This window comes from Rhinoderma darwinii, chromosome 1 (genome assembly GCF_050947455.1).
Source record: "Rhinoderma darwinii isolate aRhiDar2 chromosome 1, aRhiDar2.hap1, whole genome shotgun sequence".
NCBI lineage: Eukaryota > Metazoa > Chordata > Amphibia > Anura > Rhinodermatidae > Rhinoderma > Rhinoderma darwinii.
In genome coordinates this window covers 300419807-300563985 of record NC_134687.1, presented here as the reverse complement: position 1 = coordinate 300563985, position 144179 = coordinate 300419807, and the positions used below count along the sequence as shown (strand labels likewise).

Genomic DNA, 144179 nt, shown 5'->3' with positions numbered 1-144179 from the left:
TGAAAAGAACACAGAAATTGTTGAAGTTCATCCGGTCAAGGGACCAGGATGTTGACCAGGGGAAAGCTCAAGTCTCCACCTTTAGGGGGCCTACGGCCTTCAAAGTGTATATTGCTTTGAAAAAAAGCTATGATGTCAGAAGTGGAAACATCCTGAGCAGGGGCGCCACTAGGAAAGACTGGGCCCCATAGCAAACTCTTGACTGGGGCCACCCCAGGTGCCACAATCATTCCCCCTGTAGAATGTGCCATACAGCCCCCCTATAAACAGTGCTATACAGCCCCGCCTATAAACAGTGTCACACCCCACTTGTAGATAGCGCCCCACACCTCCAACTAGTGACATACAACCCCCCTGTAGAAGCCAAAAAACTCCAACGCCTAGGATTGTTTGGAGAGACAACCCTGGGCGACACAGCATTTGACAGAGAACTCTCCTCCAAGCTGTACATCCTTGTGAATATTGTCACTGGCGCGAGGTCCCACCTGGCCTCTGCCTATCTGGACTCTGGCTCTGCAACCAATTTTATACGCGGAGACCTTGTGGATCTTCTTCATTTGCCCACTACCCTTCTGGAGAAGCCATCGATCGTTGCCTCAGTAGATGGACTGCCGCTGCTCGACCCAATATTCTCTGTGACCAAACCGCTGAGGCTTCAAGTGGGAGCTCTTCATTCTGAGCTCATCTCCCTTTTTGTCCTACCCAAGGACGTCAACCCCATGTTGCTGGGTTTGCCTTGGCTCCATCTATACGCGCTAGTCCTGAATTGGAACTCTGGTGAGGTTCACCAGTGGGGTCCCAAGTGCCTTAACCGCTGTCTGGGGCATATCCATCCGCTTCAGCCTCCTCCGCATCAGTCATTGGCAGGGTTACCTTCTTGCTACTCTCAGTTCTTGGATGTCTTCGACAAGAAGGAGGCAGAGATGTTGCTGCCACACCGAGCGTATGATTGTCCTATTGACCTGGTCCCTGATTCGTCTCCTCCTCGCGGTAGATATACCCTCTCTCCTTACCTGAAACCCAGTCGATGTCTGCCTATATCAAGGAAAATCTAGAGAGGGGCTTCATACGCAAATCCTCATCCCCGGCCGGGTTTCTTTTTGTTAAAAAGAAAGACGGATCCCTCCGACCCTGCATTGACTACTGGTGTCTCAACCAGATCACGGTAAAGAACAGATACCCATTGCCTTTAATCACTAAACTGTTTGATCGCATACTGGGAGTATACATTTTTTCCAAACTAGACCTGCGGGGGGCCTACAATCTAATCCGGATTCGTCCGGGTGACGAGTGGCACACGTGATGGGCACTACGAATACCTGGTTATGCCCTTCGGCCTGTGTAACGCCCCCGCAGTCTTTCAAGAGTTCATCAATGACATCTTCCGTGATCTCCTCTATGTCTGTGTTGTGGTGTATCTCGATGACATTTTATTTTTTTCCCCAGATTCATCGACTCATCAGAGACATGTCCGCCAAGTTTTGCTTCGGTTTTGCTATATGCCAAGCTGGAGAAGTGCGTGTTTGTGAGAAAGTCTCCACCCTTCCTGGGCTACATCATCTCCGATCAGTGCCTCAAACTGGTTCCTGAAAAGGTAAAGGCTGTCTTGGAATGGCCACGTCCTCAAGGCTTAAGGGCCATACAGCACTTCCTGGGATTCGCCAACTTCTACCGGCTGTTCATCCCCAACTTCTCCTCACTGACAGGTCGGATCTCTACCCTCACCAAAAAGGGCATGAATGCCAAAGTGTGGACTCCAGAAGCAGAGGCCGCATTCAAGAGCTTAAAGAGGGCCTTCACGTCAGCCTCAATCCTTCATCATCCTGATGTGTCCTTACAGATTTCGTTGGAGGTGGACGCCTCTTCTGTTGGTGCTGGCGCACTCCTGTTCCAGAGAGGCTCCAAAGGCAAGACTATGGTATGTGGCTACTACTCTAAGCTTTTTTCTCCCGCAGAGCACAACTACTCGATTGGGGATCGGGAGTTACTGGCCATCAAGCTGGCTCTGCAGGAGTGGAGAGACCTACTAGAGGGCGCAGCTTATCCAATCCTGGTCTTTCACGGACCACAAGAACCTCAGCTATCTCCAGACGGCCCAACGGCTGAACCCTCGTCAGGCCAGGTGGTCGCTGTTCTTCTCTCGGTTCCAGTTTGAGCACCACTGCCACCCTGCGGACAAGAATGTGAGGGCCGATGCCTTGTCTATGTCGTTTGAGACAGAAAGGACTGTGGAGTCCCCACAGAATATCATTGACCCTTCCTGCATCATCTCTGTCAAGCCTCTACAATTTAGAGACATTCCCCCGGGGAGGACCTTTGTATGTGTGGCAGACAGAGGAAGAATCCTTAGTTGGGGACACATTTTCAAGCTGGCAGATCATACGGGTGCCCGTGAGACGCAAGACCTATTTGCCCGTCAGTTCTGGTGGCCCACGCTGCCCAAAGACGTCACAGACTTTGTCTCCTCCTGCACGGTGTGTGCAGCAAATAAAGTTGCCCACTCCAGACCAGCTGGTCTGCTCCAGCCACTGCCTGTGCCCGATGCCCTCTGGCGACATATTGCTATGGACTTTGTCACGGACCTGCCTCTCTCTGCTGGATGCAGTGTGGTCTGGGTGGTGATGGATCGATTCTCCAAAATGGCTCATTTTGTTCCACTGACTGGTCTGCCTTCTGCTTCCCGACTGGCCGGCCTCTTCATCCAACATATCTTCCGTCTGCACGGCTTGCCTCTGCATATTGTCTCAGATCGAGGGGTTCAGTTCACCTCGAAATTCTGGAGAGTCCTCTGCAGTCTCCTCGGTGTGAAGTTGGACTTTTCCTCGGCCTACATCCACGAATACCTCTCCCTGTTTCCACTATGTCCCAGGTGCCTGCAGCTGACTCTACTTTCAGGGACTTTCTGCAGATATGGCAGCAGAACCGATCTTCTATTCTGCTGGCGGTCGACCGCATGAAGAGAAAAGCAGACACTAGAAGACGGGAACCTCCCCAGTTTCTTCCAGGTACTAAGGTGTGGCTGTCTTCCAAGAATATCTGACTGAGGGTGCCATCTTGCAAGTTTGGACAAAAAAACAAACTGAGACCCTGGGTAGTCAGCAGGTACAATATACCGTACATAGTCAATAGAAGGAATGCCTGCAGGCAAACAAAACCCTTTTTCCTGACCACCCCAATTAATAATAGAAGATATATTTTATTAAGCTACGTGTAGCAAAGAGACAGACCACATAAATGTGTTTAAAATTATCACTGCCGGAAGCCGAAAATGAAAGTGAACCGCTGGAACAGACACAGCAACGTGATTTAACGGCCAGGAGTCAGTACTGGATAGCACATAGCAAGTTACAAAGCAAGTTACATTGGCTAAATGGAAGCAGTGAATTCGGCTTAGGCAGGAATTACAACAGAGAGAGCCCCCCCCGACATGTTTCGCTAACCAGTAGCGTCCTCAGGGGTACACGAGGCTAATGGCGGCGCGGCGAGAAAACTACTCCTCTTATGGGAGTGTAAGATGACGTAGATGTGAATAGGGGGTGTGTATCAGGGCGAGCCGCCAATAAAGCGGAGCAAAAGAAAACAGCCATCAAAGGGACAAATTGTCCAATAAGAAGTAATGTAGCAGGGAGCCAACAGCAGATAGCGGGCCAGCGCAGGCGCACCGCCATACACTACCGAGATAGTACAGAGAAGGCGCGCCTGCGCAGTGAAGCAGAAGAGGAACTTAGAACAAATGCTATGTATAGCGAAGACATAGCAACTCGGCGCAAGCGCCGTCAGTGTCTTTATGGGTTCAGTGCAGAAATCGATAAACAGCCCCCGCTATAGTTTGACAGTAGGTATATATATATGGCTGTAGATGGAACTACATACCAAACCCCCATTTTTAAAAAAAACTATAATAAATCAAAATGACAACCGCCACACTAAAAAATATATATATGGTCAAATCAAGAAATAATAAATATAGGTAAGTTAAACATAATGTAACCAGACAAAGCCCCTCTATTAGAAAAGACATTGGTAGATAAATATACAGGCGATTAAATTGACAAGAAACCGACACATAAGAAATCGGCACATCAAGGTATAACTAGATATCCATATAAGATGCGAAAAGGGAATGACAGTTAAAGTCACAGAAAGGCACTATAGGTGAATCCCTCATTCAGCCCCTGAGAGGTCATAGAGTTGAGACGGTGGATCCACCGTGCCTCCTCCTGTAGGAGCTTACGGTCCAAATTTCCAGCCCTAGGACCTAACTTCAACTGTACAATGCCCCAAAATTGGAGCAACTTGGGATTACCAGAGTGGAACCTATGCATATGTCTTGAAAGAGTAGTGTCTTCCTTAAGGTTGATGGTGCTAAGGTGTCTAGATACTCTCCGCCTCAATTCCTGCAGGGTCTTGCCAACGTATAATTTAGGGCAAGGACATCTAGCTAGATATATAACCCCACTACTTTGACAATTAAGAAATTGTTTTATATCATATGACTTCCCATCAAGAGGGTTGGTAAATCTCTTAACCCTGGGCATCAAGGGGCAAAAGGAGCACCTGCCACAAGGATGAAACCCTATAGCAGGTGATTTCAGCCAGGTAGATGGAGTATTGGAAGAAGTTGACAAGTAATGGCTATGTACCAAAAAATCACGCAGATTTTTACCCCTACGGTAGGTAATAGCAGGGTTGGCAGGAATAGCGTCTTTTAAATCAGGGTCAGCAGTGAGGATGGACCAATGTTTTTTCAACACCTTAACGACCTGGGAGGAACACACGTCGAAGGTGCCAATACAACGGATGGCACTGGATGATGTTGACATTGCAGATTCGGTACCTCTGTCAGAAAGTAGATCAGGTCTATGAGACGCCCTAGCCCTGGCATAGGCCCTATGTAGCCACTTTTTGGGATACCCCCGTGCCAAGAATTTTTGGTAGAGTCCATCGCATTCTCTCTGAAAAGATAGCTCATTAGAACAATGGCGCTTGGCTCTCAGGTATTGGCCAATAGGTATCCCTCTCTTAAGGGCAGGGGGGTGATGACTATCCCAGTGTAGAAAGCTATTGGTAGCCGTAGCTTTACGAAATATATCAGTTTGGACACCGCCACCAGGGTCCAGAGAGATCTGAAGGTCAAGAAAGTTAATCACCCGATCGTTTGCGCCCAGGTTCATTGGACCCTTCGAGATTCTGCTGCAGATAAATCATGTCTCTTACAAGCTTCGGCTCCCCCCACCCTCAAGATCCCAAACTCCTTCCATGTCTCCCTGCTGAAGCCTGTGGTCCTGAACCGCTACTCAAAGACTCCTAGTTCCGCAGTGGCTCCTAGCGGCTTTTCAGGGACATTCGAGGTGAGGGAGATTTTGGACACCAAGAACGTAGGCGGAAGAATGTTTGATTTGTTCGATTGGAGGGGATTTGGCCCAGAGGAGAGGTCTTGGTAGCCAGAGGAGAACATCAATGCTCCTGCCTTCAATGAGAAGTTTCTCTCCCGCTCTGGTCCCAAGAAGAGGGGGCGTAAGAGGGGGGAAACTGTAACGTCTATGGCCACGGACCGTCATCCTGACACCCTCTGACGGCGGCGGCCATGGACGAGCGAGTTCCCAGCGGCATCTCCCTCCTGGGAGACGCCGGCACTCACTTCCTGGTCCGGACACTATCTCCTGCAGGGTGCGTGTGCCCGCGCATGCACGACCTTAAAGGGCCAGTACGCGCACATTTGCAGAATAGCTGCAATTAACCCAGAATGCTTCTGGACTATAAAAGGGGCTCTGCCCTCTCGATCTTTGCCTGAGCATTGTTGTGTTACCTTAAGTTTGTCCTTGCAAATGGTCTCCTAGTGTTTTCCAGTTCCCAGTGTTTCCCGTTCCTGCTGCCTGAACCCTGTATCCAGTGCTACCGTGCCTTTGTGCCTTCAAGAGTTGGAGTCGTGTTGTGCCTTCCGCTGGATCTATTGTGTTGCACGCCGCCGGGTGATGGTCTACTGTCGGAGCCTCATCTTAGCCTGAATCCACCGCTACTGTCTACATTGCCTCAGGTATCCGTTCAGAACTATAGACATTGCATTATACCTGTTTGGCCAGCTGCTATCCCGCTATGCGGTACGGCCCAGTGGGTCCACACCCCACGTTGTGACAAGAACCAAGCTCAGTACATATATACAATACCAGAAGAAAGATCAGTACATAAATACAGCACCAGAACAAAGTTCAGTACATAAATGCAGCACTAGAACCAAGCTCATACATATATACAGCACCAGAACAAAGCTCAGTACATATATACATCCCAAGAACCAAGGTCAGCACATATATACATCCACAGAACCAAGTTCAGTACATAAATACAGCACCAGAACAAAGCTCATACATATATACAGCACCAGAACAAAGCTCAGTACTTAAATACAGCATCAGAACCAAGATCAGTACCTATATACAGCCCCAGAATAAGTCTCATACATATATGCAGCATCAGAACCAAGCTCAGTACATATATACAATACCTGAACAAAGCTCAGTACATATATACAGCACCAGAAAAAAGCTCATTACATATATGCAGCACCAGACTGTGTGCATATATAACCACCTAACCGAGTGTAGAGTAGAAGTACAAATAATCTTACCAACACCAAATTTCTTTAGAATGTGGGGTTGACCCGGGGGTCGGCCACAGCTTTATTTCGAAAATAATTAGATTCATTTTAATATAAAATAACTTTATCTATAAATAACATTATCCAAAAAACTCAATGACCTAAACCTGAGGTCAACAAAACCTGAATGCCAGCCTATCCCTAAGGGCATGTAGGTAATAAACAAAAACCCCCGCCATAAGGTGACGGTTCACCGACCCCCAACAAATACAATGCCTGCTCAACCCCATCCTGCAGTCCTGACAAAAAGATATCCAGGCCGATGTCCGTAAGGTGCACCCCATCCGGTAACAAGAAGCATCTGTTATCCCCCTCCAGCTGTCTGTGACGGATCACCACCCCTCCTCGGGCCCTCACAAACCTGGACACCCTGGTGTCCAATAAATGCCTGCCCCTCTCAATGGGATTAACATCTCTAGCCCTTTGCCACACCAATCTCGGGACAATTTCTGACCAGACCAACACCATACGGGGAAAAAAGGAAGAAAATCTCTCAATGTCTGAGTGGATCGATGATATTAGCTCACCCAACCTGATCGAGCACAGGTCATTTCCACCCAGATGCACCACCAACACAGTCGGCCCCAGCCGAAGCCGACTCGACTTCACCACTTCGGGCAGTGCCTTCAACCAGCGCAAACCCCGGAGACCTCTCCAATGAATCTCCGCATCCAGAAACCCTAAGGCCCATCCTCCTGGCCGAATAGCCGCCCAGTACACATAACAGTGACCGATGATCCACACAGAAGGACGACAACCCAAAATAACAAAATTAAATTAGTGCAAAATAAGATCAGGACGAACATACCCTGCAAAACACTCAGAACGCCATCGCCCTATCCGGCGTACCTAAACGTCTGGTAACACCAACTCTCTAGCCATAGTGGCAGCCCCTATACGAAAAGAGTGAGTCCCATAATCCCCTGGAGGAAAACCGACATGGTTAAGTGCCCTCCTAAAAACGGATGAGAATTGAAAATGCGTAAGGGGTGCGCTGTCTAAGTGTGACAAAAATGTACGCCCGAGCGTGCGTAAACGCAAAAATTCAGATATAGTCATAACCAGGCAAGCAACCTCTGGAACTGGCTTGAGCGAAACCCAACAGCCCCCGACCAAAAACGTCCTTCTTGGACCGCCAAATACGAATACGTACCCCCGCGGAAGAAACTACGACATCCTACAACATAACACCCCGGGGCTAGAAGCCCCCATCGGTACTAACTCAGAAATACGTAAGGCCCTGAAAAAACATAAAGAAAAAACCACCGAAAATAGCACCGCCTCATAAGGACAAGAACACACCACAGCCAGCGCAGAGATCAACTGCCGCAATACAGAAAATGTAACCGGCCGCCGCGACTCCCGCCTTGAGGCCAATTTCTTCCAGCCCTTCAAAACCTGACCAATAAAAAATGTCTTCGTAACATGCGACCAGCCCCGCAATTTAAAAAAGAAAGCTACACCGGCCAAGCAACTAAACCCGAAAGTAATAGTAGTGCGTAATGCCGCATCCTCTCCCAGAATTCTATCCCCCCCAGCTCTCAACCACTCCCTCCATGCATTACCATAAGTGGACCACGTTGAAGGCGCGAGGGAAGATCTCACTAGGGGAACGAGCTGCAGTCCAGCATCCTCCACAATGCGTCCGGGCAACGGGTCCCTACCGGTGCGGCCTGTGGGCAAAGGGAATGAAAAACCTGCCAATTGAAACGAGACAAAGCATCAGCAACAGTATTTTCAACACCCGGAATGTGACGAGCCTTAAATTGAACATTAAATTGCAAACAGCGCAATACCAGATGCCGGAGTAAAATCAAAACAGGACCTGACGAGGAAGTAAGATGGTTAATCGCAAAAACCACACTCATGTTGTCAGACCAAAAAAGAACCGCCTTGTCGGAAAGCGCCTCCCCCACAACTCAATCGCCACAACTATAGGAAAGAGTTCCAACACAACGTAAGATTCGCGCACCAACCCCTGTCCCGCCAAGAGTCGGGCCAAGCATCAGCACACCAATCAGAACCAAATAAAGCACCAAAACCTACCGCACTAGACGCGTCAGTGAACAAGTGCAACTCAGCATTAGAAACAGAGGGAGCCTGCCAACACGTACACCCATTATAGTCATCCAAAAAGGTATGCCAAACGCGCAAATCAGCCTTAATGGATCATTTAATGGGAACGTAATGGGATGTAAATTAAACCCCCCCCCCTAGTTGCCAGTGACAATCGCCTAGAGAAAACCGGACCCATAGGCATATTTCTACACGCAAAGACCAACACACTAATCAGAGACTGGATTTGATGCAATTGTAATTTACGAGAGGACAACGCCAAATCTAAAGCAGACCGCAACTTAGCTACTTTGTCTAGGGGCAAACGAAAAACCATTTCCAATGAATCAATTTCAATACCCAAAAAACACAACACAGTAACGGGGCCCTCAGCAGGGGCGTAGCTAGGGGGGGCAGGCGGGGCATGTGCCCCAGGCGCAACTTAGAGGGGGGCCTCAGCACTGCACTGTCTATGATGCAGCAGTCTGCCTGGAGAGAGGGTGCAGACACACCGGAGCAGAGCACTGCAGAGGACACGAAAACACAGGACCGTGGTGAGTACACAGTGTAAACAATTTAGTGCCTGGGAACACTACCGTTTCTAAAATCATAAAATAAATGACATTAGTTTATGATTTTAGAAACTCTTGTGTCTCCAGGCACATTGTTTTTGCGGCTCCTGCCCCCCCTCTCCCCCGTGACCCCCCTCACCCCTCCTCACAGGACTGCTGTAAGGGAGAATACTAATAGTAATAGTGGTAATAAATAAAGACATTTCTCCATTAACCCCTTAGTGTCTAAGCCTGTTTTGGCCTTCAGGACCAGCCCCATTTTTGCAAATCTGACATGTGTCACTTTATGTGGTAATAACTCCAGAATGCTTTTACCTATCCAAGCGATTCTGGGATTGTTTTCTCGTGACATGTTGTACTTTATGATACTGAAAAAATTTTGTCATTAAATTCAATATTTATTTGTAAGAAACGCCAAGATTTAGAGAAAATTAGCAAAAATTAGCATTTTTCTAAATTTTAATGTATTTACTTGTAAAACAGATAGTAATACCACACAAAATACATACTAGTTTATATTTCCTATATGTCTACTTTATGTTTGCATCGTTTTTTGAACATTCTTTTATTTTTCTAGGACGTTACAACGCTTAGAACTTTAGCAGCAATTTCTCATATTTTCAAGAAAATTTCAAAAGGCTATTTTTTCAGGGACCAGTTCATTTCTGAAATGGCTTTGAGGGCCTTATATATTAGAAAGTCACCATAAATCACCCCATTTTGAAAACTGCACCCATCAAAGTATTCAAAACAGCATTCACAAAGTATTTTAGCCCTTTAGGCGTTTCACAGGAATTAAAGCAATGTAGAGGTGAAATTTACAAATTTCATTTTTTTTCTTCAAAAATTCATTTGTAATACATTTTTTCTGTACCACAGAAGGTTTTACCCAAGAAATGCAACTCAATATTTATTGCCCAGATTCTGTAGTTTTTAGAAATACCCCACATGTGGCCCTAGCGCGGTCATGGACTGAAACACAGGCCTCAGAAGCAAAGGAGCACCTAGTGGATTTTGGGCCTCTATTTTATTAGAATATATTTTAGGTACCATGTCAGGTGTGAGGAGGCCTTGTGCTGCCAAAACAGTGGAAACACCCCAAAAGTGACCCCATTTTGGAAACTATACCCCTCAAGGAATTTATCTATGGGTATAGTTAGCATTTTGAACCCACAGTTTTTTTGCTAAATTTATTTGAATTAGTATGTGAAGGTGAAAATCTACTTTTTTTGTGAAAAAATTAGGAAATTTTAAATTTTTACAAGGAATAAAGTAGAAAAAACACCCCAACATATGTAAAGCAATGTCTTCCGATTATAGCAATACCCCATATGTGGTAATAAATTGCTGTTTGGACCCACAGCAGGCCTCAGAAGAGAAGGAGCACCATTTGGATTTTGGATTTCTGATTTTGCTGGAATAGTTTTCAGTGCCGTGTCGCGTTTGCAATGCACTGGAGGGAATAAAACCGTGGAAACCCCCCAATAGTGACCCCATTTTGGAAACTATACCCCTCAAGGAATTTATCTATGGGTATAGTTAGCATTTTGAACCCACAGTTTTTTTGCTAAATTTATTTGAATTAGTATGTGAAGATGAAAATCTACTTTTTTTCTGAAAAAAGGTAGCCATTTTTAATTTTTACAAGGAATAAAGGAGAAAAAGCGCCCCAACATTTGTAAAACAATTTCTCCTGATTACGTAAATACCCCATATGTGGTAATAAACTGCTGTTTGGACCCACACCGGGGCTTAGAACGGAAGGAGTGCTATTTGGCTTTTGGAGCTCAAATTTAGCTGGAATGTTTTTGGGTGTCATGTCGAATTTGCAAAGCCCCTGAGAGACCGAAACAGTGGAAGCCCCCCAAAAGTAACCCCATTTGGGAAACTACACCACTTAAGGAATCTATCTAGGGGTATAGTGAGCATTTAGGCCCCACACGTCTTTTGCAGAATTTATTAGAATTAGGGCGTGAAAATTAATATCAACATTATTTCCACTAAATTGTTGAATTTTTTCAATTTCACAAAGGATAAACGAGAAAATGCACCACAACGTTTGTAAAGCAATTTCTCCCGAGTACGGCAATACCCCACATGTGGTCATAAATGTTTTTTCATTAGAAAGTAATTAACCCTTTACGAACTGATTCATGTTTTGCTTTTTCGTTTTTCCTCCCCGCTTTCCAAGAGCCACTACTTTTTTATTTTTCTGTCAATAGAGCGGTGTGAGGGCTTATTTTTTGCGGGACGAGCTGTCGTTTTTATTGGTACCATTTTTTGGTACGATGCCATATCGGTGGACATAAACGGCTGTTTGGGCACGCTGTAGGGCTCAGAAGGGAGGGACGCCATTTGGATTTTGGAGCGTATATTTTGCTTGGTAGTAGCTCTGGCGTTTTGCTGGTATTTCAGTTTATAATGTTGGGGCACATGTAGGCTGGGCAGAGTACATCAGGGGCATAATAAGAGGGTATCATAATGGGGTAAATAAATAATAATCCACAGATATGTGGCCGGTGTCGCACTGGTAAATGGTGCCCGATCTTATCCACTTTTGGAACACTCTGCACATTTTGCATCGCCATAATCTGGGAGCCGGAACTTTTTTTATTTTTTCACCACCGGAGCCGTGTGAGGGCTTATTTGTTGCGGGACAATCTGTAATTTTCATTGGTACCATTTTGGGGTACATGCGATTTTGTTGATCACTTTTTATTCAATTTTTCGGCAAGCCAGGTGACCAAAAACCATCAATTCTGACAATGATTTTTATTTATTTTTGACGGCGTTTACCCTGGGCTATAAATGACCATTATACTTTATTCTGCGGGTCGGTACGATTACGGCGATACCATATGTATATAGTTTTTTTATGTTTTGCAGCGTTTGAGCAATAAAATAACTTATTTAGAAAATAATGTATTTTCTGTGTCACCATATTCTGAGAGCCATAACTATTTTATTTTTCAGTCAAAAAAGCTGTGTAAGGGCTTGTTTTTTGCGGGACGGGTTGTAGTTTGTATCGGTACTATTTTGGCGTACATGCGACTTTTTGATCACTTTTTATTACATATTTTGTGAGGGGTGGTGACCAAAAAATAGTCATTTTGGCATTGTTTTTCGTTTATTTTTTTTGCCGCGATCACCGTGCGGGAAAAATAATATTATAGTTTTATAGTTGGGGTCGTTACGAACGCGGTGATACCAAATATGTGTACTTTTTTTTTACGTGTTCATTTTTTTTCCTATAATGAAAGACTTATTATAGGAAAAAAAGCAGTTCTTGTTTATATCACTTATAACTTTTATTTTTACACTTTTTTTAAAACATTTTTATTCTTTTTTTTTACTTTTTTCACTTGTCCCACTAGGGGTTACTTAGACTTGCAGCTCTGATCGCTGCTGGAATACATTACACTACACACGTAGTGTAATGCATTTCAACTGTCATTGTGATGTGACAGTCACACTGACAGGAAGCCTACGACGACCACCCTCGGGGTGGTCCTCATAGGCTTCTGTACATGGCAACCCGGAAGCCATTGTCTGGCGTCCGGTTGCCATGGGTACCATCGCCAGCCCCCGTGATTTCACATGGGGGCTGCCGATCGGCGCTAAAGACCTTAATTGTGGCGTTCAAAATCGAGCGCCGCAATTAAGGGGTTAACTGCCGATATCAGCGGCGACAGGCCACTGATCGGCAACGGGGAGAGCAGGGCTGACACCCTGCACAGTTAACCGCCGCTGCGGTGTAGCGCCGCGCGGCGGTTAACTGTCAAAGCACTGACGTAACTGTACGTCAAGGTGCGCGAACTTACTGCTCACCATGACGTACAGTTACGTCATGGTGCGTTAAGGGGTTAAACATATCTATCTATCTATCTATCTATCTATCCAAACAAATAGATCCAGCAGCACCGGCAAACAGAAAGAGAAAGGCTCTAGAGGACAGAGCTGAAACGTTGCACAGGGGGCAATAAAAGTACCCTTTTATTCACATCTACTGCGGAGTGCTGCCTATTTTTTGAATACTATCTATCTATCTATCTATCTATCTATCTATCTATCTATCTATCTATCTATCCCTCCCTCCCTCCCTCCCTCCCTCCATCTATCCATCCATCCATCCATCCATCCATCCATCCATCCATCTCTCTCTCTCTCTCTGTCTCTCACTCTCTGTCTGTCTGTCTGTCTGTCTATCCATCTATATATCTCATATCTATCTATCTCATACCTCCCAATCGTCCCGGATTGAGCCGGACAGTCCCAGATTCCAGGCGATGTCCCGCTGTCCCGGGCGGCCGAGGGTATGTCCCGCTGATTGACAGGGAAAGTCATTCTGCCCTGCCAATCAGTGCCTTTCGTAGACGCAAGCGGCGCGATCACGTCATCGCGCTGCTTGCGTCATTCAACCCCAGGAGACCTGCGCAGAAGAGAGCAGGTCTCCATTGCCGTCGGACGGCGCTGGAACGGGATTAAGGAGAGTTTGTTTAGTTTTTTTTTTTTATCCTAATAAAAAAGTGTGTGGCATTATCTATGAGGGGGGGGGGGCTTTATATACAGGGGGGCTTTATCTACGAGGGGTGGCTTTATCTACAGGGGGGCCTTATCTACAGGGGGGCTTTATCTACAGGTGGGGCTTTATCTACAGGAGGGCTTTATCTACGGGGGGATTTATCTACGGGGGGCTCTATCTACAGGGGGCTATATACTGGGGTGGGCTATATGTGGAGCACTATATACAGGGGTGGGCTACATGTGGAGCACTATATACAGGGGTGGGCTATATCTACAGGTGGGCTATATACAGGGGTGGGCTATCTGTGGAGCACTATAGGGGAGCTATATGTGGGACACTATATACAGGGGTGTGCTATATGGGGGGCACTATATACAGGGGGCTCTATGGCCGGCACTATCTACAGGGGACATGGTGTGTGTGTGGGACTCAGTGTATGGTGCTATTATAATTAGAGGTGCAGTATATGGCGCTATTATATTTAGGGGCGTAGTGTGTGGTATAATGAGAACTTTATTTTTGTTTGTAGGTGTAGAGATGTTGGAAAAGTGAGAAGCTGAAGACATCTGAGCAGCAAACTGCAGAAATGGGCTGTGACCGGGAGAAGTCATCATAGAGGTGTGGACCGGATGGAGAAAAATATCTAGACGTCACCGGTGAGTCACTTAATGTATATTTTTATTCTGCCTCTAATCAGTACTGTAGTCACAGTATCATCTGCAGCGAGATGATGGGTGGTGTGAATATGATATGATTTTATTTATTTTTTTGAAACAGCAACTTCCAGCATATCCTTACCATTGTTTGGGCCATGCTGGGAGCTGGAAACAATTTAGTGCAAACCTATATGGCAGGGGTTGCACTAAATTGAGCTGTATTTGTGCTGGTGTTGTATATATGTAATGAGCTGTGTTCTGGTGCTGTATATATGTACTGAGCTTGGTTCTGGTGCTATATATATGTACTGAGCTTGGTTCTCGGGCTGTATTTATGTAATGAACTTGGTTCAGGAGCTGTATTTATGTACTGAGCTTTGGTCTGGTGCTGTATATATGTAATGAGCTTTGTTCTGGTGCTGTATATATGTTATGAGCTTTGTTCTTGTGCTGTATATATGTACTGAGCTTGTTCTGGGGATGTACACTACCGTTCAAAAGTTTGGGGTCACCCAGACAATTTTGTGTTTTCCATGAAAACTCACACTTATATTTATCAAATGAGTTGCAAAATGACTAGAAAATATAGTCAAGACATTGACAAGGTTAGAAATAATGATTTTTATTTGAAATAATAATTTTCTCCTTCAAACTTTGCTTTCGTCAAAGAATGCTCCATTTGCAGCAATTACAGCATTGCAGACCTTTGGCATTCTAGCTGTTAATTTGCTGAGGTAATCGGGAAAAATTTCACCCCATGCTTCCAGAAGGCCCTCCCACAAGTTGGATTGGCTTGATGGGCACTTCTTGCATACCATACGGTCAAGCTGCTCCCACAACAGCTCTATGGGTGTAAAGGATCTGCCAGGCACAGCTTCGGGGTTAACTCCCAGAACTAATCAGTCAGCACCTGAGAATACATCCCTGAGACTGACTCCTGCTTCCACCATTCAGGCTGGCAGGCTTAGGAGTGGGAGAGCCTATCGTAACCTGGCCAGACTCAGCTAGCTCCCGCCCTCGGTCTATTTAAGCCTGCACTTCCTGTCCCTCGGTGCTTGTGATTCTTTCCTTGTGGTTTCCTGGCCCAGCTACAGCTCCTGCTATTTCTGATCCTGCTCCATACAGACCCTGGCTTACCGACTACTCTTCTGCTTTTCGTTTTGTACCTCGCACACTCCTGGCTTGACTCGGCTCATTCACCACTCTGGTTGCTCACGGTGTTGCCGTGGGCAACGGCCCCTTTTCCTTGCTTATGTTCCTTTGCATGTTTGTATTGTTTGTCGTGCACTTACTGAGCGCAGGGACCGCCGCCCAGTTGTACCCCGTGGCCTAGGGCGGGTCGTTGCAAGTAGGCAGGGACAGAGTGGCGGGTAGATTAGGGCTCACTTGTCCGTCTCCCTACCCCCTGCCGCTACATAATCACAAGCCCATACCTAGTCTACCCCTGGTCCCTGACACCACTATGGATCCCCGTGAGACCCTGGCTCAGCAAATGCAGGGTCTCTCCCTACAGGTCCAGGCCCTGGCTCAGAGGGTCAACCAGCCTGATGCTACCCTGGTAGTTCCCCTCACCGCACCTCTTGAACCCCACCTCAAGTTGCCCGACCGGTTCTCAGGGGACCGGAGGGCTTTTCTCTCCTTTCGGGAGAGTTGTAGGCTTTACTTTCGTTTAAAGCCTCATTCCTCAGGTTCTGAGAGCCAGCGGGTGGGTATAATTATGTCCCGGCTCCAGGAAGGGCCCCAAGAGTGGGCCTTCTCCTTGGCTCCTGATGCCCCTGAACTTTCCTCCGTTGATTGTTTCTTTTCTGCTCTCGGACTTATTTATGACGAGACTGACAGGACTGCCTTTGCCGAGAGTCAGCTGGTGACCTTAAGTCAGGGTAAGAGACCTGTTGAGGAGTATTGCTCTGACTTTCGGAAGTGGTGCGTAGCTTCTCGGTGGAATGACCCTGCCTTAAGGTGCCAGTTTAGGTTGGGTCTGTCGAATGCCCTGAAAGACCTGCTAGTTAGCTATCCCTCTTCTGACTCCCTAGACCAGGTTATGGCTTTAGCGGTACGACTTGACCGACGTCTCAGGGAACGACAACGTGAACGTTTATGTGTTTTCTCCTCCGACTCCCCCATGATGCCTCCCGAAGCTCCGTTGCTTCATTCCTCCCCGAAAGATTCAGAGATACCTATGCAACTCGGGGCCTCCGTGTCCCCCCAACAACGTAGAGAATTCCGCAGGAAGAATGGTCTCTGCTTCTACTGTGGGGACGACAAGCATCAAGTGAACAACTGTCCTGAGCGTAAGATTGCAGCCAGAGAACTTCCGCGTCTAAGTGATCATCGGGGAGGTCACTTGGGCGCACAGGTATTTCCCGTAAATATGAAACGTACTAAGATCTTGCTTCCCTTTCAGGTCTCTTTTGGTGGTAGGTCTGCTACCGGCAGTGCCTTCGTGGATTCAGGGTCCTCTACTAATATCATGTCTGTTGAATTTGCTATGTCCCTTGCTATGCCTCTGATTGATTTGCCTAAACCTGTCCCGGTAGTGGGTATCGACTCCACTCCTCTTGCTAATGGTTATTTTACACAGCATACCCCTGTTTTTGAACTCCTTGTGGGCTCCATGCATTTGGAGCAATGCTCTGTACTGTTGATGCAGGGATTATCGTACGATTTGGTTCTAGGTCTTCCCTGGTTGCAGTTGAAAAATCCCACGTTTGACTGGAATACTGGGGAGCTAACCAAATGGGGTAATGAATGTTGTACGTCATGTTTTTCTGTTAACTCTATTTCTCCCCCTAAGGAGGCGAATACGCTACCCGAGTTTGTTCAGGACTTCGCTGATGTTTTCTCTAGGGAGGCCTCCGAAGTGTTACCTCCTCATAGAGAATACGATTGCGCTATCGAATTGGTACCAGGACCTAAGCTTCCTAAGGGTAGGATATTTAATCTTTCTTGTCCCGAACGTGAAGCTATGAGAGTGTATATCCAGGAATCCCTGGCCAAGGGTTACATTCGTCCCTCTTCTTCTCCGGTAGGTGCTGGCTTCTTCTTCGTGGGGAAGAAGGATGGTGGTCTTAGGCCATGCATTGACTACCGTAGCCTGAATAAGGTCACGGTAAGGAACCAGTATCCCCTTCCTTTGATTCCTGATCTCTTTAATCAGGTTCAGGGGGCCCAATGGTTTTCTAAATTGGATCTACGGGGGGCGTATAACCTTATTCGCATCAAAGAGGGGGATGAGTGGAAGACTGCGTTTAACACGCCCGAAGGCCATTTCGAATACCTCGTCATGCCCTTTGGGTTGTGTAATGCCCCTGCGGTCTTCCAGAATTTCATAAATGAGATTTTGAGAAATTACCTGGGGATTTTTCTGGTAGTGTACCTTGATGACATACTGGTGTTTTCCAAGGACTGGTCCTCCCACATTGAGCATGTCAGGAAGGTGCTCCAGGTCCTTCGGGAAAACAAACTGTTTGCCAAAACCCAAAAATGTGTGTTTGGGGTACAGGAGATTCCATTTTTGGGTCAAATCCTCACTCCTCATGAATTCCGCATGGACCCCGCCAAGGTTCAGGCTGTGGCGGAATGGGTCCAACCTGCCTCCCTGAAGGCGTTACAGTGTTTTTTGGGGTTCGCTAATTATTACAGGAGATTTATTGCTAACTTCTCGGTCATCGCTAAGCCCCTTACGGACCTCACTCGCAAAGGTGCTGATCTCCTCCACTGGCCTCCTGAGGCTGTCCAGGCTTTTGAGGTCCTTAAGAAGTGCTTTGTCTCGGCCCCGGTGCTGGTTCAGCCCAACCAAATGGAGCCATTTATCGTGGAAGTTGACGCATCTGAGGTGGGAGTGGGGGCTGTCTTGTCCCAGGGTACCAGGTCCCTCACCCATCTCCGCCCCTGTGCCTACTTCTCCAGGAAGTTTTCGCCAACTGAAAGTAACTATGATATTGGCAACCGCGAACTCTTAGCCATTAAATGGGCATTTGAAGAGTGGCGCCACTTCCTGGAGGGGGCTAGGCACCAGGTAACGGTCCTTACCGACCACAAGAATCTGGTTTTCCTAGAATCTGCCCGGAGGCTAAACCCGAGACAAGCTCGATGGGCGTTATTTTTTACCAGATTCAATTTTTTGGTTACCTATAGGGCTGGGTCTAAAAATATTAAGGCTGATGCACTGTCGCGTAGCTTCATGGCCAGCCCTCCTTCGGAGGAAGATCCTGCTTGTATTTTGCCTCCAGGTATAATCATTTCCTCGATCGATTCTGATTTAGTCTCTGATATTGCTGCTGATCAAGGTGCAGCTCCCGGGAACCTTCCTGAGAACAAGCTGTTTGTTCCCCTGCAATTCCGGCTAAGGGTACTTAGGGAAAATCATGACTCCGCACTATCTGGCCATCCAGGCATCCTGGGTACCAAACACCTCATTACCAGAAATTATTGGTGGCCTGGGTTGCCTAAAGACGTTAAGGCCTACGTCGCCGCTTGTGAGGTTTGTGCTAGGTCCAAGACTCCCAGGTCCCGACCAGCGGGCTTACTGCGTTCGTTGCCCATTCCCCAGAGACCTTGGACACATATCTCCATGGATTTTATCACCGATTTGCCTCCATCCCAAGGCAAGTCGGTGGTGTGGGTGGTGGTGGACCGCTTCAGTAAGATGTGCCACTTTGTGCCCCTCAAGAAACTACCCAACGCCAAAACGTTGGCTACCTTGTTTGTCAAACACATCCTGCGTCTCCATGGGGTCCCTGTCAATATTGTTTCGGACAGAGGGGTACAATTTGTTTCATTGTTTTGGAGAGCCTTCTGTATGAAGATGGGGATTGATCTGTCCTTCTCCTCTGCCTTCCATCCTGAAACCAATGGCCAAACGGAGAGGACTAATCAATCTCTAGAACAATACTTAAGGTGTTTTGTCTCTGACTGTCAATTTGATTGGGTCTCTTTCATTCCCCTCGCCGAATTTTCCCTTAATAACCGGGTCAGTAACTCGTCAGGGGTCTCTCCTTTTTTTTGTAATTTTGGGTTTAATCCACGGTTCTCCTCCGTTTCACCTGGTAGTTCCAACAATCCCGAGGTAGAGGTCGTTCATCGGGAACTGTGCACAGTCTGGGCCCAGGTTCAGAAAAACCTAGAGGTGTCCCAGAGCATACAAAAAACTCAGGCTGATAAAAAACGTTCTGCTAACCCCCTGTTTATGGTCGGGGATCTGGTGTGGTTGTCGTCTAGGAACTTGCGTCTCAAGGTTCCGTCCAAGAAGTTTGCTCCCTGGTTTATTGGGCCGTATAAGGTCATTGAGGTCCTCAATCCTGTCTCCTTCCGGCTGGAGTTACCCCCGTCTTTTCGGATACACGACGTGTTTCATGCCTCCCTCCTCAAACGCTGCTCCCCGTCCTTGGCTCCCTCGAGGAGACCTCCTGTTCCCATCCTCACCCCTGAGGTGGAATTCGAGGTGGCCAGGATTGTGCACAGCAAGATGGTCCAAGGCTCCCTCCAGTACCTGGTCCATTGGAGAGGATACGGGCCCGAGGAGAGGACTTGGGTACCCGCCCGGGATGTTCACGCTGGGGTATTGGTCAGGAGGTTCCACCTGCATTTCCCCAGTAAGCCAGGTCCACTTAGAAAGGGTCCGGTGGCCCCTCATAAAAGGGGGGGTACTGTAAAGGATCTGCCAGGCACAGCTTCGGGGTTAACTCCCAGAACTAATCAGTCAGCACCTGAGAATACATCCCTGAGACTGACTCCTGCTTCCACCTTTCAGGCTGGCAGGCTTAGGAGTGGGAGAGCCTATCGTAACCTGGCCAGACTCAGCTAGCTCCCGCCCTCGGTCTATTTAAGCCTGCACTTCCTGTCCCTCGGTGCTTGTGATTCTTTCCTTGTGGTTTCCTGGCCCAGCTACAGCTCCTGCTATTTCTGATCCTGCTCCATACAGACCCTGGCTTACCGACTACTCTTCTGCTTTTCGTTTTGTACCTCGCACACTCCTGGCTTGACTCGGCTCGTTCACCACTCTGGTTGCTCACGGTGTTGCCGTGGGCAACGGCCCCTTTTCCTTGCTTATGTTCCTTTGCATGTTTGTCGTGTTTGCCGTGCACTTACTGAGCGCAGGGACCGCCGCCCAGTTGTACCCCGTCGCCTAGGGCGGGTCGTTGCAAGTAGGCAGGGACAGAGTGGCGGGTAGATTAGGGCTCACTTGTCCATCTCCCTACCCCCTGCCGCTACAATGGGGTTGAGATCTGGTGACTGCGCTGGCCACTCCATTACAGATAGAATACCAGCTTTCCTGCTTCTTCCCTAAATAGTTCTTGCATAATTTGGAGGTGTGCTTTGGGTCATTGCCCTGTTGTAGGATGAAATTGGCTCCAATCAAGAGCTGTCCACAGGGTATGGCATGGCGTTGCAAAATGGAGTGATAGCCTTCCTTATTCAAAATCCCTTTTACCTTGTACAAATCTCCCACTTTACCAGCACCAAAGCAACCCCAGACCATCACATTACCTCCACCATGCTTGACAGATGGCGTCAGGCACTCTTCCAGCATATTTTCAGTTGTTCTGCGTCTCACAAATGTTCTTCTGTGTGATCCAAACACCTCAAACTTCGATTCGTCTGTCCATAACACTTTTTTCCAATCTTCCTCTGTCCAATATCTGTGTGCTTTTGCCCATATTAATCGTTTCCTTTTATTAGCCAGTCTCAGATATGGCTTTTTCTTTGTCACTCTGCCCTGAAGGCCAGCATCCCGGAGTTGCCTCTTCACTGTAGATGTTGACACTGGCGTTTTGTAGGTACTATTTAATGAAGCTGCCAGTTGAGGACCTGTGAGGCGTCTATTTCTCAAACTAGAGACTCTAATGTACTTGTCTTGTTGCTCAGTTGTGCAGCGGGGCCTCCCACTTCTCTTTCTACTCTGGTAAGAGCCTGTGTGTGCTGTCCTCTGAAGGGAGTAGTACACACCGTTGTAGGAAATCTTCAGTTTCTTGGCAATTTCTCGCATTGAATAGCCTTCATTTCTAAGAACAAGAATAGACTGTCGAGTTTCACATGAAAGCTCTCTTTTTCTAGCCATTTTGAGAGTTTAATCGAACCCTCAAATGTAATGCTCCAGATTCTCATCTAGCTCAAAGGAAGGTCCGTTTTATAGCTCCTCTAAGCAGCAAAACTGTTTACAGCGGTGCTAACATAATTGCACAAGGGTTTTCAAGTGTTTTCTAATCATCCATTAGCCTTCTAAAACAGTTAGCAAACACAATGTACCATTAGAACACTGGAGTGATGGTTGCTAGAAATGGGCCTCTATACACCTATGTAGATATTGCATTAAAAACCATACATTTGCAGCTAGAATAGTCATTTAGCACATTAACAATGTATAGAGTGTATTTCTGATTAATTTAATGTTATCTTCATTGAAAAAAACTGTGCTTTTCTTTCAAAAATAAGGAAATTTCTAAGTGACCCTAAACTTTTGAACGGTAGTGTATATATGTATTGAGCCTTGTTCTGATGCTGTATTTATGTACTGAGCTTTGTTCTGGTGCTGTATATATTTAATTAGCTTAGTTCTGATGCCGTATATATGTAATGAGCTGGGTTCTGGTGCTGTATATATGTAATGAGCTTTGTTCTGGTACTGTATATATGTAATTAACTGGGTTTTGGTGCTGTATATATGTAATGAGCTTTGTTCTGGTTCTGGTGTTGTGTATAGAACTATATTGCTTGTAAAATGTACAAATGTTTTTATGCTTGAGTTACATAAATAAAATGTGGAAAAGAAATGACACGTCATTGATTGGTAGGGAAAACAAACATGGCGAGGGGGAAGGAGATGTCGGGAAAGAGGTTGGGGGGGGGCGCCAAACTGAATCTTTGCCCCGGGTGCTGGAGAACCTAGCTATGCCTCTGCCTGTCTTCTACACAGAAAGAGGAACCCCAAAACGCTGAGCAATGTATTGAAATTACCTCAACAAAGACCGTAACTGAGACAGATCGGCTGGGCATACAAACAAAAAGTCGTCCAAGTAATGGGTCACAGCACTACAACCCGAGACATCGCGCAGCACCGATTCAAGAAAAGAGCTAAACACTTCAAAATAGTAACAACAAATTGAACATCCCATGGTCAAACACATGTCATAATAAAAATAACCATCTAAAGAACAACAAAATAAATTGAAACAATCCGCGTGAACCGGCAACAAGCGGAAAGCGGATGCGATATCCGAATTCGTCATAAGGGCGTCCGAACCCTCACGACACACTAACTCAACCTCCCTATCAAACGATACATAAGACACCGTCGCGATATCCTTAGCAATACCATCATTCACCGAACTCCCTGTAGGATAAGAAAGATGATGAATGAGGCAAAATTTACCGGGCTCCTTTTTAGGAACCACACCCAGAGGGGATACCCTGAGGTTAGGAAACGGTAACGCACTGAAAGGGCCGGCCATCCGGCCCAACTCCACTTCTTTGGAGACCTTTTCCCTAATCGCCTCTGGAAATTCTGAGGCCGACTTAAGGTTTTTGGACAAAACCGGGGCAGACTGAATTATGAAAGATATAAAAAAAACAAAAAACGGACTTAAGCAGTGCGGTCTCCTCATCTTGGGGTACCGGTCTACGGGAACATCACACGCACGCACACCGGCGTCCTCTCCCCTACCAATACCCACGTGGCGAGGGGGGCACCCAGCCGCCGTTAGCATCTAACAGCGGAATGGGTTCCCCCACAATTGGATCACTCGTGTTTAAACTTACAAGCTCCATAGAACCGGCAGTGGCCTTCGTTAAAGAGCCAGCAAGATCCTGACTTGCGCACAGCCCCAACGCCGCTGCTTGAGCCCAATCCCGCGGGAGACGAGGAAGTGGGAGCAGCTGGCTGAAAGGGACGCTGAGACATCATGAGACGCAACCAAACATCAGTTGCTTTGGTATCCCAACCAACATCAGGCCTCTGAGCCAGGCACGACTTTTACGTGCTAAAAATGATATCTAGATAGACAAATAACTGGCCAGAACACTCAGGCCGCTTAGAACTATAAATTCTGCCTAAAACCGCAAAAACTTGAAGCCTATTATTAAATGTCCTAGCAACCTTGGGTTTACTCAACGCGCCCCTTTTAAAGCGACGTTCCTTATCGACCGTGGACGAATCGATTGATACCAGAGACCATATATCCACATAATCAGTTTTATACATTTTTTCACTAAAGGGCAAATACTACAGAAATAAATGTCTCTGAAAGCTGGCACTGCAGGCGTCGACGTGGACGTAGAAGCCTCAACCGCGGCTTTCGCCACCCCGGAATGCACCGAACGTTCCACAGGGGAAGGAACAGCATCAGCCAACAGAGAATGCACAGCAGCAAGCAAATTGACATCAGACAAATTACATACATTCCATGCCCTAAGGCAATCAGACTCACCCAGTCCAGGAGTAGACACTGGCTCAGCTTCAGAGGTTGGCACCGCTGCAGGCGCGGGAAGCTGAGGTAGAGGGGGTACCACTGGCGCGACCGACGGCAAAACCCGGGACGCACCAGACGAAGGACGACTAGAACAGCGAAAAAGTCCTCGCACTGCCGCAACCCTCGACAGCAGCACGCAAACTCCCTCTAGAGCACCCTGAGGAGGAGGATTCGGAGGGCGAACTATGTGACCTACGAGAACGTCTCCCACTGGAGCACCTGGACCGATGGCGCCGAGAGGCCCTACGACTGCAAATGGTCCCTTACTGTTTCCCGTTCCAGTTTTTACCCGTGCCTTGTTACCTGTTCCTGTATCCCGTGCTGTTTTTGTTCCTGTGCCTACTAGTGTCAGAGTCGTGTCACGTCCTGTGTTATCTGCCACGTCCGGAGGAATTCGCCACGTCGGGCGCAACGCGTGGCTTCTGTGCCATCCGCCACGTTTGGCGTTACCTGCTGCACCCATCTCCATCTGTACCAGAGCTGCGGCCACTGCCTGTACTATCCAGGTACCTTTGTGCAGGACATTGTATTGCTGGGGTTCCCTGTTGTTTGGCCAGCTGCCTCCCCGCTACGGCGGTACGACCTAGTGGGTCCACAAACCCGCAACCTGACACCCCCATACTGTTACTGAATAATACCGCCACACCAAAACCATATAGTGACTGAATAATACCCCCATATTGATACTGAAAAAAAACAAGATCACATATTACTACAACACAGTGTCAGAAAAAAACCACGATAATGTTAGTGAATAAAACACACTATATATAGACCAATATTACCACCATACAGTTACCATATAAAGGTAGGATGCCAGTTATACACAGGAAATCTGCAGACCATATAAGTGATGACAGTATAGTTATATTGAGTGACTCACAGGTGACGTATTCTCAGATTGAAGTCGCGCACTTTCACATTTTCTTCTTCCTCCAGCCAAGACCGCAATGACAATTTCTCCCGGACACGATTTCCTAAGCCCTGCAGAATATGACACAGATATCTTTGGCTCCTTGCTTTTCTAGCGCACTCCCTAACTATTCCCTACCTCTACACAAACTTCCTATACATACTATACTAGGTACCCCAAATAGTAATAGTACACACACCCTTTTGTTCCCCCAAAGGCCCCACACAGTAAGGGCATGTTCACACGTGGCGGAATTGAATTGCCGTGGAATTCGGCTGCGGATAGTCCGCAGTGGAATTCTCCAGCGGACGTTTTTTACATTTGTTTCCATACATTTTTAGGCAAGTTAGTTCAGACATCGCGGAAAACTACGCTGCGGATCATAGGCTGCGGTGCGGAATTTTCCCTCTGCAGCACGCACTGTCTGTTGCAGAGAAGAAGAGGAATTTAACTGCGGATTTCAGCCTTTGCAATGCAAAAACTGAAGTCTGTGGCAAGTCCGCTGTCTTTTCTGCAACGTCTGAATTACCTGTCAAATATGGAAATGTCGGTGCAGATTCGTTGCGTAATTGCCCCAAATCTGCACCAACATTTGCAGCTGAAAAACTCTGCCACGTGTGAAAATGCCCTAAGTGCTACTTTTTTTCCCCTACACAGTGTTAGTGTCCCCTTTATACCTTACTCAGTGATAGAGCCACTTTTAGGGCCCTCATCCAGTAATAGAATTCCCACTCAGTACTAATATCCCCTTTATGTCCCCACAGAAATAATGCCTCCACTCAGTAGTAATGTGGCCTTTTATGCCCCATTCAGTACCAATGCCACTTTTTCTGCCACACTCAGTAATAATGGCCCCACAGTAATTTTGCCTCTTTATACCCCCACTCAGTAAAAATGCCTGCTTTATGCCCCTACAATAAGGATGCCCGCTTTTGTATGCCCCTTTTTTATTACCTAATAGACTTATGAATTTTAAGTGAATTCAGTGGCCCGACGTGGATGGCATGATGCAGTGACATCATGGTGCCGGGCAGTTGACGTCATCAGCGTGCTCCCGATCTCTTGTAGGCCTCAGGTCTATGCCAGGCTGTGGCCTACAAGAGCAAACGGCGGAGCAGGGAGCCAATGGCCAGGGGTTGGCTGGCAAATTTTAGTCTGCGGGGCAAGCACACAGCACTGGCCCAAGAGTAGCGGCCCATTCTGGGGGCACTGGGCAATTGGCGAGTTTGCCCCCCCCCCTAACATCGCTGCGGAAGAACTCTGCTACCTGTCAATGGAAAAATCATCCGCCAGGAGGAAAATGTTTCTTGATGGCGGAGTGCAAGAAAGCCTGACCAGGGAATTAGACTTTCTTGTACTCCGCCATGGGGAAACATTTTTCCCTCTGGCAGATGACTTTTCAGTTGACAGGAAGCAGTTATGTGAAGGGGAATTATTTTTCCTTGACCTCTTGTTTCTATTGTGGCAAATGTAAGTTTTTAAAAATTTTTTACTGCTAGCATTTTTTTGGTGGGTTCCGCTGGACCGTTTGGACTACGTCGTAGATTCATTGGACTACTTCGATGATCTACTTTTAAAAAAAATATATAAAATGGTGAAAGAGGGTTGTATAGAGGAGTTTAGATTTCAATAAAAAAAAATTCTTATGTCTGTTTTTTTGAATACATTATTATGGCCTTAGTAATGGCTGCTGTCTTATTGAGAGCGTCCATTACTAAGAAGGGGCTTAGCGCTAGCCAGTAAAAAGACTATCACTAACCCCTATTATTACCCCGGTTCTCACTGCCGCGAGGGGAGTACGATCCAGTACCCGACCATCTGAAGCAACAGTAAGGGTATGTTCACACGGCGGGGGTCCGTAACGGCTGAAATTACGGGGATGTTTCAGCCTGAAAACATCCCCGTAATTTCAGCCGTACCGGCATGTGCAGGCGCTTGAACGCCGCGTCAATTACGGCCGTAATTAGCGCTGCTATTCATTGGAGTCAATGAATAGCGGCTCCAATTACGGCCAAAGAAGTGACAGGTCACTTCTTCTACGCGGGCGTCTATTTACGCGCCGTCATTTGACAGCGGCGCGTAAATATACGCCTCGTGTGAACAGACAAACGTCTGCCCATTGCTTTCAATAGGCAGATGTTTGTCAGCGCTATTGAGGCGCTATTTTCGGGCGTAATTCGGGGCAAAAACGCCCGATTTACGTCCGTAAATAGGCCGTGTGAACATACCCTAAGGAAGCAGGGCAGCCACAGGCTGGTTTTACCAGGCTGGCAAGGGACAAAAACCGCGGCCCTTCCCACCCTGGTAATGCTAGGCTGCAGCTGCTTTATTGTATCTGGCTGGTCATAAAAAATGGCGGGAACTACAAATCAATTAAAAAAAAAAAATTATAGAGAAAAAATTACATGAGATCCCCTCCATTTTTCATAACAAGCCAGATGCAATAAAGCAGCAGCAGCCTAGCATTACCGGGGTGGGAAGGGCCACGGTTTTTGGCCATTCCGAGCCTGATATTACCAGCCTTCGACCACCACAGTACCCGCCCTTCACTTCAGATGGTCGGGTGCTGGATCATAGCCAGCTCTTCCCGGTACTCCTGGTGGTGGTGGGTACCGGGGTAATAATAGGGGTTAGCGCTAGCCTTATTACTGGCTAAGACTAAGCCCCTTCTTAGTAATGGACGCTCTCAATCAGACAACTGCCATTACTAAGGCGGTAATGAAGTATTAAAAAACAGAGACATAAAGAAATGTATTTTATTGAAATAACAACTCTTCCACAAAATCCATTTTAACCATTTTATTAAAAAAAAAAAAAAAAGCTTATATCAGCAAAGTAGTCCAATGAATATACGACGTAGTCCAAATGGTCCAGCGGATACTGCAAAACAAAAATTTGCAGTATGAAAAATAAAAATAAAGATAGCTGCCCCCACAAAAGTACAAACATATGAATAAATAGTTACCTTAGGGAACATATTAAAATAATTAGAAAAATTAGGCCCATAAAATTAAACATATCAAATAAAAAATACAAAAATGATAACACCTTTCTTTTAAAGAGAATCTTTCACCTCCCCATACATGTGCAGCTGAGTGCAGCATGTAATAGGAAGAGTTGCACAAACTCTGGGGCACTTTACATTTTTTTTCTAGCCTCCTTCGTTATTTAGATATCCGTGCTTTATCGATCACATCTAAGTTGTGAACTTAGATGTGATTGGTAACAGCTCGATCCTGCAGGACCCGCTGACACTGAATCAGTCAATCCCGCTGACCTGATATCCGGATACAGGATTCAGCGCTATATACATTATATATATATTTGAATTAGCGGGGGCAGGTTTATGGGGAAGGATTAGGGCCTGTTCACATCAGCGTTGGCTTTCCGTTCCGGGGTTCCGTCTGAGGTTTCCGTCGGGTGAACCCCGCAACGGAAAGTCAAACTGAAACCAAAGCTTCCGTTTCCGTCACCAATGATATCAATGGTGACGGAAACATTGCTAATGGTTTCCATTCATCACCATTCCGGCAGGTTTCCGTTTTTCCGAGGGAATCAATAGCGCAGTCGACTGCGCTAATAGTGACGGAAACGGAAGCTGTGGTTTCAGTTTGACTTTCTGTTGCGGGGTTCACCCGATGGAAACCTTCGACGGCACCCCGAAACGGAAAGCTAACGCTGATGTGAACAGGCCCTTATACTGTGCTCAGCTTCCTGCCCCTACTAATTTAAAAGGGGTCGGCCAACGCTGGGGGTCGGGAGTATACTGCAAGGGGGGGACGACTGGGCGTTTTACTGACAGCGGAGGGCTCTATTATCCCCCCCCCCCATAGAACCCTGACTAGTTGCAAGGTTAGAGGGGTCTGAGCATCTGACTGACTGCTCTAAAGGGGGGGGGGGCAGAATCCCCTCCTATAGCGCCCTCTGCAGTAAGTCATGCGCTCAGACCCCCCCCCCCCTATCCTTCCATTATAGTGATGTGAAGGCTCTATGTGGTGGATTATTCCAGCCCCATATAGCCCTTTGCTGTCTATAAAATGCCCAGACCCCCCCTTGCAGTATACTGGTCCCAGTCCCAGCAGCTTCGGCCGACCGAGTTAAGGCAGGAACATACCTTGTGCGTCTTGTCACTTCTCGTCGCTCGACTGCTCCTCTCTGGCGGCACATGGTGTGTATAGCGGGGAGGAGGAGTGTTAAACACATGCCCATCATGCGGCACGTCTGCTATGTCTGCATGGCCCCTCCCCCGGTCCAGTCCATCCCTGGCTGAAAATGCTGCACCCCATTTTCGTGTAGGTGGCGCCGCCTGAGGCTGTTGGCTCACCTCGCCTCATGGCAGGTGCGGCACTGGCTGTTCATCCTCAACTTCTCCTCACTGACTGCTCGCATCTCTACCCTCACCAAAAAGGGCATGAATGCCAAGGTGTGGACTCCAGAAGCAGAGACCGCATTCAGGAGCTTAAAGAAGGCCTTCACGTCAGCCTCAATCCTACATCATCCTCATGTGTCTCTGCAGTTTTAGTTGGTGGTGGACACCTCCTCTGTTGGTGCTCGCGCACTTCTGTTCCAGAGGAGCTCCAAAGGAAAGACAGTTGTATGTGGCTATACTCCAAGCTTTTTTCTCCCGCAGAGCGCAACTACTCGATTGGGGATCTGGAGTTACTCACCATCAAACTGGCTCTGGAGGACTGGAGACACCTACTAGAGGGCGCAGCTCATCCAATCCTAATATTCACGGACCACAAGAACCTCACCTATCTCCAGACGGCCCAGCGGCTGAACCCCTGTCAGGCCAGGTGGTCGCTGCTCTTCGTCCGGTTCCAGTTTGAGCTTCATTACCGTCCGGCCGACTTTTGTGCGTCTGGCAGACAGAAGAAGATTCACGCAGGTGCCCGTAAGACCCGAGACCTGATTGCCCGTCAGTTCTGGTGGCCCACGCTGCCCAAAGACATGACGGACTTTGTCTCCTCCTGCACAGTGTGCGCAGCAAATAAAGTTGCCAACTACAAACCTGGCTTGCTCCAGCTGCTGCCTGAGCCCAATGCCCCCTGGCAACATATTGCTATGGACTTTGTCACCGACCTGCCTCCCTCTGCTGGATGCAGTACGGTCTGGGTGGTGGTGGACCGATTCTCCAAGATGGCTCATTTTGTTCCACTGACCGTCCTACCTTCTGCTTCCCGACCGGCCAATCTCTTCATCCAACACATCTTCCATCTGCACGGCTTGCCTCTGCATATTGTGTCGGATCGGGGGGTTCAGTTCACCTCAAAGTTCTGGAGAGTCCTCTGCTGTCTCCTCGGTGTGAAGTTAGACTTTTCCTCAGCCTACCATCCCCAGTCCAATGGTCAAGTCGAGAGGATTAATCAGATTATGGAGAACTATCTACGACACTTTATCTCCAGGCAGCATGATGACTGGGTGCAGCTGCTTCCTTGGGCTGAGTTCTCCTACAACAACCACACTAGTGAGTCCACCGCCTCCAGCCCATTCTTTATTGTCTACCGCCAACACCCACGAATACCTCTTCCTATTTCCACTACGTCCCAGGTGCCCCCAGCTGACTCTACATTCAGGGACTTTCTACAAATCTGGCAGCAGACTCGATCTTCTATTCTGCTGGCGGTCGACCGCATGAAAAGAAAGGCAGACACAAAAAGACGAAAGCCTCCCCAGTTTTTTCCAGGCACTAAGGTCTGGTTGTCCTCTAAGAATATCCCGCTGAGGGTGCCGTCTTGCAAGTTTGCCCCCAGGTTCTTCTGACCCTTCGAGATCCTGCTGCAGATCAACCCTGTCTCCTACAAGCTTCGGCTGCCTCGCACCCTCGAGATCCCAAGCTCCTTTCACGTCTCCCTGCTGAAGCCTGTGGTCCTGAACCGCTACACCAAGACCCCTAGTCCCGCAGTGGCTCCTAGTGGTTCGTCTGAGACATTCAAGGTGAAGGAGATCTTGGACAAGAGAGTAGGAGGAAGAACTTTTTATTTGGTGGTTTGGAGGGGATTTGGTCCAGACGAGAGGTCCTGGGAGCCAGAGGAGAACATCAATGCTCCTGCCCTCGTGAAGAAGTTTCTCTCCCGCTCTGGCCCAAAGAAGAGTGTGCGTAAAAGGGGGTTTACTGTAACATCTATGGCCGTGGACCATCGTCCTGACTTACCCCCTGACGGCCGCGGCCACGGACGAGTGAGTGCCGGGCGGCGTCTCCCACCTCCTTGGAGACGTCGGCACTCACTTCCGCATCAAGGTACTGGCTCTCAAAGGGTGCATGCGCACACGCACGCTCGGCCGTAAAGAGCCAGTACGCACATACAGAATATCTGCAAATTAGCCCAGAATGCCTCTGGACTATAAAAAGGGCTATGCCCTTCCATTCATCGCATGAGCGTTGTTGTGTTACCCTAGTCTGTCTTTGCAAATGGTCCCTTAGTGTTTCCCAGTTCCCAGTGTTCCGTTCCTTATTCCAGTACCCCGTATCCCGTGCTACTGTGCCCCTGTGCCTTAAAGTGTTGGAGTCGTGTTGTGCTCTCTGCCGCATTTGCTGTGTTGCCCCCCGCCGGGTGCCTGCCTACTGCCGGAGCCTCATCTCAGCCTGAAACCACCACTACTGTCTACGTTGCCTCAGGTACCCTTTCCAGAACTATAGACATTGCCTATACCTGTTTGGCCAGCTGCTATCCCACACCCCGCGCCGTGACAAGTAGACATACGGGAAATGTTAACTAGTAACTGTTTTGTGTGGTATTACTATCTGTCTTACAAGCAAATACACTACCGCTCGAAAGTTTAGGGTCACAAAGAAATGTTCTTATTTTTGAAAGAAAAGCACAGTTTTTTTCAATGAAGATAACATTAAATTAATCAGAAATACACTCTATACATTGTTAATGTGCTAAATGACTATTCTAGCTGCAAACGTCTGTTTTTTAATGCAATATCTACATAGGTGCATAGAGGCCCATTTCCAGCAACCATCACTCCAGTGTTCTAATGGTACATTGTGTTTGCTAACTGTGTTAGAAGGCTAATGGATGATTAGAAAACACTTGAAAATCCTTGTGCAATTATGTTAGCACCGCTGTAAACAGTTTTGCTGTTTAGAGGAGATATAAAACTGACCTTCCTTTGAGCTAGTTGAGAATCTGGAGCATTACATTTGTGGGTTCGATTAAACTCTCAAAATGGCTAGAAAAACAGAGCTTTCATGTGAAACTCGACAGTCTATTCTTGTTCTTAGAAATGAAGGCTATTCCATGCGAGAAATTGCCAAGAAACTGAAGATTTCCTACAACGGTGTGTACTACTCCCTTCAGAGGACAGCACACACAGGCTCTAACCAGAGTAGAAAGAGAAGTGGGAGGCCCCGCTGCACAACTGAGCAACAAGACAAGTACATTAGACTTTCTAGTTTGAGAAATAGATGCCTCACAGGTCCTCAACTGGCAGTGTAAAGGATCTGCCAGGCACTGCTTCGGGGTTAACTCCCAGAATTAATCAGTCAACACCTGAGTGTACATCCCTGAGACAGACACCAGCTTCCTCCACTCAGGCTGGCAGGCTTAGGAGTGGGAGAGCCTATCGCAACCTGGCCAGACTCAGCTAGCTCCCGCCCTCGGTCTATTTAAGCCTGCTCTTCCTGTCCATCTGTGCTTGTGAATTCTTTCCTTGAGGTTTCCTGGCCCAGCTACAGCTCCTGCTACTTTTTGATCCTGCTCCATACAGACCCCGGCTTACCGACTAGGAGTGGGAGAGCCTATCGCAACCTGGCCAGACTCAGCTAGCTCCCGCCCTCGGTCTATTTAAGCCTGCTCTTCCTGTCCATCTGTGCTTGTGAATTCTTTCCTTGAGGTTTCCTGGCCCAGCTACAGCTCCTGCTACTTTTTGATCCTGCTCCATACAGACCCCGGCTTACCGACTACTCTTCTGCTTTTCGCTTTGTACCTCGCACTCTCCTGGCTTGACTCGGCTCGTTCACTACTCTGTTGCTCACGGTGTTTCCGCGAGCAACTGCCCATTTCCCTTGCTTGTATTCCCTTGTTTGTTTGTCGTGTTTGTCATGCACTTACTGAGCGCAGGGACCGCCGCCCAGTTGTACCCCGTCGCCTAGGGCGGGTCGTTGCAAGTAGGCAGGGACAGAGTGTACAAATTCACAAGCCGTATACCTAGTCTACCCTGGTCCCTGACACCATTATGGAACCCCGTGAAACCCTGGCTCAGCAAATGCAGGGTCTCTCCCTACAGGTCCAGGCCCTGGCTCAGAGGGTCAACCAGCCTGATGCTACCTTGGTAGTTCCCCTCACCGCACCCCTTGAACCCCACCTCAAGTTGCCCGACCGGTTCTCAGGTGACCGGAGGGCTTTTCTCTCCTTTCGGGAGAGTTGTAGGCTTTACTTTCGCTTAAAGCCTCACTCCTCAGGTTCTGAGAGCCAGCGGGTGGGTATAATTATGTCCCGGCTCCAGGAAGGGCCCCAAGAGTGGGCCTTCTCCTTGGCTCCTGGCGCCCCTGAACTTTCCTCCGTTGATTGTTTCTTTTCTGCCCTCGGACTTATTTATGACGAGACTGACAGAACTGCCTTTGCCGAGAGTCAGCTGGTGACCTTACGTCAGGGTAAGAGACCTGTTGAGGAGTATTGCTCTGACTTTAGGAAGTGGTGCGTAGCTTCTCGGTGGAATGACCCTGCCTTAAGGTGCCAGTTTAGGTTGGGTCTGTCGAATGCCCTGAAAGACCTGCTAGTTAGTTATCCCTCTTCTGACTCCTTAGACCAGGTTATGGCTTTAGTGGTACGACTTGACCGACGTCTCAGGGAACGACAACGTGAACGTTTATGTGTTTTTTCCTCCGACTCCCCCATGATGCCTCCCGAAGTCCCGTTGCTTCGTTTCTCCCCTAAAGACTCAGAAATACCTATGCAACTCGGGGCCTCCGTGTCCCCTCAACAACGTAGAGAATTCCGCAGGAAGAATGGTCTCTGCTTCTACTGTGGGGATGTCAAGCATCAAGTAAACAACTGTCCCAAGCGTAAGAATGCTGTCAGAGAGCGTCTAAGTGATCATCGGGGAGGTCACTTGGGCGCACAGGTATTTCCCGTAAATATGAAACGTACTAAGATATTGCTTCCCTTTCAGGTCTCTTTTGGTGGTAGGTCTGCTACCGGCAGTGCCTTCGTGGATTCAGGGTCCTCTACTAATATCATGTCTGTGGAATTTGCTATGTCTCTCGCTATGCCTCTGATTGATTTGCCTAAACCTGTTCCGGTAGTGGGTATCGACTCCACTCCTCTTGCTAATGGTTATTTTACACAGCATACCCCTGTTTTTGAACTCCTTGTTGGCTCCATGCATTTGGAGCAATGCTCTGTACTATTGATGCAGGGATTATCGTACGATTTGGTTCTAGGTCTTCCCTGGTTGCAGTTGCATAATCCTACGTTTGACTGGAATACTGGGGAGCTAACCAAATGGGGTAATGAATGTTGTACGTCATGTTTTTCTGTTAATTCTATTTCTCCCCCTAAGGAGGTGAATACGCTACCCGAGTTTGTTCAGGACTTCGCTGATGTTTTCTCTAAAGAGGCCTCCGAAGTATTACCGCCTCATAGAGAATACGATTGCGCTATCGAATTGGTACCAGGAGCTAAGCTTCCTAAGGGTAGGATATTTAACCTTTCTTGTCCCGAACGTGAAGCCATGAGGGAGTATATCCAGGAATCCCTGGCCAAGGGTTACATTCGTCCCTCTTCTTCTCCGGTAGGTGCTGGCTTCTTCTTCGTAGGGAAGAAGGATGGGGGTCTTAGGCCATGCATTGACTACCGTGGCCTGAATAAGGTCACGGTAAGGAACCAGTATCCCCTTCCTTTGATTCCTGATCTCTTTAATCAGGTTCAGGGGGCCCAATGGTTCTCTAAATTGGACCTACGGGGGGCGTATAACCTTATTCGCATCAAAGAGGGGGATGAGTGGAAGACTGCGTTTAACACGCCCGAAGGCCATTTCGAATACCTCGTCATGCCCTTTGGGTTGTGCAATGCCCCTGCGGTCTTCCAGAACTTCATAAATGAGATTTTGAGAAATTACCTGGGGATATTTCTTGTAGTGTACCTTGATGACATATTGGTGTTTTCCAGGGACTGGTCCTCCCACATAGAGCATGTCAGGAAAGTGCTCCAGGTCCTTCGAGAAAACAAACTGTTTGCCAAAATCGAAAAATGTGTATTTGGGGTACAGGAGATACCATTTTTAGGTCAAATCCTCACTCCTCATGATTTCCGCATGGACCCTGCCAAGGTTCAGGCTGTGGCTGAATGGGTCCAACCTGCCTCCCTGAAAGCGCTACAGTGTTTTTTGGGGTTCGCTAACTATTACAGGAGATTTATTGCTAACTTCTCGGTCGTCGCTAAGCCTCTTACGGACCTCACTCGCAAGGGTGCTGATGTCCTCCATTGGCCCCCTGAGGCCGTCCAGGCTTTTGAGACCCTCAAGAAGTGCTTTATCTCGGCCCCCGTGCTGGTTCAGCCCAACCAAAGGGAGCCATTTATTGTGGAGGTTGACGCGTCCGAGGTGGGAGTGGGGGCCGTCTTGTCCCAGGGTACCAGCTCCCTCACCCATCTCCGCCCCTGTGCTTACTTTTCTAGGAAGTTTTCGCCCACGGAGTGTAACTATGATATTGGCAACCGCGAACTTTTAGCCATTAAATGGGCATTTGAAGAGTGGCGCCACTTCCTGGAGGGGGCTAGGCACCAGGTAACGGTCCTTACCGACCACAAGAATCTGGTTTTCCTAGAATCTGCCCGGAGGCTAAACCCGAGACAAGCTCGATGGGCGTTGTTTTTTACCAGATTCAATTTTTTGGTTACCTATAGGGCCGGGTCTAAAAATATTAAGGCGGATGCACTGTCGCGTAGCTTCATGGCCAGCCCTCCTTCGGAGGAAGATCCTGTTTGTATTTTGCCTCCAGGTATAGTCATTTCCTCTATCGAGTCCGATTTAGTCTCTGAAATTGCTGCTGATCAAGGTTCAGCTCCTGGGAACCTTCCTGAGAACAAGCTGTTTGTTCCCCTGCAATTCCGGCTAAGGGTACTTAGGGAAAATCACGACTCCGCACTATCTGGCCATCCAGGCATCCTGGGTACCAAACACCTCATTACCAGAAATTATTGGTGGCCTGGTTTGCCTAAAGACGTTAAGGCCTACGTCGCCGCCTGTGAGGTTTGTGCCAGGTCCAAGACTCCCAGGTCCCGACCAGCGGGCTTACTGCGTTCGTTGCCCATTCCCCAGAGACCTTGGACACATATCTCCATGGATTTTATCACCGATTTGCCTCCATCCCAAGGCAAGTCGGTGGTGTGGGTGGTGGTAGACCGCTTCAGTAAAATGTGCCACTTTGTGCCCCTCAAGAAACTACCCAACGCCAAGACGTTGGCTACCTTGTTTATCAAACACATCCTGCGTCTCCATGGGGTCCCCGTCAATATTGTTTCTGACAGAGGGGTACAATTTGTTTCATTGTTTTGGAGAGCCTTCTGTAATAAGTTGGGGATTGATCTGTCCTTCTCCTCTGCTTTCCATCCTGAAACCAATGGCCAAACGGAGAGGACTAATCAGTCTCTAGAACAATACTTAAGATGTTTTGTCTCTGACTGTCAATTTGATTGGGTTTCTTTCATTCCCCTCGCCGAATTTTCCCTTAATAACCGGGTCAGTAACTCGTCAGGGGTCTCTCCCTTTTTCTGTAATTTTGGGTTTAATCCACGGTTCTCCTCCGTTTCACCTGGTTGTTCCAACAATCCCGAGGTGGAGGTCGTTCATCGGGATCTGTGCACAGTCTGGGCCCAGGTTCAGAAGAACCTAGAGGCGTCCCAGAGCATACAGAAGGCTCAGGCCGATAGAAGACGTTCTGCTAACCCCCTGTTTGTGGTCGGGGATCTGGTGTGGTTGTCATCCAGGAACTTGCGTCTCAAGGTTCCGTCCAAAAAGTTTGCTCCCCGGTTTATTGGGCCGTATAAGGTCATTGAGGTCCTCAGTCCTGTCTCTTTCCGGCTGGAGTTACCCCCGTCTTTTCGTATACACAACGTGTTTCATGCCTCCCTCCTGAAACGCTGCTCCCCGTCCTTGGCCCCCTCGAGGAAACCTCCTGTTCCCGTCCTCACCCCTGAGGGGGTGGAATTTGAGGTGGCCAGGATCGTGGACAGCAAGATGGTCCAAGGCTCACTCCAGTACCTGGTCCATTGGAGAGGATACGGGCCCGAGGAGAGGACTTGGGTACCCGCCCGGGATGTTCACGCTGGGGTATTGGTCAGGAGGTTCCACCTGCGTTTCCCCAGTAAGCCAGGTCCACTTAGAAAGGGTCCGGTGGCCCCTCATAAAAGGGGGGGTACTGTAAAGGATCTGCCAGGCACTGCTTCGGGGTTAACTCCCAGAATTAATCAGTCAACACCTGAGTGTACATCCCTGAGACAGACACCAGCTTCCTCCACTCAGGCTGGCAGGCTTAGGAGTGGGAGAGCCTATCGCAACCTGGCCAGACTCAGCTAGCTCCCGCCCTCGGTCTATTTAAGCCTGCTCTTCCTGTCCATCTGTGCTTGTGAATTCTTTCCTTGAGGTTTCCTGGCCCAGCTACAGCTCCTGCTACTTTTTGATCCTGCTCCATACAGACCCCGGCTTACCGACTACTCTTCTGCTTTTCGCTTTGTACCTCGCACTCTCCTGGCTTGACTCGGCTCGTTCACTACTCTGTTGCTCACGGTGTTTCCGCGAGCAACTGCCCATTTCCCTTGCTTGTATTCCCTTGTTTGTTTGTCGTGTTTGTCATGCACTTACTGAGCGCAGGGACCGCCGCCCAGTTGTACCCCGTCGCCTAGGGCGGGTCGTTGCAAGTAGGCAGGGACAGAGTGGCGGGTAGATTAGGGCTCACTTGTCCGTTTCCCTACCCCCCCCACCATTACAGGCAGCTTCATTAAATAGTACCCGCAAAACGCCAGTGTCAACGTCTACAGTGAAGAGGCGACTCCGGGATGCTGGCCTTGAGGGCAGAGTGGCAAAGAAAAAGCCATATCTGAGACTGGCTAATAAAAGGAAAAGATTAATATGGGCAAAAGCACACTGTAATGATGGGGGTAGGGAAACAGACAAGTGAGCCCTAATCTACCCGCCACTCAGTCCCTGCCTACTTGCAACGACCTTCCCTAGGCGACGCGGTACAACTGGGCGACGGTCCCTACGCTCAATAAGTGCATGACAGACAAACAGACAAGGGTACACAGAAGCAAGGAAAAAGGGGCAGTTGCCCACGGCAACACCGTGAGCAACAAGAGTGGTGAACGAGCCGAGTCAAACCAGGAGTGTACGAGGTACCAAACGCAGAGCAGGAGAGTAGTGAACAAGCAAAGTCAAACCAGGATTGTACGAGGTACCAAACGCAGAGCAGGAGAGTAGTCAGTAAGCCAGGGTCAATATGAAGCAGGGTCAAGTAGTTAAAGAAGCTGCAGCAGGGCCAGGAAACCAAACGAGAAGAATCACAAGCAAGGAGGAACAGGAAAGGCAGGTATAAATAGACAGAGGGCGGGAGCTAGCTCCGTCTGGCCAGGCTGTGATAGGCTCTCCCACTCCTAAGCCTGCCATCCTGAGTGGTGGAAGATGGAGTCAGTCTCACAGACATAGAAGCAGGTGCAGACTGATTACCTATGGGCGTTGACACAGAAGCTGTGCCTGGCAGATCCTTTACAGTACCCCCCCTTTTATGAGGGGCCACCGGACCCTTTCTAGATGGACCTGGTTTATTGGGGAAACGAAGGTGGAACCTCCTGACCAATACCCCAGCGTGAACATCCTGGGCGGGTACCCAAGTCCTCTCCTCAGGCCCGTATCCTCTCCAATGGACCAGGTACTGGAGGGAGCCTTGGACCATCTTGCTGTCCACAATCTTGGCCACCTCGAATTCTACCCCCTCAGGGGTGAGAACGGGGACAGGAGGTTTCCTCGAGGGAGCCAAGGACGGGGAGCAGCGTTTAAGGAGGGAGGCATGAAACACGTCGTGTACTCGAAAAGATGGGGGCAACTCCAGTCGGAAGGAGACAGGATTGAGAACTTCAATGACCTTGTACGGCCCTATAAACCGGGGAGCAAACTTCTTGGATGGGACTTTAAGGCGCAAGTTCTTTGACGATAGCCACACCAGATCCCCGACCATAAACAAGGGGTTAGCAGAACGTCTTCTATCTGCCTGAGTTTTTTGTATGCTCTGGGACGCCTCTAGGTTCTTCTGAACCTGGGCCCAGACTGTGCACAGTTCCCGATGAACGACCTCTACCTCGGGATTGTTGGAACTACCAGGTGAAACGGAGGAGAACCGTGGATTAAACCCAAAATTACAGAAAAAGGGGGAGACCCCTGACGAGTTACTGACCCGGTTATTAAGGGAAAATTCGGCGAGGGGAATGAATGAGACCCAATCATATTGACAGTCAGAAAAGGATGAATGAAAACAGAAAAGCACCACGTGCTTTTCTGTTTACAAACATCCAAACGAAGTGTCATAATGATGGCGGCTGCGCGAAAATCACGCAGCCACGCATCATACGCTGATGACACACGGAGCTGTTAAGTGCCTTTTGCGCACGCAAAACGCCACGTTTTTTGCATGCGCAAAACGCACACGGTCGTGTAAACCCGGCCTAAGACAGATAGTAATACCACTCAAAATAGTTACTAGTTAAAATTTCCCATATGTCTGCAAGATTTTTTAAACGTCCTTTTATTTTTCTAGGACGTTACAAGGCTTAGAACTTCAGCAACAATTTCTCCCATTTTCAAGAAAATTTCCAAAACCAATTTTTTTGGGACCAGTTCAGTTCTAAAGTGGCTTTGAGGGCCCTATGTATTAGAAACCTCCCATAAATCTTCCCATTTTAAAAACTGCACCCCTCAAAGTATTCAAAACAGCATTTAGAAAGTTTCTTAACCCTTTAGGCGTTTCACAGGAATTAAAACAATGTGGAGGTGAAATTTACAAATTAAATTTTTTTTGCAGAAAATACATTAGAATCTATTTTTTTCCTGTAACAGGTTTTACAAGAGAAACGCAACTCAAGCTTTATTGCCCAGATTCTGCAGTTTTTAGAAATACCCCACATGTAGCCCTTGTGTGCTATTGGACTGAAGCACAGGCCTCGGAAGCAAAGGAGCATCTAGTGGATTTTGGGGCCTCCTTTTTATTAGAATATATCTTAAGTACCATATCAGGTTTGAAGAGGTCTTGTGGTGCCAACACAGTGGAAGCGCCCCCAACAAGACACCTTTTGCCACCATTTGGCAAACTACACCCCTCAAGAAATTTATCTAGAGGTATAGTAAGCATTTTGACCCACAGGTTTTTTGCTGAATGTAATGGAATTAGGACATGAAAATTAAAATCTAAATTGGCCGCTGACATCTATGCGTGCACGCTTCCGTGTTGTACAGCAGAATATCTGCTAATGAATTAATATCGCTGGCATCCTAGCCAGAATGACCAAGTTACAAACCCCTGATGATATGTATAGAAACGCGTAGGGTCAGGTTAGTGAGGGATCATAGCGTAGGGAACAGTGGCATTGTTGTGTACCTTAGCACCAGGAGATTTAGGAGCGGTAACTGCAGGCTCCGGTGTGTTTTAGGGTCTAATCCACTGTTACACCAATGTTGAAACGTTGATCCCATATTTTGCATCTTTCAAGTATACCCAGTCAGAGAGGGTTCACAAACGAACCAGGACTTGGAGTATGTGTTTAATACGTTTTTAATGCACACGGTGGGGCTTTTCACAGTGGTGACTATACCCCTGTTTTTAGAGAGTTATGAAATAAAATTTATACGTTTTACTCATATATCACTTCAGTGAATTACAATTTCCTATGCTTTGTGGGAGCACAAGTTAATATATATCGAAGAAATACAGTGAATTATAGTAAGCATTTTGACCCACAGGTTTTTTGCTGAATGTAATGGAATTAGGACATGAAAATTAAAATCTAAATTTTTTTTAATTTTTACAAGAAATAAAGGAGAAAAAGCACCCCTGCATTTGAAAAGCAATTTCTCCCGATTTCGGCAATTCCCCATATGTGGTAATAAACTGCTGTTTCGACACACGGCAGGGCTTAGAAAGCAAGGAGCACCATTTGGCTTTTGGAGCTCAAATTTAGCTGTAATGATTTGTGGCACCATGTTGACTTGCAAAGCCCCTGAGGGACCAAAACATTGAAACCTCCCCAAAAGTGACCCCATTTGGCAAACTACACTCCTCAAGGAGTTTATCGTAGAGTATAGTGAGCATTTTGACCTGACAGGTTTTTTGCTGAATTTAGTGGAATTAGGCGGTGAAAATGAAAATCTAATTTTTTTCGGATAAAATGTAGTTTTAGCTCAGATTTTATCATTTTCACAATAGATGAAGGAGAAAAAGCACCCCAACATTTGTATATCAAACTCTACTGAGCACAGCAATAGCCCATATGTGTAATAAACTGCTTTTTGGACATGGCAGGACTTAGGCTGGGTTCACACGACATATTTTCAGACGTAAACGAGGCGTATTATGCCTCGTTTTACGTCTGAAAATACGGCTACAATACGTCAGCAAACATCTGCCCATTCATTTGAATGGGTTTGCCGACGTACTGTGCAGACGACCTGTCATTTACGCGTCGTCGTTTGACAGCTGTCAAACGACGACGCGTAAATTGACTGCCTCGGCAAAGAAGTGCAGGACACTTCTTTGCAACGTAATTTGAGCCGTTCTTCATTGAAGTCAATGAAGAGCAGCTCAAGATTTACGAGCGTCAAAGACGCCTCGCATAATGCGAGGAGGAGCTTTTACGTCTGAAACGACGCAGCTGTTTTCTCCTGAAAACAGTCTGTCTTTTCAGACGTAAAAGCCACTTCTCGTGTGCACATACCCTTAGAATGAAAGGAACACCATTTAGATTTTGGAGCACAGATTTTGCTGGAATAGTTTTCAGGTTCCATGTCACATTTATTGAGCCCCTAACGTACCAGTACAATGGAAACCCCCCATATGGTCGTAAGCTGCTGTATAGGCACAGAAGGGAAGAGTCACCATTTGGCTTTTGAGAACAGCTTTTGCTGGAATATTTTTCGGGCACAATGTTGTGTTTGCAGAGCCCATGAGGTACAACCCTCAAGGCATTTATATCGGGGTTGTAGTGAGCATTTGGACCCCACAGGAGTTTTCCAAAATTAGACGCAAAGCATACATTTTCACAATTATGTCATTTCAGTGCCCAATATGTTGTGCCCAGCTTGTGTTAACGGAGACACTCCGCCCATAACTTGTTATGCAGGTTCTCCTGGGTATTGCAATACCCCACATGTGGCCATTATCTGCTGCCTGGGCACACGGCAGGGCTCAGTAGTGAAGGAGCGCCATTTGGCTTTTGGAGCACAGATTTTGCTAGAATGGTTTTCAGGTACCATGTCACATTTGCAAAGCCCATGAGGTACCAGTACAATGGAAACCCCCAAAAAGTTACCTCATTATGGAAACTACACGCCTCAAGGAATTTATTTAGGGGGTGTGGTAAGTAGTTTGATCCCACATTTTGTGGAATACATGCATAACCGCTGCACACATGCGTCATTTATAGGACATTTTGGTTCGTATTCAGTACATGAAACTGAGGAAATGTACTTCAATTATTATTGCACTGTTTCTCTTGTGTTCAAAATTACTCCCCTTTAGGCCGTAATCTGCTGTTTGGCAACACAATGGGACTCAAAAGCAAAGGAATACCCTCTGTCTTTCGGGACATAAATTGAATGCACATATGGAATATATATGACATTAGGAGCTTCCTCAGGGACAGAGTTTCCTGGCAGAGTGCTTCCTGAACACAGCGGTGCTGCCTGCGGCCCTGTGCAGGTAACTCCAGTGTTACTGGATATTCCCGATGTATACGTTTAATGTATACCTGTGACAGATGCCATACAGTGGAATCTTTCACCCATAGGCTCCTATATTAATAAAACATAAACCGCATAGTATTGTTTGCGGGATTCCTCAGGATGAAAGCGTAGTCTACTACGCTATTCCACCCTTAAAATAGGTATACTGACATATACTAACCCGATGGAGGCCAAAAGGTCACTTTTTTTGGCCTGCGTGGGGCTAATGGAGCCATAGGGACAGAATTATTGTGTACCACAGGAGATTTCCCGAAGCACATTATAAACATAGTTCAGAAAGGAGATGTGAAGAGGGCCTTAGATTATGTGCTAGTGCAGACGCGATGTTTCGATTAAAAACTGAAATAATTTATTAAAATAAAACTGTTCTAAGAAAAAGTGTCAGTGATATCAAACAAGCAGATCACATCTTTCATTTTTAAACCTGGTCTGGAAAAATGAAATATGATTGTTATGGCAGTACCAGAATTAAGTCATAGGGAACACTGACGTGTTACAACAGTTTGCATAAATCGTGTCAGTGCTGACCATAGCAACCAGTCAGATTTCAGCTTTGATTTCTCAAGAGAAGGTTTGAAAATAAAAACCGTGATCTAATTGGTTGTTATAGGAAACAGACACTTTGCATAAAATCCTCATTCAAACTATGTCGCCCGTGCTGTCTCGAGTAACAAGCTATTTCAGACACACATGGCGTAAATTCATGTAATTGACTGTAATGATCGGCAGAACATCACTCTGAAGTCTCAGTTTAGAAACCGCAGACCAGGCAGCCTCAGAGGGACGGTACTCATAAACCGTTCACTGTGTGAACGCCCTGAGCAGCTGAGGGTCGTGTGTGTCAGTATACAGGGGGCGTAACCGGGGCCTCAGTGGGCGTGTTCTGGTCCCCGGCTGCCGCTGACTTCATTCTCCGTCCAGCTTTGCGTGTTGATGTCACTTGCAAGATGGCGGCTACTCGGGCGGGTCCCGGGCATCCGTGCTGCACGAGTCTTGTGCTATGTGGGCAGTTGTATCGGGGACCCGGCCTGGTGAGGCGGGTAGCGAGTGAGCTGAAGAGAGGTGAGAACCTGGGGTGGAGCCGGGTGTGACTGGCGCGGTGATGGCTCGCACATATTCGCTCGCCTCCTCCAGTACAGTACACATATAGCGTTATTCTTTAGTGTATGCATGTAAAATGACGTGCTCCCCATATTACTTGACTCTCATGCACCCCGTTTCATGCATGCTATAGGTTCATGTAGGTTCTGTTAGAAGTGAAGTGACTTTGGAGAGGTCGCACTATGTCAATACAGTTGCTTGGCTGGAGTGCAGGCACGACGGTGTGAATGCGGTGACGGTGTGAATGTGTGTTTATTCAGGTGTCTGAATTTCCTTGTAATGAAGTGTGACTCGTTCTTTATCCATCGATAGACGCAATGATAGAAGTGGAAATCCAATAAAAAGGATCTTGGTGTCCAGAAGACATCCTCTATAAGAGTGGTTATCCCCATTGGCAAAGCTCAGATGTCACTGAAAATCTCATATCAAATTCTAAAGCCCTGTTCACACAGTTTTTTGCAGGCAGAAAAAAAACTGCTTCAGGAATTCTGAGGCAGATTTTAACCTGGCTGTGCTCTTTTGCTGCAGTTTTGGTGTCCCCTTTTTGCCTGCTGCCATTGAAGCTAATGCAAGGACCACGGGTGAAAATTGTTCAAACTAGCTGTTTTTTTTTTTGTTATGTTTGCCTCCAGAGTTGAAAACTGCTGCAAGAAAGAGGACATGCTGCTCTCCCCCCCCCCCCCCCCCCCCCACGAGCGCCTAAACGCCACCTGGTGAAAAAAAACGCATCTTCCTTCCATTGAAATCCAATGGGAGGCAATTTTGACCGTTTTCTGGTGCTTATTCCGATGCGGTTTCCGAATCAAAACCAGCTCCAAAAAAATTGTGTGTGAACAAGGCCTATGCAAACTGTTGTTGTTGTTAGTGGTACTTTGTTTTTTCTGAGATCTCTGAGCCGTGCTGTAGGTAAGGCTATGTTCACACGGGGTATTTTGCCGAGTTTTTGGACGCAAAACTCGGCAAAAACGGCCCGAGAACGCCTCCCATTGATTTCAATGGGAGGCGTCGGCGTCTTTTTCCCGCGAGCAGTAAAACTGCCTCGCGGGAAAAAGAAGCGACATGCCCTATCTTCGGGCGCTTCCGCCTCTGACCTCCCATTGACTTCAATGGGAGGCAGGAGAAAGCGTATTTCTCGCTGTTTTATGCCCGCGGCGCTCAATGGCCGCGGGCGAAAAACGGCGCGGTAATCGCCGCGAAAATCGGCGTGCAGGGAGAGGAATATCTGCCTCAAAGTTCCAAACAGAATTTTGAGGCAGATATTCCTCCCCCAAAATACTCCGTGTGAACATAGCCTTAAGGCTATGTTCACACGGAGTATTTTGGGGGAGGAATATCTGCCTCAAAGCTCCAAACGGAATTTTGAGGCAGATTTTCCTCCCCCAAAATACTCCGTGTGAATAGCAATTATCGCGCCGTTTTTCGCCCGCGGCCATTGAGCGCCGCGGGCATAAAACACGCTTTCTCCTGCCTCCCATTGAAGTCAATGGGAGGTCGGAGGCGGAAGCGCCCGAAGATAGGGCATGTCGCTTCTTTTTCCCGCGAGGCAGTTTTACTGCTCGCGGGAAAAAGACGCCGACGCCTCCCATTGAAATCAATGGGAGGCGTTCTCGGGCCGTTTCTGCCGAGTTTTGCGACGCGGTTTCCGCGTCAAAAAACTCGGCAAAAGACCCCGTGTGAACATAGCCTAAAGGCTGTGTTCACACAGTTTTTTGCAGGAAGAAAATTCTGCCTCAAAATTCCGTTTGGGATTTTGAGGCAGATTTTGTCCTTCCTGCACGTCGTTTGCAGCGATTTTCCCGGCGTTTTTCGCCCGCGGCCATTGAGTGCTATGGGCAAAAAACTCAGCGAAATACGCTCTGTCTGCCTCCCATTGATGTCAATAGGAGGACAGAGGCGTAAACGCGCGAAGATAGGGCATGTCCCTTGTTTTTCCCCACGAGACGTTTTTTCCGTCAGTCAGTACACACAGGGTTTTTTTGACCCGGAAACCGCGTCGGAAAACGTACCAAAAAACGAAAATGCCTCCCATTGATTTCAATAGGCGGAAACGTTTTTTCCCCACAAGCGGAAAAAAAAGCTTGCGGGAAAAAGAAACGACATGCCCTATCTTTGGGCGTTTACGTCTCTGACCTCCCATTGACATCAATGGGAGGCAGAGGAAGCGTATTGCGTGGCGTTTTTTGCCTGCGGCGCTCAACGCCCGCGGGTTAAAAACGCCGCCATAATAGGCGTGCAGGCAGAGCAAAATCTGCCTCAAAATTCCAAATGGAATTTTGAGGCAGATTTTCTCCTTGCAAAAAAACTGTGTGTGAACCCAGCCTAATGGGGAACTATCCTTTAAACTTCTGATAGATTTCTGGTGGCTCAGCTGAGTATTTCTGTCCTTTTTGTTTTAGCAATCGGTGGGGGTCTCCGCACTCAGGCACCCTCTAATATTCTTCTGACATAGGTTTACTTTAAGGCTACATTCACACATTGCAGAATTTTGTGCAGAAAATCTGCATTAAAATCCGCATCTAAGGGCTTATTTAGACGAACGTGATATACGTCTGTGCAACGCGCGTGATTTTCACGCGCCTCGCACGGACCTATGTCTATGAGGCCGTGCAGACAGTCCGTGATTTTCACGCAGCGTATGTCCGCTGCGTGAAACGCACGACTTGTCCTATATTTGTGCGTTTCTCGCGCATCACTCACCCATTAAAGTCAATGGATGCATGAAAATCACGCGCAGCACACTCAAGCACTTCCGTGTGACGCCCGTCATTCGCGCAACAGCAGTAAAAACTATGTATGTTTGTAAACAGAAAAGCACGTGGTGCTTTTCTGTTTTCATTCAGAGTGTCATAATGATGGCGGCCGCGTGAAAATCACGCAGCCACGCATCATACGCTGCTGACACACGGAGCTGTTAAGTACCTTTTGCGCGCACAAAAGGCACACGCTCGTGTGAATCCGGCCTAATTTTTTTTTTTTAATGCGTCTTGAGGTGCGGTTTTTACTCTTTGGTGCATTTTTATGTTGTGGATTTTGGCGCGTTCTCTAAAACTAGTCAGATAAAATTCACAAGGGAAATGCAATATATATTTACATGTTGTGGATTTTAAAATATGCATCGCAGGTCAATTTACGTGCAGAAAAAATCTGCAACATGCAGATGAGGTTTCTTGAAAAATCCTTTGTTTGTACTGTATTACCCTACAGATTTGTCACATTAAAATATGCGCTGCAAAGCCGCACGTAATACGCCTCGTGTGCATTTGGCCTGAAAGGGTTGACACAACTAGTCAACCTTTTTTCAAAAAGTTGCCACCCTGGCAACCGGCTGATGGCTGTAGGTTTGGATGTGGAAATCCCCAGTGAGTAGCTGACGTTGTTGGTGAATGCTTTGAGCGGCTGCATGTTTCCCCGCTGTAGGGAGAATGTCGTATTACATAATGCCCGTTCAAATGAATAGACGCCATGTGATATAAGAGTGTGAGCTGCTCTTTTCAGTCGCTCACTATTCTGACTAATTGTGGCAAGCGATTTGGAGGACCCCCTACTCTTTAACCCCTACCCGCTTCTTGACGTACTATTCCGTCGTGGTAAGCACATTGTTTGATCTCCATGACCTAATGGTACATCACGGGAGGATCGGCCATTTCGTCCGTCCTCCCGACTCATGCAGGAGCTGTGAGAACTGCTGTCTTGTACAGCGGTTGCCGCAGCTCCTACATTGGGACCGATCGTGGTGTCCCCGTTGATTAACCACTTAGAAGCCGCGTTCAATAGCTATCGCGGCTTCCTAGGGGTTAAGCCACCATCGACGGCTTGCTACATGATAGCGGGCGGCGATGGTTGCTATGGCAACCGGAGGCCTAATAATGGCCTCCAGCTATGCCATTTACGGAAGCCTAGTGGGTCCTGACAGTCAGGACCCACTATGCTTGCTGTCAGTGAGTAGCTGACAGCTCTAATATACTGCACTATGCATGTAGTGCAGTATATTAGAATAGCGATGAGGGCCTCCTGCCCTCAAGTCCCCTAGTGGGACAAAGTAAAAAAAAGCTGTGTAAAAATAAAAGTTTAAAAGTAAAAATCCCCCTTTTTTCCTTTCTCTCTGTCCTTTTATTATTAAAATAAACTATACATAATTGGTATCGCAGCGTCCGTAACGGCCTGAACTACGTAAGTATATCATTATATATCTTGCGCGGTGAACGGCGTAAAAGAAAATAAAAAAACATTCCAAAAAATGGAATAAAAAGAGATCAACAAGTCGCATGTACCTAAAAATGGTTCTGATCGAAACTACAGTTCGTTACGCAAAAAACAAGTCCTCGCACGTTTTTCCTGATAGAAAAATAAAAGTTCTGTCGCTTAGAATAAAGAAACACTTTTTTGTAAAAAGTATTTTATTGTGCAAACGCCATAAGACATAAAAAAAACCTATAAACATATGGTATCGCCGTAATCGTATCGCCCCGCAGAATAAAGTGAATGTCATTTATAGCGCACGGTGAACGCTGTAAAAAAAAAAATAGAATACAAAAACAATAGTAGAATTGCTGTTTTTTAGTCACCACGTCTAAATAGAATTTAAACTGATAAAAAAAAAATTGCATGCACCCCATGGAAACTACAATGAATTCCTCAAGGGGTCTAGTTTCCATAATGGGGTAACTTTTATGGGGTTCCCTTCCACTGGTACCTCAGAAGCTCTGCAAATGTGACATGGCGCCCAGAAACCAATCCAGCAAAATCTACATGCCAAATCGCGCTCCTGCCTTTCTGAGCCCTGCCGTTTGTCCAACCAGCAGTTTGACCACATATGGGGTATTGCTGTAATCGGGAGAAATTGCTTTAATAAATGTTGGGGTGCTTTTTCGCCTTTATTCCTTGTCAAAATTAAAAATTAGATTTTCAATGGCACAGCCTAATTCCACAAAATGCAGCAAAACACCTGTGTGGTCTAAATGGCCACTATACTGCTCGATAAGTTCCTTGAGGGGTGTAGTTTGCCAAATAGGTTCACTTTTGGGGGGTTTCCACTTTTTTGGCACCACAAGACCTCTTCAAACCGGACATGGAGCCTTATAAAAAGGAGGCCTCAAAATCCACTAGGTGCTGCTTTTGAGGCCGGTGCTTCAGTCCATTACCACACTAGGGCCACATGTGGGATATTTCTCAAAACTGCAGAATCTGGGCAATAAATATTAAGTTGGGTTTCTCTGGTAAAACCTTCTGTTTTACAGAAGAAAATGGAATAAAAAGGATTGTCTGACAAAAAAAAAAAATTTTTGTACATTTCCCCTCTACTTTGCCTTAAATTCCTGTGAAACACCTAAAGGGTTAAGAAACGTTCTAAATGCTGTTTTGAATACTTTGAGGGGTCTAGTTTCTAAAATTGGGTGTTTTATGGGGGGTTCTAATAGGCCCCTCAAAGCCACTTCAGAACTGAACTGGTACCAAAAAAAAAAAAAGTGGCTCTGAAATTTTATTCAAAATATGAGAAATTGCTGCTTATGTTCTAAGCCTTGTAACGTATCCTAGAAAAATAAAAGAATGTTCAAAAAATGATGCCAACATAAAGTAAACATATGGGAAATGTGAACTAGTAACTATTTTGGGTGGTATAACCCTCTGTCTTACAAACAGATACATTTAAATTCCGAAAACTGCTATTTTTCACAAATAAACACTGAATACATCGACCAAATTTTACTACTAACATAAAGCCCAATGTCTCACGAGAAAACAATCTCAGAATCGCTTGGGTAGGTATAAGTATTCCGATGATATTACCACATAAATTGAAATATGTCAGATTTGAAAAATGGGCTCTGAGCCTTAACCCCTTAAAGGCATGGTGTTGCCATAAAAACATGTTTTTTTTTTTAAAATTAAACATTTAGTGTGTGGGTGATTAAACATTGTTCAAATTTTTTTTTTTTTTTTTGGCACGAGCCATGTAATATTATAAATTATTTCTAATTTATAATACTACCCATTTTTGGCCACTAGATGGGGCTGTTCCCAAAATTGCAGCATTGCAACATTGGGTTAAAAGCCCTCGCTCTAGTGAGCTCTCAGCATCCCCCCCTCCTTTATCCTGGCTAGTGCCGGGATAAACGAGGGGTTTGAAAGGTTTAACCTGCTACACTGCGTGTCGCCATTTTTTGAGGTAACCCACAGTGTAGTAGGTTTACATATAGTAGTAAACACACACAAACACTAACATACATTGAAATCTCTTACCTGCTCCTGCCGCCGTGGCTCCCTCTGGCCCGTCCGCTCCGTTTGCTGCCGCTGTTCCATGTGCACAAGTCCGGAAGCCGCGACCGGAAGTAGTAATATTACAGTCCGGCCGCGACTTCCGGTCCACAGGAAAATGGCGCCGGACGGCGCCAATTTCGAATAGGACTGTGTGGGAGCGGCGCATGCGCAGTTCCCACACAGACGCCGTACACGGACGTGAATGGGACGGGAGCCGTTCGCAGTCCCTATGGGACTGTGGCTGCCGTACTCCATGTCTGTGTGTGTCGTTAATCGACACACACAGAAATGGAACAAAAAATGGCAGCCCCCATAGGGAAGAAAAAGTGTAAAAATAAGAAAAAGTAAAACACAAACACACAAATGAATAAAAACGTTTTTATTAAAGCACTAACATCTTTAACATATAAAAAAAATTATTTGCCATGACACTGTTCCTTTAAGGACGCAGCCTAGTTTTGGCCTTAAGGCTCAGAGCCCATTTTTCAAATCTGACATATTTCACTTTATGTGGTAATAACGTCGGAATGCTTAAACCTACCCAAGCGATTCTGAGATTCTTTTCTCGTGACACATTGGGCTTCATGTTCGTGGTAAAATTTGGTAGATATATTCAGTGTTTATTGGTGAAAAATTGCTAAATGTAGAGAAAATTTTGAAAAAATTGAATTTTTCAGAATTTAAATGCATCTGCTTGTAAAACAGACGGTTATACCACCCAAAATAGTTACTAGTTCACATTTCCCATATGTCTACTTTAGATTGGCATCGTTTTTTGAACATTCTTTTATTTTTCTTGGACGTTGCAAGGCTTAGAACATAAACAGCAATTTCTCATATTTTTAAGAAAATGTCAAAAGCCTTTTTTTTAAGGTACCTCTTGAGTTCTGAAGTGGCTTTGTGGGGCCTATGTATTAGAAACCCTGATAAAACACCCCATTTTAAAAACTAGACCCCTCAAAGTATTCAAAACAGCAGTTAGAAAGTTTTTTTTAACCCTTCAGGCATTTCACAGGAATTAAAGCAAAGTGGAGGTGAAATTTGCAAATTTCATTTTTCTTGCTGAATTTCAATTTTATTCATTTTTTTTTTCTGTAACACAGAAGGTTTTACCAGAGAAACACTACTAAATATGTATTGTCCAGATTCTGCAGTTTTTAGAAATGTCCCACATGTGGCCCTACTGCGCTCGTGGACTAAAACACAAGCCCTAGAAGCAAAGAAGCACCTAGTGCATTTTGAGTCCTCTTTTTTATTAGAATATATTTTAGGCAGCATGCCAGGTTTGAAGAGGTGTTGAGGTGTCAAAACAGTAGGAATCCCCCAATAGTGACCCCATTTTGGAAACTACACCCCTCAAGGAATTCATTTAGGGTTGTTGTTACCATTTTGACCGCACAGTTTTTTCACAGCACGTATTTGAATTGGGCTCTGAAATGAAAAAAATGTCATTTTTTCCAATAAAATGTCATTTGTGATCAAAATTTCTTATTTTCACAGGGAACAAAATACCCCATTTTGTTGCCCAATTTGTCCTTAGTGTGGCAATACCCCATTTGTGGTGATAAACTGCCGTTTGGGCCCATGGGAGGGCTCAGAAGGAAAGGAGCGCTATATGTTTGTTGGAGTCCAGATTTTGTTGGATTGGTTTTCGGGTGCCATGTCGCATTTGCAGAGCCTCAGAGGTATCAAAGCAATGGAAACCCACCAAAAGTGACCCCATTTTGGAAACTACACCCCTCAAGGAATTCATTTATGGTTGTTGGTAGCATTTTGACCACACAGTTTTTTCACAGCACCTATTTCAATTGGGCTGTGACATTAAAAAAAGGACATTTTTTCCAATAAGATGTAATTTTTTACCAAAATTTCTTAATTTCACAGGGAACAAAATACTCAATTTTGTTGCCCAATTTCTCCTGAGTGCATCAATACCCCATTTGTGGCAATAAACTGCCGTTTGGGCCCATGGGAGGGCTCAGAAGGAAAGGAGCGCTATATGTTTGTTGGAGTCCAGATTTTGCTGGTTTGGTTTTCGGATGCCATGTTGCATTTGCAGAGCCCCAGAGGTATCAAAGCAATGGAAACCCACCAGAAGTGACCCCATTTTGGAAACTACACCCCTCAAGGAATTCATTTATGGGTAATGTGACCATTTAGACTCCATAGTTTCTTCACAGAACTTATTTGAATTGGGCTGGGAATGAAAACAAAATTATTTTTTTCAAATAATATGTCATTTTGGCTGAAAATTTCTTATTTTCACAAGACACAAAATACCCCATTCTGTTGCGCAATTTGTTCTGAGTGCCGCAATACCCCATTTGTTGTGATAAACTGCCGTTTGGGCCCATGGGAGGGCTCAGAAGGAAAGGACCACCATTTGGCCTACTGGGGATTTTCTAGTGCGAAGTCATGTATGCAGAAGCCCCTGAGGTACCAGTACAGTTGAAACCCGCAAGAAGTGACCCCGTTTTAAAAACTACACCCTTAAGGCATTCATCTAGAGGTGTAGTGAGCATTTTGACCGGAGACCTACACCCCATAAACTGTAATGTGGGTTCTCCCGGGTATGGCAATACCCTACAAGTGGCTGTTATCAGCTGCCTGGGCACACAGCAGGGCTCAGAGGGGAAAGACGAGGGGGGATAAGCTGTGCGGAGTGCATCAGGGTAAGTAAAATTGGGGTAAATTCTAAACCAAGGGATGTATGATAAATTTTTAAACACTTTCATACAGAGCTCTGGTTATTCGGGACACGTGTCACGTTGATATATTGTGTCATCCCTTATCGCTCTCTTATAGCAGACTTTGCACCTCTTTTGACTTTTTCCCTTCTTGCCAGTTTGGGGAACTTCTCCTGGAAAGTGTTGCCCTGGTACGATGCGTGTGGGCTCGCTTCCAGAAGTACTGGGTGCCCCCCCTTCTTGGTCCCTAAAGATTAGGTTCTTGATAATCACCTCTTGAAATTCCAGGAAAGTTCCCGTCTGGCCTGCACATCGACGTAGCATGTACGCATTGTACAATGCCATCTGTATGATGTGCCCGGCCAGCTTCTTATACCACACCGCATGGCGCTGTAGGGCTTCAGGGCTTGATCTTACAAGTCCATACCTCCCATGTACCTATTGTAGTCCAGGATGCAGTCTGGTTTGGGGGTGGCCTTTCCTTCATATATCCTAAACCTGTAGGTATACCCTGATGCACTCTCGCAGCTTATACATCTTCACGCCATACCTTACCCTCTTACCCGGCAGGTACTCGCGGAATTGAACCCTCCCTTTAAAATGTACCAGGGACTCATCAATAGAAATACACTTCTCTGGGGGGTATGCTTGGGAAAACCGGGCACTGGAACGGTCTAATAGGGGTCTCTCGGGGTGGGCACGGCTTATTATCAGTATAATGTAAGAAGCGAAGTATTGCCTCATTTATTTATTTTTTTAGGTTCCAGTTCAGTTCTGAAGTTGCTTTGAGGGGCCCATATATTAGAAACCCCTATCAAATACCCTATTTTAGAAACCAGACCCCTCAAAGTATTCACAACAGCATTTAGAAAGTTTATGAACCCTTTAGGTGTTTCACAAAAATTTAGAGCAAAGTAGAGGTGAAATTTACATTTATTTTTTTTTGTCAGAAAATCCTCTTTATACCATTTTTTTTATAACACAAAAGGATTTATCAGTGAAACGCACTCAATACTTATTGCCCAGATTCTGCAGTTTTGAGAAATATCCCACATGTGGCCCTAGTGCAGTAATGGACTGAAGCGCCGGCCTCCGAAGCAAAGGAGCACCTAGTGGATTTTGAGCCCTCCTTTTTATTAGGCACCATGTCCGGTTTGAAGAGGTCTTGTGGTGCCAAAACAGTGGAAACCCCCCAAAAGTGACCCCAATTTGGAAACTAGACCCCTTGAGGAATCCATTGTAGTTTTCTTGGGGTGCATGCGGCTTTTTGATCAGTTTTTATTCTATTTTTAGGTGGCGTTATAAATGACATATTCACTTTATTCTGCGGGGCGATACGATTACGGCGATACCATATGTTTATAGGTTTTTTTTATGTCTTATGGCGTTTGCAAAATAAAATACTTTTTGTAAACAATCATTCACTTTTTGTGTTACCTTATTCTAAGAGCCAGAACTTTTTTATTTTTCAATCAATAAAGCCGTGCGAGGACTTATTTTTTGCGTAACGAACTGTAGGTACATGTGACTTTTTGATCTCTTTTTATTCCATTTTTTGGGAGGTGAAGTGACCAAAGAATTGTGATTGTGGTTCGGTTTATTATTTTATTTTACGGCGTTCACCGTGCGGGATAAATAATGAAATAATTTTGTAGTTCAGGCCGTTACGGACACGGCGATACCAATTATGTATAGTTTATTTGTTTGTTTATATATTTTTATAAATAATAAAGGACTGATAAGGGAAAAAGGGGGATTTTTACTTTTATTACTTTTAAATCTTTTATTTTCTTATTTTTACACATCTTTTTTTTTTAAAATTTTTTAACTTTATTACTTTGTCCCACTAGGGGACATGAGGGCAGGAGGCCCTGATCGCTATTCTAATACACTGCACTACATGCGTAGTGCAGTGTATTAGAACTGTCAGCTACTCACTGACAGCAAGCATAGTGGGTCCTGACGTTGTCAGGACCCACTAGGCTTCCGTCTATGGCATAGCCGGACGCCATTGTTTGGTGTCCGGTTGCCATAGTCACCATCGCCGGCCGCTATCGCGTAGCAGGCCGGCGATGGCAGCTTAACCCCTAAAAAGCCGCGATCTCTATAGAACGCGGCTTTTAAGAGGTTAATCAGCGGGGACACAGCGATCGGTCCCCGCTGTAGGAGCTGTGACAGCTGCTGAACAAGACAGCAGCGTCACAGCTCCTGTATGTGTCGGGAGGACGGCCGAAACGGCCGTTACTCCCGAGACGTACTATTACGGCATGGAGCGCGAACGATACAGCTGCCATGACGTAATAGTACGTCAAGGAGCGGGAAGGGGTTAAAGGGGTTATCCAGCGCCATAAAATTATATGGCAATCATCCAAAACTCTATATTAAGTAACTTACTAATATACTTCTTACCAAAGTGTGATTGTTTGCGGATTGAGAATAGTTACGTGTTCCCAGAAGTCCTGTAGTTCATTCAGCAGTGATGACACCGTGTCGTGGGCCCACGTGACCAAGGGGGTTCTCTATGTTGGCGCGTCATCAAATCACATGACCGTTAGGGGGCTGGCACAGTGACTGTTGAGGAAGTAAGCCAGCCCCCTTCTTCCACTCCGCTGTCTCAGCATTACGCTACCCATCTCATGTATAACGTGGGCAGGGATAGAAGAGCACAGGGGATAGATGTGGATGATGGGATTTGGAGCTTTACAGTGCACGCTGAGGCTGCAAGTCCCACCTTTATTACTAGAAGATAACAAGCGGCTCTGGCATTACATGGTGGTGCTACAAGTAATGTAAACTTTGTTTTTTGCCATTCAAACTATTAGTAGCCATGCTTAAAGGTGTTTGCAGGTGGTTTTGTGGAATAGTTTTTTTGTTTTTTTTCGGGCTCCCTGGAAGGCCAAAACTAGGCTGCTTCCTTAAGGGGTTAATGTTCATGTACCCTTAGGCCTCGCTCACATGGAGTTCTTTGCAGGAGGAAAACTCTGCCTCAAAATTCCGTTTGGGATTTTGAGGCAGATTTTGTCCTTCCTGCACGTCGGTTTGCCGCGATTTTCCGCTCTTGCCCATTGAGTGCTATGGGCAAAAAACTGCGCAAAATACACTTTCTCTGCCTTCCGTTGATGTCAATGGGAGGTCAGAGGCGTAAATGTGCGAAGATTGGTCAGAAAGGGGGGGACATGCCCTATCGGAGTCATACACTTCTCATTGTTCCAGCCCAGCTTTTCACTGCACAATCACACTGTAGTAATAGGCTGGAACAATGAAGTGTATGACGCTGATTGGTCACTGATTGGTCAGCGTCATATACTCCTCTGTACAACGCCCAAGCTGGAGTTCAGACTTTTTTTTTTTTTCTTTTTTAATCATATTGCTTTTAATATATTAACCTAAATTTTATTCATTTGTGTTCTCGTGTTCTACTTTTTACTTACTTTTACTTCTCTATGGGGGCTGCCATTTTTTTTTCATCTCTGTATGTGTCGATCAACGACACATACAGAGATGGAATACGGCACATACAACCCCATAAAGAATGTAAACAGGAGCCGTTCCATTTACTGCAGCGTACGCCATCTGTGTGGGAACGGCGCATGCGCCGCTCCTACGCAGACCAAAACGAAACTCGTTCTCAGAGCGAAATACGGCGCCATTTTTATGTGGACCGGAAGCCGCTGCCGGACAGTAAGATGACAACTTCTGGCCATATGTTCAAGGAAGCGAAGGCGCAAGGAATAGGAACGGAGGCGGCAGAAGCAGGTAATTTATGTTCGTGTTATACTGTCTGCTGAGCCCTGTATCTAATCCTCCTACACTGTGCAGTTGCTCAGAAAATGGCGGCACACAGTGTAGGAGGTTTGAAGATGCAAGCCCCTCCTTCTCCTGGCACTAGCCAGAATAAGGGAGGGGGATTGTGTAAGGACACTAGAGGAGAATTTGTCTACCCCAAATTTGCACCATAAAGCAATGAGGTTGCTTTACCACATTGACCATGCTGCAATTTTTGGAATTACTCCCTCTAGGCTCATCACATGGAAATGTTATAAATTAGAATCTATCCTGTGAAAAAAAATTAAAACACCGTGTAATCACTTAAATAATTGTTTAACAAAAAAATAAAAAATTTCTAGCGACACATTCCCTTTAAGTTTCAGGTCTTTACCATTTGGCCTCTCACCTGCCCCCAGAATCTTCACTAAAATATGGCAGAAGTCACTGCTTATCTTCATCAGAAGAAAATCCTAATTATTTGGAACAAAAATTGAGTTCCCATTTAAGAACGACTCGGCACCTATTGTCATCACTGGGCTGACTGATCAACTGCAGGTTCTAAACCACATCGCCTCAACTATCATCCAGGAAGACTCTCTGCGTAGACTCTGGCCACGCCTGGATGACTCCCCACAATGTAGACTACTTCTTCGATGCAGAGACAGTTTTCTTGGATGAGTGCTGAGGTGATGTGGTGAAGGACCTGTGTCCGGAAATGTGAAGACAGCGTGATCTCACGATTGAAGCTGAAATCGCACTTTGCAGGGGAGTGGAGAAACTGTATGATGCTGATTGGACCGCATCATACAGATAACACAAATACCGCCCGCAGGAAGACTGCTTCTTTGGCTAGTTTAGCCTTATTTGCATATTCAGAAAGAGAAAGCTCATAACTCTTAAAATAAACATTTTGGGACACAATTTGAACTAGCATCAGTGTGACAGCGCATATTCGGTTAGCTAGAAGGTTGGCCATTACTAAATTTCCCAAATGCTTCTCTGTAGGACATCAAACACCAGGAAAAACGCAAGGACAAATTGACACTTAATAGAAAAAAAAGCTACAAAATAATTCATGTAATAAACACGGTGAAAATGCTTAACTTATGTCATATTTTAAATGTTTTAAAACTGTGTGTGTGTGTCCCTAGACTGGCATAAGATACAACAGGCTACTTCCGGTTCCGGCGCTGCCATGCGAGGAGAGTGAAAAGGAGCTCTCCAGCCCTACATCATCCAAACCGACTGACATAGCCAGCAAACTTACGGTATTGACCGGGGAAAGACACACATCTCACCGGCAGATTGCGTGGAGTGTGGAGGAAGAGTCCCGACATAAGCGCGGCGGCCATAGCAACCCTCAAGGTACCTTCGGTGTGAGACGGCATAGACGCCATTAAAAGAGCAAACACAAAAAAAAAAAACAAAAAAAAACTCATACACCGAGCAGTGCTGACTGAGGAGAGGAGGCAGAGGGGCACGGAAGGCAGAGGGACACGGCGCGGGGTGCAACGGACAAGAGGTACGCGATTTGGCGCCAAAATTGCCGAAGCAGCATAGAGGAGAGAGGCCACGCCATCTTGCAGGTTGGGCGGAAGGAGTTACTAGCGCGCAGATAAGACGGCAAGAAACGCACTCATATACCTGGAATAAAAATAGAATCTGACACAGAAACATTTATTGTGAAGAACTCATAGCGATGCCACCGGTCACCAGAAAAGATAAGCAGACGGTGAGTCACCCATCGTCAGAACAAGAGGATGAAATGTCGGAGGGGGAAGGGGGAGGGGAGCCCTCGACCTCGACCTCAATGAAGATTGATTATAAAAGACTGGCCATGGAAGTGGCTAAACGAATTACGCCTGATATACAGGACACTCTAGCCAGTACTATATCAGCCTCTTTGAAGGAGATACAGGCGGACCTTGTGCAACATGGTACACGACTAGATGAGGTGGAGCAGCGAATCTCGATGCTGGAAGATGAGGCAGCAGAGACTCATGGCACACTGCAGGAGCTGGTAGCAGAGAAGGGAAAAATGCTGGCCAAAATAGATGATCTGGAGAACAGATCAAGGCGAAATAACGTCCGGGTGGTGGGAATACCAGAAACAGTGCCGGCAACGCATTTAAAAAACATTTGTGAATATGACCTCCCGAAGATGCTGAACATGGATGGACCGTGCAAGGTGGAAAGAGCGCACAGGGTGGGCCCAGACAAACAAAAGCTGACGCAGCCGCAAGGTCAGATGCAGAGGGCAAGACAAGTCATCGTTCGTTACTTGGATTACTCTGACAAGGAAGCGCTGTTACGTCAGTACAAGACCAGAAGAGGGCCGGTAAAATTAAACGGGGTCACAGTCCTGTTATTTGGAGACTACTCAGCGGAAGTCTCGAAGAAAAGAAAATTGTTTAGTAAAATCTGCACAGCATTTCATCATCGAGGCATGAAGTTTCAGCTCCAGTACCCGGCGATTTTAAAAGTAACAACGCCAAGTGGCACATTGCAAGTCTATACGGATCATAGGGAAGCGGAAGCAGTATACAAGGACATACTCAAAGGTCCGGGATCTACCGCGGCAGAAAACAACCCCGCAAGAAGTGGAACGCAACAAGAGACGTCGCACCAGAAAGGACAACCGCCAAAAGAAAAAAGGCTGACGCAGACGCCGAGGCACTGATAACCTGGGCACACAGCCAGAAAATGGTGGACTGTCCGATTTATGGGAGTAGTGAGTAATACAGATGTTTAGCTCCAGATATATTTTGTTGACGAGATCTACCTCTGGGATAATTAAGGAGGGAAGTGGTAAAAAAAGGACGACAAAGTGGGATGTATAGATATATATCTGTGAATCCGGGAGATATGTTATGTTACAAATGTTAATCTAGTATGTGACAAAGAAAGTCAAGCTGCATAGGACAGATTTAAAAGTAGGTGAAAGAAGAACACATGGCAGAAAAAAGTGAAGTCAAAAGGAATAAAAACAGGGGGAAGGGAGGTTGTCAGAAGACAACAAAAAAAGTTAAATTGTTGGTTTATAATTGGAGTTTAAGGTGGAATGGTAGCCATATTGAAGGGAAGATTGTGAAGTGGTTCCTCCTAGGGGATGGGGATACATCAAATGATAACACAGGCACATATCATAAGAATCCTATATGAAAGTAGTAACATGGAACGTTAAGGGGCTCTTGTCCCCACACAAAAGGTCAATGGTTCTGAGACATCTGGGTAAAATGAAGGTAGATTTGGCCTTACTCCAGGAAACGCACCTGGAGGAAAAAGATTTCTTCAGGATGCGAAAATTTTGGGTGGGACAGGTATACGGCTCACCGGCGATAAAAAAAAAAAACGGGGTCCTGATTTTAATAAATAAAAATCTTGCCGCAACGATGTGCTCACAGGAGGTAGATTCGGAGGGACGCATGATGAGATTATTATTAGACACGCAATTGGGAGAGATCAGTGTCTATAATATATATGCACCCAACACAAATAACCGCACCTATTTCCAAACCCTGCAGACGACATTACTAGCGGACACGTGTGCAATGAAGTTAGTGGGAGGGGATTTCAACTCAGTACAATGTGTGGCTGAAGATAGGAAGAGAAGTAGTCAGACATCGGCATTAGGCACAGATGGTATTCTAGAGAAGTTTGCGCAAATTACACAAGTAACGGATGGGTGGAGATATAGTCATCCAGATGATAGGGAATACACCTATTACTCACCATACCATAAATCCTGGTCTAGGATAGATTACATATATCTGAGTCAACAACTATTACAGTACTTGGATCAAATAGACATCACTGACATGATCATTTCGGACCACGCGCCAGTGAGACTGGTACTGATAGATAAACATCCCAGGGGGGATTTCACGCAGTGGAGATTCCCAACTCATCTGGCGGAGGAGGAAGATTTCCAACAGAAGTTAAAAGGATGGTGGATGGAGTATTCGATAGATAATGCAGAACATGTCACTGACCAGGCACTTTATTGGGAAACAGCGAAAGCGGTATTAAGAGGGAGGCTCATATCATATGCAGCGTTTAGGAAAAAACAAACACAGCAGAAATTTAGAGAATGCAGTGACGAGCTTAGAGCTGCATACTCTGCCTTTCTGGCTGACCCTATAACAGGAAAAAAGCTAAAATGGATAGAGGCCAGAAGACATTTTGAGACATGGTTGGAAAACAAAGAAAGGTTTGGGAGATCACTTTATGAAGCCAAGCTTTTTAGGTATGGTAACAAAGCTGGAAAGATGCTAGCAGGGTTATCTAGAGGGTTCCGACCGCAGACACACATCACTAAAATGAAGGATAAGGAAGGCCAGATTCATTCGGACCCTAAGAAAATAAATGCTGTACTAGAGGAATTCTACCAGCAGCTATATACTTCCACAGCGGGACCTGGGGATTTACAAGGAAGCCAGTTTTTGGCTAATCTCCCCATGCCCACACTCACCCAGGAACAATTAGGGGAACTGAATGCATCTATCACGCAGGAAGAACTACAGCAGACGATTAAGACATTGGCAAATGGAAAGGCGCCGGGACCTGATGGTTACCCGGCGGAATTCTACAAAATATTGCAAGACCAGGTAACTCCTCCGTTACTAACATACTTTAATTCATTGTTAATGGGAGAAGGCATTCCTATAGCAGCAAACATGGCGTATATAAAAGTGTTGCCCAAAGAGGGGAAAGATTTGTTACTGCCGGGCTCCTATAGACCAATATCGTTAATTAACCAGGATCTTAAGCTAATCTCGAAAATCATGGCGACCAGACTGGCTCAGATAATGCCATTATTGGTGGGTCCCTCACAAGTGGGATTTATAAAAGGCAGGTCGGCAGTGACAAACATAAGAAAGGTACTGGGAGTCATGGACGGGATAAGGGCCGAGGTAAAGTCACACAACCAGGCAGCGATAGTGTTATTGGATGCTGAAAAAGCATTTGACAATGTTGAGTGGAGGTGGTTAGATATGGTCATGGATAAATTCAATATACAAGGAGCATTCAGAGTATATTTGAAAACGCTATACAATAATCCAACAGCAGCAGTTTGCACTCCGGGCATTAGATCAAAAATGTTTAAGTTGTCAAAAGGCACACGGCAGGGGTGTCCCTTGTCACCACTTTTATTTGACCTTGCTTTGGAGCCTCTGATACGGGTTCTGGAGCGAGGGCAGATATACTCAGGGATCCAGGTAGGCGAAATGGAAGTTAAGACAGCGGTCTTTGCAGATGACATTCTGTTGTTTCTTTCCCAACCGTCCAGGCACTTGCCTAGAGTATTTGAAGTGATTCAGGAATATGGAAAGCATGCGGGACTGAAAATTAACACAAGCAAGTGTGAACTTTTAGGTTTAACACATCATAATCACACAGCAGACGAGAACCTTCAGCGACTGGGAATTAAAATAGCAAAAACACGAATAAAATATCTGGGAATACATATAGGGCGGAGCACAGGAACGCTATACCAACTAAATTACGAACCCATTTTCAGCAAAATAAAAGTGGAACTACAAAGATGGATGGCTTTACCATTGTCCATGTTTGGGAGATGCCATTTGGTCAAAATGATTTCCTTTGCGAGATTACTATATCCACTGCAAACACTGCCTCTGTTGCTAAAACATAAAGATGTAAATGCCTTCAATTCGGCCATAACGAAATTCATATGGATGAATAAGCGCCCTAGAGTGTCATTGCTAAAATTACAGGGATATCATTGGCAAGGGGGGGTGAACATACCACACTTGAGAGGTTATAATATAGCTAGCCTTTTTCGCCATGTCCTGGACTGGATACATAAAACTAGCCACTATTCGAATAGAAACTTGGAGTCGGCTCTGGCGGGAGAATATGATCTCCGGGCTTTGTTACACACTAAGCTAGGACACCTACCTCAAAAGGTCAAGTCCTCAGTCATATTACGTGACACAATAATGTGTTGGAAGGAAGTGAGGAAAAAACAGGGCCTTTCCTTCCAGTTATCTAAGTATTTACCCCTTTGGAATGATGCCCGGTTTCCGGCGGGGCAGTCTATTTAAGGCATGGAAAAACAAAGGGATAGACACAGTAGAACATGTATTGCATGGGACGGAACCAAGGTTAAAGACGCTAACAGAACTGGGGAGTGAATATGGAATTCAGCAAACTCATTTTTTACAATATATGCAAATTAGAGCTTTTTGTACGAAGCTGGTGGGGAATTTAGAAAAAGAAATAATAGACAATCCCTTTGATACACTAGTGGGAGAAGATTCCCATAGGAAGTCCCTGTCGGAATTATACCGGGCAATGAAAGGTATTTATGTAAAACTAGAAAATAAAAATCAATTTCCATATTGGAGACGTATTTTCAAAACCCCAGATATAAATGAACAATTACTGGAGGGATGGCAAACAGTGAGAAAGCATGTGATTAATGAAGTGTGGAGGGAGACACAATTTAGACTGATACATGCAGCCATTTATGCTTTTAATATACCACCCACAGCTGAAAATCCAAATAGGATGCATTCCTGCCCAAAGTGTGCTCAGCCGCACACAGACTTATATCATGGTATCTGGTTGTGTTCGGCTACTCAGGGATATTGGACGGAAGTATTAACATATATCAAGAAGCTATGGGGTAAAACTATTCCATTGAGCCCGACGCTGTTATTATTTCATTCAATAGCGTTAGTGGACACTGCAGAAGAGGGAATATTGCAACGCATACCGCCGTTAGCACACATAATAATACTTATAGCCAAGAGGTGCATCCTGAAAAATTGGTTGGAAACTAACACCCCAAAGATGGAACAATTAGTCCAGCAACTACATGGATATTTACATTCGGACAGAATGGAAGCACTGAGGCACAAAGAGCGGGGGACGGTGAAATTTTTTAGAAAATGGAGGCCATTTTTAGAACAAATGACAGAATCCGATATAGCAAAAACGATGGAAGGTTTTAGACAAACTAAATGGTATCTCATCGAAGATATTAAAGGGACATTAGGGAAACTAAAAACAGCAGAATCAAACAGTCAGATAGGAACACATTGAAAGCAAGACATAAAAGGAGCAAGAGAAGAGACAAATGAGGAATTATTGGTTAGGCTACCATAGTTAATGTGTTAAATGTTTTTGGTTTTGTATGTGTAATCTGTTGCCAAAGCTGCAATAGCTCTATAAATTAGAAAAGTTTGGACTTACCAGCGGAAGAAAGACTATGTACCATAGCTGTACCAGTTTCAGGGTATAAATAATGTGATGTATTGTACATTTCTGCTATAATATTATATTATATGTATGTTAAAGATATATGTAAAACTCAATAAAAAAAAGTTTAAAAAAAAAAAAAAAAGATACAACAGGCTAAGTGAATGTTGGCTAATATGTGACATTTTTGTTTTAAGGAAATTTGGCCTTGTTAAAGCGTACCTCCAACTTTAAAACTTTTCCATAAATCAATAGTACAAGCAAATATAAGAATCTTGTAATCTACCTTATTAGACCAAAAAGCCTCTTTCTCCAGTTATCAGACCCCGCCCCGTTTTCTTAACTGTTCACTCAGAATTCACTTATAGAAGTTCCACAGAGATCCGCTTACTGCTGCCCATATAGTTCTATTGTGAGGGGAGAGGGAGGAAGAAGCAAGAGACATGCCAAGGCTGGGTTTTTACGTCCGTCAACATTTTGACCGAGACGTGACAAGCTCTTTAGTCTCGTATACACAGCCTACAGTCCTGATCCATTATACAGCAGTAAGGAGAATTGTAGCTGAGAATCTAGCACTGGGGTGAGACAGTAAAACACATACTAGAAGCTGCCTGTGTCTTTCTCTCACTCTGCTCCCTGCTCCCCTCTCCATAGGCCTGTATTGACTGCTGTAAGCTAATCTCTCAGTGGAGTTTAGCAACTGTATCTTCTCTGCCCCACTGAATATGGCTTCTATGAGTAAATTCTGAGTAAACCATTGGGAAAACTAGGGATGAGGGAATTGGTATAACTGTAATATATCTTAATAGATAAAAATGCCTCTCCAAAGTTTCTTATATTCTCTTAAATTCTTGATTTTTGCGAAGTTATTTATAACCGGTGGTACACTCTTAACGGGTTACTAAATGTTCAACAAACTTCTGACATGTCAGAAGTTTGGTAATTGTTTAGTTACCCTTTAAAAAAAATAAAAATATCCTGTTAAACTGTTAGACATATAGGAGTTTTATCCAGACACTAATCTTCTGTCTTAGAAGTCATGCCATGTTGTGTTAGAGTTGCCTTCGTAATCCTGTCATGGGATGTCTGAAGAAGTGCCCAAAAACTCCTATTTATTTATTGCCGTGACCAGAGTGGAGAACCTTGATCTCAATACTACTTTTTAGTTGACCTGAAAAGCTCTTTCGTTACATAAAGGCTGATAAATGCCAACAACCTATCTCTACCTAAAACCAATATATTATATTTGGTAATTTCTTATGTCTGTCTCTCTAGTAAGGCTGTGTGATGGCTATTATGGACACTTACAGTTCTCTGGGATTGCAAATCTGCCCAGGTATACAGCAGTGATACACCCCCCCCCCCCCCCCCCCCAATTTTGTATTTCTGAAAAACTGTTTGCTTTTCAATAATCTTTAGAAAATTCTGACAAACTACTTTAGTGAGAATTGTAATGGCAGATATATTGGTAAAGCATTTATAGACTAAGATAGATATATATATATATATATATATATATATATATATATAAAAAAGGAACTGCTCTAACCATGTTTAATATATTGATGGAAGATATCTGAAGAAGGGACTCCACTTCTCGTTTCTCAGAGGTCCTATGAAAGGGGATCTGTTATTGGTTTGTAAAATGTGAACTTTCTTATAAAATATATTCTAATTTCACTGCAAGGTACAATAAACCAGTTTTTTGTTTTTTTTACATAGGTTTCTGTTCCTGGGACATAGATCCATTGATCTGTAACTTGGACGATCAGCTGAAATTATTTGTGTCTCGCCATTCAGCCACTTTTTCTCCAGAGGTTAAAGGTAGTTATTTCCCAGTCTGGTTTACTACTTTGTTCAATATACACTAAAAATAGAATGAGTGAAACTTTGTGGGCTACATCAAGCCTGTGGGATTTTAATATGCACACTTTCTGTTCTGTACATTTAAAGGGGTATTCCCGTCTTAGACATTTATGGCATATCCACAGGATATGCCATAAATGTGTCAAAGATGCGGGTACCACCTCTGGGACTCGCAGCTGTCTCCCTGACCCAGTCTATGGGCACCCAGGCGGAGAATCAGTGCAGATCTGAGCTACGCTGTCTTCTTAAAGTGGTTGTACAGGATTAGAAAAGCTTGTCTGTTTCCAAGAACAGAGCCACAGCTGTCCACAAATTGTGCGTGGTATTGCAGCTCAGTTCCATTTACTTTAACCCTTTTGTGCACCTTGGCGTAAATGTACGTCCAGGTGAGCAGTAACTTCGCGCACCACAGTTAACTGCTGCACGACACTACACCTCGGCAGTGTTTAACTGTGCAGGGTTTCTGCCCTGCTCTCTGTGTTGCCGATCAGCGGCCCATCTCCGCTGATTTTGGCAATTAACCCCTTAGATGCGGCAGTCGATTTTGATTTAGGTTTAGAGCAGATCGGTAGTCCCCACATGCATTTGCGGGAGCAACCGAAGGCCAGGCAATAGCCACCGGGCTTCCATTTACGGAAGCCTATGAGGCTCTTGTCGTAGGCTCCTGTCACGCCACAATGACAGAATACATCACACTACGTAGGTAGTGTAATGTATTCTAGCAGCGATCAGTGCTGCAAGTCTAAATGTCCCCTAGTGGGACAAATAAAAAATAAAAAAAGATAATAAAAATGTTTTAAAATAAGTTATAAGTGACATAAACAAAAAAATGCTTTTTATTTTTTTCCCCCTAGAAGTCTTTTTATTATAGGAAAAAAAATGAACACCTAAAGAAAGTACATATATTCGGTATCGCCGCGTTTGTAACGACCCAAGCTATGAAACTATATTTATTTTTCCTGCACGGTGAACACCGCAAAAAAAAGTAAACAAACAATGCCAGAATCACTATTTTTTTATTTATTTTTTTGTCACCACCCCTTCCAAAATATAGAATAAAAAGTCGCATGTACCCCAAAATAGTACCAATAAAAATTACAACCAGTCCCGCAAAAAACAAGCCTTTAAACTGCGCTATTTTTTTGTAAGTAAATGTTTTTATTGAGCGAACGCTGCAAAACATCGATATACATTTGGTATCGCCATAATCGCATCGACCGGCAGAATGAAGTAAAATTGTCATAGCCCAGGGTGAACGCCGTAAGAAAAAAAAAATGAAAAACTATCAGAACTGATGGTTTTTGGTCACCCTGCTTGCTGAAAAATTTGCATGTACCCCAAAATTGTACCAATGAAAACTACAGATTGTCCTGCAACAAATAAGCCCTCACCGCTCCGGTAAAGGAAAAAAAATAAAGAAGTTCTGGCTCTCAGAATATGGCGATGCAAAATGTGCAGTGTTCCAAAAGCGGATAAGATTGGGCTTTTGTCAGTGAGACACTGGCAACATATCTTCAGATTATTATTTATTTACCCCATTATTATAGCCTCGTATTATGCCCTGATGTACTCCGCACAGATTACATATGCCCCCACATTATAAACTGAAATACCAGTAAAACGCCAAACAAAATTACTACCAAGCAAAATCTGCGCTCCAAATGCCGCTCCCTCCCTACTGAGCCCTACAGCATGCCCAAACAGCAGTTTATGTCCACAGATATTGCATCGCCATACTCGGGAGAACCTGGTTAATATTTTGAGGTATTTGTCTTCAGTGGCACAAACTGGGCATAACATGTAGTGCGCTAAAATGGCATATCCGTGGAAAATTTTAATTTTCACTCTGCACCATCCGTTGGGCATCAACCTCTTCGCGCACCATGACTTTATAGCATGTCGTGGTCTGGGGGGTGATGTATGGAGCAGGTTCACGCACTGAGCCCGTGCCATACGTTGCAGGTGTCTGATGTGTATTACAGCTGACACCCGGGACTAACGGACAGGAACAGCGATCGTGCTGTTACAGGAGCCTGTAAAAATGACAATCTACTACAATACATTAGTATTGCAGTGTATTGTACCAGCTATCTACTGATTGCTGGTTCATGTCCCCTAGGGGGATTAATAAAATGTGTAAAAAGAAAAGTAAATAGTTATTGTTGGTGAAAAAAATAAAAACGATTTTAAGGTCCGAAAACCCCTTTTTCCCATTTATTTTCTTCTCTCTAAAGTAATGTAAAAAAAATACACAATTCGTATCACTGTATCTAAAAGTCTGAACTATTACAATATACCATTATTTAACTAGCACGGTGAACGCCGTGAAGAATAAAGAATTGAAAACTACAAAATCGCTTTTTTTTTTGTCACCTTGGCTTTACAAAAAAATGTAATAAGTTGTATGTACCAAAAAATGGTACCAATAAAAACTACAGCACGTCACGCAAATAATAAGCCCTCACACCAATCGACCAAAAAATAAAAATGGTTATGCCTCTCGGAATATTGTGAAACCAAACAATTTTGTATTTTTTTTTAAACTAATCTTTTTTACTTTGTAAAAGTAGTAAAAAAATAAATAAAAAAAATATATATATATTTTGGACTCACCGTACTAGTATTGAGTCGCAGGAAAAAATTTAAGTTGTCGTTTTTACTGCACGGTGATAGCAGTAAAAACAAAGCCCAAAAAATAATGGCAGAATCAGTTTTTTTTTTCCCCTTTCAGCCTGCAAAGAATTTTTTTTCCCCGTACATTAAATGGTACTTTAAATGGTGTCAATAGAAACTACAACTCCTCCCGCAAGAAATAGACCCTCACACCACTCTACTGACGGAAAAATAAAAATGCTATTGCTCTTGGAAAGCTGGGAGGAAAAAACGGAAAATAAAAAGCAAAAAAATTTCTAATAAATTCTGTGGGGTCTAAATGCTTACTGTACCCCTAGATAGATTCTTTAAGTGGTGTAGTTTCCCAAATGGGGTCACTTTTGGGGGTTTCCACTGTTTTGGCCTCTCAGGGGCTTTGCAAATGTGACATGGCACCCGAAAACCATTTCAGCTAAATTTGAGCTCCAGCAGCCAAATAGCGCTCCTTCCCTTCTAAGCCCTGCTGTGGGTCCAAACAGAAGTTTATTACCACATATGGCGTATTTCCAGTACATCCCTCATGACAGCACTACAGGAGGTTGCCCTATTGACCTCTGTAGGGACAGGAAGACAGAGAGGTTAAAAGGCCCCTCCCACCACCCCTTGCCAGTGTTCTTCCTGTCCCCACAGGGTCAGGAGCAGAGAGACGTCGCTCCTGTGTTACTGCAGGAAAGAAACTCTGGCAGGGGGCAAGATCGGGGGGTCCGTGCATTCCCCCTTCTCTTCCCCCTAAAGCCCAGGCTAACACCCCTCGAATGAGGGGTCCCTTAGCTCCCACCCTGAGACACCTACCGGAGGAATCCTAGGCAGGGTTCGGGTAGTGTGTGGGGGCTGGGGATTCCCAAGCAGGCTTCGGCCTGGTCGCGGACCAGGCGGGGACCGGCAGCTCCATAAACGTGGACGCACCGGCAGGGATCCTCGCTGCACCGCATAGCAAGCCTCAGTCGCCGGCTATGGCGGCTGCACTCCAAAGGAAAACATGCTGGAGACGAATAGCCGACCGGAGATGACGTCGGGCTAATTCCGGTCCGCGCCCATCTTGGAAGGCGGGAAATTCAAAACGCCCGCATTTAAAGGGACACGCACAGGTATGTAGTTAGAGCTGATAACTCTAACTTGGATTATTTTTGTGGATTGCATATTGCATTGCCTGTTACCTGTCGCGGTATGGAACTTCCTCGTCCTGATGGAACTCCAGATATGTCCCAGGGTCACGTGAGTCTCACCCTTGGGGAAGGGTTATGACCCCTTATGTATGTACACCATACTTTACCTACCTTCTGTTTTCTCTAGGAAAAAGATTCCTCTCAGAGACAAACTGATAAAAAGAAGGTTAAAAAATGTGCGACTTGTGCAAAAAAATTGCCAGAGTCCCATAGGAAACAATTGTGTCAGGATTGTATTGCAAAAATACTAAAAGAGGAACAACCAACGTTCATGTCTGAACTTAGGGTTATGATTCGTGAAGAAGTGGGTCAGTCAGTAGCCTCCCTCGCCCCTCCTCAAGAAACTCCCTCCCACTCCCGGGCAAAAAGACCACGGATGGAAGTGGATCAAAAATATTGTCCTCCCTCTCAGGGGTCTGACTCGGAGCAGGAATGTTATTACCTATCGGAGGGTGAGTGGAAGAAGTTGAAGGCAAGAGTTCCTCTCCTTCTTCTAACTCAAGAGAAAAAATTCTTCTTCTCCGAGATGTCTGATACCTTAATTCTAGCAATACGGGAAACCATGGATATTCCCGAAGAAGACCAACCACATACCATCCAGGATGAGATGTTTGGAGGACTAACGGAAAAGAAAACAAGGGTTTTTCCGGTAAACGAAAATCTCAAAAGAATGGTGACAACTGAATGGGAAGATTCAGAAAAAACAGACTTCTCTTTGATCCAGAAGACACTAAACCTTGGGATGAGATCCCAAAAGTAGATGTCCCAGTAGCCAGGGTTGCTAAAAAAAAACGCAATCCCATTTGAAGATACCTCGCAGTTGAGGGACGCCATGGACCGAAAGGCAGACTGACTACTGAAAAGAGCGTGGGAATCTTCCTCTGCCTTGATCTCGACTAATATCGCGGCCACATCAGTAGCAAGAGCAATGTTTATATGGCTAAACCAGCTAGAGACCCATCTGATGATGAAGACCTCACGACAAGATCTATTAGAATCTCTACCTATACTAAAAATGGCAACCGGATTCTTAGTAGACGCTTCAGCGGAATCTATTAGATTTGCTGCCAGGAATGGGGCTCTCAAATGCTGCTAGAAGAGCATTATGGCTCAAAATGTGGTCAGGAGATACAAAGTCCAAGAACAAATTGTGTTCTATCCCGTTTACAGGGTCTCTGATGTTCGGTCCTTTCCTCGATAACACGCTGGAGAGTGCAGCAGATAGGAAAAAGGGGTTTCCTGAAGAGAAACCAAAAAAACCCCCTCAGTTTGGAAGATTTCGCCAACAGAGGGATCCTACCTTACAGAACTACAGCGGGAAAGGGAAGTCCGGTCGCTGGAGTTACCCCAAAGGAAAAAGGGGTCGAGGATATCTCCTTAACCCAAATAATTCATTCCAGCCCTCAAAGCAATGACGCCAAGAGCATAGGAGGAAGACTCCTACAATTTTATCCCAAATGGTCGAGAATAACCCAGAACCCCTGGGTTCTAAAGATCATAGAAGAAGGGTACAAAATAGAATTTTCCTCCATTCCTCCGGAGAAATTTCTAATAACCCAGTACCAAGCAAAAGACCTTAATCAGATCCTTATCCAGGACGTCCAGAAACTACCGTATATATCGGCGTACAAGACGACTTTTTACACCCTTAAAAAAATGTCAAAAGTGTGGGGTCGTCTTATATGCCGGATATTGTCTACATTAGGGATGCACGTTGCAGCCGCACAGCTCAGTATAGTAACACATGAATGTATGGGAGCGCGGCTGCGGCTGTGTAATTCAGCCACAGCCCCGCTCCTGAGTCATGATAAGTTCGCGGGGTCAGGATGATGCAATGCGGCCAGCGCTGCACTAATGAGCGGCGGCACTGGAGACAGAACATGGCGGGCGCGCTACAAAACACCCCCATGTTCTGTCTTCAGTGCCTGAACTGCCGCTCATTAGTGCAGCGCCGGCCGCATCACCTCATGCTGACCGCGCGCGCACTTCCTGTCAGGAGCGGGGCAATGGCTGTATTACACAGCCGCAGCCCCGCTCTATAACGGCGGAGATCAGAGAAACCGCTCATCTCCGCCGTTATTCCCCTGAATGCTGCGATCACAGCTGACTGCAGCATTCAGGGGAAAGTGAGAAGGGGGGATGCCCCTGGATCGCGTCACAGGGAATTCCTGTGACGCGATCGAGGGCCATACCATATATGGGCAGACAGCCCAGGGTCTATTGACGGTCCCCAGGGCTGTCTTACCATATTTCATGTTGTTAGGACATACCCAAGTATGTCCTAACAACTGCCTGTGTATTATCCGTCCACAGGTTAATGTACTGGCACATATCTGATATATGTCAGTACATTAAAGTTTAAAAATAAAGTAAAAACAAAGTATTGTTAAATTTTAAAAAAAATACACCTTCACCTTTTTTTACAATAAACATTAAAATAAGTCTCAATACATAAAATACACACATTCAGTAATGGCGCGGACAACAATGTTTTTGCATCATTTATGATGTGTACGCTGTAAAAAAATGAAATAAACACGGCTTTCATTCACTTATTAATGTGAGGCGCGAGGTGCGATGAATTTACCCTCCATGTTCCTCACATTAATAGTAATTAACCCCATCATGTACCTCGCACATTAACCCAATATGACTGAGAAACATGATGGGATTAATTACTATTAATGTCAGGCGCGTTCAAAATTCATCACACGTCGCGCCTCACATCAGAAAACGGAAGAATTTTTTTTTTATTACTGTTGGCAAAAGTATCTAAATTGGTATCGAAATCGCAATACTAAACGAAGTATCGGTATCGAAGTCCAAATTCTGGTATCGTGACATCCCTAGTCTACATATTGTCTACACACAGGTTGTGTGTTACCTTGTGAGCCTGCAGTCCGGTACACAGGCTCCCGGGATGCACGGAATCCGCCACGGATCTGAGGGAAGCCGGTATTAGCCGCCAGGGAACATCTCTGTAAGATCCTCTGGCCCGCCCTTTCCTCTCATTCCCTGCCTCTCAGATCTCGCGCGATGAAGCAGCCTATCTGCGCATGCGCGAGTTCAAAGAGACAGAGTCCTGGGTCCTGCTGCCGATGGCCATAGTGAAGCGCTCCTGCACGAAATGGTGAGTATATCTTAAATTCTATATTTTAAGGGTAAAAGTTGGGGGTCGTCTTATACGCCCAGTCGTCTTATACGCCGACATATACGGTACTCAAATTGAGAGCCATTTCTCCAGTTCCCCACAACGAAATATGCAAAGGCCACTATTCAAAAATCTTCTTAGTCAAAAAACCAAACGGTTCCTACAGGACAATAATCAACCTGAAGGTCCTAAACAAATGGGTGAAATATTGAAAATTCAAGATGGAGTCTATCAGATCGACGATTCCTCTAATAAGGGAAGAGGCATCAATGTGTACGATCGATTTAAAGGATTCGTATTATCACGTTCCTATCCACCCCGCGTACCAGAGATTCCTCAGATTCGCAATTCAGGACGGTCCTTCCGTTCTCCACTTCCAGTTTGTCTGCCTCCCCTTCGGCATTTCCTCCGCCCCCAGAATTTTTACAAAAATTATGGCAGAGATCATGGCATTCGTAAGAAGTCAGGGCATAGTAATTATCCCATATCTAGACGACTTCTTGTTGACGGCAGATACTCCGGCTATCTTAGTCATCGGTCACAGGTTCTTTCCCTACTACAGGAATTGGGATGGATAATCGACTTTCAGAAGTCGAGTCTTCCTCCCCAAAAACAGAAGGTCTTCTTAGGAGTACTGCTAGACTCCTCCCTTCAACATTCCTTCCTCCCAAGAGAGAAACAAATACTCCTACTGGCAGAAGTAAAGAAATTTTGGGGGAAAGACGCCTGTTCCATAAGGGAATGTATGCGGATGTTGGGAATGATGACGTCTTGCATCCAATCTATTCCATGGAGCCAATTTCACTCCAGACCCTTACAGAATCTGATCTTGTCCCAGTGGGATCGAAAACAAAACTCACTGAATTCAAAAATTCAAATTTCAGAGAATGTGAATTCATCCTCCTCCTGTGGTGGCTCTTTACAAACAACATAGACAAGGGAGTCTCCTGGAGAACTTCTCCTTATGTAGTGATTACCACAGATGCCAGCAAACACGGCTGGGGGTCGGTAATCCAAGACCAGCACTTTCAGGGCACATGGCCTGTTCAAATGAAGATGATGTCCTCAAACTTCAAAGAACTAAGAGCCGTATGGGAGACACTTATAAGAGCTTCACCCATCATAAAAGGGAAGCATATAAGAATTTTATCGGACAGCAGTGTCCTTTCTTCACCATCAAGGGGGAACAAGACACACTCTTCTTCAGGCCCTCTCTACACAAATTTTCAGTTGGGCAGAAGAAAATGTCCTATCAGTCTCTGCAGTGCACCTAAAAGGCTCAGAGAACCTATCGGCAGATTTCCTGAGTCGTGAAAAAGTAGACCCTGGAGAATGGTCCCTAAACAGGGAAGTCTTTCTGTCCTTAACCCGAAATTGGGGTTATCCACAAATAGACCTGTTTGCCACGAGGAAAAACTCCCAGGTAGAGACATTCTTCTCCCTAAATCTCGGAGACAACTCATTGGGAGTAGATGCATTGTCCCAACCCTGGGACATAGATCTGGCCTATGCCTTTCCTCCGTTTCCTCTAATACCAATGGTATTAAGAAAAATCCAGGAAGATTTGACAAAGCTCATCATTATTCTTCCCTATTGGCCAAAAAGAAGTTGGTTTCCAATCGTAAAATACCTAGCGTTGGAAGACCCTATCATGCTCCCAGTCAGGGAGAATCCTCTCTCCCAGGGTCCCTTATTCTTTCAGGGAATAGAAACTCTGAAGTTGTCAGCCTGGATCCTGAAAGGCAGATCTTGAGGAACCACGGTCTGTCAGATGAGGTAATTTCAACTATCTTATCAAGTCATAAAGAAGTTACCTCAAAAATCTATCAAAAAATTTGGAAGAAATTCTGTTCCTGGTATGGAGACCCAGGACCAGACCCCTTTTCTCCCAACATTGCGAAAATCCTAGATTTTTTACAATCGGGATTCAAGAAAGGGCTTAGTCCTAGTACCTTTTTAAAAGTACAGATTTCAGCCTTAGGTAATTTTTTTTAACACTCCTCTGTCTGAACATCGGTGGATCAGAAGATTCACTCAAGCGGTCTCTAAACTGAAACCTTCCCTAAAGAAATCAGTTCCTACCTGGGATTTGAATGTGGTGTTAACGACTCTTTGTGAGCCCCCCTTTGAGCCGCTCGACACCATTAGTATGCATTTTTTAACTCTAAAAGCTGCATTCTTAGTCGCTATTACTTCAGCAAGAAGGATTGGAGAAATCCAATCTGTCAGTCATAGAACCGTACCTAAAAGTACAAGAGGATAAGATCATCCTAAAGCTGGATCCTTCCTTTATTCCAAAGGTATCTACTGCTTTCCATAGAGAACAAGAAACAATTCTACCTTCCTTTTATCCAGATCCAAAAAACCAACAAGAAGAAAAATTCCATTGCCTGGATGTCAGGCGAACAATTCTTCAGTATCTGGATAGAACCTCCTCCTGAAGACGAGATAATAATCTGTTTGTCCTGTTTGGCGGAAAGAATAGAGGAAAGAAAGCCTCAAAAGGCTCTCTAGCGAGATGGGTAAAAACTACCATACAAGAAGCCTACAAGTCCCAAGGACTATGTGCCCCACAAGGCATCAGAGCCCATTCAACGAGGGCAGTTTCGGCATCCTGGGCAGAAAGAAGAGAAGCCTCTATGGACCAAATCTGCAGAGCTGCCACTTGGTCAAGCCATCATACGTTTTGCAAACATTATAGGCTCGATGTTCTGTCCGATACAGATTTAAGTTTTGGACGGAAAGTCCTTCAATCCGTAGTCCCACCCTGAGCATTATAATCTGGTATTGCTCCTGTAGTGCTGTCATGAGGGATGTACTGGAAAATAGCAATTAGACCTACCGGTAATTGTATTTCCAGGAATCCATCATGACAGCACCATTACATTCCCTCCCTTATTGAATTCTGATTTGTGCAATTAACATGTCAGTTATTATCCCTAGAAATAAAATAGGGTTGCATCCATCCTGGTGTAGTAATTGAAAAACACTTGCAAGGGGTGGTGGGAGGGGCCTTTTAACCTCTCTGTCTTCCTGTCCCTACAGAGGTCAATAGGGCAACCTCCTGTAGTGCTGTCATGATGGATTCCTGGAAATACAATTACCGGTAGGTCTAATTGCTATTTTCCGTAGTTGGGAGAATTTTTTTTTTTTTTTTTTTACAAATGTTGGGGTGCTTTTTTTTTTTTTCCTTTTATTCCCTGTAAAAATGTCTACTTTTTTTTCTGAAAAAAACGTAGTCTGTATAGGTGAAAATCTATTTCCAATGAATTTGCAAAACTGTGGGGTCAAAATGCTAACTATGCCCCTAGAAAAATTCCTCTGGGTATAGTTTCCAAAATAGGGTCACTTTTGGGGTGTTTCCCCTGTTTTGGTCCTTCCAGTGCCATACAAACGCGACACGGCACTAAAAACCAATCCAGCAAAATCTGCACTCCAAAATCCAAATGGTGCTCCTTCCCTTCTGAGCCCTGCTGTGGGTCCAAACATCCGTTTATTACCACATGGGGTATTGCTGAAATCGGGAGAAATTGCTTTACATATGTTTTTTTTTTCTCCTTTATTCCTTATAAAAATAAAAAAATTCTACATTTTTTTCAGAAAAAAAGTAGATTTTCATCTTCACATACTAATTAAAATTTAGCAAAAAAACTGCTAACTATACCCCTAGAAAAACTCCTTGAGTGGTGTTTCCAAAATGGTGTCACTTTTGGGGGGCCTTTACTGTTTAGGCACCGCATAGACCTCTTCAAACCTGACATGGTACCTAAATTATATTCTAAAAAAAAGAGGCCCCAAAATCCATTAGATTCTCCTTTGCTTCGGAGTCCTGTTTTTTAGTCCATTAGCACACTAGGGCCACGTGGGACATTTCTAAAAACTGCAGAATCAGGGCAATAAATATTGAGATGCTTTTCTTGGGTAAAACTTTCTCTGGTACAGAATTTATTTATTTTTTATTACAAATGAATTTGGGCAAAAAAAAATAATTTGTAAATTTCACCTCTACTTTGCATTTAATTTCTGTGAAACGCCTAAAGGGTTAAAACACTTTCTGAATGCTGATTTGAATACCTTGAGGGGTGAAGTTTTCAAAATAGGGTGACTTCTGGAGACTTTTTCTAATATATAAGGCCCTCCCAACCACTTCAGAACTGAACTGGTCCCTGAAAATATTGCCTTCTGCAATTTTCTTGAAAATGGGAGAAATCGCAGCTAAAGTTCTAAGACTTGTAACGTCCTAGAAAAATAAAAAGTTAAAAAAACGATGCAAACATAGTAGACCTATGGGATATGTGAAAGAGTAAATATTTTGTGTGGTATTACTATCTGTTTTACAAGATACATTTACATTTCGAAAAATGCACATTTTTGCAAAATTTCTCAATCTTGGTGGTTTTCACAATTAAATATTGCATTTATCGACAATTTTTCCTCTAACAAAGTACAATATGTCACGAGAAAACAATCTCAGAATCACTTGGATATGTAAAAGCATTGCAAAGTTATTTTCACAAAATAACATGTCAGATTTTTGTTACCAATTTGCTTTTAGTGTTTTATTAAAATAAATTTTATTTTGTGTTTTGTTACTTTTTTTTTTTTTTCTAACTTCGCTATGGGGGGCTTCCATTTATTTATTTTTTTCATCTCTATATGTGTCGATTTAACGACACATACAGAGATGGAATACGTCACATACATCCCCATAGAGAATGCGAACGGGAGCCGTTCGCATTCACTATGGTGTACGCCGTCTGTGTGGGAACTGCGCATGTGCCGCTCCCGCATAGTCCAAATGGAAGGTCTTCGGCCGAGCGACATCCGGCGCCATTTTCTTGTGGACTGGAAGCTGCGGCCGGACAGTAAGATGACTACTTCCGGCCGCGGCTTCCGGACATGTGATTAGAAGCAAGCACTAGGAGCGGAGGGAGCGGCGGCGGCAGGAGCAGGTAAGTTATGTTTGTGTATGTTCGTGTTTTAGTGTGTGATTACCACTGTATGTAAGCCTACTACACTGTGTATTCGCTCAAAAAATGGCGGCACACAGTGTAGGAGGTTTGAACATTCAATCCCCTCCTTTCTCCTGGCACTAGCCAGGATAAAGGAGGGGGGATTGTTTGAGGACACTAGAGCGAGTGTGTCTTAAATTTTGCAGCATAAAGCAATGAGGTTGCTCTACCACATTCTAATGCTGCAATTTTGGGAATTGCTCCCTCTAGTGACCAGCACAGGGAAATGTTATAAATTAGAATCTAATTTTATAATATTTCCTGACTTAAAATAATAAATTTCTAGCGACACATTCCCTTTAAGAAATCTGCTTTGCCCTGAAGGCCAAAACAGGCTCAGTCCTGAAGGGGTTAATACAGTTGAGCTGCAATACCAGATACAAACCATTGACAGGTGTGGAGCTGTTTCTGGAGGAAAGCAGAAATGGTTTTTCTAGTCCTGTACAACCACAACTGAATGAGTTAAGAAAAAGCTTTCTTTTTTTTTTTTTTTTTTTTTTTTGAGATGTCTGACGTGGTTTTAATGTTTTCACTGCATTGATGTGATTGTAGACCTAGAATGCACTTGTCTGTCATTCTGATCTAGATGCAGTGATATAGGAATTGGATCCTGATTAGCAAGGCCTTTCTTGATAGGTCATGGAGAGGAGGTAACAGCTATTTCTGTATACTGCTTCTGTTCAGGATAAGATAAAACATGGTATTTACAAGCTAATTCAACTTTGCTTATTGAACTATATACTTTCTTTTTGTTTCATATAAATACAACAGTTGTAGGAAAAGCACTTTTATGGTTTGTCTTTAAAGGGAATGTGTTGCCAGCAAAACATGTTGTGTTTTTTTTTTTTTTTTTTTTTAATTAAACATTTAGTGTGTAGGTGATTAAACATTGTTCAAATTTTTTTTATTTTTTTCACGAGTCAGGAAATATTATAAATTAGATTCTAATTTATAATATTTCCCATTGCTGGTCACTAGATGGAGCTATTCCCAAAATTGCAGCATTGCATGTGGTAAAGCAACCACAATGCTTTTTGCTGCAAAATTGGGAAAAAAGCACTCGCTCTAGTGAGCTCTGAGAATCCCCCCCTCCTTTATCCTGGCTAGTGCCGGGATAAACGAGGGGTTTGAACGGTCTAACCTCCTACACTGTGTCGCCATTTTTTGAGCTAACACACAGTGTAGTAGGTTTACATACAGTAGTAAACACACACAAACACGAACATACATAGAAATCTCTTACCTGCTCCTGCCGCCGCGGCTCCCTCCGGCCCGTCCGCTCCGTCTGCTGCCGCTGGTCCAAGTGCACAAGTCCGGAAGCCGCGACCGGAAGTAGTAATCTTACTGTCCGGCCGCGACTTCTGGTCCACAGGAAAATGGCGCCGGACGGCGCGCATTTCAAATTGGACTGTGTGGGAGCGGCGCATGCGCAGTTCCCACACAGATGGCGTACACAGAAGTGGATGGGACGGGACCCGTTCGCAGTCCCTATGGGACTGTGGCTGCCGTATTCCATGTCTGTATGTGTCGTTAATCGACACATACAGAAATGGAAAAAAAAATGGCAGCCCCCATAGGGAAGAAAAAGTGTAAAAATAAGAAAAAGTAAAACACAGACACAAATAAATATAAACGTTTTTAATAAAGCACTAACATCTTTAACATATAAAAAAAATAAATTGTGATGACACTGTTCCTTTAAAGGGGTTTTCCTATAGTTTTAAATTATCACCTAACCACAGGTTAGGTGATATTTTTCTGATCGCTGGGGGCCTTACTGCTGGGAGCTCCACTGGGCGTAGAACATGGGCGTCCCAAAAAAACACCATTCCGCATCACTTCCCGATGGCAGTGAGGAGGACATTGAATGGAGCAGTAATCGAGCATTCGTGCTGCCGCTCCATTCAAGGTCTTTGGGAATGATGGAAACGGGTGGATCGGGACCCCTGTTCCCAAGATTGGTGTGGGTCTGTATTATGTTGAAAAAAGGATGGGAACACCCTAACATCCATATCTACTTGTTGAACCTCTCATTTCAAAACCATGAGTATTCCACCCCCTACAACATCCTCTTCTGCAAAGGTGGCTCATAAAACTAATGTAGCACAACAACAATCCACTGTGCATGGACCTTTTGTGAGAGCGCACACACATTATGTAGTAATAAGTCCAGCATAAGCAATTATTAAAAAATTCTTAATGGGGTCACCCCACCAGCAGTATTAGGAATGTATTTTTCAAATGTGCATGCTTTATAAAAAAAAAAAAAATGATTGTGCCCAAAAATAACTTACATTGGTGTCCCAACCCGATCAATGGAGAAAAGCACTAATCACACCAAAGTGGAAATTCCTTTGCAGATAAATAATTTATTATATTTATAGCCAATGAGAGTGCAGTGCGACGTTTTGGTCAATACCATGACCTTCCTCAGGCACTTAGTCAAGCTATGATCCTGTATGGATGGCGCGTTTGTATGGCAGCTGACCGATGTTGTTCGGCGGTCGTAATCTCGTTTGCCTTGCTGGAAATCTCACAGAAAAGATTCAGACGTGTCAGGATTCTGAATAAACATCACGTCCTGGCTGGTAGTGATGTATATTCATTGTCAGGACACTGCAGTAATGTTTGTGTATGTAGCTCCACATAGCGATATAACTATATCGCTAGTGCAGTGTAAATGAATGGAGAGGAGTGCATGATGCCGATTGGTCAGCGTCATACACTCCTCTGTACAACGCCCACTTGGTCTAAAGTAAAAACATGCCCACTTGGGCATTAAGAAACTAATTAGCATAAAGCTAAAAATCGCTCATAAAGTGGTAAAAATAGATCGTTTTTCTAAATAAAAAGCACTGCGGTCACCTACATTATAGCACCGATCTCCTTTATGTAGGAGACAGGGCACTTATAATGTGGTGACAGAGCCTCTTTAACTGCGGCTAAAATTCACCTATTTGCTTAAAGATCCCCCCCCCCCCACCCGTGGTACTCCTCCATGCTTCTGCCCTTCACTTCCATGGCCAGGGGTGGCTGCAAAAAGCTGGAACTAGCTCGCTAGCAGTCTATGGTGCAGCTTCTTGATTCGGCATCCGGCTCTAGCTCTTTCCCTTCCGGTCTCTTCGCTTGGGAGCGCAACCCGAAACGGTTACCAGGCTCCTGTAGGAAAATTTATGAAGGACTTTGCGCCAACTTTCTGGCGGTAAAAATTTGCGAATTGTGGCACACTGCATATTTGCACAAAAATGTTACACTTTGGCGCTCTTGCCACGTTTTTGTTTTTTTTAAAGGAAAGTGAGTATGGGCTTAGAAGAATGAGGCAGGTGATAGCCCCATAAATGTACTATTTATGCCACTATAATTGATCAAAATTATAATGGAAATCTACATTAGCTGGCATAGATTTCACTTTGTGACACATGGATCGCACACAATACGACAAATTTATTAAGATATGTGTGCCTCTTAGGAAGAGTAAGTTGCAACAAATTTATTGTCTTCAGACTAAGACGAGTGTTTGAAGCGCCACTTTTAGCAAATATGCCCTCTTGACTCCGACCCCAGTCTGCAGGAGCCCAGCCTCTCTGAGGCAGATCAGGCTAGATCAGCAGCCTTCTTTAGCCAGGATGGCAACTTCCCCATAGCGACACAAGTGTCTCCTTCCCAGCAAATCCTGAGTAATACCACATTTTAAAGAACTTTCAGATAATGGAGCTTGCCAAGACTACAACTTCCATTAACCCCTTAATGACCGCTGATACGCCTTTTTACGGCGGTCATTAGTGGGCTTTATTCTAGAGCGCCGCTATTTTACGTCGCTGCTGTAGAATAAAGTAAACAGAGCAGGGAGCCGTGAAATCTCCCTGCTCTCAGCTGCCAGAGGCAGCTGAGGGCTGGGGGCGTCCCTGCTCTGCCGGGTGAGATCGATATTAGTATCGATCTCACCCGTTTAACCCTTCAGATGCGGTGCACAATAGCGAGCACCGCATCTGAATGGTTTTGGAGAGAGGGAGGGAGCTCCCTCTCATCTCACTGACACCCGGCGATAAAATCGCCGAGTGTCTGTGTCTTCTATGGCAGCCGGGGGTCTAATAAAGACCCCCAGGTCTGCCTGGAGCGAATGCCTGCTAGATCATGCCGCAGGCATGACCTAGCAGATGCCTGTCCGTTTTAAACGGACAGGCAGTAATACACTGCAATACAAAAGTATTGCAGTGTATTATAATAGCGATCGGAGGATAGTGAAGTCCCCTACTGGGACTAGTAAAAAAGTTTAATAAAGTTATAAAAAAAAAAAAAGTGAAACAAAAAAAATGAAAAACCCACTTTTTCCCCTTAGAAAATGCTTTACTATTAAAAAAAACTACAATAAAGCAAAAAAGTTACACATATTTGGTATCGCCGCGTCCGTAACGACCCCGACTATAAAGCTGTTACATTATTTAACCCGCACTGTGAACGCCGTAAAAAAATAAAATAAAAAACAATGGAAAAATTGCTGTTTTCTGTTCATCCTGACTTTAAAAAAAATGTGATAAAAAGTGATCAAAAAGTCGCATCTACTCTCAAATGGTACCAATAAAAACTGCAAGTCGTCCCGCAAAAAACAAGACCTTATACAGCTATGCCGACGCAAAAATAAAAAAGTTACAGCTCTTCGAATGTGACAATGGAAAAATGTAAAAAATGGCTTGGACATTAGGGCCCAGAATGCAAGCAGGGGGAAGGGGTTAAAACTCCCCTCCTCTCTGACCTCCAGTCAGTAGGCCAACGCTTTGGCTTGGAAATTCTATTGGACCGAACGGTCTTAAAGAGGCTCTGTCACCTGTTTAATAATTCCCTATCTCCTATTTTATCTAGTAGGCGCTTTGCTGCTAATAACTACAGTGTGATTTTGTTTTATAAAAACGTTTATTTGCAAAGTTATGAGCATTTTTCTAAATATGCTAATGTGGCTCTAATAGCCAAATAGGAAGTTACTCTTTCTTTTCTCTCTGGGCAGTGTAATGTTTTTCTGTATGCCGCTGTCCAATCAGCATACAGCTTCTCCCCCTTCCCTGCCCAACAACACAGCCTGATCACATAGTATATAGCTTCCATTCCCGACTGTTTTCAACTGGCGATCTCTACGGTTGTTTCAAAGGACACCAGGATTGCAGTTCAGCTGTGAAAGATTAGAATCTTGTCTTTCATATGCCATCAGAACCGCTGTTCTAGGTGGTCCACAGCCCGTGATATGGCTGTTTGTATGAGACATTCTAGAGGGAAGGGGGATTACTTCAGTGTGAAGCAGCTTCAGGCTGATAGGACAGTATCAGAGGCTGTGCGGTAGCTCCACCTCAGGGGAATCGCTGCTGTTACCTCCCAGTTGTCTAATAAAGGCTCATTTACATGATTACAAAATGCTCATAAGTTTTAAAATCGTTTTGGGACACAATTTTCACTAGCATTCAGTGTGATTTCCACTCTCATGGCCCCCTAACTTCCCCAAATTGGTAGAAGACCTTCCAGCTGGCAGTGTTACCTATGGCAGTTTCTGTTCCCTTAAATCTATTAAAAAGCTTGGCCCAGATGACTTTTCTCTATCCACTATAAGATACTTAGAGGCTCTGTCACCACATTATAAGTGCCCTATCTCCTACATAAGGAGATCGGCGCTATAATGTAGGTGACAGCAGTGCTTTTTATTTAAATAAACCATCTATTTTTACCACTTTATTAGCGTCTTTACTCCACTAAGCCCCCGCATTATAAACTGAAATACCAGTAAAACCCTTAACAAAACTACCAAGCAATATCCGCTCTCCCAAAGCCTGGCAGTGTGCCCAAACTGTTTGACCACGTATGGGGTATTACAGTACTCCAGAGGACCCGTGTAACAATCTATGGTGTGGGCTTCCAGTGGTACAAGCTGGCCACTGGAATTGACGTTTTCCACAGACATGCTATTTTCTATCTGCAATATCCATTGTGTACTAATTTCTGCAAAACACGTGTGGGTCAAAATGCTCAATATACCTCATGATAAATTCCTTTTTAACCCCTTCACGCTCCTTGACGTACTATTACGTCATGGCAGCTCTATCGTTCGCGCTCCATGCCGTAATAGTACGTCTTGCAGTTAGAACAGCGGTGCGCGCGCCCGGCGCGTTCATGCGCTGTGATAGCTGCTGTTTCTGACAGCAGGCTATCACGGCATAATGGGACGGGACCATTTACTATGGTCCCGCCTCGCCGATCGCCGCTATTGGCTAGTCAGTGAGTAACTAGCCAATAGCAGCGATCGGTCTCATTCAGCACAGCAGTGCTCGAGCCCGGCGTTCCTGAGCTGTGATAGCTGCTGTTTCTGACAGCATGCTATCACAGCATAATGGGCCGGGACCATTTACTATGGTCCCGCCTCGCCGATCGCCGCTATTGGCTAGTCAGTGAGTAACTAGCCAATAGCAGCGATCATTCTCGTCACTTCCTCTCTCTGACCTCACATCCTGCTGCAACCGCCCTGAACGCCCTGTTGGAGTTAGCGAGGCGTTGAGATCGGTTGTGAGCAGAGAGTCAGAGAGAAAAGAAGTGAAAAAAAGTGAAAAAAAGTTTCTAAAACAACGTTTTTTTTGCTTCCCACCACCCCATCCACTACCCACTCCTGTTCCCTTCCTCTTTGAGTTCTACCCACGTTTTTTGGTCAGTGATCTCCTATCACTGACCACTTTTCAGTCTTCAGGACCACATTTCTTGGTCCCTGGGGATTTTTTTTTCATTTTTTTCTATATAAAACATAAAACAAAAAAAAAAATATAAAAAGAAAAAAAAGAAACAAAAAAAAATAGTTAGTTTAGCCAATTTTGAAAATTTAACTGGTTAGTTTAGTATTAGGGTTAGTTAGTGTCAGGGAACCGTCAAAAAGCGTAGTTAGGTATAGTGTCAGGGAATTTAGCGTCAGGAATCGGTCACCGTAGATAGGCTTAGCGTTAGGGATCCATCACCGTAGTTAGGTTTAGCGTCAGGGAAGCTCGGAATAATTAGATAGGTTTAGTGTCAGGCACCCGTCACCGTAGTTAGGTTTAGTGTCAGGGAAGCTTGAAATAATCTAGATAGGTTTAGTGTCAGGGAATCGTCGCCGTAGTTAGGTTTAGCGTTAGGGAAGTCCACATAAAATTTAGTTAGGTTTAGTGTTAGGAACCCTCGCCCTAGTTAGCTTTAGTGTCAGGGAAGTCCACTTGCTCTCTAAAAACAAAACACACATTTGTGCTAGTTGTGCTATCCTATTGCTCCCAGTTAGGGATTTATTTTTTTGCAGTATATAAATTTTGTCTTCGCACAACAAGCATGTCCCAACGGACATTTACTGCTGAAGAGGCGTATGCATTTCTGGCCTCCGACACAGACTCGTCGGATGGCGATACACTATTTTATTTGTCTACCTCCTCATCCAGCGATGAAGAGGAGGGACCCCCTAGGAGACGCCCCAGGACCACCACCATAGTAGAAATCCCTGAGAGAAGTGACCCCACAACAAGTGATACCCCTGAGCGAAGTGACCCCATTTGGACGCCCACACCAGACCATTATGAACCCCAAATCCCTGAGTACACGGGCAGCCCAGGCATCAAATTTAACACGGCAGGGTTCAGTGAGATGGACTTTTTCAAGTTCTTCTTCACTGATAACTTTATAGAGCTAATGGTCACCCAGACTAATTTATATGCCCAACAGTATATCACCAAGAACCCCAACTCATTTTATGCCCAATCCCAGAGGTGGACTCCTGTAAACGCAGCAGAGTTGGGCAAGTTCTGGGGACTGCTCTTGAACATGGGGCTTCTAAAAAAGCCATCCATTAGGACCTACTGGAGCACGGACATCCTATACCACACCCCGATGTACCGTATGGCCATGTCCAGGATGCGTTATGAGGCAATACTTCGCTTCCTACATTATGCCGATAATGAGCAGTGCCCACCCCGAGATGACCCCAGTTTTGACCGTTTATATAAACTGAGACCCCTATTAGACCATTTCAGTGCCCGGTTTGCCCAAGCATACACCCCCGAGAAGTGTATTTCCATTGATGAGTCCCTGGTACATTTTAAAGGGAGGCTTCAATTCCGCCAATACCTGCCAAGTAAGAGGGCAAGGTATGGCGTGAAGTTGTATAAGCTGTGCGAGAGTGCATCAGGGTATACATATAAATTCAGGATATATGAAGGGAAGGACAGCAGTATTCAGCCCCCAGAATGCCCCCCCTTACTGGGAATTAACGCAAAAATTGTGTGGGATTTGGTGCACCCACTGCTGGACCAGGGTTACCACCTCTACCTGGATAATTTTTATACCAGCGTCCCGCTCTTCAAGTGCCTCGCTTCCAGAAGGACTGCGGCATGCGGCACTGCTAGAAAAAATCTTAGAGGCCTCCCTAAAACACTGCTTGGGCAAACACTCAGAAGGGGTGAGAGCAGGGCACATTCTAGTAGCAACATATTGTGTGTCAAGTACAAGGACAAGAGAGATGTCCTTGTATTGACAACAATACATGGCCACACCAGTACCCATGTACCTGTACGAGGTACCAGTACAGAGACCCCCAAACCAGATTGCATCCTGGACTACAATAGGTACATGGGAGGGGTGGACTTGTCAGATCAAGTCCTGAAGCCCTACAGCGCTACGCGGAAATCGAGGGTGTGGTAGAAGAAGCTGGCCGTGCACATCATACAGATGGCATTGTACAATGCGTACGTGCTACGTCGATGTGCAGGCCAGAGGGGAACTTTCCTGGAATTTCAAGAGGTGGTTATAAAGAACCTAATTTTTGGCGACCAGGAAGGAGGGGCACCCAGTACTTCTGGAAGCGAGGCCACACGCATCGTACCAGGGCAACACTTTCCAGGAGAAGTTCCCCAAACTGGCAAGAAGGGAAAAAGTCAAAAGAGGTGCAAAGTGTGCTATAAGAGGGGGATAAGGAAGGACACAACATACCAATGCGACACGTGTCCCGAAAAACCAGGGCTCTGTATGAAAGATTGTTTTAAAATTTACCATACATCCCTTGATTTTTAATTTACCCTGATGCACTCCGCACAGCTTATCCCCCTCATCTTTCCCTTTTGAGCCCTGCCATGTGCCCAAGCAGCAAATAACAGCCACATGTAGGGTATTGCCGTACCCGGGAGAACCCACATTACAATTTATGGGGTGTATGTCTCCGGTGGCACATGCTGGGCACAATATATCGGACACTGAAATGGCATATATGTATAGGAAATTGCAAATCTCACTTTGCACCATCTACTGCGCATTACCTTTTACACAATAACTGTTGGGTCAAAATGCTCACTACACTCTAGATGAATGTCTTAAGGGGTGTAGTTTTTAAAATGGGTTCACTTCTCGGGGGTTTCAACTGTACTGGTACCTCAGGGGTTCTGCCTACATGACTTAGCACCAGAAAAGCTCCAGTAGGCTAAATGGTGGTCCTTCCCTTCTGAGCCCTGTCGTGTGCCCAGGCAGCTAATAACAGCCACATGTAGGGTATTGCCGTACCCGGGAGAACCCACATTACAATTTATGGGGTGTATGTCTCCAGTGGCACATGCTGGGCACAATATATCAGACACTGAAATGGCATATATGCATAGGAAATTGCAAATCTCACTTTGCACCATCTGCTGCGCATTACCTTTTACACAATAACTGTGGGGTCAAAATGCTCACTACACCACTAGATGAATGTCTTAAGGGGTGTAGTTTTTAAAATGGGGTCACTTCTCGGGGGTTTCAACTGTACTGGTACCTCAGGGGTTCTGCCTACATGACTTAGCACCAGAAAAGCTCCAGTAGGCTAAATGGTGGTCCTTCCCTTCTGAGCCCTGTCGTGTGCCCAGGCAGCTAATAACAGCCACATGTAGGGTATTGCCGTACCCGGGAGAACCCACATTACAATTTATGGGGTGTATGTCTCCAGTGGCACATGCTGGGCACAATATATCAGACACTGAAATGGCATATATGCATAGGAAATTGCAAATCTCACTTTGCACCATCTGCTGCGCATTACCTTTTACACAATAACTGTGGGGTCAAAATGCTCACTACACCACTAGATGAATGTCTTAAGGGGTGTAGTTTTTAAAATGGGGTCACTTCTCGGGGGTTTCAACTGTACTGGTACCTCAGGGGTTCTGCCTACATGACTTAGCACCAGAAAAGCTCCAGTAGGCTAAATGGTGGTCCTTCCCTTCTGAGCCCTGTCGTGTGCCCAGGCAGCTAATAACAGCCACATGTAGGGTATTGCCGTACCCGGGAGAACCCACATTACAATTTATGGGGTGTATGTCTCCAGTGGCACATGCTGGGCACAATATATCAGACACTGAAATGGCATATATGCATAGGAAATTGCAAATCTCACTTTGCACCATCTGCTGCGCATTACCTTTTACACAATAACTGTGGGGTCAAAATGCTCACTACACCACTAGATGAATGTCTTAAGGGGTGTAGTTTTTAAAATGGGGTCACTTCTCGGGGGTTTCAACTGTACTGGTACCTCAGGGGTTCTGCCTACATGACTTAGCACCAGAAAAGCTCCAGTAGGCTAAATGGTGGTCCTTCCCTTCTGAGCCCTGTCGTGTGCCCAGTCAGCTAATAACAGCCACATGTAGGGTATTGCCGTACCCGGGAGAACCCACATTACAATGTATGGGGTGTATGTCTCCAGTGGCACATGCTGGGCACAATATATCAGACACTGAAATGGCATATATGCATAGGAAATTGCAAATCTCACTTTGCACCATCTGCTGCGCATTACCTTTTACACAATAACTGTGGGGTCAAAATGCTCACTACACCACTAGATGAATGTCTTAAGGGGTGTAGTTTTTAAAATGGGGTCACTTCTCGGGGGTTTTAACTGTACTGGTACCTCAGGGGCTTCTGCCTACATGACTTAGCACAAGAAAAGCTCCAGTAGGCCAAATGGTGGTCCTTTCCTTCTGAGTCCTGCCATGGGCCCAAACATCAGTTTATCACCACAAATGGGGTATTGCCGCACTCAGGACAAATTGGGCAACAAAATGGGGTGTTTTATTCCTTGTGAAAATAAGAAATTTTGAACAAAAATTACATCTTAATGGAAAAAAATATCATTTTTTTAATTCACAGCCCAATTCAAATAGGTGCTGTGAAAAAACGGTGTGGTCAAAATGATAACAACAACCATAAATGAATTCCTTGAGGGGTCTAGTTTCCAAAATGGGGTCACTTCTGGTGGGTTTCCATTGCTTTCATACCTCAACACCTCTTCAAACCTGGCATGCTGCCTAAAATATATTCTAATAAAAAAGAGGCCTCAAAATGCACTAGGTGCTCCTTTGTTTCTGAGGCTTGTGTTTTATTCCACGAGCGCACTAGAGCCACATGTGGGACATTTCTAAAAACTGCAGAATCTGGACAATACATATTTAGTAGTATTTCTCTGGTAAAATCTTCTGTGTTACAGAAAAAAATGGAATAATATTGAAATTCAGCAAGAAAAATGAAATTTGCAAATTTCACCTCCACATTGCTTTAATTCCTGTGAAATGCCTGAAGGGTTAAAAAACTTTCTAAATGCTGTTTTGAATACTTTGAGGGGTCTAGTTTTTAAAATGGGGTGTTTTATGGGGGTTTCTAATACATAGGCCCCTCAAAGCCACTTCAGAACTCAAGAGGTACCTTAAAAAAAAGGCTTTTGAAATTTTCTTAAAAATATGAGAAATTGCTGTTTATGTTCTAAGCCTTGTAACGTCCAAGAAAAATAAAAGAATGTTAAAAAAACGATGCCAATCTAAAGTAGACATATGGGAAATGTGAACTAGTAACTATTTTGGGTGGTATAACCGTCTGTTTTACAAGCAGATGCATTTAAATTCTGAAAAATGCAATTTTTTCAAAATTTTCTCTAAATTTTGCAATTTTTCACCAATAAACACTGAATATATCGACCAAATTTTACCACGAACATGAAGCCCAAAGTGTCACGAGAAAACAATCTCAGAATCGCTTGGATAGGTTTAAGCATTCCGACGTTATTACCACATAAAGTGAAATATGTCAGATTTGAAAAATGGGCTCTGAGCCTTAAGGCCCAAACTAGGCTGCGTCCTTAAGGGGTTAAAGGGGTTTAGTTTCCCAAATGGGGTCCCTTCTAGGGGGTGTTCACTGTACTGGTACCTCGGCTCAATGCGACATGGTGTAAAAAAAAAAATAAAAAATTTTGTAAAATCTTCACTCCAAAAGAAATTCCGTCCCCCCCCCCCTTATTTCGCCCCCTATTCATTTTTCAATAAATTTCATGTAAGTTGGTCCGTAAAATGGCACTTTTCATTTTGATGTTCTAAATGCCGCACAATTTTAAACATACATGTTTATAACATTCACAGCTGTGTTGTGCAAGAACACCCTGACTTCTTTTCATTTACAACATGCATGCCGTGTCAAAAGTACCATACCTCTCAATTCCTATACCTGCTCTTCATTTCATATTTTTCCATGGCTGTTAGCGGCAACATGAATAATCTATATGCAAGCGCACGTCAAATACGTTAAATCTGTTTAAATAACAAATATTTCTCACACTAGTCAAAAATTGTTTACAAATGTTAAGCGAATGTCTAAGTTTTTAAAAATGTAAGGCAAGTGTGGGGTTTTTATTTTTTTGGTTCTTTTAATGAAGTTGTGGACAAACGTGTGGTTTAAGCAATTTAGATGCTGGGGCACAAGCCCCATAGTGTTCAAACACAGATGGTGACCTAATTAATTTTGCCTGAAATTATTTTAAAGCAAAAATATTGCTATCTCTCTTATTGATCAGTGCTTGTCTTTGATTACAGGGCAAAGAAGTCTCCATCATACAGGTGACACGCTAGAGACATTGGTTGTGATTAACCCTTCAAAGAAATCCGTATGTGATGAGGTACGTTGAAGTTTTGCAACTGCAAGAACCAATCCGTCTAAAGAGTAAGCCCACTTTAACAATATCGGGCAACTAAGGCTTCGTTTACATCTGCGCTAGGACGAAGCCCTAACCGACACCGACTGAAACCATAGGTTTCCTTCACCATTGATTTCAATGTGACGGATCCGTTTGTCTCTGTTGTGCAAGGGTTCCTTCGTTTTGACGGAATCAATACCGTAGTAGACTACGCACGTCATGCTTCCCTCTGACAAGGTTTATGGAGATGCTGATTTCATATTCCAGCTAGACATGGCACCTGCCCAAAAGTACCAATACCTGGTTTAATAACCACAGTATCACTGTGCTTGATTGGCCAGTAAACTCGCCTGACCTAAACCCCATAGAGAATCTATGGGGTATTGTCAAGAGCAAGATGAGACACCAGAACCAACAATGCAGACGAGCTGAAGGCCACTATCAAAGCAACCTGGGCTTCCATAACACCTCAGCAGTGCCACAGGCTGATCACCTCCATGCCACGCCGCATTGATGCAGTAATTCATGCAAAAGGAGCCCCGACCAATTATTGAGGGCATATACTGGACATACTTTTCAGTAGGCCAACTTTTCGGTAATTAAAAATCCTTTATGAAATTGGGCTTATATATTCTAATTTTCTGAGACCATGAAAACCCAAAATTTAGTAACTGTTAGTCATAATCATCAACATTAAAATAACAAAATGCTGGAATTAGATCACTGTGTGTAATAAATCTATATAATATAAGTTTCACTTTTTGAATTGAATTACTGGAATTATCTTTTTGATATTCAAATTCATTGAGAAGGACTAGTATGCGTATAGATGTGTATATTATAATCTTTTTTTTTTTATTTTTTTTTTTTTTTTTTTTTAAGATCCGTAAATTAATATGCCACTCCTCACAGCATAAGCTGTTGATATTTACCGGCCCTTTCCTTGAAGACACTGGGGAAATGCTACTGCAAGGTGGAGGAGGTTTCTCAATTGAAGACTTTATTCATATTTTTACAGACAAAGAGGTAATCTTACTCTTAATGATGCAGAAATATAAGCAGGGACACAGAACCTAATGTCAGTTACTTAAATCTAACACAAGTTTGTCTCTCTTCTCAGATTGGTGAGACTTTAGGCTCTTCTGACCCAACAGCTCGTGTGTGTTTGACAATTTCTTGCCCAGATAATTGGGATTTGTCACAGATCAACAAATGTAGCCTACAAGACTTTATTGAATTGAAGATTAATAAAGGCCAGATCTTGCAGGAATCTGAGGGTTTGTTAGAGTTAGCGGAGTATCTTTCGGAGTCCCTGGAGCCGCCATCCCCATTTGAACTGCTGGAGTCCCCTACAACTGTTGGTTTCTTGAAGTTGTTTAAACCGTGCTGCTATGTTTTCCCTGGGGGTAGGGGAGACTCTGCTTTCTTTGCTGTAAATGGGTTTAACATGTTAGTCAATGGCGGTTCTGATACAAGATCTCCATTTTGGAAATTAATACGCCATTTGGATAGGGTGGACTCAATCCTTCTCACTCACGTGGGTCTAGACAATCTGCCTGGCATAAACAGCTTGCTACAGAGGAAGATAGCAGAGGTACAAGAGACAATTTCTCAATCATCACAACCTAACAACGAATGGTTAAATAATTTGGTGTCACCAGAGCTAGGCGTTGTGTTTTTGAACACTCCAAAAAGCCTGATTGCTGAAGAAAATTCCAGTATGGTTAAGGTTGGAGAAGAGGCCTTACTCACAGTGCAATGTTTAGAGAAACTAAGTATTCAGCCAGAACCACTGTACAGAAGTGGAAATGCTATAGAGCCAACTACACTGTTTCAGAAGATGGGCGTTGGCAGATTAGAAATGTACATCCTGAACCCTATGAAGGGCAGCAAAGATCTTGAAGCTTTCAAAAATTGGCCTGGAAATGAGGATTGTAAGGCATCTGGTTTACCTTTAACCTCTCTGACTTCTGTCTGTGCATTACTTGTGTGGCATCCTTCTGCGCCTTCTGAGAGGATTGTAAGGGTGCTATTCCCAGGCTGCACTCCTCAGAACAAAATTTTTGAAGGTCTTGAAAAACTGAAAAACCTAGACTTTTTGAAAGACCCAGTCTTAACTCGGAAAGATCTGGACATGATGGCATGCAGTCACTCTGATAGAATTGGTGCTAAGCCAAGCCGTACTGACAGCAAAGAGAGTCTGGGATCTGGATCAGGGCGACTGAGTGTTGAACCAAAACTTGGATCAGGAAAAGATAAGCCCTTCAAAGTGGAAAAAAAAGAACTTTGTCCAGATGGAAAAGACCGATCCAAAACTGTTATAGAAACCAGCAAGGAAGCTGTAACAGATGGTGGAAAACAAAAAGAGGGCAGGGGTAAAACCGAAACTGCATCTGAAAAACTTAAACCTGATTCAAGACTGAAAAATTTGAAAGAAAAGGCTTTGGTAAAAGAACAGACAAAAGATGACAAAAAAACTTTCAAAAAGGATGAAATTCAAGTAGATAAAAGAAAAGTAGTTAAAGTAGAAGCTAAGAGAGATTTGCGCTCACCTTTTTTTGATGCCAGAACAGACACACCAAAGAGAGATCTAAAAGAAGGCAAAGTAGAAGAAGGAAAAATCTCCCGACTTGGTATCAAAGACGTAAAGAAAGTATCAATTACACCGGCTGATTCCAGGAGACCCATTTCCAAAGTGGGATCATTGAAAAAGGAACTGGGAGGAATGAAAAAGGACATGGTTGCAGGTGCCAAGACCATGGTAAAGGTTAAACCCCAAAAGAAGGAGCAAGTTAAGGAAAACAAAACTCAGCCAACTCAAAAGAATGTAGCCACTGCGAGTAACAACCCAGTTTCTTGTGAAGTAAATATTGGTTCTCAAGAGACTAGTAAAAACATTGAGCATGTATGTGCTGAGGTTGGCAACAATGTCAGCCATGAGAACGGACTTGCTGTATGTACAAAGAATGGTCAAAGTGTAGTTGAGCCAGAGAGCCCAAATGGATTCCGTTACATGGAGACAAGTCCCCCTAAGGGCCTAGCACCCGTTTCTCCATTATCTAAAACACCCAGAAGTGAAATTAGTGTGAATTTTGACCTGACTCCTACAAACTTCGAGGTCCAAGACCAAAACAAAAGTGGGCGTCATGGGCAAGACTGGCTGGATGATCCCTGTGGGAGCTCTGAAGAAAAGACTTTGGAGATTACCTCACCTGTCAGTCCAGAACATCATTCACCAGCAGTGGCACAACAGAGTAGTGGGCAGGCACTTTCTTTTGGAGAAGGAAAGAATCTCAACTCTTTTAAGGCTCCTCCAAAATCTTCTCAAGAGAACTCCAATTCTTCACAAGGAAAGCAAACTAGTTGCTTGTCTTTGAGTCCATTTCGAGAGGACCTACCTGATGTATCTCCTACAATCACCACTCCTTCTTTGCCTGCTGAAGTGGGCTCTCCCCATTCCACAGAAGTGGATGAATCTCTATCCATTTCTTCCTTTGAGCAGACCCTCCCCCCAGTTAGTGAATCTCCTAGAGATGTCTCACCAGAGATCCATGCTGCAAGTAGAGTAGGTCTGAGCTTACCTGTGCACCCTTCACACTCCAGTGAAATTGAAGGACCCTCTGAAAGGTCCGCTTCTCCTCATGACGTTGATCTGTGCTTGGTTTCACCATGCGAGTTTGAGCATCCTAAATCTGATGCTGTAACAAGTCCACGAGATAGTGACAGTGATCCTTCCCAGGAACTACCCAAGCCTCCATGTTGCCTTGAAAAAAACACTCCAAATGGGCCTGAAACACCACCTACTTCAGTAAGCGAATCTTTGCCAACAATCTCTGATTCTGGGCCTGAGGAGGGTTCTTCAATTGCCATTGATGGAGCATCTGATTCAGAGGGGGACAATACACCAAGGCTTTTGGATCCTATTCCTCAACCCTTAAAGGATCCACATCCTACACCACCTCAACCTGGAACCTGCATGGTTGATCCTGAGGCCCTGTCTACAAATCTTAGTGACAATAAAAGTCAAAACCATCTATCCTCTTCCAACTTTCGTAATAACGCCAGCAAAATATCCGGTCCATCTGGAAAAGCCAGGGGTATTGCAGAAAGAACTAGCAAGGCTACTACAGTCAAGGCTGAAATGTCTGAAAGGATGCGCACGAGTGTGGACCCTAGACAGTCTCTTGCCAGACGCAGTGTTGGGAACACAATTAGAGGAACTCCTGCAGGAACTCGTTCACTTTTAGCAGGTAGGTGTTGTCTTTGTTGGTACTGCCATTTTATTTTGACACCTTTTTAAACTAGTGCTAATCTTTGTCTGTTTAAGGGGATCAGCAAGTTTTTTGTTTGTTTTTGTTTTTTTAAAGAAAAAATACTTATTTTTCTGGTATGGTTTATTTTGTTGGGTGTGTCCAATAAGTTATAAAAGGTTGCAGTTTGGCTACTTGTCAGGCGAACAGGCTATTCTCTAGATTGGTAAAAAAAAAACAAAGTAGCTTATTAGTTGGAGAGTTAAATATAGACTGACTAGCATGTTCCAAGATGAGCTTCTTTTGAGACTGACCATAGAATAGGGAAGATTGTAGACAACGGACTATTAGAGGTCTTCTGCTCATCCGCAGTTAGACCCTATAACGCCTAACCATACAGTTAAAATGTGAAGATAAAGGATCCTATCAAAATCCGAAACATCGACTGAGAATCTGTGTTGGTGGAAACAACCTGACATTTAAACCTGACTGAATCTTTGTCTCCCCTAGAGATGAGCGTTACCATAGGCATCGTCTCCCAGCAGTACAGGGGTATACCTTTTTACAATTACCTTTTTTAATGTACATGAGAATTTATTTTTAACATATTTTATTCTGAGTTGATCACATGGTAGACTTTACTACTGAGACATTCTGATGACTTTTTTTAATTTGTCTGATTTCTGAGAGGTGTAATGTTTTCATGGAGACATACTGGATTCAAATTACCAAGTTTTCTTAATCATGCGTGTCACAGGGCTACACGACGTTTGAGATTATACTTTCTCCCATCTGTTACACTAAACCAAAGGAACGGTTTAGGAAAAGTTTCCAATCTCCGCCGTTCTTGGATTTGTAGGCCATGTTTGTGGTGGATTTGTAGCATATTTTTGGTGCAAATTCTGCACTACAGATCTGCAATAATTTACAGTACAATACATGTAGATGCGGTTTTTTTAAAACTACATTTGTACATAGCAGTCATAAAGTGTATGGATTTCAAGGCATGATGCGAATATTCAATGCATACTGTCAATTCCGCTGCAAGTTCTGTGTAAAACTACTTTGTCAAGTCTCCACTGAACCCACTCTTGCTCGTTCTTGGTGAACGACAGATGGGAGAATGGATCTCCTGAAAGTTGTCAATGAAGTCTTTGTACATACAGGTTTGTGAACCCGGATATTAAAATCAGTCTTGCTGTAATAGTGGCATATATTTGGCCCTTGATGACATCTTGGACAAAGTGTCGTACAAGAAAAAAGGCTTCCCGTTCGAAACACAGTTTTATCAACAAATGAACTCCTATGTCACCAAAAGAGAGGCAAACCAATAACCATGCTGGTAAAGGAAGTTCTTGTGAATGACTAGAATTTCAGGGAGTACTCGGCTAAAGCTTTATCAGCAGGCCTGCTCAAAAAATATCTCACAACCCCTGGATTCTAGACATTAATTATTGCAAATGGTTACTGTCCGGAATTCTAACCCCCCCCCCCTACCACCTAAAGGATTTATGGCCAGATAGCTATAGGAGGAGAACTGCAGTCTCATGAATAGTAATGTCCTAGTCACTCTACCACAAAATCAACAAGGCACGGAATTCTATGCCCTTTTTACTCCTGGTCAAAAAAACAAAGCCGAAAATACTGGACCATTATAATTTTGAAGCATATGAACTAGGGCTGGGTGATTTTACCCAAAAATAAAATCTAGATTATTATTATTATTTTTTTTTTTCAACCCCCATGGGCGATTTTTCGATTTGAATCTCCATTTTCTTATTACAATTAAATAAATTGAACCCCCCCCCCCCCTCCCCCCAAAAAAATAATTTTTTTATATATATATAATTTTACACACACATTCTTTACATATAATCCTATAATTGTACGTGACTTCATAACTTTTAACCTCTGCAAATACTTTTTAATAAAATACAATTGGAGAAATGTATATCTAATTGATCGTAATGCTTGCTAACCTGTTCCCCGGCAGGGAACAGGTTAACAGAATCTATAGTCAATTATGCACTGTGTGCACTAACATCACCCTTTGCCCGTCAGCACTTCAGCCGGTCTCAGACATTGCAGGCAATAGCAGTCTAAATTGCAGCAGGGCCAGACAGATAGCGCCAGACGGGCACTTGGGTGAAAGATTACATTAGTGTCTGAAGTCTGAGCAGGACACACTGCTGTACCAGCCCCATGATGGGGATTTAAATACATTCCATTAAGGCTGGATTCACATGACCGTGAAAAATGGTCCGTGTGTCAGCTGGATTTCCCAACCTGACCACTATACATGTGAACGGGACTCCTGGCATGTCATTTAGGCTGGTCAAACAGTGAAAAAAAATGCCCATTAAAAACTGATCAACCGTCCGTTTTCCATGGCCATTTTGCATCAGGGTCTCCAAATTTTCATACATCAGAGCCCACGTAGACTGTGACATAGTGCCCACGTAGTAACAGTGCCCGTGTAGATGGTGTGACCCCCCCCCCAAATATAGTGCCCATGTAGATAGTGCTACTGTAGCTTCCTGTAGGAGTGGAATCCCCGGCCAGAGCGTTGCTTATTCTCTGGCTGGGGATTCTGCTCCTAGGAGTCCCTGACGTCTGTCCATATACGGACAGTGACCTCAAGGGCTTTCCCAAGACCGGAGTTCCTGGCCAAAGATCTTGCGATGCTCTGGCCATGGACTCTGCCTCTAGAGGGAACTCATGAAGTCACTTTCCATATTTGGACACTGACGACAGGGGCTCTACCTGAATCTCTGGCCAGTGGATTCCGCCCTTAGAGGAAGCTTCTGACATCACTGTCCATATATGGACAGTGGAGACTGTGAAATGCTTGACAGAGCATTCACAGAAAAATAAATTGAAGATGTAATTCAAACTCTCCCTATTGAAAAGTGTCCAGGCCCAGATGGCTTTTTATAATACTATAAAATATTCATGACACGATTGACACCTAATTCGACAAACATGTTTATTGTGGTTTCTGCTGGTTGTACCTTTTTTCTTTATTTTTCGGTTCTACTATATAAAAAAAAAATATTAAATAAAAGTATGTATATGTGTGTGTGTGTGTGTGTGTATATGTATGTATATATGTATATATATATATATATATATATATATATGAGAGCAAAAATCAGGCAGCAAAAAAAGAGGGTACTTTTATTGTCCCATAGGCAACGTTTCAGCTCCTTCCCCTGGAGCCTTTCTCAAGCAACTAACATGTGGCAATACAAGTGTTTAAAACATAGTAGTAATCAGCAATGTAATTATATACCAATAAGCTCAAAATGAGCATAAATATATTCATAAAAAATATTATTTAAAACATCTCACATCAAATCGAAAACGTGAAAACAAGTCATGTATAGATAAGATGGATATCAATGAGTACAAAGTCAGACATTGTTTACCCTATAGTACCCAATAGAAACAAGTGCATACATCTGTGAAATACGATTGTACAGGATAACGATAATTAAAAACAAAAGATCACCTCATGAATGCCAGCAACACGGAACCGCCATTAAAGAAAGTATGTAGCGCAACTGCGCATGCACAGTAAGACAGATTGCGTATCGGGCATCAGCGACATCCTGTATTGGTCCGCGCATGCGCCCTAAAACTAGGATGCAAGCGCGCCCATCTTAAGTAAGGGAGCCGTGATCGTACAAGGGTACAGGTACGAAGACTAAGAAATATAATAATGGAAATGTGTGTAGTGATCTGCAATAATAAGAATAAAAGAAATTGGCTCAAATGTGTCTGGAATATAAATAATTACGTTGATGACAAACATATATATATATGTGAGTACACAACTAGTGACCTCTATGGGTGAGAGACGGAACTACAAGGAAAAAAAGTGAGGTTCAATATAGTGAAAAGACGACCAATCATTTCTGAAGAAAAATAGGAAATATATACAGGATGTCGCTGATGCCCGATACACATTCTGTCTTACTGTGCTGAAACGTTGCCTATGGGACAATAAAAGTACCCTCTTTTTTTCACCTTCATAAACGGAGTGCTGCCTGATTTTTGCTCTTTGTGTAATTGGGATCTTGGTCTATCCCTTTGGGCTTGCACCCACGCTATACTGGTGCTGCTGGATCCATATATATATATATAATTATTTTTATTTTTTTTCCATTTCTTTGCAGTCATACGTTTTTAAGCATTTTTTTTTCCCCGGGTACTTTATATGGCAGCGTTTTAAATTTTAATGATTTTTTTATTTTTATTTTTTAATAGTGGAATGCATAGAAATGCACTGTAACTAAATATTATATTTACGCTGTTTACCCAAGAATAGCATAACTTCATTGTACGGGTCGATGTGTGGGGACACCGAATACGTATGTTTTATTCTTTTTAATGACTTTTTGTTAAAATGTACGGTTTAAAAATACGTTTTTATTTTTTCATGTTGCAGCATAATTTTGTTTAATCATTTTTATATTTCATTATTTTTAACTTTTAAAGTCCACAGGCATCTGTTAGGTCTTACCTTAGATATTTAGTATTAGTGCTTTTTAGGTCAACACTGGGAACCTTTATTAGGTCTAGGGCTGTTGCTATTTTTCAGTCAACCCCAGCGTCGTGGTCAAACAAGGGGAGCTCCCCGATCTGTACTGATTGGTTCATCAACGGTTATACGTACAGGATTGGAGTTTTGTCTGATCCTCGCCATTACTGAAAGTGTGGCTATCCATCACAGCCACACTTCTGCTCTTGATCACATGGGCTTATTTTGCATTAAGGGGTTAAACATGACTATTTCCATAAATCTCCATGAATAACCTAGTTTGTTTTGGGTTTTTTGTTTTTTTTTTGTGATTTTGTTAACCCTAATATGTTAATTTGTGATTGGTCGACCTCAACGTGTCACTTGGTCTACTTTTCCTTTTTTTAGTGTTTTATAAATTGACTTTTTGGTACAGCACTTATTTTAATATACATTTCCAGTTATTGCCAAGGTCTTTACAGCTGTGATATTTATCTTGCGAGAAAAGCATTCTTTACTGCTACATCTGTATCATTTTATGTAAATTTGTTATTTATTTTTTTCTCCTTTTTAAGCTTCTAGCAGAGTCGCACAGTCTGTTTCCCCCTCACCTCCTGCATTACCAGTCTATGTAGACCTTGCTTACCTGCCTGGTGGACCTGCTGCTCAGACGGTGGATGAAGAGTTTTTCAAGCGACTGCGTTCTTCTTGCTATGTTGTCAGTGGAGATAATCCTGTGAAGGAAAAGTTTACCCGTAAGATTCTGGACTCTCTGCTGGCTGGTAAAAGTAATTGGACTCAAGAGTTGCAGGTAATTTACTACTGTTTGGCGGTCTTGCGTAATTATGTAGTATTTTTTTTTATTGTATGGTTGCAAAATGTTATTGTATAAATGCAACTTTTTAAATCTTCATTTTTACATCTATTTAGCGATGTGGGGAGGGCTTACATTTTGCGGGGCGCGCTGCTGTTTTCACCGTTACCGTTTTGGGCTATATGCGACTTTTTGATCACTTATTCTTTAATTTTTTTTTTTTTTTTTTTGCGCTAATGTCACAAAGTGTATGTGTGTGTGTGTGTGTGTGTGTGTGTGTGTGTGTGGTGTGTATATATATATATATATATATGTATATATACACTACTGAGCTTAATAATTTACCACATAAATCCGTGCCCACCTACTCTAGATGATGGAAACCTGTGAGTAATTTAGCATAATTCTAACACCCCAATAATTTATACTACAGTATGCTACCACCACCTATACTTATCTAGGCAATAGCGGCCTACGTCTCTATTCCCTTACACCAGTTACAATAACACAGGTTATCTAAATGGAACATAAAATACAGGTAACGTTCCTCACCTTCGGAAGATTACGTTCTGTAAGACTACAAGGAAGAGACTTATTATTTCAAATTTAATACACAATAGTGCAGTGCAATACAAAAAATAGTTGTCAGATTAAAAGATGAAAAATATACATACAGTTACAATGCAATCAACAGTTTATGAAAATAAAAGGGATAAAAGAAACAGAACAAAACCTTACTGATGTACAGCAGTGATATCCTGGCTGTGGGGACAGCTGAAAATATGGGCAGTCACTCTAACTGAGATATGGATCCCCAATGACTGACACTGACCCTCACTTCTCATGGCATTTTAAACACAGTTTCCCCCCCCCCCCGTCCGCTCGCTGGTGATGTCACTGAGATGAGGCTGTTCATATGATAATGATGCATACTCCTCCCATTACACAGTTGTATTTCTATAGAGAAACCTAAATGTGGTCAGGTGTTCTTGCAGGAATCCCCTAGAAATATAATATTACCTGCATTCACCTGTGCAGACATTTACCAACCAGGGCATATCAAACAACACTATAATAGGCCCATGCTTTTAGCCAACAGCCAATCCAGGTTCCTCTGGGTGTAGGGATGTGAATTTGACATCTATATGGGGGCTATTTCCCCTGATCATAACTAGCTTTGTGGGTCATGTAGCTATGTGGGTCACTACAAATATCAGTTATGATGGGGTTTGCCTTGATGTATCATATTTTCTTTGAAACCTGACACTGGCCTATGCTTACCTTGTCCACATGGCAGACACACCACAGGCATTCATTTGCATAGCTTTCAGGATGTGTGGGCAATTCTAACCCTGGGTGAATGCTATCTAAGGCTAGATACAGGCCCTGGTGACAAATTCTTAATCAACACCTCTCGCACCTTGGTGAGGAAAGGGCCAATTAAACATTTGTCAGACAGTGGACATCCTTTGATGGCCAAATATCTGTATTTCTTAGGTAAATCCGATGTATCTTCTGTGCCAGAACACTATATTGTGATAGTTCGGACTTTTACGAACGCGGCGATACCAGTTATGTTAGTTTTTTTTTTTTAACACTTATTTAGGGGAAAAATGTAAAAGGTGTGCGTTTTTTGTTTTTTTTTACTTTTAATACTTCGTTTTTTTTATGTTCCATGGGACATGCACCTGCATGAGCCAAGCCTGAAACAAGGAGCAGGATGCAAACTAAGTATTGGGGTCTGAAAACGAAGGAATTGAGATTGCAGCCTGAAACGTATTGCACATTTTATTCTTCTTTTTAACTCGAGGTCTAACATCTGTAAAAAAAAATGGCAAAAAAATTTCCCTTGTACATAGCCTTTAAACTGGCCGTAGGTTTGAGGTTGCAATCAGATGTTCAGAGTAAAAAAAAAGTTGACCTAATTATGCAGACTCATTCTAAAAGTGCATATTTAAATTTTTGGCCGTTTGCCCAGCAGTGGGAACTCTAGTAAGACTTAATGACCACATCTGTAATTGACAGCCACCTATAGGTCGGAGTTCAGTCATCACCTAAACCTACTAAATGATGCAATATGTATTTAATATATTTTGCTCAGCAATAACTCCTTGGCGCAAATTCACGTATTTACGTTGCTGCTAAGGTCTTAACGCATTGCAATGTAACTGTAGGTGATGGTGATGGCGCGAAGTCAGGAGCTGAGCCTGCGCCATCAACAGCGGGTGTCAGCTGTATAGTCGCCCAGATCCTGGCTGATTAACCCCTTAGATACTGCAGTCAATTGCTGCCTTTGCATCAAGGGCATTAGCACACTTATGCTCACCTGCGACCCGATCACGAGGTGCCGATGTTCTATGGCAACCTGCGGCCTAACAATGCCCTCCATGTCTGCCATCTACGGAAGTCTATTAGGCTCTGCCAGTGTAAAACTGACAGGTGTAATACCCTGCAATACTTAAGTATTGCGTTGTATTCTACTAGCAAACAGACAGTTGGATGTTAGTCCCCTAGTGGGACTAAAAAATTGAAGAAAAAAAAAAGGCAGAAAAATAAAAAAAATATTACATTTTAATGTTTCAAAATGTAAAAATCTCCTTTTATTTTTCCCATAAGTCTTTATAGGAAAACATTAAAATGTACTAATTATTTGGTATCGCCGCGTCCGTAACGACACGAACTCTAAAACTATTACGTTATTTATCCCGCACAGTTAATGCCATAAAAAAAAATCCCATTCGCTGGACAGGAAGCCCGATGATATAAAAACAAGGACATGCCTCTTCACATACCCAGTCAGGTTTCCTGTTTTCCGGATGGTCTTCTGTTGGAAAATTTACTTCTCTCCGGGTTGCAGACCCCCTAGCCGGTTCCTACCTTTTCTTCCTAGGGGTGCTCTGTAGGTGTAAGTCTCTTCTAGAAGGCTTAAGTCTGGGAGTGGTTACTCCCTCCTCCCCTGGTACAATACTTTCTTCCTTGGAGATAGGTTTAGATCCCACAACGTGAGAACTTCCTCTGGAGTGAGTGTAGTTCTCCCTGGGTTATGCTCCGTTCCCTGGGTGGAGCTGGTACGCAATTCCTGGCATTTTAGTAGTGGTGGTTCCAGTGGCTCTAGCGGGCAGGAGAGGCTTAAAGAGGCTCTGTCACCAGATTTTCAAACCCCTATCTCGTATTGCAGCAGATCGGCGCTGCAATGTAGATAACAGTAACGTTTTTTTTGTTTTTTTTTTAAACGAGCATTTTTGGCCAAGTTATGAGCATTTTTATATTTATGCAAATGAGCCTTTCTTAAGTACAACTGGGCGTGTTTAAAGTTAAATCCAAGTGGGCGTGTATTGTGTGTGTGTGTACATCTGGGCGTTTTTACTTGTTTTACTAGCTGGGCTAGCTCACGAGGACGTACAGCTACTGCGCGGTTCCCGGGGCACACTGTCGGCGACAGTGTGAACCGGGAGGCCAGCTGTCTCCGACAGCTGACACTCCACTGTTGCTGAGCAGCGGCTAATTTCCGCTGATTTTAGGCAATTAACCCCTTAAATGCAGCGATCGATTGCAATCGTCGCATTTTAGGGGTTTCCAGCACATCGGCAGACCTCACAATGAAATCGTGAGATTTGAAGATGGCTAGTAGCACGGCGACCGGAGGCCAAGTAATGGCCTCCGTGTCTGCCATGTACAGAAGCCTATCAGGACCAGCCTTCTGATAGGAAGTCACTGTCGTTCCCAATGCACACTGTCGGTGACAGCGTGCGCCGGGAACCGGCAGGTCATCCGTCCCCGACAGCTGACACTCCACTGTTGCCGATCAGCGGCTCATCGCTGCTGATTTCGGCAATTAACCCATCAAATGCGGCGCTCGATTGCGATCGCCGCATTTAGGGGGTTTGTAGCACATCCGCAGCCCCCATGCAATTGTGAGGGTTGCTGATGCTTATGGCATCCGGTGGCCAGATAACGGCCTCCGGGTCTGCCATGTATGGAAGCCTACGAGGCCCAGCCTCTAGATAGACCTCGTAGACTTACTGTAAGAGTGACTGTAACGTAACTCTGACAGTTGGAATACATTAAACGACCTAGGTAGTGTAATGTATTCTAGCAGCAATCCGAGCTGCAGGTAAAAAAAAAAGTGTAAAGAGTAAAAAAAAAAAAAAAGGTTTGTTTTACAAAAGTGTAAAAATAAATATATATTTTTTTTACTATAAGTCTCTTATTATAGGGGGAAAAAATGAAACCGTTAAACAGTACACATATTTGGTATCCCCACGTTCTAAACGACCCAAACTATAATGTTCTTCCCGCACGGTGAACGGCGCAAAAAAAATCAACGAAAAACAATGCCAGAATCACTATTTTCATATAGTATCAATAAAAACTTGCAACCAGTCCCGCAAAAAAAACAGCCCTTATACTGCATTTTTGACTGAAAAAAATGGTTATGTGGCTCAGAATTTAATGACACAGAAAATTGTATTTTATAAACAAGTGATTTTATTGTGCAAACGCTGCACAACTCGCCGTAATCTTATCGACCCGCAGAATAAAGTGAGACAAATTTTTAGCGCATAATGAACGCCGTAAGAAATGGAGTTTAAAACGGCAAAATCGCTCTTTTGTCACCTTCGCTCTAAATAAAAGTGATCAAAAAGTTGTATGTACCAAAAAATTGTACCAATAAAAACTACATCTAGTCTCGCCAAAAATAAGCCCTCACACCGCTCAATCGACCAGAAAATAAAAGTTACGGCTCTCAGAATGTGATACAAAACAAATTTTTTCTTTGTAAAAGTAGTAAAATATAAAAAAAAACTATATACATTTGGTATCATAATCGTATTGACCCGCAGAATAAAGTTAAGTTGTCGTTTTTACCGCATGGTGAAAGCGGTAAAAACAAAACCCAAAAAACAATTGAGGAATCGCAGTTTTTTCCAATTTCACCCCGCAAAGAATTTTATTTTCGGTTTCCCAGTACATTATGTGGTACTTTAAATGATGTCAATAGAAACTACAACTATTTCCAAAAAAAATAAGCCCTCACACCGCTCTCGATGGAGAAATAAAAAAAGTTATGGCGTTTTGGAAGGCGGGGAGTGAAAAACTAAAATGGAAAAGCAAAAAAGGATCGGTCCTGCAAAGGTTAATTAATTTCTATTAAAAAAAAAAAATTCCCACATGTGGGGTATTGTCCTACTCTGGAGAGAGTGCGTTACAAATCTAGGGTGGCGTTTTCACCTTTATCCCTTGTGAAAATGAAAAAATTCAACGTTTTAGTGGACAAAAATGTTGATATTCATTTTCGCGGCCTAATTCCACTAAATTCTGCAAAACACCTGTGGGGTCAAAATGCTCACTATGCCCCTAGAAAAATTCCTTGAGTGGTGTAGTTTGCCAAATGGGTCACTTTTGGGGTGTTTCCACTGGTTTGGTCCCTCCAGGGCGTGGCAAGCGCGACATGGTACTGAAAACCAATCCAGCAAAATCTGCGCTCCAAAAGGCTCTCCTTCCCTTCTGAGCCCTGCTGTGGGTCCAAACAGCAGTTTATTACCACATATGGGGTATTTCCGTAATTGGGAGAAAATGCTTTACAAATATTGGGGTGCATTTTCTTTCTTCCTTGTAAATATTACAAATTTCTGTGTTTTCAGAAAAAAAGTAGATTTTCATTTTCAGACTAATTTCAATAAGTATAGCAAAATACCACTGGGGTCAAAATGCTAACTATACCCCTAGATAAATTCCTTGAGGAGTGTACTTTCCAAAATAGGGTCACTTTTGGGGAGTTTCCACTTTTCTGGCACCACAAGACCTCTTCAAACCGGACATGGTGCCTAATAAAAAGGAGGCCTCAATATCCTCTAGGTGCGCTTTTGCTTCGGAGGCCAGTGTTTCAGTCCATTAGCACACTAGGGCCACATGTGGGATATTTCTAAAAATTGCAGAACATGGGCAAAACATATTGATTGCGTTTTTCTGGTAAAACCTTCTGTGGCACAGAAAAAAAATCTATTAAAAATGAATTTCGGCAAAAAAAAAATTACATTTGTAAATTTCCCCTCTACTTTGCTTTATTTCCTGTGCAACGCCTAAAGGGTTAAGAAACTTTCTGAATGCTGTTTTGAATACTTTAAGGGGTGTACTTTTTAAAATGGGTTGATTTATTGGGGGATTCTAATATAGAAGGCCCTCAAAACCCCTTCAGAACTAAACTGGTACCTGTAAAAATAGCCGCCTTAAATATGAGAAATTGCTGCTAAAGTTCTAAGCCTTGTAACGTCCTAGAAAAATAAAAGGATGTTCAAAAAGCATAAAGTAGACATATGGGAAATGGTAACTAGTTACTATTTTGTGTGGTATTACTATCTGTTTTACAAGCAGATACATTTAAGTTTAGAAAAATGCACAATTTTGCAAATTTTCTCGAATTTTGGTGTTTTTCCACTAATAAATATTGAATTTATCTACCAAATTTTTCCGCTATCATAAAGTACAATATGTCACGAGAAAACGGTCTCAGAATCGCTTAGATATGTAAAAGCATTCCCAAGTTACCACATAAACCGGAGTTCATTCTTAAGACTGGGTATGTGGAGAGTTGTTCCTTTTTGTACATCAGGCTTCCTGTCCAGCGAATGGAGATGTCTTTCCATGGGTGCTGTCATAGGTTTATGAAAAACCGATTACTGGGAAGTAATCGATCACTTTTTATTCAATTTTTTTTGGGCGACATGGTGACCAAAAAGAGATCAGTCACATGTGCCCCTAAATGGTACCAATAAAAACCTACAGTGTCCAGCAATAAATAATTTCTAACGCAGCTCAGAGGACAAATTAAAAAAAAAAAAAAAGTTAACACTCAGAATATGGAGACCCGAAAGGTGCAGAGTATGTTCGAAAAGGATAACATTGGACACTTGGAAAATTATCAGTGCGACAATGTCCACACATCTATGGATTATTTATTTACTGCATTATTATACCACCTTATTATGCCCTGATGTACTCCACACCGCTTACATACACTGTGCCCCCACGTTATAAACTGAAATACCAGTAAAACTACTACCAAGCAAAATCTGCCCTCCAAATGCCAATTGGCGTCCCTCTCTTCTGAGCCCTAGTGTGCCAAAACAGCAGTTTACATCCATATGTATGGCATTACCATACCCAGGACAACCCACTTTAGTGCACGACGTATTGTGCACTAAAATAGCATATTAGTGGAAAATTGCCATTTTTACTTTGCACCACCTGCTGCACATTAATTTCTAGTTAAAAAATATATATATAATTCCTGTGGAGTAGAAGTGCTCACTGCACCCCTTAATAAATTCTTTGAGGTGTGTTTTGAAAATGGGGGCACTTGGGTTTTTCTTTTTTTTTTTCGATTTGACCTCTGAGCCCTGCAATTCTGGGCTAATGATGTGAAGATCACCAAAAATGCGCATGGTGCTCTACACTTCTGAGTGCTGTCATATGTCCAGACAAATGATCAATGCCATCAGGGGTGTAGTTTCAAAAAAAATGGGATCACTTCTCTGGATTTCCACTGTACTTTGGCACCTCAGAGAGCTCTACAAATGCAATGTGGCGCCGGATCACCAATCTAGCAAAATCTGCGCTTTAACCCCTTCCCGCTTTGGCCACTTTTGACTTTCCTAACAGAGCCTCATTTTTCAAATCTGAGATGTTCACTTTGTGGTGATAACTTCAGAATGCTTTCACCTACCCAAGCGATTCTGATTGTTTTCTCGTGACACGTTGGACTTTGTTACTGTTAAAATTTGCTCAGTACATTTAGTATTTGTGAAAAAGCACAAAATTTTGTGCAATTGCAAAAATTTGCATTTTTCTGAATTTCAATGTATCTGCTTGTAAGTTAGGCTGATATACCACGCAAAATTGTTGCTAATTAATATCCCCCATATGTCTACTTTAGATTGGCATCGTTTTTTGAAGATCCTTTTATTTTTCTAGGTTGTTACGAGGCTTAGAACTTTAGCAGCAACTTCTCACATTTTCAAGAAAATTTCGGAAGGCTATTTTTTTCAGGGACCAGTTCAGTTGTGACGTGGCTTTTAGGACCTTATATATTAGAAACCCCCAATAAGTCACCCCATTTTAAAAACTTCAACCCTTAGGGGATGTTCACACAGAGTATTTTGCCGAGTTTTTTGACGCGGAAACCGCGTCGCAAAACTCGGCAAAAACGGCCCGAGAACGCCTCCCATTGATTTCAATGGGAGGCGTCGGCGTCTTTTTCCCGCGAGCAGTAAAACTGCCTCGCGGGAAAAAAAAGCGACATGCCCCATCTTCGGGCGCTTCTGACCTCCCATTGACTTCAATGGGAGGCAGAGAAAGCGTATTTCGCGCTGTTTTATGCCCGCGGCGCTCAATGGCCGGAGGCGAAAAAAGGTGCGAAAATCTGCGTGCAGGGAGAGGAAAATCTGCCTCAAAGTTCCAAACTGAATTTTGAGGCAGATATTCCTCCCCAAAAATACTCCGTGTGAACATAGCCTTAAAGTATTCAAAACAGCATTTAGAAAGTTTCTTAACCCTTTAGACTTTTCACAGGAATTTAAAGCAAAGTAGAGGTGAAATTTACAAATCTCATTATTTTTTGCAGAAATGCATTTTTTTTTTTTTTTACACACTTCTATCTAACTTTATTTCAATATATTTTTATTAAGCAATTTGTAACAAAATAAACACGGTACAAACAGTACATTTACAATGCATATAAGATCTGCGGCTCAACGATCTGTGCATGGAATTACTTGTATACAAACCAAGGCAATTTTTACATCAGTTCTCAACAGGAATAAAATGAGCAAGACAGAGTATTAAACCATACGTGACATAATTAATCACTTTCTCATTATATCAAGTGGTTGCCTGCTCGGGCAGTTTTACTTTTTTCGGCAGATGTCTTACCCTTAATTATCAGAGCAATGTAACAAAAACAGACAGTTAACAAGAACAAACAATAACAGGTGACTAACATGAGACCATTGTACAAGTTGTTGTGAGTATTAGAATACTCCACTTCAGTATGTGAGATAGTAGTAGGTGTTAAATTCAGACCGAAGGAGAGGAGGCCAGGACTTGACTATATATCGGACCTTTAGTAAAATCTAGCCATTTCTGCCACGTACTTAAAAACCTTACATGGGTTCCGCTCTCCCATCCAGCTAGTTCCTCCATTCTAAAAATCTGTCCAATCTTTTCCAGCCATTGAGGAATTATAGGCGGGGACTTCGATTTCCAATGTATGGGGATGAGGAGTTTAGCTGCCATCAACATATGAGTTGCCAGCGAATTCTTAGTCGGTCGAAATGAGATGTTAGGTAACCACAGCACTACCAATTCAGGAGTTAAACATACATTCAACCCACATATTACATTAATAAGTCTTACAACTTCAGACCAAAATTTCTTTAAAACTGGACAGTGAAACCATATGTGTGAGATGGTCCCTACACCTAATCTACACCTCCAGCATAAATCGTCAGTAGTAAGTCGCCATTTGTGTAGGAGCTGGGGAGTTCTATACCATCTCGTAAGTGTCTTGAAGGAGTTCTCTTGGATCTTGACACAGCGAGAAAAGCCATGCGAGTTGGACAGAACCGTGGAGACTTCAGAAGGGGTAAAAGTGGTGGAAAACTCCTTTTCCCATGCCAACAAGTATCTAGGTTTGGATGGGGCAGCTAATTGTAAGAGTTTAGTATATATTTTAGATAGCAGGCCTTTGGGTAGGGTTGGAAATAGCAAATAATGTTCTAACCAAGTAATGTCCCGTAGAGGTTGAGTGCACTTTGTACTAAATTCTCTACACACCTTAGTGAACGCTAATTCATGTATGAATGAGATGGAGGTAGATTCTAATGGGGGTAATAAGTCAGCTAGTTTCGGCAGAGCCGAGGCATTTTGTAGGGTAGGGTACACTGAGGTTTGTAGTAAGTGAGACCAGGGGAAGTGAATTGGGGTGATTGCCGCTTTCAAGAAGGCCGGAAGAACCTTGAGAGGCATAAGAGGGGAGGGACTCGTACCTGATTCTGGTTTTGTGAAGAGGGTCTGCCACACCTCTATCGTACCCCTCAAAGTGTTGCTCAACTGAATCGCCTTTATTGGGACATTGGACCAGAGATGTATAATCCCCTCCTCCCCAAGAATGTGTCGTTCAACATGTATGTGAGGCCACACAGGTTGCTGTGCATGCACCAACCCCAACCATCTAGCCAAATGATTAGCTCTATAGTAGGCCTGAACATCTGGGAGTCCGCAACCCCCCCGCCGTTTGCCAAGTCGCAACTGAGCATATGCCAGCCTGGGGTGAGCAGAATTCCAAATAAACTTTGAGAATAAGCGGTGTATTTGGATAAAGAAGGTTTGCAGAAGCCAAATTGGAACTGTCTGCATCACATACAGAATTTGCGGCATTATATAACATTTTAGTATGTTCTTTCTTCCCATCCAAGATACATATGGGATCTTTAAACCTGAAAGATGGGAATAGAAATGCATTTTTTTTTATCAATTTTTTTTTTTTTGTACCACAAAGTTTTACCAGAGAAACGCAGCTAAATATTTATTGCCCAGGTTCTGCAGTTTTAGTAAGTATACCACATGTGGCCCTAATGTGCTTATGGACTGAAGCACATGCCTCAATCAAAGGAGCACCTAGTGGATTTTGGGCCTCCTTTTTATTAGAATATATTTTAGGCACAGTGTCCGGTTTGAAGGGCTCTTGCGGTGCCAAAACAGTGGAAATCCCCCCCCCAAAGGTGGCCCTATTTGGGAAACTATACCCCTCAAGGAAATTATCTAAGGGTATAGTGAGCATTTTGACCCTACAATTTTATTGCAGACGTTATTGGAAGTATGCCATGAAAATCTACATTCTTTCAAAGAAAATGTAGGTCTAGCTAATTTTTTCTCATTTCCACAAGGACTAAAGGAGAAAAAGCACCTCAACGTTTGTAAAGCAATTTCTCCCGAGTAAAACCAAACATCACATGTGGTCATAAACACACGGCAGGGCTTAGAACGGAAGGAGCAACATTTGGCTTTTGGATCTCAAATTTAGCAGGAATGGTTTGCGGAGGCCATGTCGCATTTGCAAAGCCCCTGAGCGACCAAAACAGTGAAAACTCCCAAAGGTTATTACATTTAGGAAATTACACCCCTTGAGGAATCCATCTAGGGGTGCAGTGAGCATTTTGACCCCACAGGTGTTTCATAGATTTTATTAGAATTGGGCAGTGAAAATAAAAACAATCCTTTTTCTTCAATGAGACTAAGCTTTAGCTCAACATTTTTCATTTTCTCAACAAATAAAGGAAAAAAAGAACCCCAACATTTGTAAATCAACTTCTCTGGAGTACGGCAATAGCCCATTTGTGGTCATAAACTGCTGTTTGGGCACACAGTAGGGCTCAGAATGGAAGGAGCGCCATTTGGCTTTTGTAGTGCAGATTTTGCTGGATTGGTTTCTCGTCGCGATGTAGCATTTGCAAAACCCCTGTGGGACCAAAACCGTGACAACCCCCCCCAGAAGTGACCCCCATTTTGGAAACCACACCCCTCAAGGCATTCACCTAGGGGTGTAGTGAGCATGTTAACACCGCAGGTTTTTTGCAGAAATTAGTGTGCACTCGATGTTGCAGAGGAAAATTGAATTTTTTCCATACATATGCCAATATGTGGTGCCCAGCTTGTGCCATGGGGCTCTTGCAGTGGACATTCATTAGTTGGGCCTGTTATGCAAAACACTGGTTGGTATGGCTCCTGGGACCTATTGAAATATCTTGGTGATATCCTGGTATCTATACAACTTCATTTACACTGCTAATACAGTGTTGGCTATTTAGCCCTCTTTGCATATCATTTCTCATTAGGGTCTTTATTACATGTTTTTGTTTCAGTATACGCTTATTACATACGATTAAGGCATGACTGTCACAATGACCCTGTATGGCATATTTTGAATACTATATATATGCCATCATTTGAGTAGCCTTATGTTGTCCACTCTGTGTATTTTAATTGTTTGTGCTTTTTAGGTCTTGGTGGCCATTATGTTCTTGTATTTATTGTAATAAAGGATATATATTTTTTGCAAATCTTTTGTGGCATTTGAGATTATTTTCTCCCCTTTTGGGGTGTTATTATTTGTCCTCCCATACAGTTATAGGTATTTATTGTCTGTTTTTTCCTGATATGTATGGACGTTTACCATAACGTTTATTGTTAGGTCTGGTTCTATATAGGTATTTAATAAGACCGCTCTTTAAAACCGGAAAACACGTCATAATTAGTCCCCCTACATGGAGCACTAAACTTTTGCCTGGACATTCGACAGGGCTCGGGAGTGAGAGAATATCATGCAAAATTGAGGCCTAATTTGGCGACTTACAAAGTATTGGTTCACAGTTGCAGAGGCTCTATTGTGAAATAATGAAAGAAAACCCTGAGAAGTGACCCCATTTTGGAAACTACACAAGACATTTATTAAGGGGTGTAGTGAGCATTTTCACCCCACAGGTCTTTAACATAAATGATTGCGCTTCGGATAGTGCAAAGTAAAAATTTCAAATTTTTCCCAGATATGCCATTTCAGTGGCAAATGTCATGCCCAGCTTATGCCACTGTAGACACACCCCAAAAATTGTTAAAAGGGTTCTCCTTGGTAAGGTGATGCCATATATGTGGAAGTAAACTGCTGTTTGGGTACGCTGTAGGGCTCAGAAGGGAGGGAGCACCATTTGACTTCTGAAGCGTAGATTTTGTTTGGTAGTACTTTTGTTTGGACTGGTATTTGAGTTTATAAGGTGGGGGCACATGTACTCCGCCCAGCTTACATCCGGGGCATAGTCAGGTGGTATAATAATGAGTTAAACAAAAAAATCTAAAAGATAATGTGGATTTGAAGCAATCCTTTATGCACAGGCCAGTGTCACACTGATATATGTCCTTACTTATCCTCCTTTTAGTCCACACTCCTCAACTTTGCAGTTTGGGGATAGTCCTAGTATAATGCGGGCGCCCTCGCTTCCAGCAGATATGTTCGAGTCCTCCCCTTTCTGGTTCCCAGGGCCTCGATTAATCGCCCCTTGAAACAAGAAATGTTCCCCTCGGGCCGTCACAACTGCATATTTTTTTTCCGGAGTCTAATTTTATTTTTTCATAGATGTAGTGGTATTAAGGCTCTTTTGTAGTGGGACAAGCTGTAGTTATCGGTACCATTTTGGGGTACATGCGACTTTTTGATCGCTTTTTATCCTATTTTTTTGGGAAGGAAGGTGACTGAAAAACTACAATTCTGGCATAGTTTTTTTTTGTTTGTTTTTCATACAGTGTTGCGTTATGAATTACATGTTAACTTTACTCTGCGGGTCAGTACGATTCCGGCGATACCTAATTTTATAGCGTTTTTTTATGTTTTACAACTTTTTGCACAATAAACTTTTGTAAAAATTTATTTTTTCTGTCGCCGTGTTGTGAGAACTTTTTTTACTTTTTCGTCGACTGAGCTGTATGAGGGCTTTTCTTTTGAGATGAGCTATAATTCTTATAGGTACCATTTTTGGATACATGCGACTTTTTGATCACTTATTTTTTTTATTTACATTTTTGTAGGGCAAAGTGACCAAAGAACAAATTCTGGCATTTGATTTTTATTGATTTATTTATTTTTTACGCCATTCACCGCGTGGAATAAAGAACATATTTTTATCGTTTTAGGCCGTTACGGTCGCGGCGATACCAAATATGTATGGTTTGGTTATTTTTTCAATAATAAAGGATTTGCTAACGGAAAAAGGGCGATTGTGTTTTATTTTATTTGAAACGTATTTTTTCTTTTTCTTCTTCTTTTTTTTTTTTTTTTTTTTTTCACACACATTTGTCCCACTTGGGAACTTGAAGGTCCAACTGTCAGTTTGTTTTTTTCTAATACATTGCACTACCTATGTAGTGCAATGTATTAGATCTCATTCACTGACCGCAAACCGTTTTAGGCTTCGCCGCGGAAGGGGCCTAATCTGCTGCCGTAATGGTCTCCTGTTGGCATAGTAGCAGCCAGCAGCCCTGAGTGCATGGTAGGGCTGCCGATCTGCCAACGACCACAAAGATGCAGCGATCGCTGCATCTAACGGGTTAATGGCAGGGATCGGAGCTAGCTCTGGTTCCTGCCGTTACAGGTGGTCAGCTGTAACATACAGCTGACATCTACCTCTGAAGGCGCCGGCCCATCTCATGAGCCGGCACCATCTTGCCGACTGCTATGGAAGCCTTTTAGGCCTAGCCTCCGGGTAGAGGCTGGAAGTTTTCCGTACTAGGCAGACCGAGACGCCACGTTTAGGCCTCCGGTTGTCATTGCAGCCACAGACACCCCGGCAATTTCATTGCTAGTGTGCCGATGAGCTGCTAAACACCTTAAATGCAGCTATAAAAAAGTAGAAAAAAACAACAAAGCGCACAATAGTGCATGAAACTGTGGTTTACACGTGTGAACAATGTGCAAGTGGTGCTAACCTGGTGCGGTTATGCTGGGAGCATAACATCCAGTAGAGCAGAATCCAAACAATAGCCTCCACGGTACGTTGGTAGCAGAGTCAGGTTGCAGCCCAGGACCCGGTTTGAGAACTTGGCAGAGAAGTCTCAATGTAGATATAGAGGAATAAAAGAAAGAACTGGTGCTTTCCAGGAGCTACCGATCGGGGTGATCATCCGAAAATGGTATAATCCAATTTCCTCAAGGATAGAGATGGGATAAGTAATAAAAAGGATTTATTGGTGCAGGTATATAACACCAGTGTTACTGATCCCATCTCTATCCTTGAGGAAATTGGATTATACCATTTTCAGATGATCACCCCGATCGGTAGCGCCTGCAAAGCACCCGTTCTTTCTTTTATTCCTTTAAATGCAGCTATGGCTTTTGACCACTGTATTTAAAGGGTTAATGGCGGTGATCGAAGCTAACGTCTGTCCCCGCCATTACAGCAGGGTGTCGGCTGTAAGATACAGCTGACATACGGGGATGATTGCACCAACCGGTGCCATCCATTTGTCGGAAGTGTACAATCTTTTGCTGGAAGCACTGGCGTTCCATGACTTATACTTACGACAAATGTCGGGAAGGGGTTAAAAGCCACTGTGTGTAATTTCTAAAATGGTGTCTTTGAGGTTGTTTGTTTCCTATCTTTTTGCACCACAAGACCTCTTCAAACCTGACATGGTGCCTAAAATATAATCTAATAAAAAGGAGGCCCCAAAATCCTCTTGGTGCTCCTTCATTTCTAAGACCTGTGTTTGAGTCAAGTAGTGCACTTGGGCCACACGTGGTATATTTCTAAAAACTAGTCTGGGTAATAAATACAATTTTGGAAATATTCCTGAAAATAGGACAAAGTCATGTAACATCCTAGAAAAATAAATGGAAGTTCATAAAATGATGCCAACATAAAATACACATGTAAAAATAGTAACTATTTTATGTGTTATAACTATTTCTTACAAGCAAATACATTTTAGGCTTCGTTCACATCTGCTTCAGGTTCACATTCTGTCGGAGCTTCCCGTCAGTTCGGGACCCTGACTGAAACAAACGAAAACATAGGTTTCTGTTTGCATCACTGTTGATTTCAATAGTGACTGATCCATTGGCAGTGGTTTCCGTTCATCTCAGTTGTGCAAGGGTACTGTTGTTGTAACAGAATCTATGCCTTAGTCAACTACAGTATTGATTCCGTCAATACAACGGAGCCCTTACACAACTGAGACAAACTGAAGCTATTGGCACTGGATCCGTCACCATTGAAATCAATGGTGATGCCACCGGAAAACCTATGGTTTGTTTGCTTCAGTCAGGGCTCCATTCTGACGGGAAGCTCAGATGGAACATCCGACTAGATCCCTGACGCATATGTGAACGAAGCCTAACACTGATACGATTGACCAAATTTTACCACAAACATATAGTTCAATATGTCGTGAGAAAAGCATCTCAGTCACTTGGCTATCTAAAAGTATTACCACATAAAGTGACACAAGGCCAAAACTGCCTTTGTCTTTAACCCCTTAACGCTCAGCAGCGTAATAATCCGTCGTGCTAATTGTATCGTTAGCGCTCAGCGACGGACTATTACGGCCATTTCGGCCGTCCTCCTGACACATGCAGCGGCTGTGACAGCTGCTGTCTCGTACAGCAGCTGCCGCAGCTCCTACAGCGGGGACCGGTGGCTGTGTCCCCGCTGATTAACCCCTTAAAAGCCGTGTTCAATAGCGATCATGGCTTTTTATGGCTTAAGCTACAATCGCCAGCCTGCTACACGATAGCGGCTGGCGATAGTGGCTATGGCAACCGGACACCAAACAATGGCGTCCGGCTATGCCATCGACTGAAGCCTAGTGGGTCCTGACGAAGTCAGGACCCACTGTGCTTGCTGTCAGTGAGTAGCTGACAGTTCTAATACACTGCCCTCAAGTCCCCTAGTGGGACAAAGTAATAAAGTTTAAAAAAATGTGTAAAAATAAGAAAATAAAAGTTTTAAAAGTCAAAATCCCCCCTTTTCCCTTATCAGTCCTCGCACGGCTTTCTTGATGGAAAAATAAAAAAGTTCTGGCTCTTAGAATAAGGTAACACAAAAAGTAAATGATTTTTTACAAAAAGTATTTTATTGTGCAAATGCCATAAGACATAAAAAAATAACTATAAACATATGGTATCGCTGTAATCGTATCGCCCCGCAGAGTAAAGTGAATGTCATTTATAGCGCACGGTGAACGCTGTAAAAAAAATAGAATAAAAAAACAATAGTAGAATTGCTGTTTTCATCGACCAAATTTTACCACGAACATGAAGCCCAATGTGTCACGAGAAAACAATCTCAGAATCGCTTGGATAGGTTTAAGCATTCCGACGTTATTACCACATAAAGTGAAATATGTCAGATTAGAAAAATGGGCTCTGAGCCTTAAGGCCCAAACAAGGCTGCGTCCTTAAGGGGTTAAGGGATTAATGAGCAGTGTTGAAAAAAGGAAGCCTATATACGAGCAGAGAGTCTTTGATATTGTGACAAGAGCACAGAATTAACATGATCTAAACAATGGCATAAAACAAATGCAGATTAGGCTCTGTTCACATCTGCGTTTGGGTCTCGTTCTGACGTTCCGTCGGAGATTTCCGTCCAAACGGAACCCTGAACAGACACAAACTGACAGACGGAAATCAGAGGTTTCTGTTTCCATCACCATTGATTTCAATGGTGACTGATCCAGTGCCCATGGTTTCCGTTTGTCTCTGTTGTGCATCGGACCCGTCGTTTTGCCGGAAGCAATAACGTAGTCGAAAAACCCACTTTTCCCCCTTACAAACTGCTTTATTATTAACAAACAAAATAAAGTAAAAAAAGCCGCGTCCGTAACAACCCCTTCTATAAACTTTACATAATTTAACCCGTGTGGTGAATGTCGTAAAAAATTAAATAAACCATGCAAAAATTGCTGTTTTCTTTGAATCCAGTCTTATAAAAAATGTGATCAAAAAGTCGCATCTATTCCAAAATAGTACCGATAAAATCTGCAAGTCGTCCCGCAAAAAAAAGCCCTCCTACAATTGCAACGGCAAAAAAGTAAAAACGTTACAGCTCTTCAAATATGGAGACACAAAAACAAATTTTGAAAAGTGTTTTCACTGTGTAAAAGTAGTAAAACGTACAAAAACTATTCAATGGGTGGTTACGTTTGCAACGATACCAAATTTGTATAAAGTTGTGTTATTTCTACCACACGGTAAACGGCGTAAATTTAGGACGCAAAAAAGTGTGGTGAAATTGCTGTACCTTTTTTTTTTTTTTTTTTTTTTGGTGAGATTCCGGCAAGTGAAACGAAATCTCGTTTAGCTCCGTAATCTCGCGAGATTTCGTTTCACTTGCCGGAATCTCACCAAAAAAGATTCAGAAGTGTCAGGATTCCGAGTATACATGACGTCCAGGCTGGATTTCATGTGTATTCATTATCAGGACACTAGTAATGTTAGGGCTTGTGTATGTAGCTGCACATAGTGATATAACTATATCGCTAGTGCAGTGTAAATGAATGGAGAGGAGTGCATGATGCTGATTGGACAGCGTCATGCACTCCTCTGTACAACGCCCACTTGGTCTAAAGTAAAAATACGTCCACTTAGGCATTAAGAAAGTTCATTAGCATAAACCAAAATCGCTCCTAACGTTGTGAAAAAAGATCGTTTTTTAAAATAAAAAGCATTACGGTCACCTACATTACAGCGCCGATCTCCTTATATAGGAGACAGGGCACTTATAATGTGGTGACAGAGTACGCTTTAAATTCTATCAATAGAAACTACAACTCCTCCTGCAAAAAATAAGCCCTCACACCACTCTCGTCTGAAAACTGAGGGTATGTTCACACGCAGTGAGCAAAAAACGTCTGAAAATACGGAGCTGTGTTCAGGCGAAAACAGCTCCTGATTTTCAGACGTTTTTTTTAACAACTCGCGTTTTTCTCTGCGTTTTTTTTACGGCCGTTTTTGGAGCTGTTTTTCAATGGAGTCAATGACCTACTCCTCCAAACGTCCCAAGAAATGTCCTGCACTTCCTTTGACGATCCGTCATTTTACGCGCCGTATTTTGACGCGTAAAATAAAGGCTCGTGGGATCAGAACATCGTAAAACCCATTGCAAGCAATGGGCAGATGTTTGTAGGCGTATTAGGGGCGTTTTTTCAGGCGTAATTCGAGGCGTAAAACGCCCGAATTACGTCTGAAAATAGGCCGTGTGAACATACTCTTAGAGTTATGGTTCTCGGAAGGCGGTGAAAAACAGACGGGAAGGCGTTAAATGATGAATGATCACTCCATTTATTGAGGATAAAGATATATTCAAAACCTAAAAGTAATTGCGCCCCCCCCCCTGCCCCCTCTAAACCTAATAATTTATTGATTGCAGTTCTAACTGCCAAACATAACACAAATGTTTGTTATAGCCTGCGATGAGTCTTTTACATCGCCGTGGGGGAATTTTGGCCCTCTTTCCATTTGCTTTTTAATTCGGCTACATTAGTGTTTTCAAGCATGAACTGCCTATTTAAAGTCTTGCCACAGCATCAACTGGCAGGGGGACATTCTCCTTTAGGATTTTATGATGGAGAGCAGAATTCATGGCTTCATCAATTATGACAAGTCCTGCAGAAGCAAAGCAGCCCCAGACCATCACACTACCACCACCATGTTCTTATGGTAGAATGCGGTGTTGGCTGTACACCAGATGTAACGAGATCCAGTTCTTCCAAAAAGTCCCATCTTTTGGAAGTCCACAGAATATTATCCCCAAAATCTTGTGGGATATCTAGACGTTTTTTTAGGCAAGGGTCTTTCTTATTGTTGAATCCTGTACATTGACCTGAACTGAGGCAAGCGAGGCCTGCAGTTCTTTAGATTTTCGTCTTGGTTACTTTTGTGACGACCTGGATGAGTCGTGGTGGTTGTGTTCTTGGTAAAATTTTGGTAGGCCTGCAGCTCCTGGAAAGGTTCACCACTTAAGTTTTCTCAATTTGTGCATAATGGCCTTCACTGTGGTTCGTTGGAGTCCCAGAGCCGTAGGCCAAATGCACACTATGCTTAGGTAAATCCGCAGCTTAATACGGTACCAGCAAAGTAAATGATCTCAAATCTCATCTACACGTTGCCTTTTTCTGTAAGTAAATTGACCCGTGTGTATTTCAACACACAACATGTCAATTTATCTTGTGTTTCCGCTTGCTAATTCTATCTGACTAGTTGACCACAGCATAAAATGCAGCTATTTCCGCATCAAAAAACGACCTGCGTATAACTGCGATTTTTGGCACCAAATTGCGCAACGTGTGCATTTAGTCTTGGCAATCACTTTGTAACCCATTCCAGACTTGTACATTTCAATAGCTTTTTTTTTTTTTTTTACATCTTTTATTTGCTGCTTTTTGAGCCTGCTGCACATTGCCTGACCGGTTCAATTTAAATGTTTAGGTTCAACAGGTCTGGCTGTAATCATGCCTGGGTGTGGCTTGTGCAATTGAACCCACTTGTTAGTTAAATTTGGTTAACTGGGTGATTTAATAGCTGAGGGGGCAGTTACTTTTTCCACAGTGCCAGGTGTTTTTGCTTCAATAAATAACAGCATTTTGTGTTTACTTGGGTTATCTTTGTCGAATATTTAACCCCTTCGTGACCACCAATATGCCTTTTCACGGCGGTCATTAAGGGGCCTTCGACTAGGCGACTGCCTTTTCACAGTGGCCCAGTCTAAGTCCTGCACGGGTGTCCCGTGCAGGCTGGAGCCGGGGCTCTGCTGTCTTACAGATGGGCTCCTGCTCCAACGCCCGCGATAGATGTTTACTTAGATCGCGCCCGTTTAACCTGTTAAATGCCGCCGTCAATAGTGACCGCGGCATCTAACTGGTTTACAGTGGGAGTGAGCTTCCTCTCTCACCCATCGGAGGCCCGCAAATTCAATCGCATTTGGATAGAGACGATGCAAAAACAAGTAATTTTTATTCAAAAGTGTTTTTTATTGTGCAAAAGTTGTAAAACCTAAAAAACCTCTGCATATGTGGTATTGTCGTAATCGTACGGACCCATAGAATAAAGGTAACGGACCCATAGAATAAAGGTAACGTGTTATTTACACCACACAGTGAACAATGTAAATTTAAAATGCATAGAACCATGGTGGAATTTCAGGTTTTTTTTTTCAACTCCCCCCCTCCCCCTCCCCCCCCCCCCCCAAAAAAAATAATTAAGTTAATCAAAAAATATATACCCTAAAATGGTGCCATTAAAAAGTACAACTAATCCCACAAAAAAACAAGTCCTCATACAGCTACACCGACTGAGAAATAAAATGTTATAGCTCTTTGAATGCGACCATAGAAAAGCGAATAAAATAGCTTGGTCATTAACCCCTTAGTGACCACTAATACGCCTTTTTACGTCGGTCACTAATGGGCTTAAGGCTAGGCTGACGCCTTTTCACGTGAGCCTAGTCTAAGTCCTGCACGGGTCTCCCGTGCAGGCAGGAGCCGGGGCTCTGCTGTCTGACAGCTGAGCTCCTGCTCCAACGCCCGCGATCGAAGTTTACTTCGATCGCGGCCGTTTAACCCGTTAAATGCCGCCGTCAATAGCGACCGCGGCATTTAAATTTGTTTACAAAAGGAGTGCGCTCCCTCTGTCACCCATCGGCAGCCCGCGAATGCAATCGCGGGTCTCCGATGGGGTGTCATGGCAGCCGGGGGCTTGATAAAAGCCTCCAGGTCTGCCCTGGACATATGCCTGTTAGGACGCGCCGGAGGCACGTCCTAACAGATTGCCTGTCAGATTTACACTGACAGGCAATAATGCTCTGGTATATGAAGTATACCAAAGCATTATAGCAGCGATCGGAATATCGCACAGTAAAGTCCCCTGGTGGGACTAATAAAATAAGTCATCAAAGTGAAATAAAGATTATTAATAAAAAGTACAGTAAAAAAATAAATCCATTTTTTTCCATAAAAAGTGGTTTTATTTAGTAAGTGTAAAAAAAAAAAAAGTACACGTGGTATCGCCGCGACCGTAATGACTCCATTAATAAAGTTAATATGTAATTTAAACCGCAAAGTGAACACCGTAAAAAAAAAACGCAAAAAACCATGGCGAAATTGCAATTTTTTCCCATTGCCCCCCAAAAAAGTCATAATAAAAATGAATCAATAAGTCCCATGCACCCCAAAACAGTACCATTCAAAACTACGTCTTGTCCCACAGAAAACAAGCCCAAAAAATCACTACATTGATGGAAAAATAAAAAAATTACAGCTCTTGGAAAGCAACGATGCAAAAACAAATAATTTTAGTTCAAAAGTGTTTTTATTGTGCAAAATTCGTAAAACATAAAAAAACCTCCTACATATGTGGTATCGCCGTAATCGTACCGACCCATAGAATAAAGGTAACATGTTATTTACTTATTGTTCATAAGCCATGACTAAGGACCTAGCGAGGGTCTGAAACGCGTAGGCTACCGCCTATCCTCTCTTTCTCTCTGTACTTTGGACTATACCTACCCGTCACTAACTTCTGTTCGTAGCCTCTGTGCTTCGATTTTAACCAAGACCTAATAAAACTTGGAAATAGATTTCCGTTTTAACAGAATTTGCACTCTCAGCGCTGGTTCCAACTCCCCTGTTTCTCATGTTATTTACGTTGCATAGTGAACGGCGTCAATTTAAAAACGCATAGAACAATGGCGGAATTTCAGTTTTTTTTTTATAATTCCCCCCCCCCCCCAAAAAGGTTAATAAAAGTTAATATAAAAATTATATGTACCCAAAAATGGTGCTATTAAAAAGCACAACTAATCCCGCAAAAAACAAGTCCTCATACAGCTATGTAGACGAAAAAATAAAAACGTTATAGCTCTTTCAATGCGACTATAGAAAAACGAATAAAATAGCTTGGTAATTAGGGCCTAAAATGGGCTGGTCACTAAGGGGTTAAAGGGGTTGTCTGAGATCCCAACATTTTTTCAAAAACTGTGTCATACATTACCCCTTAGGCTATGTTCACACGGGGTCTTTTGCCGAGTTTTTTGACGCGGAAACCGCGTCGCAAAACTCGGCAGAAACGGCCCGAGAACGCCTCCCATTGATTTCAATGGGAGGCGTCGGCGTCTTTTTCCCGCGAGCAGTAAAACTGCCTCGCGGGAAAAAGAAGCGACATGCCCTATCTTCGGGCGCTTCCGCCTCCGACCTCCCATTGACTTCAATGGGAGGCAGGAGAAAGCGTGTTTTCTGCCCGCGGCGCTCAATGGCCGCGGGCGAAAAACGGCGCGATCATTGCTATTCACACGGAGTATTTTGGGGGAGGAATATCTGCCTCAAAATTCCGTTTGGAGCTTTGAGGCAGATATTCCTCCCCCAAAATACTCCGTGTGAACATAGCCTTATACAGACAACCTAAATAAAGCATTATTTTTAAAAAAAATTCTACTTAACACATTTCTTCTTTGAATTCAGCACAGTTTGTTTACATGCAGTTCAGCTCTGGTTTGTTGATCTTTCCTTGTGATGAAACTTTTTTCACGTGCACGCTCATTGCAGGCTGCAATGAGCGTGCACGTACCTTCCAAGAGTTCACGTGAGCTGTCCTTGCTCCTCCCGCTGACCTCCTTCACTGGACTTGTCTCCTTGCTGACATTCTTGAAGGATGATGAGCAAATGTTCTCCTCCCTATTATGTTTTTCACATTTATGTTTTATTTCTCCTTTCAGGTCTATAAACCTCTTCGTGTCTACCCTAAGGGTATGTTCACACGCACTAATTACGGACATAATTCGGGCGTTTTTGCCCCGAATTACGTCCGAAAATAGCGCCTCAATAGCGTTGACAAACATCTGCCCATTGAAAGCAATGGGCAGACGTTTGTCTGTTCACACGAGGCGTATATTTACGCGCCGCTGTCAAATGACGGCGCGTAAATAGACGCCCGCGTCAAATAAGTGACCTGTCACTTCTTTGGGCATAATTGGAGCCGTTACTCATTGACTCCAATGAATAGCAGCGCCAATTACGCCCGTAATGGACGCGGCGTTCAAGCGCCTGCACATGCCGTTACGGCTGAAATTACGGTGATGTTTTCAGGTTGAAACATCCCCGTAATTTCAGCCGTTACGGACGCCCTCGTGTGAACATACCCTAACCCTTGTCCGCCCTCCTCTATCTCATGTCTCTCTCCACTAAGGCCATGTTCACACAGAGTTTTTTGGCAGGAACAATATCTGCCTCAAAATTCCGTCTTGAAGTTTGCGGCAGATTTACCTCTCCCTGCACGTTGTTTTTTGCGTCGTTTTTCCCAGCGTTTTTTGTGCGCTGTTTGCGTTTTTCTTTGCCGATTTTTTCGGGGCGTTTTTCGCTTACTTTATCTTGGCGTTTTTTGCTTGTTTGTTTGCGTCTTTTTTTGCGATGTTTTTGAATGTGTTTTCCGTTTCGTTTATCGTATCCTTTTTTTCGCGTCGTTTATCGTTTCTTTTTTTGCGTCGTTGTTCTCGGAAATTTTTTATGCGTTTTTCGTTGCGTCTTTCGTGTGGTTTTCCCCGTTTTTTTTCGCAGCCTTCTTTGCCTCTTTGTTTGCGGCTTTTTTCGCGTCATTTTCCACGATATTTTTTTCGTAGTTTTGCGACACGTTTATCATAGCCTTTTTTTCTACGCTTTTCGCATATTTTTTGGGGGGTTTTTTTTTCTGCGTTTTTCGTTGCGTCTTTCGTGGCGTTTTCCCTGTCGTTTTTCGTGGCGTTCTTTGCCTCTTTGTTTGCTGTTTTTTTCACGTTTTTTTTTTAATGTTTTTCCCCGCGTTTATCGTAGCCTTTTTGGCGTTGTTTTTTTATTGTTTTTTGCGGCGTTGTTTGCGGCTTTTTTTGCGTTCGTCCAGCCCCGTCTTATGCCTCATGCACACTTGCGTGTAAGATTGACGCCCGTGAGAAACGCATATGAATCGGGTCAGTTTGTGTGCGTTCTGCATCAGTGTGCTTATCAAGTGGCATGCGTTATTCACGCACTCAGAAAGGCCATTTTTTTTTACACCAAATTGCAGCATAAATCACGCACCAAACACGCTTGTTTGGTGCATGGTTTTCACGCACGCACTGACTTCAATGTGAGTGTAGGTGCATGATAACGCAACAATAGAGGACATGCAGTATGTTTCACGCAGCGGACTCTCGCTGCGTGAAAGCAGGCCAATTTAAAATAATGGGTCGCGTGTGCTGTGCGTGGTTTTCACGATCAGCACACGGGCGAGATTCACCCTGTTGAGAATGGGGCCTTAGGCACGATTTACACAAGCGTGAATCACGTCCGTGTGCTGTGCTTTGAAAAAACCCATTTATTTCAATGGGGCCGTTGACACATTCGTGACTTTTCACGCAGCGAGAGTCTGCTGCGTGAAACATACTGCATGTCCTCTATTGGTGCGTTATTATTATGCAGCTACACTCACATTGAAGTTAATGCATGCGTGAAAACCACGCACCGCACACACGTGTTTGGTGCGTGATTTACACAATTTGTTAGATGAAAAAAATGTGCTGGCTTTGTGAGTGCGTGAATAACACATGACAATCGAAAAGCACACTGATGCATAAGGGCGGATTTACACGAGCGTGTGCGTTTTGCGCACGCAAATACAGTGGCGTTTTGCGTGCACAAAATGCACTTGACAGCTCCGTGTCATGTTCATATGGTGCGCAGCTGCGTGCTTTTCGCCCAGCCGCCATCATTATGACACTCCTTTGGATGTTTGTAAACAGAAAAGCATTCATACTTTTTACTGCTGTTGCGCGAATCACGCACGTCCCACGGAAGTGCTTCTGTGTGGTGCGCGTGATTTTTACGCACCCATTGACTTCAATGGGTGCGTGATGCTCGAAAAACGCAGAAATATAGAACATGTCGCGAGTTTTACGCAGCGTACTTACGCTGGGCAAAACTCACGGACAGTCTGCATGCCCCCATAGACTTGCATAGGTCCGTGCGACCACACGGGTTGCACGGACGTATAGGACGTTCGTGTAAATCCGCCGTAACGCGCACACACAGACATGATTGACGCAAGTTTTTCACGCGTGTAAAATACACACGCTCGTGTGCATGAAGCCTTACTAATGGACGCTGTTAGACAGACAGTAATGAACTAGTAATACATTTTAAAATAAATGAGGACATAGAAAAAATATTGTAATGAAATAACACACATAACACTGGTTAACAATTTTATTAAAAATAAAAAAGGGTGTCATTGAAGTAGTCCTTGAACTTGATGTAGTACCAAGGACCCAACCTGTAAAAAACACATAACTAAGAAAAAAAAAGTGATGCTTAGATACACTGCTCATGTGTGATACTGTCTGTTTGACCATGTATCTAAGCCTACCACAAGGTAGCCTTAGATACATTACCCAAGCAGACAGTGTCACACATGGGCCATGTATCTAAGAATACATGTTAGGCTTAGATACAGGGCCCCAAAACACAAATCTTATACAGGAATAAAAAGAATGTCATCTGGGGTCCTGTATCTAAGCATACATTGTGTTAGGCTTAGATACAGGCTCCATGTGTGACAATTTTTTTTAGCCACTGTATCTAAGCCTAACAATGTATGCTTAGATACAGGACCCCAGAAGATCTTTTACAGTTTAATATTATACGCTCTGCTCCGGGACTCCTGACATCGTAGCAGAGCCTATAATAGCGTAGTGCGGCTCCTCCTTGGGCCTGCTCGGTGCTACGGCGCAACGGTGTCCCGCGGGCCGCAGATAACAGCCTCAAGGGCTGCATGCGACCCGTGTGCTGCATTGTGTTGTCTGATCCCCTATCAAAGCCTACTATGTGTAGGCTTTGATAGGGGAAGAACTAAAAGTACAGAGGTCACTGTACCTCTCTAGTCCGCGGGTGCCGTCCCTCTTCACTTTTTTCACTGTGAACACACATAGGCGCGCTCACAGTGAAAAAAAGCTGCATAGGCTGGGCGGGCACCCGCAGAAACGACACATCTCCAGTGACGTGTCGTGTCCCATCCGAGGTCTCGCTGGGGCGAGACCATGTGATCGGGACACAACACGACAGTGGAGGAGGAAGAAAACGTGACGTCAGAAGACAGGTGATCTGAAGAAAAGAGCTGCCAGAACGGAGAACAGAAGCAAGATTGCACAGGTAAGTATATTATGGAATAGTTAATGTGTGCATTGTGTGTTTAACTTTTAAATAAAAATATATCTCGGACAACCCCTTTAAGGCCTAAAATAGGCTGGTCACTAAGGGGTTAAAAGTAAAGTCTTTAAATCAAAACTGACAAATATTCAAAAATAGAAGGAACTGATAATGGGGCAAGAACTATTTCACAGGACTGTAATAAGTCATGACTTTATATTCTAGTCGAAGCAATAGTTTAAAGGGTGGAGCTTAGATCCTATAGGAGAAGTTCCAAGTAATCGGAAGAAAGATCACAGCCTGTTACTTGGAACATACTCCCTCCTAGTGACCCCAGGGGTGTGATGCAAAATAATTTTTTCTTTCTGGTTATTACTGCTTTTACCAGTCAGAAGATATGTGCTCCGTCACATAGAGAAGTCTTGGTTTTTTTTTCTACTAAAAGGGTGATTTTAGCTTTTTTCTTTTTTTTTTTTTCCCCGTCTACATGCCACCTGCATCTAATCGGGACACTTGTCGACTCTTGCTCAAATGTTTTCCGGCGGCGTGATACTGAGATTTTTGGTGTCTCTTAGTTTTGATGATTTTGTGAAGCTGTGCTTATGTTTATCATATATGCCTATCTTGAGCTTTTACATTTTTAAAAGGTGTTGTGCAACAAATATAAATGTTTTGTTTTTTTTGCATTTTTATTTTGTTTTATGAATACAACTCTACTCTTGCATGAAGGTACCCATGAGTGCATTCTGCTGGTTGGCATTTACAGCTGATACTGTGCACTAACTGCTGGGATTGGAGTCGCATCTAAGCCATTGCACAGGGAAGGGGCTTTATCATCCTAATCCCATCGCCCTCCCCACTTTGTAACGCAAATGCAAGGTGTTAATGATGGTCATGGCAGCCTGTGGCGTAAAAGGCCCCGCAGGTCTGCCTCCTTGGTGCTCCTATCCTTAACCTCCTGCCGCCCCAGCCCTTTTTCAGATTTTGATTTGAGTTTTTTTCCTCCCCACCTTCCAAAAGCCATAACTTTTTTTTTTTTTGGAGCGCTATTTATTGTGCCCTATAATGTACTAGGAAACGGGCAAAAAATTATTTGTGGGGTAGAAAATGAAAAAAAACAAATATTCCTCCATTGTTTTTTTGAGGAATTCACTGTGCAATTAAAACATGTCAACTTTATTCTTTGGTCAATATGATTACGGCAATACCAAATATATATATATATATATATATATATATATATATGTGTGTGTTTTTTTTCTATATTTGACTACTTTTAGAAGTAAAAACCGAAGTGTAAAAAATTATTTATTTTGTGTCGCCAAATTCCGAGAGCCATAACTTTTTTTTTTTACGTTGATTAAATGGTACGAAGTTGTAGTTTTTAATGCTACCATTTTGGGGTACATGCGACATTTTGATCACTTTTTTTACATTTTTTTGTGGGAGATGAGGTGACCAAAAAATAGCGATTCTGGCGTTTCCAAATGTATTTATTTATTGTTACGACATTCACCGTGTGGGTTAAATGATATATTCTAATAGTTCACACTTTTACGGATGCGGTGATGCCAATTATGTTTATTTTTTTTTTACTATGCTTTAGGGGGTAAATGGGAAAAGGGTTTTTGTTTTTTTAACTTATTTTTTATTTTAGTTTTACATTAAAAAAAAAACCACTATTAAAAATTTCTACTTTTTTTTATTAGTCTTCCTAGGGGACTTCAACCATCGATCGTTAGATCGCTAGCACTATATACTGCAATACTAATGTATTGCAGTATATCGTGATCCCGACAGGCTTCTGTTAAGCCCTGCCAGGGCTTAATAGGAGCACAAAGATGGTGGGCCTGGGGGCCTTCATTAGGCCCCCACAGCAACCATCGACACCCTGTGATTGCATTGCGGGGGGCGCGATGAGCTGTTAGAAGGGGTCGCCCCCTCTTTCTAGCGGTTTTTTGTTTTTTTTTAACCCCTTCCCGCCGCAGCCCTTTTTCAGATTTTCATTTTCGTTTTTTCCTCCCCACATTCCAGAAGCCATAGCGTCTTTATTTTTCCGTCGATTTAGTACTATGAGGGCTTGATTTTTGCGGGACGAGTTGTAGTTTTTCGTAGCATCATTTATTTTGCTGTATAATGTACTAGGAAACGGGGGAAAAATTATTTCTGGGGTAGAAAATGAAAAAAACAGCGATTCCTCCATGGTTTTTCACCCACGGTTTTTACGGAATTCACTGTTCAATTAAAACAACATGTTAACTTTATTCTGCGGGTCAATACGATTACGGCGATACCAAATATATATAGTTTTTTCTATATTTTATAAAACCGAAGTGTAAAAAATGTATTTTGTCGCCAAATTCCGAGAGCCATAACTTTTTTTTTTTTTTCGTCGATTAAGTGGTATGAGGGCTTATTTTTTGCGGGATAAGCTGTCGTTTTTAATAATACAATTTTTGTGTAAATGCGATGGTTTGATCGCTTTTTATTTCATTTTTTGCGGGAGATGAGGTGACCTTTTTTTTTTTTTTTACGGCGTTCATCGTGCGGGTTAAATAATTATATATTGTAATTCAGACTTTTACGGACGCGGAGATACCAATTATGTTTATTTTTTTTAATATGCTCTAGGGGGAAAATGGCAAAAGGGGGGTTTTTTGAACTTTGAATTTTTTTTTTTACACAAAAAAAAACAAATTTTTACTTTTATTTTTTTATTAGTGCCCCTAGGGAACTTCAACCAGCGATTGTTAGATCGCTTGCACGATATACTGCAATACTAATGTATTGCAGTATATCGTGATTCTGACAGTCAGGGGCAGGGCTTAAAGGGAATGTGTTGCCAGAAAAACATGTTTTTTTTTTAAAAATTAAACATTTAGTGTGTGGGTGATTAAACATTGTTCAAATTTTTTTTATTTTTTTCACGAGTCAGGAAATAGTCAGGAAATATTATAAATTAATTCTAATTTATAATACTACCCATTTTTGGTCACTAGATGGAGCTATTCCCAAAATTGCAGCATTGCAACATTGGGTTAAAAGCCCTCGCTCTAGTGAGCTCTCAGCATCCCCCCCTCCTTTATCCTGGCTAGTGCCGGGATAAACGAGGGGTTTGAACGGTGTAACCTCCTACACTGTGTGTCGCCATTTTTTGAGCTAACACACAGTGTAGTAGGTTTACATACAGTAGTAAACACACACAAACACGAACATACATTGAAATCTCTTACCTGCTCCTGCCGCCGCGGCTCCCTCCGGCCCGTCCGCTCCGTTTGCTGCCGCTGGTCCAAGTGCACAAATCCGGAAGCCGCGACCGGAAGTAGTAATATTACTGTCCGGCCGCGACTTCCGGTCCACAGGAAAATGGCGCCGGACGGCGCCAATTTCGAATTGGACTGTGTGGGAGCGGCGCATGCGCAGTTCCCACACAGACGCCGTACACTGAAGTCAATGGGACGGGAGCCGTTCGCAGTCCCTATGGGACTGTGGCTGCCGTATTCCATGTCTGTATGTGTCGTTAATCGACAGACAGAAATGGAACAAAAAATGGCAGCCCCCATAGGGAAGAAAAAGTGTAAAAATAAGAAAGTAAAACACAAACACACAAATAAATATAAACGTTTTTAATAAAGCACTAACATCTTGAACATATGAAATTTTTTTTGGGTGATGACACTGTTCCTTTAATAGGTGTACAAAGATGGCGGACCTGGGGGCGTTCATTAAGCCCCCAGGCAGCCATAGCAACCATCGCCCCCCCCCCCCCCCCCCCCGCGCGATTGCGTTGCAGGGGGCGCGATGAGCTGTTTGACGTGTCGCCCCCCCCCCCCCCTCTTTTTGAGGATTTAAATGCTGCGGTCAGTATTGACCGCGGCATTTAACTAGTTAAACTAGTGGGATCGCGCTCGAGCGCGATGCCGCTAGTTACTCTGAAGTGTCGGCTGTAACATACAGCCGACACCGGCATCGTATGGAACGAGCTCACTGCGTGAGCCCGCTCCATACTTCCCCTACCCGACTTTGGCGTATGGATACGTCAAATGTCGAGAAGGGGTTAAATGTTGTGGTCGCTATTGACCGCGGCATTTAACGAGTTAAACTAGCGAGATCGTGCTCGTACGCGATCCCGCTCGTTACTCTGAAATGTCGGCTGTAACATACAGCCGACACCGGCATCGTATGGAGCGGGTTCACTCAGTGAGCCAGTTCCATACTTCCCCCTACCTGACTGGCGTATGGAAACGTTAAATGTCGGGAAGGGGTTAATAGGAGCCGCTAAAATACTACACTGCAAGACCAGATTATTCCAGTGGATTGTGGAAGCTATCTAATGACTGCATACTCAAGTCCCCTAGTGGGATTAAAAAAAAAAATTAAGAAATTTCAAATCGTTTAACATTTTTACAGTAAACTTATGTAAACCATTAAAACCTAAACATGAATGGTATCACCGCAACCGTAATAGTCTGAACTATTAACCCCTACCCGACATCTGCCGTATATATACACGGCACACGTCGGTTGGGGGAGTATGGAGTGGGCTGAGTCCACTCCATAGAACGAGCAGGTCTGCTTTGTTAGGGTATGTTCAAACGGCCTTTTTTCGGGCCGTAAAAGCCCGGAAAACGGCTGAATAATTGGAAGCAGAACTCCTTCAAACATCTGCCCAGTGATATCCATGAGAAAAACAACGTTCTGTTCCGACGGGCCATTTTTTTACGCGGCTGTTTTGAAAAACCGCTGCGTAAAAAAACTGCTGCGAAAAAGTGCAGGTCAGTTCTTGGGACTTTTTGGAGCAGTCTTTCATAGACTATTAAAAACGGCTCCAAAAACGGCTGTAAAAAAGGCCACAAATCACGAGTGGCTTAAAATACGTCTGAAAATCAGGAGCTGTTTTCACTACAAAACCGCTCCGTATTTTCAGACTTTTTTGACTCCGCGTGTGAACATACCCTTACACTTCCGGTTAACGAGCAGGATCTCGCTCATTTAACCCAACTAAAAACAAGGGGACGAGACCCTCCGTAACATTCCAACGCGCCCTCCCGCCCGGAACGCGATCAGGGGGGGGATGCTGTTGGTTGGCATGGCATCCTGGGGGCCTGATAAAGGCCCCCAGGTCCGCCGCCTTAGCCTCCTATGAAGCCCTAGGAGTACAATCCGTATCACGATATATTGCAATACATTAGTATTGTAGTACATCGTGCATGCGATCCAATGATCGCTGGTTCAAGACCTCTAGGGGGACAAGTAGAAAACAAAACTATTTATTTTTTTTTTTTTTACTAAATGAAAAAATTAAGATCAAACCCTTTTCCCTAAAGCACAATGTTAAAAATAATTAACATAACTGGTATTGAAAAGTATCCGGCACACAAATGTGGTTCAATTTTGCGATTTTATTAAATTCGATGCCATGGGCAATGTGCGTGCAACGTTTCGGTTCAACGACCTTCGTCAGGCACTGCAGGTGTACAAAATATTTCACATGAATATATTGGCATCATATTTCAACAATAACATAGTGCATTAAATCAATGGTGCAAAACAGCAAGTAAAGAGAAACTTGAAAAATAAAATAAAAAGGTATAAAATAAGAACAGAGTCTTTTGTCAAGACACATACAGTGCTCATATATAGTCAATATATCTATTATTTTATTGGGAACAAGCCTCAAGGTATAGATATGCATATTTATTTAAATATGGCCCAATGTATGTTAGTGGGTGACTATCAATCCAGCGCACAAACAAAAGGTATAAACAATAGCGGTATATTGTCGAGTATCACATCGTCATATCAAGACCATTTAAGACAATTTCTATCAAGTGTGATGATTACAATGGGATAGTGAATAATGTAGCTTAGAGCAACAGAACGAGGTACATAGAAAGAAAATCTGTGATTTACAAGAGATTCCACATATCAGTAATCCATTCTTAGAGGAAACAAGTACATTAGTATAGATGGCATAGATCATAGAGCGTAGGTTAACAGAAAATACACTAGTGTTATTCACACAGATATAGTAATGTAGCTGGGAACAACAGACCGATGTATATACAGAAAATCTCTGATTCAAAAAGGGATTCCACCTATCTGTTTGCCATTCTTTAAGGAAATAAGCATATTAGCATATATGGCATAAATCATAGAACGTAGGTAAACAGAAGATACATTGGTGATATCAACACAGATACAGTAGAGGGAATCCGCTATTGTTCATACCTTTTGTTTGTGCACTGGATTGATAGTCACCCACTAACATACATTGGGCCATATTTAAATAAATATGCATATCTATACCTTGAGGTTTGTTCCCAATAAAATAATAGATATATTGACTATATATGAGCACTGTATGTGTCTTGACAAAAGACTCTGTTCTTATTTTATACCTTTTTATTTTATTTTTCAAGTTTCTCTTTACTTGCTTTTTTGCACCATTGATATAATGCACTGTTATTGTTGAAATATGATGCCAATATATTCATGTGAAATATTTTGTACACCTACAGTGCCTGACGAAGGTCGTTGAACCGAAACGTTGCACGCACATTGCCCATGGCATCGAATTTAATAAAATCGCAAAATTGAACCACATTTGTGTGCCGGATACTTTTCTATATACAATTGGGTTGGGACCCTATTCGTGCACCTCTTTCAATCTTGTGCGCTCTGAACCAACACATAACTGGTATTGACGCATCCGTGAAAGTCTGAATTGTTACAATGTATCATTTAGTCCGCACGATGAACGCCATAAAAAAATTAAGTCAATTGCTGTTTTTTGGTCTCCATCTCCCACAAAAAATGAAATAAAAAATGATAGTCTCATGTACCCCAAAATGGTACCAATAGAAACTACAGCTCGTCCCGCAAATAATAAGCCCTCATACCGCTGATTCAACGGAAAAGGTTTTGGCTCTCAGAATATGGCGTCAAAATTCTAATTTTATTTTTAACCATCGTTTTTTTCCTTGTAAAAGTAGTAAAACAAAAAAACAATATAAATTTGGTATCGCTGTAATCGTATTGACCCGCAGAATAAAATAAACATGCCGTTTTTATCGCAAGGTGAACGCTGTATAAACAAAAGCGCCTAAAAGATTGAGGAATCCGTTTTTTGTTTTGTTTTTTTCCTATTCCACCGATCAAATATATTTTTCCCGTTTCCCACTACATTATATGGTACAATAAATGGTGCTGTGCTGTGCTACGCGGTTTCCGTAACTCCCATAGAAGTGAATGGGAGTTACGAAAACCGCGTAGCACTGCGACCTATGCTGTTTCCATAACTCTGTGGCTATGAAAACAGAGCAGCATTCGCTTCTATGGGAGTTATGGAAACGGCGTAGCTCAGTGACCTCTGCTGTTTCCGTAACTCCCGACCACCTAACCAGGAAGTGGTAAGGAGGCAGCGGAGCCGAGTAAGCTAGAACATGGTTTAGGGGGCCCCATTCTAGAGATAGATGCGGGTCCCACCTTTGGGACTTGTACCTATCAGACTTTTTTATGGCATGGCCTGTGGATATGCCATGAATGTCCAAGATGGGAAAACCCCTTTAAGCCCCGCTGAGGCTCGACTTGATTTAGAGGAAGAGTGAAGGCTAAACTAGGGGCCTTCTTTAGGCCCCTGCCATCTGATCCGTCGAGCTGTCTGAGGGGGCCGGTCCCTCTCTTTAACCTCTCCGATGCTGCGATCGCGATTAACCGCAGCATTTAAGTGGTTAAACGGCCAGGCCTTTGCTTAGTCCCGGGTGGCAGCTGTAATACACAGCTGACACCTGCAGTGTATGGAGCAGGCTCAGCACGTGAGCCCGCTCCATACATCACCACCCCCCTGCACCAGGGACTGCTATTTTCTTCGGGGTGCGCGAAGGGGTTAAAAACGATATCTTGTCCTGCAAAAAAACAAGCCCTCCAAAATATGGCGACCGAAATTTTTTTATTTTTTTTAAATTTGGTATTGCCGTAATCCTATTGCCTTGCAAGTTAACATGTTGTTTTATACAGCACAGTGAACGCCATAAAAACAAAACAAAATTCAAAAACAGGAATTGTGGTTCTTTTTCTATTCCACCCCACAAAGAATTTTTCCGTTTATTATGGTGCCATTGAAAATTACATCTCGTCCTACAAAAAACAAGCCCTCTTACGGCTATGTCACTATGTAATGTTAGAGCGTGGTAGCAGAGTGCTGAGGCTCATAGTGCATAAACTTCACCAACGTTCTGCTAACACAACAACGGCAGTGTTCCACACCACTTCTGACGTTAACATCCGCACAAAATCTGTGTTCCGGGAGCTTCAGTGCACGGGTTCCCATGGCCGGGCTGCTACATGCAGGTTTTACATTACCAAGCACAATGCCAAGCGTCGAATGGAGTGGTGTAAAGCACGCCGTGACTGTGACCAATCACACTTTTCTATCTGGCAGTCTGACGGATGCAAGTTACAACTTTTTTATATTTTTAGTTTTTCTGTTGCATAAGGCAATCAAGCATTCTCTGCCAAAGGGCTCATGATGCGTAAATCTGGTTCTGGGTATAGGTGTGAACGTTAATTTCAAAATGACATATGTATTGTTGTATGTGGGAGGAATGCCTCCAATCTGGTTTCATACTGGTTTTAACAGGTTTATATACTGAGCTGCTTTTTGGAGTATTCCAGTAGCCTCAAAGTATTTGAGATTTCAACAAATCTCAATTTTTTTACTCAGCGTGTGGATAAGAACTGTAGAAAACGGACTTTATAGTTTTATTTAAATTTACTGTACTAAATTTGGTAAACTGAATTTTATTTTTGTAACCTATAGCGTTAAAGACAACTTTTCCTTTTTTTTTTTTTTTTTTGCACAAATGTATTTGGCTTAATTATTTTTCTAATATCTTTGTTCAAATTTTTTCCTAGTTTTTTGAACCCCTTAACGTGCCACGTACATGTACGTGACAGCCGTTATGGGGAAGTATGAACCGCGTTCACGGGCTAAGCTCGTTCCATACTTAGCTGTGAGCTGACAACTCACTGCAGTGGGTGGAATCGATGATCACTTGAAATTCAGCCTATTTAACCCCGAAGATGCCACGGTCCATACCCCTCCCTTAATAGAATCATGAGCCTCAGATTCCTGATTTCAGGGGCAGCTGAGGATTGCTTCAGTGCACCACACGTCTGCGTTCATTATATTTATGTACCCTGTTGTGTATATACTACCTTTTTATTATACCCTGATATACTCTACACATCTTGCATATGCCATCACATTAGAAATTGAAATACCAGTAAGACCCCCCAAACAAAACGACTACTTATTATACCTCTAGATTGGGATGCCCTAGGGCGTGTAGCTTCCTAAATGGGGTAATTTCTGAAGGCTATTTTGGTACCTCAGAGGCTTTGCAAATGGGACATGCCATCCCAGCAAAATCTGCACGTCAAATGGCACTCCTTCACTCCAAAAGCCAAATGGCACCTCCAGGCCTCTGCAAACCTATACTGGTACCTAGAAAACATCCTAATTAAAAAGGGGTCCCAAAATCCACAAGTTGCTGTTTTATTCCGTAGGCCTGGGTTTCAGTCAAGTGGCTATTTCTTAAAACTGCAGAATCTGGGCAATAAATATTGAGTTGCCTTTCTCTGTTAATACATGCTGTATTACAGGGAAAATAAAAGACATAACATTGAATTTTTTCTAAAACTTTTTTACATTTCACCTTAACTTTCCTATTATGCCTGTGAAACTTCCAAAATGCTGTTTTTGAGTACTTTCAGGGGTGCTGTTTATTAAATGTTGCTTACGTAATTTTGAACAAATAGATTCCGCAAAGCCACTTGAATTGGTCCTTAAATAAAAAAGGCTTGGAAATTTTTTTTTATATATATATATATATATATATATATATATATATATTTTTTTTTTAATTTAAAGAGTGATTTCTAAAATTATAGGTCTCATAATGTTCTAAAAACAAAAAGGATGCTCAAAAAAATGGTAAATGTTAATTAGCAACTATGTTGTGCGCAAAAAATGACTGTATGGGCCACATTTTACCACGATCATAAAGTACAATTTGTCACAAGAAAATCTTAGAATCACTTGGAAATGTAATGCATTTCAAAGTTATTACCACATAAATTGACACACGTCCGATTTTTGAAAAAATGCGTCTGTGCCCTGAAGGCCAAAAACTACCTGTGGCCGCAATACATATTTATCATGTTCTCATGCAGTAATGGGAAAACTTCCAGACATCTGCACACCTCTCGGGTCATGACTGCTGAGCTGCCCCATACACGTTTTTAGATTGTCTAAAGCCGCCAATTGTGGCAGACTACTTTCACGTGTGTGTGTGTGTGTCAGACCTTACTCTTCATTAGTGTTTTTTCTTTTGTTTTTTTAAATATCTTTATTAACTGCATTCTCTCTCTGTTTACAGGTTACACTGATTCCTACTTTTGAGTCGACAAGCGTTCATGCATGGTATGAGGAAACGCATGCCCTTCAACAGTCTCTTGGTATCACTGTGTTGGGCAGCACCAGCAGTGTGTCTATGCAGGGTGAAACATTCCCTGCTTGCAAAGTAGAGTTCTAATTATTTTGTATCCTGCTACGTACTTGCACATTGGGAATTATTTTCAGACGTTGTGATTCAGAGCTGCTTTCTGGATTTTCCTTTTTCTCCATTGCACAGCTTTTTTTTTTTTTTTTTTTTTTTTAGTAGATGCAGTACTTCACACTGGAGTGAGGGCATCCACATTCCTACCCATTGGTCACTATCAAGAACATTCTGTTTGGTCTACTGTGATATCATTTTGTTTGGAAGTGGAAAAACTTGTGCACAACTGAAGAACACTCCATGGCATTCATGAAAGTTCTTTCCCAAATTCTTGGCATGGAATCTTATACCTGTAAACAATAGACTTTCCCTTCACCTGTGCCGAAGACTTGCTTACACTTCACATTCATATGTTTACAGTTGAATTGTCTTTTGTGTGGGTTTAGAAGCTATTGCATTTGTTGCCAGAGGTCATCACCTTAAATATATGTATGTGGGTATTTGCCTCTGTCATACCATAGTGAAATTATAGCTCCCTGTAAATGTGATGGGTGGAATGAATATGGACTGGTCATTGATATGTTCACCTCGAATATCCATGGGACGAGTCCTGCATGTTCTATGATCATCTGCTATATTTGCTATAACAGGTCATCAAAACCTGTGGTCCTCGGTAAAGCAGGGTACGGATTCTTACGATGTAGTGACCACACAATCCTATCCGCATTCTCTTTTATAGGATTATAATATTTTCTCTAAACCGTTAAATAGTTAATTATGTACAATGTGTACACTAGATGTTTCTCTAATATCTGTCTCGGTCGTATCATAATCCATTGGTAGACAAACTGTTTGCGAGCATGTTATGAACGAGATCAAGGGTGTAGAAAAAAATGTAGGCCCTGATATTCCTTACTATCTAATATTCAGATTGCGTTTCACATAATTTACTCACTCACTAGCATGGATTTACCACTTGGTGCACAAACCTAAAAAAAAGCAACTGTAAAGTTTGCTTGTTTTGGTAGTTAGCCGAAAAGCCATGAGGCCATAATCATGTTTTACAGACCTTTTTTTTGAGTGTTGCAGTCTGTCCATTTTTTGTTATTTTTTTTTTCTCCCCCCAAACAACTGATTGTCATTGATTTTCAGAATAATGCAATTGATTCTAGAATTACCTTTGCATCATGTTGACATGAGGATTATTTGATCGCCTGCTGGTTTATTAACATTTTCTTCGCTGTATCCTTTTATTCTACTTAAAATCCTAGACTTTGCTAGGTTACTCATATGGAGGGAGGGAGTTTGCATTTCGTGGCAGCTGTTTTAGTTTGACACTCCCAACAAAATAAAATTTGTCCTTTTCCCTATAAGTCAGGCCAGAAATTAACTGAAAACTCCCCATTGCTTATTAGAGTTAGAAGTCCTTTTCTAATGCTGTTAGTTAACTTAATGTTTTTAAATTTCTTGTTGGATGAAGAAAGAAAAGAAACCCGTTTCGCTGCAATATCGTCCTTGACTGTAATATGTATTTTCAGCTGTTCTGTGAAGTGTACTATGTCCAAACACTAAACACACCATTTTCTTCCTGTGATACAAAGTTCTGCTAGCTAGTTATGTTTTTTTTAATTGTATTATAGTACACTGTAGTAAATGAAGGATTATTGCCTCTTGCACTCCACCAAAATGTGGAAAATAATTTCTTAGACATGCCAATAAGCCATGTTAAGTGCCAGTCAGCCCCAAGAAGGCATTTAAATGGGGCTTTAAACACCCGGTCATTGTCTGTCAAGAGGATTGAGCACCCACCCTGACAATAAAAGTGTAGGTTGCATAGATCATGTACCACTTTGACCATAATGTTCAGCAAAATTTGTATTGTGAATTCACATAGCTTTGAGTAGACAAGCAAATTAAAATCTGAAATAAACAAGTGGTTGTGACGTCTTTTATTTCAAATCATATGTCTTACATAAGTTATTTGTGATGAGTTGGTGTTATAGTGTACATTGCAAAAGTATTCACCCCCTTGCTGGTTTTCCTGTTTTGCATTACAACCTCGTAGTAAAATAGATCTTTGGGATGTTTTGTACCATTTGATTTACACAACTTGCCTACCACTTCAAAGGTAAAAAATATATTTTTTACTGTGAAAGAATAATTAAGACAAAGATCTTTAATGAGACTCACCACATAAGTGCCCTATCTCCTACATAAGGAGATCGGCGCTATAATGTAGGTGACAGCAGTGCTTTTTATTTAGAAAAACTATCTATTTTCATGACATTAGGAGCGATTTTAGCTTTATGCTAATTAGTTTCTTAATACCCAAGTGGGTATGTTTTTTTACTTTAGACCAAGTGGGTGTTGAACAGCGTGTATGATGCTGACCAATCGGCGTCATGTACGTCTCCCTATTCTTTTGGTCCGCGCATAGTGACACTGCGTTGTTCGAGATCTCTGCTGTCTTAGGGTATGTTCACACGCTGAGCCAAAAACGTCTGAAAATACGGAGCTGTTTTAAAGGGAAAACAGCACCTGATTTTCAGACGTTTATTGACCAACTAATGTTTTTCGCGCCGTTTTTTCGGCCGTTTTTGGAGCTGTTTTCAATAGTCTATGAGAAAACAGCTCCAAAAACGTCCCAAGAAGTGTCCTGCACTTCTTTTAACGAGGCTGTAATTTTACGCGTCGTCTTTTGACAGCTGTCAAACGACGACGCGTAAAATACAGTACGTCGGCAAACCCATTCAAATGAATGGGCAGATGTTTGCCGATGTATTGGGGCCGTATTTTCAGGCGTAAATCGAGGCATAATACGCCTCGTTTACGCCTGAAAATAGGTCATGTGAACCCAGCCTTATACTGACATATTAACGTTACTGAAGTGTTTAGACGGACGGGATGTCTATTCACAATCCCTGCACTTCGTTAACGTTTGTTTGGTACTTACAGCAGAGCAAGTGTAATCTCGCTGTAACCTGTCATTTACAGCGAGATTACGCTTGCTCTGCTGTAAGTACCAAACAAACGTTACCGAAGTGCAGGGATTGGGAATAGACATCCCGTCCTTGCTGGAAGGAGTGTCTAGTCACGGTCTAAACACTTCAGTAACGTTAATATGTCAGTATAAGTGTAATGACGGGGTAGGGAGACAGACAGGTGAGCCCTAATCTACCCTCCACTCAGTCCCTGCCTACTTGCAACGACCCGTCCTAGGCGACGGGGTACAACTGGGCGACGGTCCCTACACTCAATAAGTGCACGACAGACAAACAGACAAGGGTACAAAGAAGCCAGGGAAATGGGGCAGTTGCCCACGGCAACACCATGAGCAACAAGAGAAGTGAACGAGCCGAGTCAAAACCAAGAGTGAGAGAGGTACAAAACGCTGAGCAGGAGAGTAGTCAGTAAGCCAAGGTCAATAACAAGCAGAGGATCAGTAGTTCAAGCAGCAGCAGCAAAGCCAGGAAAAGAGCAGAGCAGAATCACAAGCAAAGGAGGAACAGGAAAGGCAGGTATAAATAGACAGTGGGCGGGAGCTAGCTCCGTCTGGCCAGGCTGTGATAGGCTCTCCCACTCCTAAGCCTGTCATGCTGAGTGGTGGAAGATGGAGTCAGTCTCTCAGACTTAGGAGCAGGTGCAGACTGATTACCTATGGGCGTTGACACAGAAGCTGTGTCTGGCAGATCCTTAACAATAAGACCGCGCATAGTGACACTGCGTTGTTCGCTGACTAAATGAATGGAGAGAAGTTCATGACGCCGATTGGTCAGCATCATACACTCCTCTGTACAACGCCCAGTTGGTAAAGTAAAAACACGCCCACTTTTGGGCATTAAGAAACTAATTAGTATAAAACTAAAATCGCTCCTAATGTGGTGAAACTGGATAGGTTTTTTTTTAAATAAAAAGCACTGCTGTCACCTACATTATAGCGCCTATCTCCTTATGTAGGAGATAGGACACTTATAATGTGGTGACAGTCTCTTTAATGTGCGTCTTTTGCTACAATTACAAATACAAGTCTCTTGGGATATGTCTCTATTAGCGTAGCATATCTAGACATTGGGATTTGTGCCCATTCTTCCAGGCAAAACTGCTCCAACTCCTTTAGGATAGATTGGTGTACAGCAGTCTTCAAGTCATGCCACAGATTCTCAATTGGATTGAGGTCTGGACTTCCATTAGGCCATTCCAAGACATTTAAGCTTCCCTTAAACCCCTCCAGTGTAGCTTTAGCAGTATGTTCAGGGTCATTGTCCTGCTGGAAGGTGAACCTCCATACCAGCCTCCATTCTCTTCCAAATTCTTCTATAGAGCGAGCGATCTATAGAGAGAGAGATCTCTGTGTTCCAAAAGCCGATGAACGCAGCACTCCAACTTGATTATAAAACGACCATAGAAAAAAGTAACCGCACCAGGACTTCAGAGTAGATGAAACAGGGTGGATTTATTTACCTCAAGTGAGCGACGTTTCAGCTAGTCAGAATCTTTCTCAAGCTACTACATACTATACAGTGTCAAGTATAAATAGGAAGTACATACAGCAGTTCTTTCGTGATCCTGCAGCACTCCGTGTTTCAAGGGTGCGTGAGTAGGCTTCCATGCCGACGTTTAAAACATGGGAACTCAGCACTCCAACGTATTATGCATTAAAGAGGCTCTGTCACCAGATTTTGCAACCCCTATCTGCTATTGCAGCAGATCGGCGCTGCAATGTAGATTACAGTAAAGTTTTTATTTAAAAAAAACGAGCATTTTTGGCCAAGTTATGACCATTTTCGTATTTATGCAAATGAGGCTTGCAAAAGTCCAACTGGGCGTGTATTATGTGCGTACATCGGGGCATGTTTACTACTTTTACTAGCTGGGCGTTGTGTATAGAAGTATCATCCACTTCTCTTCACAACGCCCAGCTTCTGGCAGTGCAGACACAGCCGTGTTCTCAAGAGATCACGCTGTGTCGTCACTCACAGGTCCTGCATCGTGTCAGACGAGCGAGGACACATCGGCACCAGAGGCTACAGATGATTCTGCAGCAGCATCGGCGTTTGCAGGTAAGTCGATGTAGCTACTTACCTACAAATGCTGATGCTGCTGCAGAATCAACTGTAGCCTCTGGTGCCGACACGATGCAGGACCTGTGAGTGACGTCACAGATCTGCACTGCCAGAAGCTGGGCGTTCTGAAGAGAAGTGGATGATACTTCTCATCAGAAAGCCCAGCTAGTAAAAGAAGTAAACACGCCCCGATGTACGCACATAATACACGCCCACTTGGACTTTTACTTTTAAACACACCCACTTGGACTTTTGCAAGCCTCATTTGCATAAATACGAAAATGGTCATAACTTGGCCAAAAATGCTCGTTTTTTTAAAATAAAAACGTTACTGTAATCGACATTGCAGCACCTATCTGCTGCAATAGCAGATAGGGGTTGCAAAATCTGGTGACAGAGCCTCTTTAAGTGATCTTTTATTTCACATTTAGCGAAAAATGGTAGTAATCCAAAAAAATAGGTTTAACGTTTGTCTATACATTCGACCATCAGACACTAAGTCCGTGGATAAGGATATGCGGCGCTTACCTGTTGGGTAATGGTGCTCTTACCGAACAGTGAAATAAGATGGCACTTATTGCATAATACCTTGGAGTGCGGAGTTCCCATTTTTCATACAACCGTTCACAATAACCTAGTTAGTGTACAGTTTATAAAACACCGGTCTATAGATATGAGCTCTAAATTATTGTCTTTTGATATGGTTCAAAGTGCATAAATTTCACAGTAGAATAACATACCAAATACAAGATATGATAATACATAATTCATAAAAGCAGTGAATAGTGACTTAATTAGCAATTGGGCTGATTTGGAAAAGTGCAGAAGCCAAGCTGAAAGATATATATATATATATATATATATATTACAGATTTTCATACATTACCGGCACCAGACACATCAGGAGTACAGCATCTACCGCGCATGCTCAAAGAGAGAGGAAAAATAGGACCAAATATGCTAGGCGCTGCTGTACTCATTTTGTTTAATGAATGGAGAAACCGGCTACGTGTTTGCGACGCAGGACGTGCGTCTTCATCAGGCCATAAATGTACAATAGTATTGTATATTTATGGCCTGATGAAGCATAATTTGCCCTACTTTTTGGTTTCTCATGACCCGTGGATAATTGCACTATGTGGCGCCGTGTTTTTTTTTTCCTCCTCTTCTAGTGCACATGCTCAAAGATGGCATCCACACCCGAAGTTGTCAGATGGAACGCATATGGCAAAAGTATCGCTATTGCGTGAACTACGGCACTAATCTAAATATCATTTCTAGATTGAAAAAACTATGAAAATTAAGAACAAGCTGCAAAGAGTGAATCCATGAGCAATGCTGCATCAAATAGCATGGATTCAAGAGCCAGAGAGCTGACCGTTCTATAACCAAAACTATAAATCATCCATATATGGACTAAATAGCCTGATATATATTGTCAATCTATAACTGCACTCACCATCCACTTTTATTGGACTTTCAAAAGTTACTGGGAATAATATCACCGCTTGGGATTTCTAATAAACCCACACCCATAGCCTCAAGGGATAGGTGTATATAAAAT

General features: G+C 43.6%; 1 protein-coding gene across 1 annotated transcript; it reads left to right on the top strand.

Annotated features, from left to right (window-relative positions):
- Positions 1 to 43651: 43651 nt before the first annotated feature.
- On the top strand, positions 43652 to 139478 carry MAP1S (microtubule associated protein 1S). Its single transcript, XM_075825426.1, has 7 exons — positions 43652 to 43860; positions 65562 to 65663; positions 90559 to 90641; positions 91542 to 91685; positions 91780 to 94909; positions 100007 to 100242; positions 137433 to 139478. Exons 1-7 carry the CDS (start codon positions 43746 to 43748, stop codon positions 137586 to 137588), a joined length of 3966 nt encoding a protein of 1321 aa, XP_075681541.1. The 5' UTR covers positions 43652 to 43745; the 3' UTR covers positions 137589 to 139478.
- The last annotated feature ends 4701 nt before the right edge of the window (positions 139479 to 144179 follow it).

What these genes read in the sequence shown, in the direction of transcription:
- MAP1S (XM_075825426.1), top strand. Translation starts at nt 43,746, where the DNA reads ATGGCGGCTACTCGGGCGGGTCCCGGGCATCCGTGCTGCACGAGTCTT. An exon ending in TTTTTCTCCAGAGGTTAAAG is followed by an intron (nt 65,664 to 90,558) that starts GTAGTTATTTCC and finishes CTTTGATTACAG; the next exon opens with GGCAAAGAAGTCTCCATCAT. An exon ending in AACTCGTTCACTTTTAGCAG is followed by an intron (nt 94,910 to 100,006) that starts GTAGGTGTTGTC and finishes CTCCTTTTTAAG; the next exon opens with CTTCTAGCAGAGTCGCACAG.